The 144,179-nt window shown below is 37.8% G+C and overlaps 2 protein-coding genes across 2 annotated transcripts; both read left to right on the top strand.

Moving 5' to 3' along the window:
* Positions 1-27,828: 27,828 nt before the first annotated feature.
* ahr2 (aryl hydrocarbon receptor 2) lies at positions 27,829-89,856 on the top strand. The gene is made up of 11 exons (XM_084416852.1): positions 27,829-28,188; positions 39,311-39,498; positions 78,141-78,265; positions 80,009-80,098; positions 82,457-82,577; positions 82,811-82,950; positions 83,167-83,369; positions 83,478-83,587; positions 83,762-83,903; positions 83,986-85,708; positions 86,513-89,856. The coding sequence occupies exons 1-11, from the start codon at positions 28,130-28,132 to the stop codon at positions 86,618-86,620; spliced, it is 3,009 nt and encodes a 1,002-aa protein (XP_084272978.1). The 5' UTR covers positions 27,829-28,129; the 3' UTR covers positions 86,621-89,856.
* A 1,832-nt stretch (positions 89,857-91,688) lies between these two features.
* Positions 91,689-137,116, top strand: ahr1b (aryl hydrocarbon receptor 1b). Its single transcript, XM_084417926.1, has 11 exons — positions 91,689-93,143; positions 94,813-95,000; positions 119,157-119,272; positions 122,535-122,624; positions 124,226-124,352; positions 124,921-125,054; positions 128,779-128,981; positions 129,115-129,224; positions 129,710-129,851; positions 130,025-131,525; positions 135,026-137,116. Exons 1-11 carry the CDS (start codon positions 93,103-93,105, stop codon positions 135,185-135,187), a joined length of 2,814 nt encoding a protein of 937 aa, XP_084274052.1. The 5' UTR covers positions 91,689-93,102; the 3' UTR covers positions 135,188-137,116.
* The last annotated feature ends 7,063 nt before the right edge of the window (positions 137,117-144,179 follow it).

Below are 144,179 nucleotides of genomic sequence, written 5' to 3'. Positions count from 1 at the left end.
ACACACGCAAAAATTCTCCAAGCTTTTTATCCAAACAGCATGACGTTGAAAAATGGCTACTATGAGTCATGTTTCTGTGGTTTTACCATGTGGTGCAACCGTAGGATTTGATTTATGCTGTTATTCAGTCTGTGCACGTTCGCTGAGTTACTTGTTGTTGTTTTGTTTTTTTTACAGATATGGAAAGAAATCGGTCAAACACATGGATATTGTTCACAAAAACCTGTGTGAGAGAGAAAAAAATTAATATTTTGAAAACAAATGTAACCACTGTAATGGATTTTTGTTGTTGTTATTGGAACCTATTATGTACAGAAAATTCCAATAAGGTACTTTGAAATTGACCGAGAAAAACTGACACAGGTGAAGTGAGAACAAATGAGAGAGTATTTAAAGTGTCAGGGGCCACCAAGAGAGCAAAGACTCAATTCAATAAATGTCAACTTTAATCCATCAGATGGTGTCATGCTGGCTTAAGTCGCCCTGATACAACAACCTAAAACAACCCGATGCGTAGAGCAACAAATATGATCACATTATGGCTTTATTTCTTTTTAGCCCTGGTAAGTCTTTCCTGTCTTTTTTCTGCAGGGTGTCAATTGATAAAATAATAATCAAATTACTTGGATTTCAGTGATGCTACACAGCTGGCATGATCATTTAAAATGGAAAAGTATATTTGTGTAGCCATATGTAAACAATCCTACTGGACCTGCTCTGAGTGGGACTCGAACCGGCATCTCCAGTGTGGGATGCAGTGAGCATAGCTCTTACTGGCCTATGTCCGTTACACTCACCCCCCTAAAGCCCAATTTATACTTCTGCGTTGAACTCACGCCGTACATGTAACAACGTTTCAATTCTACACGGACCCCAAGCTCTGTGATTGGTTTGCTAGAACCCCTCCCTTGGGTTTCAATTGCACGTCAACGTGGACAGCGACGCAGAAGTATTGCTAAGCTACCATTGCTAAGCTACGTAATATGCTATCAGTTTCTGATGCAGAAAAGTTAGTTCATGCATTCATGACCTCGAGACTAGATTACTGTAATGCTTTATTAGCCGGTTGTCCTGCATCCTCAATTAACAAGCTACAGTTAGTCCAGAATGCCGCCGCTAGAGTTCTTACTAGATCAAGAAAATATGATCATATAACACCGATTTTATCATCACTGCATTGGTTACCTATAAAGTTCCGTATTAATTACAAGGTATTGCTACTTACTTATAAATCCCTAAACGGCTTAGCTCCAGTCTATTTAACGGATCTCCTATCGCCCTATAATCCATCGCGCTCTTTAAGATCACTTAATTCAAGGCTTTTGGTCATACCTAGGATATCCAGAACCACCAAAGGAGGGAGAGCATTTTCACATTTAGCTCCAAAACTCTGGAATAGTCTTCCTGATACTGTTCGTTGCTCAGACTCGCTCTCCCAGTTTAAAACTAGATTAAAGACGCATCTCTTCAGCCAGGCATTCATATAATATTTTTAATCTTACAGTTCAAATTACAATCCGGCCTCTAGTTAATAAACGCCAGAGGAGAACTGGCCCCCGACTGAGCCTGGGTTCTCCCAAGGTTTTTTTTTCTCCATTGGGTCACCTGATGGAGTTTTAGGACACCATTAGGTCACTTGATGGAGTTTTTCGGTTCCTTGCCACTGTTGCCTTTGGCTTGCTCAGTTGGGGATATTCTGGGGATATCTAATTTGATTTTATCAATAAATTCCACTAGAAACAAACCTTGTTGTATTATTTTAATTTAATACTGTGAAGCTGCTTTGATACAATCTGTATTGTGAAAAGCGCTATACAAATATACTTGACTTGACTTGACTTGACTATAAATGAAAACCGACGTGTGGTCTACAGCGTAGAGGATACGCCGTAAGTCCGACGCAGAAGTATAAATCAGCCTTAAACCTCACTCCCATCCAGGTCAACGGCACCAGATGAAACCGGTCCTACTCGACCCGCTCCGAACCTGGGTCTCCGTCGTGGGAGATGGACGTGCTAATAAAGACGCTCCTCTTGAGGCCAGGGGAGTGAGGTTACATGCACAGCTCTTACTGGCCTACGTCCTTTACACACGTTTTTGACTATCTGGTCAAATTTACAGCTTTTTGAGGCCAAGAACCGCCTACTTGTTCTCACTGCATGCAATTCCAGTTTGTTTTTCAGGTGGAATTTATTTTGATAGTCCACTTTAGACATTCTACTAGCTCTAAGTAACTTTGCAACTATATGTCAACTACCAGTCATTAGAGTGATAGTAGATTGTCTGCTTAATATCTGCTAACACTTAATAGTCACTAAGGACTACAAGTAACCCTAATAATACTTCAATGTAAGTTAGTAGACATGTTGTTGTAGTTACCTTTAGTCTATAGAATGTCTAAAGTGGACTATCGAAATAAAGTGTAACTGTTTTTTTCAAATCCAATCTTTAGGACCACTTTGAATCCAATCCAATACGGAAATCCATTTCACTGTATTCCAATTCCTATATATGAAATGCTCCCGCTTACTCCCAAAGTGGAAGGTTTTTTGCTAGAAAATGAGTAAAACAACTAGGCGATGGCCCTTCCTTGAAATGTGATGGTTGGTTAGCATTCCATATTATGATTTGACATATTATTCAACTTTTGCCCGGGCTCAAGCAGGTGTGCCGTGGAACACAGAGTGGAAACTTAGTTGAGATTTCAGAGAAAATACATCCTAAATGTCCGTTAATGACGCTCTGGAAATGCACAGAGGCAGCCAACAGTTGCTGAATGAAAAAGTGCTTCTGCCGGAAACGAAGGAGCATGAATTCAGTCACTCCTTTGCACATTCTGTCAAGTCAATTTTCGAGGCAAGAATCAAAAGCTGACCTTGGAACACGAAGCACTAGGATTTTGGACAATTTTGAGGGAAGAAATAAAGCAGATTTGGCAGGAAAAAGAGATTGACGGCTCTAATTGTGGAAAGAGAGCACCCACAGCTGAAGAGCAGTGCAGAGCGTGTGCTCGAACCCTTAAAAACAAGAAATGGTTGCATAATTGCATATAATGGTTAGCGTCTTCACTGCCACACAAAATAACACATTTTCAAGTCTTGAACCAAGATATTTGACCCTGAAATGGCCAAAACGTTTTGTTCACGAGAACTTACACACCCAATACAACTTCTCTTTAGACTCTCACAGAACTGATCTGGGTTTCTTGGGGTTCACGGAGGGCGTTCTTGAATCCAGCAGGCCTGAGAGACCTCTCTTAAGTACTCAGTTTGAATTGTGTTCCCGCAGTTAAGTATGTGATTCACAGTTGCTGGCTACAGACAGAGAGAGAGGGATTACTCACTCCTTGGGAAACAGAGGCTTGGTTTTCTGTGCTGGTTTGAAGGCTAAAAAGGGACAGAGAGAGGAGAAACAAGAGACTAAGTGAGTGCAAAAGATGGAGGAGGTGAGATGAAATGAGATGGGATGAGAGAAAAACTAAGGTGAGATTAGAGGAAACAAAATGAGGCAGGCAAGAAAAACAGACAAGATGAGACGAGAGGAGAGGGAGAAATAAAGAAACTGAGAAAGAAACAGGCAAGAAAACAACAGAGGAGATGAGACCAGATGAGAGAGAAACAGGGAAAGAGACGATTGAGATTAGACAAAATGAGACAAAAACAGAGTAGGTGAGACAAGACGAGAAAAGACAAAATATGGCAAATCCATGAATGGGAAACAATTGAGATGAAGCATAATGAAAGAAAAGCAGATGAGAGAACCTGGATACGGAATGAGGTAGAAAGTGAGGAAAAAGAAACAAGGTGAGATAAAAAGATGAGATGAGATTAGAATAGAATAACACTAAAGAGATAAATGGGAGAAACAGAGGAGATGAGAAGACCAAAAGAAAGAAAAAGACGAGAAAAATATAGGAGACAAGATGAGGTGAGACTATACAAACTAAAAAAAGAACAAGTCCAGAGAGAAATAGAGAAATTATGAGATGAGACAGAGACAGGGACAAGATGAAAAAAGACAAAACAAGCAAATGAGAGACAAATGAAACAAAATGAGAGAAAAACAGACAAGAGAAATAGGAGATGAACTAAAAGAGAAATCAACAAGAGTGAAACAGAGGCAAGATGCGAGAGAAACAGATGACTGCAAAAATAATAGAGAGATAGACAGGAAAAACAGAGATGATATGAGACTGAATGAGAAAGAACCAGACAAAAGCAAAATGATGAGATGAACTAAGACGAGAAACAGTCTATAGTGAAATAGATTAAAGACACGAGAGAGCGAAACAGAAGAGACAAGATGAGATAAAATGAGAGCGCCACATACCAAAAAAAAAAAAAAGCCAAGACAAACTGTGAGATACAAAAAACAGGACAGGAGATGAGACCAAATGAGAGCAAAACGAGTGAGGAGACTTCATCAGCTCATCGCTCATGTAAACAAGGGAGGCAGGACTGTAATCAGCACCAGATGATCGGCAGCCCAAAACGGCCAAGAGTGGACCGAAAGAGAGAGAGAAAAGAGTGAGCAAACATTATGAGAGAGAGAGAGAGGAAAGGAACCCTCCTTTCCCTTGACTAGACCTCCAAAAGGAACAGTTCCCAGGAGCCCCGTGGATGTAGACGCTCTCTCCTGAAGTCACCACCTGAGAATGTCTGAGACCACGGCCCACACGGCACCTCGCGTGCGAAGGGAGCCGTGTGAGCGTGTTTGTGTGTCTGCTTCAGACGCAAAGGCACACTGCACCTATGCCAGACAGAAAGGAACAGAGAGAGCAAGAGAATGAGCCCTTTCCAACCAAACCACAGAGCCACAGAGTCTGGCAGTGGCTCCTCGCCAACAGAATAAGGGGAAGGAGGATGAAAATAGTGTAAAACAATGGACGAAGGCATAAAAACAGACCGAGTGAGGAACGGTGCTTGGGTTTGCGTTCGGGTTTGGGTGGGTGTGTTGATGATTGTGTGCATGTGCTTGTGTTTACAAGCACCGTAAAACCTGATGTTAAGGCCAATGTTTCAATAGAAAAAAAGCTGGAAATTGCAGATTTGGGTATTCATGCAGATTACGGCCAAAAATCAAGTGACAGCTCATTATTTTAAGCTCTGTTTGCGAATGCACAGCAACCAGGCACAATGCAAACGGTTTCCAGCGACAAAGCAAAAATGTGACAATCACAGCCAATCAGAAGATCATTTATGTTTAATGTAGAGTTGTGAGAAGCAGGATTGTAAACCCCATGAGATTTCACAGTGGACAGGGCTTTCCCAGTATAAATAGAAACCTAACAATTGACCAAATTTGATGAGTTTGTCAAAACTTGTCTTTGGTGGTCAGGACAAAAACTTTTATTGCTTGTTGGGAGAAAGGGTTTAGGAGGGTTTAAAGAGGACATTTACAAAGTCTTGATTTTGTTTTTGGGGTCTACTAAAATAAGTTTTCATGCTTGAAAGTTCTAAAAACAGCTCCTCTCTTCATAGTCTGTCAGTAAAGCCTGTTTTATGCTTCTGCGTCGAATCGACGGCGTACCCCCGCAGACCCCACTGCGTAAAAAAAAAAGTAACTACGCGTCGAGGCGACACAGACCGTAAGGGCTGTGATTGGTCAGATTATACATCATTTCCGGAGTGTAGCTTTTCCGGTTTCCCCCTCCCGCTATACCGCCACTGTCTTCGTGCACTGGTCGTACAGACCACCTTCGCTGACGTCTTCTTTTTCTTCTGCTATTAAACATTTGCAATAAAATCATTTGTCGTTCAACGTCGATTAGCTCCAGCTGCAACAACACTCTCTCTCTTTCGCTCGCCATTGTCGGAAATGAAAAAGCGGAACCGGCGCACGGAACCAAAACAAACTAGCAAAGAGATTCGTGAACCACACACCCCCCTAGCGTTCTGGCGGTGAAATGCACCGCGATGCAACGCAACCCGACGCAGAACCATAAAACGGCCACGACGCCGTAGGAGTGACGGCGTAGCTACGCCGTGGAGTTGACGCAGAAGCATAATGAGGCCTTAACACTCTGTTTAGTTCCGGTCTCTATAAAGCCCCTCCTTCTGAAAACCACAATGTGCTCTGATTGGACAGCTGGACTAGTGTGTTGTGAATGGTCAACCGCTTTGAGCGTGTTTGGGGAAAAAGCCACGCCCCTTACCATAACCGCGAGTTTCAACACTCTACTAATGCAACTCAGTCCCCACCCCTTTATTTTGCTAGTTTTGCATGCAAATTTTTGCTATGTTACATTCGTACCATTATATACAGGTGGAATTAGCATTAGCATTTACTTGTGTTATGGTCAGCTTTCTCTTTCAGGTCAATTACTCTCATGGTGGAATAACAGTTTTAAGAAAACCTGTATCCGAAATCACCCCCTATACCCTTATTCACTATTCCCTGCATTACTCCATTAATATAGTCCACTGAATGGGTAAATGAAAATGCCTACACAATGCTAAAACCGTAATAACCCTACCCTACAATCTAACCTTAACCAATGAAATTGGCTGCAGGTCGGTATTTGGGAAAGAAATCACGAACAGTACATGGGTTTTTATAAGCGGCTAGCCATTGAGTGTACACTGGTTGTACATTAATTATTGAGGTGCATTTTGTGATTGAACAAGCACACTCGATAATGTCCACTATGATTTCGGACTCCACTTCAAGTGGATGTCCTATAAAATAGTGCACTACATAGGGGTATAGGAGGTGATTTCAGACACAGTCCTGGTTTAGAAGCTATACACTTGAAGGTACGACGACATGCTTCTAGTGCATTGGCCAAGCATTTGTGTCTAAATTTGCATATTTGTCTAGAGTATGTTTCTGGCCTAAGTTAATGCATCCATTATATGTGATAAGGCAAGATTTTTATCATCCTGATACAGATCTGAGCAGCGCGTCGCTACATCATTTCATGCAATTTCTTTTGAGAGCTAAACACATGTGGGAACTCAGTACAGACGCTCTGTTAAGGTTTGGCACTGTGCACAGTTGGCTCTAGGATACATTAACCGAAATGAGTTCAGCTCTAAAGACCTGAGCTAAAATAAAGAGGGGGAAAATAGCAAGTCCTGGAAACAGATGCTAAATATATAGTATCAAATCGCGGGTGGAAGAGACAGAGCGAGAACTCCTTCGCATTTATTTATATTCTGTTTGTCTTTCAGCTTATAAGATGATGACAGCCTTCAGAATATGTTAATATGAGAGAGCTTGCTAAAATGTACTAGTTTTTGGGAAGCTATGTTGAAACTGTAGCTTGCTAAACTAAAATCTACCCATAATATGAAGTAGTAGTCAAACTATGCTTTTGAAAATGCAGTTAGCTATATTACTAACAAACATTAGCTACTAACATCAAAGCTACTTAATTCCAACTAATATGATTTACATTGATTGGCATATGTATTGTGCTCAAATGTAGCACAAACTGTTTTCTTGCTTTTTTATATAATAACTATCTTTAATCTTAAAGTCTCTCCTCAGCACATTTCTCACGGGCAGTAAATCAAGTCGGGTTTTTTTTTTTTGGAACATACATTGAAGCATTGATTTAATTAGCATGTTTGGCTCTGAGATCAAACAGGTGCAAAGAACAGTACAGACTTGATGGTGTGACATGATAAGAGGAAAACAGAGGTAAGATTCTCTTTCCAGTGCATTACTATTTGAAATTGTTTTTGTCTACATTTTGTCATTTACAGCTTGTCCTTGTGCTCATTGACTTCAACTGTATGGAGCAGCCTGGATATCCTACTAAAAATCTGCTTTTGTTTTCCATGGACGAAAGAAAGTCCAAAAGGTTTGGAATGACAGAATTGAGGTTAAAACCTTCAATCCCCCCCCCCCAAAAAAAAACCACATAAAGCACATGGAAAAATAACCACCTCGCTTCTCTCTCTTTCTCATTATTGGAGTGTTTATTTTGTCATTGCACGGTTTAAGCAACTGGAAACCAATGAGATGACAGAATTATCGCTTTCAGCCACGGCGATGACCTCATGGCAGTCTCACAGCGAGTTCACGACGAAAACACCTGACAGACGCGCTCACTCCCACCTGAACGAACAATGTACTTGTCAATCCCACACCTTAAGCACACAGACACAACCACACTCAGTATTAAACACACCTGGCCAAAGCAAAAAGAGTGTTAACAATATTAAGACATTCTGAAATTCATGTTCATTTTTAAACTTTTCACTCACATTCACTGTAAAAAACGGTTGCCTTAAAATGAATAAATAATAAACTTCATGCGTAACTGAAAAAATTAAGTTATGTGAACTTGACAATTCCACGTAACTTAATTTTTTCAATTAAGCATGAAGTTTATTAAGGCTACTTAATAATTGTAAGACAATGGGTTTTCTCACTTTTTTAAGTTAAGTCAACTGATCACTTTTTATAGTTGTTATTCTTATAATCCAGCCATGCAAACCGATTGTCCTCTGTAGGGTCACAAGGATTCCATCCGAGCCAAGCCTACCCTAGCTTCCGAGATCTATTCTTATAATATAATATCATTTATAATCAAAGATGCAAAACAGAATCATCTTCATTAGTAGTCACAGACCACTTTTGTACCCCAAAACGCAGTCCACACATTGTCCAACCTCTCCCAAGACCGCATGACTCTAATGTAAATATGTGGAGGCGTCAAGATTTCAAACTATTCGAGAGGATTGACGGTGAGGAATGAACTCTGGAGGGTAGGGAAAACAAATCATTTCAGATGGGATGATTGAAATCCCAACTCTGGAAGGTCTACAAACAGAACGCAACTCTTTTGTCCACTGACAGCAGACATAACTCCTGATCGCTCCAAAACCCTGGACGATAATAATCCCTCGTTTATAAAATGAGGGAAGGAACTGGACAGATTTGTCTTTGAAAGGTTCATTTCACGCCTACGATAGTGCCAAGCAGCCAACAGCCATGTATGATTCATCCATGAGATAGAATGAGCTAGTCGTACTGTTTCTGATGAAAAGGTGAATAGAGTGCAACAGTTGAGTTCCAGAAGTGAAAACTTCATTTATTTTCTCCATAAGGAAAATATTTTTTAACGATAACTTTTAAACCTTTAAAGACAGACTTACTGTGAGCTACAAGGTTGTTAATTGATTGCATTTGCTTCTGTTGAAGCCGTCAGCACGCATTATTTCAACTTAGTTTTGAAATAATCGTGTTTAACATTTTGTGGTGAAAAACTACATTACCCTAGCCTGGCAAGCCAGACCTACATCAAGATGTTAGGTCTGGCAACTCAGCATTGGCACGGCTCAATCCGAGGGGCGGGATAAACGGTTGTTCCCTCTGCACGCAATAGGATAGCGCTACAACCAACCAGAGCGTTTTCCCACCAGCGGAGCTAGTTGATAGATTAAGCTTTTGCCATATTTGGTCGGCAAAACTACGAACACATCTTCCTTTTTTAAGAATGACTTAAGTGCCGTTCTTTGTTCTTTTCTCAAAGAACAGCTTAACTCCAAGTCCTCCAGAGTCGCGGCCAAAGCCAATTCGAAAGACCGCTGTTCGCCAGCAGCAGCAGCAGCCATTCTTTGTTTTCAAGTAGCAGGGAACCGTCGCAACTCTGTCGTCATTATGTTAAGCCCGCCCCGCCTACTCTATACACGATGTGATTGGCCTGACTGGAGTTTGGTTTTTCCAGCTCGAAAGTCAACGGAGAGTTGCTAGACTACACTGGCTGCAAAATAAATTTTGCTGCCGCTAGGGTGCGTCTAGATTTCTAGGCTAACATTACCCATGGTACTGTAGTGAAAATTCCACCAATCAGAGAGTTGATACAAGCAAAATGAGCCAAAAGATCTCTTTAGCCCCGCCCACTCCCATGAATCACTGCAAATGACTGCCTAGTCTCTCAAAAAATATATATATTTTAATATACTTTGCAATAAACTTAAAATATATTGTACATATTTATATATATTTATACATAAATATATAATCAACATTTTTAAAAGCATAGTTTTATATTTCTCCATCTTTTCTTAATTTGATAATGCCGTTCGCAATGCATCATGTGATTGTAGTTCTTTCCTTCACTAGAGCCATTTAGTACACAGTCTTGTACCTTTGTATTTTTGTCCGATTTTCAGATTTTTCTTCCAGTAAAAGTTTGTAATGTTATGATTCACCTCGTAGTTTGGTTCATGGCTTATAATGCTTTAACAAAGACTTTTTTGAAATCCCTATGGGAGAAATGAATAAAAAAAATGCTTCAGGAACCAACACCGCTGAAAAAGTGGGCCGGCTCACAGAGTTGTTTAGTTGTTTTAAGTATTTTTGAGCATGTTACTGATTTTTAGCATGTTGCTAGATGGTTGCTACTTTAAGTATTTTGACACATTGCTAAAGCATTCGTGGCGGTTGCTAGGGTGTTGCTATGCGGTTGCTAAAACATTCTTTTAGTGTTTCTAACATGTTCTGAATGAGTTAGCATCTTACAATGTGGTTGATAGGATATTATGAGTGGTTTCTGGGGTGTTACTATGAAAACTTTTTTATTCAAACAGTTTTTTAGTATCTTGCAATGCTATGCTTAGTTGCTATGGGTGTTATAAAGTATTTTTATGTATCGCATTGCTATGCAGATTCTAAGGTGTTCTGGGTGGTTGCTAGGGTGTTGCTATGCCATTTCTAAAGTGTTCTGAGTGGTTTTAGCTTGTTTCTGTGATGTTCTGGGGTATTCTGGGTAGTTTCAAGGATGTTGCTATATACAGCTTCTAAAAATTCTAAAACAACAGTGTTAAAGCAGAACTCGGCAACTCTAGCGAACTCTAGTCACTTCTTCGCTGATTTTCTCTTTTGTTGTCGCATGTTTTCCCCACGAGCTCCCCCTACAGCTGTGGGGCGTATATTTCCCAACACTGTCGTAAAAACCTCACTTGCGGCGGCCTCCTCCCCCTCTCTACCGCTGCTCATGTGCGTTTGTTATGATCGAAGCAAGCCAACTGTATCGTGTTGAGCTATGTCTACCAAGGTGGGTAATACATCATACATGCGTGTGTGTTTATGCCGAATTGCCGTAAAGCAATTCGTGTTTCGCGCTCGTTCTCGTTCTCGCTTCTCACGAGACTTCCAATTTCTATCTTGCCGGGACGGTAGTCCCCAAGTTGCAAGGTTGGTTTTCCGCCTGGGAACGCTGGGGGGAGTGGGGAAAGTCACCAATATCACCAGAACAGGTTGTTTAACCATCCAAATGATTTCTAGACAGTTTTAAGTTAAAAAAGTTACCAAGTTCTGCTTTAATAGAATCTTGCAGTTGCCAAGGTGTTCTGGGTGGTTGCTAAGGTGTTGCTATGCTGTTTAAAAAGTGTTCTGGGTGGATTAATTTGTTTCCATTATGTTGCAAATTGGTTGCTAAGGTGTTCTAAAAGGTATTAGTAGTGCAGTATTCTAAGGTAACTGAGTTGTTTGGATGGTTGTTAGGTGGTCACTAAAGTGTTATAAGTGATTTTAAGAGTATTAACATGTTGCTGTGGATTTGCTAGGATGTTCTGCATGGTTGCTACGGTTTACTGGATGTTAGTGAGTGCATTACTGTGAGCTTTTGCAGATTACATTGGACAAATTACTCACCAAAGATTAATACTTAGAGTTAGGGATTTGTTCAAATCACTAATATTAAGTATGAGCAATATTAATGAGCAGTGCTTGACTTGGCATGTCTTGGCAAACATCACTAACTGTAGATTCAAGTTTGCACATTGACCATAGTCTCAATACTTTGCATGTCCCGCTCACACAGTAAGAATGGGATACAATCTGTGAAATATTTTAACCTCAAACATCTGCTGCAAATTACAGAAATAAACTGACCAGCTTCAGAGACTTAAAACTCTAAAGACAACTGTTATGAGTCTCTGCATGTGTGTGTGGCGTTACACACCATCTTGATCATTTCAAAATGTAATATTCATCGCTATATTTCAATGATAAACTGGTCAAAAAATGCTTTTGAAACTTTTGACATCGCTACCAATCATAAATATGAGGCATGTCTATTTCGCAGCTGTGTTTTCCCAGCAGCTGAAATCCCATAAGACGCCCTACAACTCATGAGTCATGCAATACTTCACACAGACACATTAGTGCTCAAATGTCTCAAAGAGTAATTACATTTTTGTTTACACAGAATGCTACTAGTTTAGTCCGTTTTCAGTTCTGATATATTTCGAAGCTTTAATTACCATGCTAATTAGCACGTTAGCAAGCTAAAACACTCTCAGGTGGATTTTTGTTTACCTGTTGCATTGTGTCTCAAGAGTGTTTTTGTTTTACTTTTAAGACTCTGTAAAAAAAAAAAAAAGTAAAAACCTTCTCTTCCATTTTGTTGCACTCTGTCAAGTCACTTTTGATGCAAGAACGTTACTCATGAAACCCACCACAACCAGTTTTGGAAAATATCATTTTGTCTCTATGAAGAACAGCAGATTCTTCTGATGTCTGAAAGACACTTTCAGACTTAAGAAACCTTTGTAGTACCACATTTGGCCCATTTTTGGTGTTTTTCACAATTTAAAAAAACATCACTAACACTAAGACTAGCATCTGAACAAATTTGAACTCGTGTAAACAAGCCTCTTACCTTACTTTTAAGTATTATATATAGGCCTATACTTAGCATATTCCTTAGAAATTTATTTTAGGCTTAATGTTTTGTCACAGCTGTGGAAAAATAAAGTTAATTCAGTGTGAGTGCAGAGATTCTATTAAGTCTGACACGGTTTAAAAAACAAACATTGTCTGATCTAGTCAACCGTCTTTGTGTCTACAACATAGATCGAAGTACAAACTCAAACAAAACAGAAGTGAAGTGGAAGTGAAAGAGAGAGACAGGAAGACAGATAGATAAACATACTAGAGCTTCAAATGTCAAACCTAAATCAGAATTAGCTCCTTTTTAATATACCCATGTAGGTTCTATGTTTAGCTAGTAGATGGAGCATTCAATTTAATCTCTGTTTTGATACCTTATAAGGGAGCTCTGTAGTGGTCAAGGTTTAGCTAATTAGCATGGCAAGTTAGACCTTTCTGGGAAGTGCTCAAATGTTTGATTGAGGGCCTTTAAAACCATGAAATGAGCAACAAATTTTTCCTTAGATGTTAAGTTCCTTAGGCTCCAGAGATTCATAGAGATAAATAGTAATGCTAACGCTAATGGTTAGCTTTCTCCTGGTGTTATGAGGTAAACTTCCTAAATACCTAACAAATAATTAAAGCATACTTACCATGTTCTTTGTAGACTTCTTGGACTTAAAGTTGAGCATACATAATCAAACTAGCTGTTTAATGACAGTTCAGAAATTTACTGAGGTAAATTGCTAAGTGCTAGATTTATTCCCATCTCTTATTTTCTCTTACCTTTTCTTAATGTGTCGACATGTGTTTATCTAAGAGAGATTTATTGGACTGAGCAGCGATATCAAGCGTCTTGATCTGTGAAGCATGCGCTCTGTTGCGATTTCACCATAGAGTGCTTGGCATGACTCTGCACGCTCAAATGAATGTTTGTATATCCAATTAAACAAGTTTATACCTAAGATAATCCCATTAATTTGATTAAAATGGCGAGGAAAGCAATGAGATATAAAAACTATGTTGATAACCCTCAAACTACATGAAAAAAACAATGTTTTTCTTTAATTGCTAAATGCCAGTATGATTGACAGTTGCTTACAAAGTGATACTTGTTCCTGTAACGAAAATAGGCGTCAAGTTTTCTTTACGCACTTCTACAGACTGCCAAGTTTTACCTGACACAACTTTAGACCAAGACAACTCAAACAGTTGTGTAAATATTACTCAAAATCGCCCACAGGGTTTATCTTAGAGCTGGTTAAAGCCTTCATTCTCCTTCCTACAACAAAAGTGTGTTTTGTTCATGTGGCCACTTGGCATTTGAAGAAACATAAATCACAGAAATGCGCATATAAGTGATTTACGGCTTAAACTGTGATCTATAATAACACAAATGTGCACTTTACATAAAAGCCACCATATATCTACGTCACTCTAAGCACTGTTGTCTGACGTTAAACCTTTAAGTTAACTCCTAAAAGTGTTGGAAGTTCTGACTTCTGCTCTTTGTGCAAAATAAACCTGTTATTTGTTGTGAATTTCTGAATAGCATCCCAATTGTAAACATTTTACTGCGAGTAAAAATCGCCTCGGCGTGCCTTCTGCAGAATTTGGGACAATCTGGAGCTGCGGTTTGAAAGTGAAAACATGCACCACGGTTTCACACAGTGTGGTCAGATATACACACGTTCTCCTTTTTTACAGTTGTAAAGGCTGTAATTCGTAGTAGTTTTAATATGGCACATGTGGTGGGGTATAAAAGTGTGGTGCTCCTTAAAAGAAGACTGTGTTTGCATTCTTTTACATGTGCGATGAAATTTGTACAATCACACGCAATAATTAATTTTACGTAATATATATGTATATACAGTTGTCACATGTAGATGAGCGCACACACACAAATCAGAATTAATATTAAAGGTCTTTTTAATAATCCAGGAGAATATGCAGGAGAAAATCAACAGGCAACTACACAATAACATAAACGCACGATAACCGATCAAGGATTTATCCAAACAAGGAGTATAAATACCAAGCAAACATAATGACAGACAGGTGCAAATCATACGTAACCATAGGAACAAATGAAGATATAATCAGTAACATAGGAAACTGAGACTAAACAGCAGGGAAACAGGAACTAAGGGAAACAAAACAGAATATTAAAATATGAGTCCATAACCGTGACAGTAGTGTTTTGTGTAGTGCATTTGTGTTATATGCGATTCATCGATTTGATATCAGTGATAGTAGCACTGTCAAATTGATTAACCTACATAATGAGTTATGTAAATTAATTATATATTATCGATTAAACTACATAACCTTTAACTTATATAAAAGTTTGTACTGTATATTTATGTGGGTGGGTATGTATGTATGTATGTATATATATATATATATATTACACAAATCTAAACAATCCATTACAAATAAATAAATTATACTAGTAAATTGTATATAGTCATTATTATTAAAATGTATTAGAATCAAATTTCGATTTTTTAAAACATCTGTAAAATAATATAACACAAACGCAAAGCTATTTAGATTTGGAGTAACAAGTCACACAAGTTTGGAAGAACACGAGGCAAGTAAATAAATTAGCATTTTTTGGGTGAGCTTTGGAAACCGTCACACCACAACAACAAGAACCCAAAACTCATTTCGATCTTTGCAGCACATGCCAGACTTCATTGCCAGATCTGCTGGACTTAATGGCAACAGTTATTAACCGTTTTTAATGTCTTTCTTGCCCTAACAAAAAGTCATTTGAGCAGAATCAGGAGGGTGGTACATCATAAACAGCAATTTAACTGGTTGCTGGTTTTGTTTGTAATTAAACAAAACTGCCTCTATGGTAACACAAGACTACATTTCCTTTCAGAAACTGCAAATATTTTCCCCGTTCTTTCCAAATGGCCGCTCATTGGGAGCCACTGTTGTAAACGTACCTTGTTTGGCAAGCAACCGCCAGCCAAATGTTTCCTGGTAGACGAGCCTTGTGGTGTAAAAACGGCATTTTGCCAAATCAGCCAGGCAGAACGGAAAAGCCTTAAGGTTTGTTTTAGCTCTCAATTAAACAAGGTGTCCTTATTATTAGTCAGCTTTGTAAATGCATTGGGCAGCAGATCTGATTATAATTAAAAACTGCTGTAATTACAAAGAAAGTTTACATCATGCCATAAAACTGCACGGTCTACACTATTTAAAGTTTCTGTAAATGTAATAGTACCTATTACTTCAACTCTCACACTGGGGCCCCGAGGTGCACGGGTTAGTTAACGCCAAGTTTATTTCGATTTTTCCATATAGGTTTAGGATTTCAGATCAGCAAGGTTTGTATTAAATGCTAAATTAATTATATAAGGCAATGTTCAGTATGTTTTCATTTCTTTTAAAATCTTGGCATAGTTGACTGCTATAGAACCAAATGAGTTTTCCACTTTTAAGCCATCAAAACAAAAATAGCAAATTAGCTTTCTAGCCAGTGGTTCAAAACCCATATGGAAAAGGTTTGCTAAAAACTCCTGTGATTCTTATATGTTCCAACAGAATATTGTAAGGGACATATATGCTGCAAAAACCACATATATAAATTGTATAATATTAGTGTATTTTTAATCATATTATGTCATATATGTCCTACATACAACTGAAGCCATATAGATTTTCATGATGTAAAAACATAGGAAAATAATGCTAATTTAATATGAATGTTCAACATGGATGTGTATAAAACAGTGCAGTTTACCAATCAGTGTAAGGCTGTACTTCACTCATGCTTGTTCTTATCTTGTCCTAAGTCAAGCCCTATGCCTGTAGTCAATCATGGTTACTGTATATACTGTATAATCAGCCTTAGATGAAACACAACATTTAAACTACACTAACAAGCACATTTATTAGAGTGTGTTCTACAAGATACAGTTGCATATTTCACATATAAATAGTTTTCATTTTAAATCCTGCATCACCAGATTTCATTCTCATTTGTGAAAATTTCTCTAAACATTATGACAGTACTATGGTATACAACATGCAGTTCTATTCTTAACAAAAAACTTTCCTAAATGTCGAAGTGATTCTTATGGGTAAAATAAAAAATACATTCTAAAAAAAATAATTCAGTGGCTTAGTAAATATCACAGCAATAATTAACTTAAAATCTAAATAAAATCTCTGAATATCATTTACTTGATAGTTTGAGTTGAACATACCGAAATAGGCTAATTGACTAAAACTCCAACAATTAATTTTGTCTGAAATTTACAGTTATATTTAAGTTTGAAGTTTTTCACTAAAATAATTTAGTATTTGACTAACCAATTATTTATTTAAAATACACTGAGCTAATATATTTGTGAAATTTCCATCACCATATTTGAGAATGGATAATTAAAATGATCTGTTTCAAGAACCACAAATATTACTTAAAATCAATATTATTAATATTTAACACGCATAAGAAATTAAGTTTACTCAATTAAAACAATGCGCGCCCCTCCCCCCTCCACTCTGACGTGACGACAGCTCAGCGGTTGAGTGAGCGCGCGCTGTTTGAATTCTCTCCAGTCTCCAGAGCATTTCTCCTCTCCTCTTCTCTTCTCAGCGGCGCAGAATTGGTGCATTTCCTCTGTGAAATTCAGGTGTGTGCATGTTTTATTTGATCTGTATAATAATTAATGTGCTTTAAATCATTTTATTTAATGCGAAAGAACATACAGAGATGCAATGTTACTCACCGAGTGTCTGCTCGCGTCTGCCTTTTCGCATGATTGTAACGCCTTGCATAAACACACGACTATATTCCTAAAGATAATGAATATAACTAATTTGGACGATAAAATGTCCTCAGAACTGTGCACTATTTGTTTATTGGCAGGTTATAGAGTCAGTCGCGTCGCAGCATCTTTCGGCTGTGAGTGACGCAGGACGGCGGTGTAAAGTTAGAGGTTCCCCCGCAGAGGCGAGTCCATCTCCGGGATGGGAACCAGCGCTGATCCGGTGGATACTGGATAACAGACCGGTTGATTACACTTGAATTACTTGAATGTTTAGGCCTAAATGTTTAATTTTTACTTCGAAAATGTTTCTTACATGAGTTTAAATATTGTATACGTGTTAAAAAGATTATAAAATATACTGTATTGCTGTAGGCTACTCATTGACAATAAAGGCCAATGTCATGTAGTTATACCGGTGGTTGTATGGAATATTTTTTACAAAGGTTTAGAGGAAATAAAAAAGTTAATATTACTGGCATATAAACACAGTTAATATTACTCATAAATATTTGTTTTTAAATGTTCTCCCCAAATTATTTCTACTCAATTTTATTTGTTAATGTACCAAATGCAGTTACTCAGATCTATTTAATTAGTTTTACTTACATTTACTCAGTTAATACAGTGTATGTAATTTATTTCACTGCTTAAAAATCTAATCAATATTCTAAGTGTAAAAATGTTTCACCCAAAAAAATTGAGTAAATAATATATAAAGTTTTTTGAGTGAATCACCACCAGAGTTCATATACAAAAGCATATTCCAGCCAATTTTCAACATTTTAATCACTGTTCTAGAAACATATTTGACTCAACTTTGTTCATTTGCAATAATGTTATGATTTGTTCACAAACAACAGGCCCAGACAGTTCACAATTAATGTAAATACACAGTCTTACAATGTCATTGCTTTATAACTGCTCTTTCAAATCCTGTAGGAAAATTCTTCATAAAGGTCAGTGATATTCTGACAGCTAGTAATCCTCGAACCGGCTTCTGCACTGTGTACAATTTAAAGGGATACTCCACTTTAAAATGAAAATTCTGTCATATATTCACCCTCATGTTGTTTCAATCCTGTATGAATTTCTTCTGCTGAACAGAAAGGAAGATATATAGAAGAATATCAGTAACCAGACAGTTTCTGGTCTCATTGACTTCCATAGTAGGAAAAAAAGTCAATGAGACCAGAAACTGTCTGGTTACTGATATTCTTCTAAATATCTTCCTTTCTGTTCAGCAGAAGAAAGAAATTCATAAAGGATTGAAACAACATGAGGGTGAGTATATGATGACAGAATTTTCATTTTAAAGTGGAGTATCCCTTTAAAAATTTGCCAACTGCATATAAGTGAATCAGATGTTGGTCATCAACACATGAAATCTGTATGAAACACATAAACAAATGAGACAAAATGTGTATAAATTCTATATGACTTTAATTTGACTAGCATATGATTCAATATAAGAACTTTAAATGATTTATATATGAATTTTATATGAGTTTTATATATTTCTACTAATAACATACACATTTGCACACTTTTGTCATGTAAAACTCATATAAGTCTTTTAACAGTATTCATATATAATGCAAAAATCCCCTACAAGTTGTATGTGTGCTATTTAGTATGAAAGTGGCCATAATCGGTCTGATTTTGTATAGGACATATATTGGCCTTATATGAAACACAGAAGGTAATTCTGGCCGATTTAAGTAAGGAAGATATATGGTTGCTGTATATGAACCATGCAGGTTTTTTTCATATGGGAAGGTACTTTGTTGTTGTTGTTGTTTTCCGCTGAACCAGCCCTGAAATGCGAACTTCACAGATGCTACGAATCATCTAAAACATTTTGAATCTAAACACTTGAAAGTATGCTATTAAAAGTAAGCAGCTTTTAATTTGAAATACTTGTGCTTTTGAGTTCTTCTTAGATCTGTGTTTATCCAAGTTGCAGAGGGATGGTGGGCGGGCTAGTCAATTTATGCTAGATTGTTATTAGCATAATCTGAACTCTCTTTTATCAACAATAGTCATTCGCTACTTGCATTTCAGAAGATGGCAAATTGAGGCTAGTAAGGTGTAACTGTAATTTAAAATGTGATATGTACTGTACTGGACCTAAGCAACTGATTTAAGACTGAAAGGGTTGAATGTTTATATAACCATCTGATAGGAGCATTTTGCTAATGATGACTCTGTGTATATGTTCTCATGCTATCGCCGCTGTAAATAGACCATAAGTCTTTTCTCAGGGTTGGTTTCACTGGCCCGGCTTATTTAAAGGTGACTCACTGGCGTGTGACCGATGCTTTTGTGATGTTGTCCAAGGGTGTGTGTTTGTGTATTTATGTGAATGCCCATGAGTCTGTGTTTGTGTGTATATGTGTGTTTGCAGGGCAACCAAATCACAGCCTGAATGTCAATGTTAAACCTTGGGAGGAGAAACACCTTGCGAAGATGGATAAATGTTTGAGGTGAAGTTTTGCAGATGCGCGTACTGTATGAGATGTATTTTTTCTAAAAATGTAGTCTTCCTAACTGCACAAATTAAATCGTCATGTTAAATCAAGGTATGCCTAAACAATACTCTGTTTACTGTGGCTAAAGGCCAAAGTCACACCAAGGACGATATCAACGTTAAATAATCGTTCTAATTCTATGAGAATAGGTAAGTCCACACCACAACTTTAACGATAACGACAAAGAGAAACAATGTCGTTGGAATCACTTTTAGAATTTTTCCAGCTGATAATGATAAAAAACATTGACAGCCAATCAGAATCCATCCTGTTTTAAAGAGCTTAAACATTAGACATAATGTAACTACCGCATGAACTTATAATAAACAGAATCTTATTGTGCGTTGGTGTGGTTGTTATTATAGTTATCATTATAGTTCATTTTCTTGGTGTGAACAGGTCTTAACCATAGTAGCCGTAGTTAATGCGCATTTGTCAATATAAACATCTTTTTTGGTAAGATTACTAGTAATCAAACTAATAAACACTCCTCGCACACCTGGGCGACAATGGGCAGGTGCGTACAACAGTCAACGATGAAAAACTATATTTTTTATACCTTTTACGTATTCCTTTTAAATAACTGGTAGCCTACTGTACCACAATTCTTTTTTTTTTTGTTAATATTATACAAATTATTTTTATGTTTTCTTAAAGTTGCATTACAGAAAATTTTTTGGTATCCATTTTTATGCAAGAACATAAAAAATCTGTTTTTTGACAAAAATGTTCCCTCGCAATTAACTTGCAATTTTTCGTTTAAACCACAGATGTCGATAGAGAGCCCGCAATTGCATTGACTGCATCTGAAATCACATACTTCCCTACTGTATAGAGTAGACCTTATGCGCCAGAGAAACGAGGGCGCCGCCATCTTTAGAATATTGTCTTTGAACTTCCGTTTTTGCGGTCGCTCTGTATATTCCTATGGCATTGCTGTCCAGGAGTAATTAGCTTTTGAAGTGGATTTACTGGTCTATAGTAGGCACACACAAAAAACAGTATGTGACAAAAGCAGCTTATATGTCTGAATTCACAGTAGGCCTACTCATAAAAGTGTAGGCAAAAAGTCCCCGGATGATAGCCTGACGTCGTCATACTCAATTCTAGTCAGAATGTGAGTCTGATACTTTTCCATAGAGATTTGATTATGGGGCGTGTCTCAACCAAACCAGGAAAAAAAAAAACTCTGCACTCAATTGGATAGACCTACAACCAATCAGAGCAACGGAGTAAATGACGCATGTTCTTCATTCATATTTTCAACCAACAAAATGTCGCGGCTCTCTGTTCCTCTTTTAAAATGAATGCGCTGTCGATATAACAGACGCGATGGCGGAATCTACACATGATGTTTCATAAACAAAGTTCGGGAGGAGCACGTACAAATAATCAATCCAATATAAACTTGTCATCAAACAATACCATGTCTAACGTTACCCTATCTATCAGCATGAGGAAGCATATTCACTCTGTAAACTTACCTAACACTCCTTGACAGTTTTTCAGCATCCCTCCACCACCCCGAATCCTCACTCTTGTCTTGTTCTCTCACAACCAGGAATACGGGGGAGCATGGCTACCGAGCCCACAGCCCTCTCCTCGGACAGCACGTCATATACGCATTTATTCTATCGACTTATTTGTGTGAAATCTTATAAACGCATTTATTCTATCTGACTTATTTGTAAATGTGAACTCGTGAAATCTCAATTCTCCAGCAGCAGTCGTCTTTGTTGTAAACTAATTCAAATCAAGCGCTCTTTGGTGACGTGGACGATTACGTTGCATTGCTCATCTGTCCATCATCGTATAAAGCCCGCCCTGACAATTTGATTGGTCCGAACAATTTTTGTTCGGGCATAATAGCTCCTCAACGGAGCGAGTCCAGACCGAACTTCCCGACCAAAAAATATTGTGGGCGGGGTTCGGGCTGGCACCCAGGCTACCCGGATGAACTACTTCCGGTGAAATTCTGAAGTGTGCCTTCGATCCCATGAGGCCACAGGAGTGGATTTTTGAATGGTAGTGAAACGATGTAACTGACGCTGGTCACATTATAATGACAGTAGGGCTGTCACGATGTTAGATTTTTCACACCACGGTTATTGTGGCCAAAAGAATTCACGATATCGATATATCGCGATATCTATAGAATCTATGTACTCAATCTATGGCAAATTCTTGTGAAGGAAGACAAGCATGTGAAGTTTATCTGGTTTCAAACTGAAGCCAAACACTGTCTGAAGGTTTCCTGAAGAACTGAAAAGTTCTTAAACCTGTTGTTGCACTGGCGCCAATAAAGTCATGCAGATAGCAGATTTGAATAAAAAAATCAAGTGCAAATACAAATACAAAAATAAGATGAGATCATAAGATAATATCATTATGTTTAAGGACATTATGGAATTGAGATAATGTCTGTACTATGTTATGATTATACTGTACAATTAAATACAATAGTTGCTGAGTCTGTGATCTGAACACTTTTTTTCTGCGCTCTGTGTCGCGGCAGGATTTTGAACAAGGTTCTGAGCCGTTGCTGGGCGCTGCGGACAGACGCCGAATAGAACCGCGGTGTGCTTCTCGTCCGGTGTGTGTACACTCATACAGAATGTGTTCGAATTTTAAAGACGTGGCGCTGCGCTTCTCGTCCGGTGTGCGACCACCTCTAAGGTGCTGTTTTCTTTGAAGCCGAAGAACTCTGTTGTTAATACTGGCGAGCTCAGCTTACTTTTTTCGGGTGTGGACAGAGTGTTTCACTCTAGCTGCGCGGGTGCGGACGAGCGCTGCGTCTAGAAAACGCCAATATCGCCGGTATATTGTATTGCTCTAAATTAACACGATGTCGATATTTCATGCTTTGAATATCACGATTATCGTCAATACCGGTATATTGCGACACCCCTAAATGACAGCATGGCGAATGTAGTACATACGGATTATGTTCATACTACACACATTGGCTACGTTTACATGCAACCAAATAATCCGTTAGTAATCGTATTGACGGCTCAATCGGACTGAAAAGCCTTCATGTAAACACCTTAATCGATCCGATTGAGCTCAATTTGAACGAAATTTAGAGGGGGGGATGACATGCGTTGCTAGGGTGTCAAAAGAGCCCATACATGCCTAAGTTTACATTTACATTTATTCATTTAGCTGACGCTTTTATCCAAAGCGACTTACAATTGCTATATATGTCAGAGGTTGCATGCCTCTGGAGCAACTAGGGGTTAAGTGTCTTGCTCAGGGACACATTGGTGTCTCATAGTGGATTCGAACCCGGGTCTCTCACACCAAAGGCATGTGTCTTATCCAGTGTGCCACCACCACCCATATAGTTTAATACTTGGGTTTGTAGATTGTTCCAATCAATAACTCTTAGAATGGGCAGAAATTTGAATTACCATAGCAAATACTGTGATCTTTTTGACATTCTTTAAAAAAAAACCTAAGAGATTACTTTCAATGACTAAATTACTTTAATTTAAATAAATTAAATATATCATTTAATTAATTCAATGGGCTGTATTTATATGTATTTAACATTTGATCATGAAAGTCACCTTCTGAACGTTTGAATATGTCCATCATTCCTGATAATCACCCACCGTCTAAAGATTTATCCTTGGTTCATTTCAGCCACTATTTTCCCTCTCACTGCATGACTGGACTTTCAAACACCACGCTGACAAATCGCCGCAGAGTAAACTGTGTACGGAGGTCCGATACGGCTCCTTATGGAACAGAAAACAGCTTTGTCATTCAGTGCGAACATGCAGAAACCTCATGAACCTAATGAGCAACACTGCCTGGAAACCTCCCACGCGTGCTGGCAAAGAGCCGTCGTGCTGCTCCGCTGTTTTCATGAGGAAACATTGAAAAGGGGCTAAATTAATATTTACACAAAAGTGGCACATTGGGATTTAATTTCCATATTAGCTGACAAAAACACTCATGATTAATTTATACAACCAACTAGATTTTAGTAATGCTTGTCTGTGCTGAACTCGCGATCATCATGATTGCTAGGGGAATGCTAAACGTGTTCAAAGAGGTTTTAGCATGTTGCTAGGTGATTTCTATTGCTAATGTGTTGCTATGAGGTTTCTAATGTGTTCTGAGGTGTTTGTTTGTTGCTCTCGTGTTCTGGGTGGTTTAGGCAAAGATATGCAGCCTATAAGTAGGCCTAGATGCTACGTTAGACCGCTTCAGACACGGCAGCGCACCCGCCATCTTGGAACGCTCAAAGTGTTGTCACTCACAGTAAGAATAAATGTTGCCACAACATTGCAGCTTCTGATAGTGAAACCGCTGAGATTTAAATTCCCAAAGAAACGGGATAACCTTTCAAAGGTGAAAATGTGCTGGTTTGTTTTTATGTAGGCTATTAACTCAATTTACAGATTTTACTATGGTTCTTTTTAATATTTATACTTTTACTATGGTACATTTTTAATGTTGTGTTAGCTGACGACGCCTTCGTCTTGTTGTATTGTGTTAGTTTGGCAAAATCAGATATTCATACTAACTAAGATTGCAGACGCTCAGTCAACCGGCTTTGACCGTTCCAATATGGCGGACGGCTTACATATATGGTGCATTCAAGTTGAGTTGGGTGAGAAACATGGCGGAATACCACAATACTTAAAAGTGTGGAGTGCAATAAGTGAGGAGATGCGTCGAGTCAGCTTTACTCTCCACTTTAATATATATCAAAAACTGTACAGCGAGTGAGGTCAAAACAGACACACAACATTAACCCGGAAACATCTCTCCCTTAAAGGTACAGTCCCTTGGTGAATGTCTCTTTCAGTCTTACTTGTGGGTCACCACAAAAGTATATATCAGTGATATTGTCAGGCTTTTCTATTTACAGTGAAGTAAACTAATTGCCTGCACAAAATATGATAGCATTATAATATAACAATACAATATTTAACAATAAAATTAATTGAAAACATAAAAAAGCAAAACACACCTGATGCACATTCCTTGTTGTATTTTTGTATAATTAATTAAGAGAAAGTACAACACCATCTTACTCCAACGAAAGTGACTTGAAAGCACCTGCCGTCGTAAACACGACTAGGTTTAGGTGTGGAGGTTTACCAGTGTGTTACTACGAAGTTCCTAATGTGTCCAGAGAGGCTATTACCTATTAGCATGTTGCTATCTGGTTATATGGTTTTTAAAGTGTTGCTATGAGGTTGCTAAAGTGTTCTGAAAGGGGTTTTTTTTTTTCATGTTGTTAGGTGATTTGTTATATGTGAAAGTTTGCTAATGTGTTGCTGTTAAGTTTCTAATGTGTTCCGAGAGGTTTTTAATCATGTGGCTATGTGGTTGCTACTGGTGGTTTCTAGGTGGTGGATGCTTTTTTAATGTGTTGCTATAAGGTTGCTATTGTGATCTAGTAGGTTTTTGGCATGTTGCTAAGGTGTTCTGGGTGGTTACTAGGCCATTTCTTAGGGTTTCTCTGATTTCTCTGGTTCCTAGATATGGCTTGGGTCCCTCCTTCAATGCCAGGGATTTTTCACCTGTTTTATTGTTTACCAGACCAATTGATTAGTTACAGCATATTACTCTCCTTAATAATGAGCAATAAAAATAGTGTTTTTTAAATTTGGTATTTTTCCGAGAGACACATTTATGCCTTTGCTTTTACATTCTTGGTCCATGTTCAAAAAGTATCAGGCCTTGATTGCAGGGGCTTTTTTTCCGTTAAATTATTGAAAATACGGGCATTGTTTTACTTTGAAAATATGCCAAATATTCTCTCTCTCTCTCTCTCTCTGTGTGTGTTTAGATAAGTCTGTATGCATTTCCTGTTTTTTGGTTGTAAAACCTTGGGCTAAAAGACAATACCAGAGGTGAAGATATAGAAACCTGATAGAGCGTGACTGTAGACACTATTACTGACACGTCCGCAAAACACACACACACACACACACACAATGAGAGAGGTATTAGGAAAGCAAGGAAATCAAATGTGGGAAAGCAGGCCTGAGGCACATCTTATCTGCTTACCTAAACTGACAGATTATAGCTGTGTGCATTGAACTTTACAGATGAAGTTTATAAACCTGGACCCGTATGAGGTCGAGTTTAAAAATTTAAGTTCAGCCTATTTAAAGTTTTTTAGTGGTGTGAATTCAACTTTGATTCGTAGCTCATCATTTACGTTCGTGCTACAAACAGACCACTCTGTTTGTTATAGAGAGAGGTATGGTTACTTTTCTAAGTGATTAAATTACGGATTTTGTCCTAGTGGACTATAAAACAGGGTGAAAAAAAAATATCTCATAGACTTACTTTGATGAAAGGACCTGAGCCAGCTGCATAGCAACACCCTGGCAACCACCAGAACACCCTAGAATAGTTGAGGCAAGGTAAGAACCACTCACATTTTCTACAGAAAATGTTAAAATTATTATTATCATAAATAAATACATATATAAAAATATAAACAAATTAAATAGAAGTAAATAATTATATTACATATTAGAACACTGTAAAAAAGTTCTAACCTCTCCAAGTCAAAATTTTCTAGTGACTGGTCACATCTAAATTTTTTAATTGGCCCAAGTGCAATTCTTGTTGCAGTAGTCTGTTAACATTGGCTCAATGAGAAATAATACGTCAGACTAATTGAAAAATTTAGATACATTTTTGACTTGGGGAAGTAATTTTTTTTTACAGTGAAATTATTAAATATATTATTATTATATTCTGTTGAATGATTTTTTATATATTTGTATATAAGTATTTATTTGTGTGCATACCTATAATAATAATACTAATAATAATACATATTATTTATTTATTAATATATTATTTATAATGATGTAATAAATATTTATAAATTAAAAAATATATATTTATAATAATAGTAATAAGACTGAAATTAACCAGAGATGAGTTTTGTAAATAGATTTTGATTTTTGTTATAATTCTTGATTATTGTTAATATGGGCAAAATGGTGCCAAAATGTATACACAAAGCATGGTGCCAAAATGTATTTGAACACTTTAGCTGCACTTAAAATATTTGAATGTCACTGCATTAGACAACAAAATCTGCAAACAAAAAAGTTTTCCCAGAACTCTCCTTCTTTTTGTAATTGCTTGTAATCAACTGGTCCCAAGATGATTTTAGGGGATGTATGAAGTCAGTTCCCCTCAAGTTCACACGGGTGTAGTTCATCACATTAGCTGTGGACATGATCCAGACCATTTCATAACCAGACAAAAGTGTCACAATACTGTTTGTCTTCATTTTGAACAGTATATCTATAGTTTTATCATAATAAACCAACTTATTTTGTCATATAGCCTATTTTGTTTGAAAGGTGCTTGTACTACGGTTTAGGCTGTGTTATGTAATGCTATGACATTCAGACATTTTAGGTGTGGCAAAGTGTGTGAATACTTGCAGGCCAACATCAACAGTAACTACAATAACTATGGATAATAAACATTATGAAAAGCAGTAAAACACATCATAACTATTTTAGTGTTTACATTAAATTACCACTAATTAAGTTAATAGGCTAATACACCACTAATAGTTTGATTTTGTCTGGATTTTGTATTTTATAATAGGCTACACGATTTCTTTCTGAAATAAATGTATATAAAACAATAATAACAACGATGCACTAAACAAAACACTGCAACTGTACCATAGTGCAGCCGAATGAGGGTGCAATGCTCACTGCTTGTATTTCTCCGGTCTACCTTAAGAGCGGCCCCTGTGTTTACGATTTCCTGAAGACTTTTCCAACCAATCACAAAGCGTCCAGCTTACCTGCCTATCGTTCTAACGCTTCTGGTTGGTCGACGCTCAGAACTCGCAGCCAGTCAGCTGCCTACAAGGGCTGTGTGGAGCCACTAGAGAATGACAGGTCGAAAAAAACAAAAAAGGAAGAAGGAAAATTTGTTCAGCTCACGCCATTGCCATTCGCAGTAAAGGATGAAAACTTTCGGAAACTTTTCGCGTTCATTTTAACCTGCTATTGGTGTGAAGAACTGCCGCTGACAGGAATTACATCTGGACGGGAAATATTCGCCTCTTGTTTATGCTCATGAGAGAGGATTTACCTAAATAACTCACACTTTCATCGACAGTTAAAGGAAACTGAGGGGATTTTACATGCTAGTCATATATTAAACACTTCTCAGAGACACCAGACAACCATGTCGGGGGGTATTGGTATCTATGCGGCCAAGAAAAGGAAGAAGCCCGTTCAGAAAATGTAAGTCTTTGTGGGAACTCTCATGTTCAAGTTCAAAGCGCGCTCGCGTCTCGTGCATCAAGGTTATTGATACAATGTAGCAATAATTCGAGCGGCTATGTAATGTTTCACTATACCATTTTGACAGTAGAATGGAGTGTGTTATATTTAGCAAATTCTAGTTCAGTTAGTTAATCATATATGCATATTACATCTTAATTACAATTGGAATTGCTTGCGTTTCAAATAGAAAGCTATATATATATATATCCTATGTGTGTGTATAGTCTATAAAGTGCCTTTTTTCATTTCCCTGGGGTGATTTCAAACTTTTTAATGAATCTCAGTACAGTTTAATTTACTGTAAAAACAAGAAACAAACATATAACAAATACAATTGAAAACTTAAACTTAAATTTCTGCTTAGTAAAATAAGTGTAGTGTCAAAGTCACAACTAGTTTGTTTACTGGCACTTTGAAATGAATTGAAGACTTTGGAGTCATAAAATTGAGTACAAATGACAATTATTGCGTAAAGTTTTGATGGCTGTATACGAAGTTGTATAATGATGAAAACATATAGCGTCTATTGCATCGCAAACAAAAGAGTCTGAATTTGACCCAGTTCTGTATGGGTCGGGACACCTTAAGATTCGGGGTTGGTGTGTATAGTTCTGGGTCTGGCATGGAAATAGTACTCTTGTATTAATCATAATCAAGTTGAGAGTTGGCGGCGCTCTCACGCGATGCTTACACGAGGGAGGGGTGAGCCGGGGGGAGTATGTTATTGTAATCTGATATAGTCTTTTTTCACATCATGAGAACACAGATTTTTTTTTTCCTTTTTGCTTTTTCTTCGCTCGCTCCCCCTCCTCAAATTAACATATTTTTAAGTCACGCAAACTCTTACGCAACTGTGGTAGAACTGGCTGGAAATCCAAAGCACGCCTTTGAGCTGTTGAAGGAGCTTGCAGATGCTTTAATTTCATGATTTTGCAGATAGTTTGATAGGACAAAAATGGAATTGTCTTAGACAATGACTTTATGGGATCAGGAATATGCTTAATGCATCTGATTTAGTTCTGTGCATAACTTCTGTTGCAGGGTACAAGGCTATTTGTATCACTTATTGGACAGTAACTTTTCTTTATCTAGAGCTTTCTCACTTTACATTTACAGTGTTCATGTTACACATATTGCATTCAAATATAATGGATTACAATAGCAGGGTTGCTAACAAAATGTGTTTACAAGCGTATCCACAAAAGAGTTTCATATTAAGTACACTGTAAAAATGTGATCAGTTGACTTAAATGGATAGTTCACCCAAAAAATGAAAATGAGCCCATGATTTACTCACCCTTAAGTCATCCTAGGTGTATATGACATTCTTCTTTCAGATGAATACAATTGGAGGTATGTTAAAACATTTCCTGGCTCTTCCAAGCTAGATAATGTAAGTGAATGGCTTTTTGACTTTGGAAGTCCATTAAAGGTGATCTAAGTAACTTTTTTACCTTAATTGAACAGCTTCAGAGTCATTGGAATGGTTATATTACTTAGTTTGGGTTGAATGGTGGTCGTTTCGCACCCCCCTGGTGCCCGTGAGCGGAAAATCCGCACTTGCAACTTTGGGCCGGCCGGTCGCCGGCCGCCGCGTCAGGAAGTATCGCGTGATATCAGGTCTCGCGATGTAAACAATTGCTTTACGGCCAAAAGAAATCAGCTAAAATGCTGTCATTATTGCGCTCCCTCACGCTGTTCGAACCCGAATGAAGAAGACGTTTTAAAGAATGTCCCATCTCAGAGATGATCTACTAGCCTCTGGTGTCTGAGAATCGCCAACGAGTTTTTACAACAGTGTTGTCAAATATCTATTCCGAAGCTGCGGGGGGAGCTCTAGAGAGAAACCTGCGAGCAAAAAGCGAGAATACAGCGAAGAAATCCCGAAATTACTGAGCCCCGCTTTAAAGCGCATCTATTCATGATTAAAGTGCTCGACACGGCTCTGCTGGGGTTAATAAAGGTCTTCTGAAGTGAAGCGATGCGTTCGTGTAAGAAAATAAAAACCTTCTTCCTCCATCTTATTGGTGCATTACCGCCACCATCTGTTCCGGAGCTCCGGAGTATCTAATTATACAATGAGTTGGGATAGAGGGTGGGGAGAGAAAAAAAAAAAATAGTAATGGTAAAAAATTTAATTAAATAAAGACCTTAAAGGAACACTCCACCATTTTTTGAAATAGGGCTTATTCACCTTCTTTCCTACATTTAGATAGGTGGGCAAATGCATTTTTGTCTCAGTGCATGCATTGTTTTAGTTTGACAGGGTCGGCGCTAGCTTAGCTTAGCATAATGAATGGAATCCTTTGTTGCCAGCTAGCATGTCCTGAGTAAAAGTGATATAAAAAATAAAAATAAACCACCTAATTACTTCTTGTGGCCTGCGTATTCACAACGAGTATAAATAGCTATGCAGATTAACACTAGGCGATTTCCTAGGCAGATATTTACTTGGGACTATATTAGGGGGAAGGACAGGCGAAGCACTGCTACTTGGGCGCAGAGATATCACGCCCAAGTAGCAGTGCTTCGCCTGTCCTTCCCCCTAATATAGTCCTTAATATATAAGTCAATATCTGCCTAGGAAATCGCCTAGTGTTAATCTGCATCACTATTTGTACTTGTTGTGAATTCGCAGGCCACAAGAAGTAATTAGGTGGGTTTTTTTTTTTTTTATATCACTTTTACTCAGGACATGCTAGCTGGCAACAAAGGATTCCATTCATTATGCTAAGCTAAGCTAGCGCCGACCCTGTCAAACTAAAACAATGCATGCACTGAGACAAAAATGCATTTGCCCACCTATCTAAATGTAGGAAAGAAAGTGAATAAGCCCTATTTCAAAAAACGGTGGAGTGTTCCTTTAAAAGAGCAACCCTTGACCTTGACGCACAACGTAATGACGGATGCGGTTGCCCAGCCCTGTTTGTTTGAACTCCGAGAGGCGTCAATTGCCGTCATTACGTTGTGCGTCAGTCAAGTTTAAGTGTTACTCTTTTGGCGTAAATCGATGCGTACAGCCGTCTGCCGGAAGCTAGTTATTTTAGTCGATAAAGTTTTAAATATGGATATTTTTCTTACACAAACGCATCGCTTCACTTCAGAAGGCCTTTATTAACCCCCGCAGAGCCGCGTCGAGCACTTTAATCATGAATAGATGCGCTTTAATGGACTTCCAAAGACAAACAGACATTCACTCCCATTATCAAGCTTGGAAGAGCCAGGACATTTTTTAATAGGCTATAACTCCGATTGTATTCGTCTGAAAGAAGAATGTCATATACACCTAGGATTGCTTCAGGGTGAATAAATCATGGGCTAATTTTAATTTTTGGGTGAACTATCCCTTTAACTTAAAAAAGTGAGGAAACCCGTTGCCTCAAAATTAAGTAAATAAACTTCATACGTAATTGAAAAAAATTGTGGAATTATCAAGTTCACATAACTTAATTTTTTCAATGTATTATGCAGTTTATTACCAGTCTTATTACTAACAAGTCAAATCAAGCATGTTATTAAAGTCAAATCAAGCATGTTATTAAATATTGGTTGTAACCAATGTTTTTTTGTTTTTTTTAAGCTACACTGTGTAATTTTTTAAGTTGATTCTTTGCAAATAACACTTTGTTCTTTCAAAATGATATGTGCTCATTAATGTGTAATTACTTATACCAACTAATCAAGTATTCTCGTAAGCGAAGAATCTTCCATTTAGAATACATACGAGCGAGTCGCTCGAATGGCGGCAGCCATGTTGCGCCTCCATCTTGAAAGTACATTAGCCAAAGAGGGACATACCTGGAAATTCAAGCTTCGCCTTTCGCGTTTTTACACTCAGTGGCACCGTGACGAATGCGAGGGGGAGATTACTCGCGACTGCCGGCAGATTTGAAATAATACGGTCACCGTAGGAGTTAAAACGCCCTCGGAATGGGAGGGGCTAGAAAGTAATATTCAGTTGGTAGTCATAAACAATTTCACCGCTAGTTGGGAGAAAATCCTACACAGTGTAGCTTTAATGACTAATTTAGATGGAAAGGTGGCCACTGGCTGATATAATGTTAAAATGCAGTTAAAAGTAGATCGATAATTCATCAATATCAGGGTACAAATAAGAAGTTGCTGCACATTTTGTACATTTGTGTTTTCATTTATATCACAACAACTAGTAATATTTTGTCTTTTTTATTAAAATATCTATAATGTATGTTGTTTTATTATTAATAATATTCTTATTATGTCAAATTTGAACAAAATAAAACCGTTAAAAATAGTTCTGCATATCTGTTTTCGAACATGTTTAAAACATTTAAAATAATGTCACCATACATATTCAATTTATTGACCACAGAGATGTACGCAAAATAGCTTAAGTCAAAACGAACCCTTATTTTACGCAATGTTTACACAAAATTCACACAAAAAAAATGCTGTGTGTTGATCACACTAATAAAAGTAAGTGTCAGATCAGGTCAGAGAGGCACTTTAAAGTAACAACATTTTTACAGTATACTAAAGTTATTCTGTTACATAAACACTAATGTAAGGCGTGACTGTTTATTTCTCAGCTGTTTTGTTATTCGTTTAAATGTGTCTTACTGATTTATATCACTTAAGTTGATGGACAGGAGGGATTTGTCTGAGAATTTATGCTTGTTGATGTGCACCCAATGTATTTGGCCTGCAAACACATGCATTAAAAGGCATTGGCACACAGAGCCCCATACCTGTTGACAGCACCGTCAAGCCCACCCGCCGGGTTATGTGTTTATTACGACCCATCTTTGGCGCAGGGGATGGACGACCTTTGCATGGTATGTCCACGCTTCAGAATAGCTGCTTACTGGAGCCTGGAACTGCAGTGTGTGTTTTAGCGTGCTGATAGACGTTAAAACAAGCCAGTAGGGTGGCGAGGCGCTGGAGCGACCAAAGGCTGCATCTGACACAAAGAAGGTATTGAGAGGGAGTGTAACCAGACTCCTAGCTTCACACCGCCGTTGCTGGAAGTTGGAATGCTGTAGAACAGTAGAACCTCGCTCTCTCTTTCTCTCTCCCTAAAGAACCTTGTCAAGATTTTCTCACTTCTAATCTATGCGAAAACAAAAACATAGGCGCCAGTAATGAACCGGCTAACCTCACCCTTGTGCTGAAAACTTCAGCTGGAAGTTTTCAGCATCTCACGGCAGGTTGAGAAAGACATTGAAATTGTTAGGAAAATTTCCAGGCCCCAAAATCTAGTCTAAAACTGACAGTTTAATATCAAAAACTTAAGAGCAAGTAATGATAACTGGCTAACCTCACCCTAATTCTTTCAGCCTCTCGCGGCGCATTAAGAAAGTCAGCATGGCATTGAAATTGTTAGGAAAAGTAATGCAGCAAGTACCGGCATGTAACAAATTAGAAGTTCCTTCAAGTTCAAAATGCAAGGTGATTTGACCTGATTTTTGTGTTAATAAGCAGATGGACCAACCTGAATACATGCTCTTAAAAATAAAGGATCTTTATTGGCATTTGAAGAATGTTTCGCCTTTTTTTTCCACACAATGAAAGTAAATGGGGTCCAAAACAACATTACACCCCACTGACTTTTTTGTCATTTGTATGGACAAAAAAAAGTGAAACATTCTTCAAAATATCTTCTTTTTTAGTTTATGTTGCATGGAGGAAACCCTGAGATAATTTTGAAAACATCTTTTGTTCATTCGAGTAAGTAAACTGTGACAGAATGGTCATTTTTTTGTAGAATTATCCCATTTATTGTGTTTTAATTGCCCAAATATTGTAGTTGAATTTATTGGCTTGAGCACAACCCGTTTAAAAAATGGGCCTAAACTCCGCAGTCATTAGGGCCGTCAATTTGAATTGTTCACAAATTAGATCTTCATTTAAAAATAGAATTCTGTAAATGAAGATCAGCTGGTTTGTTAATTGCTCACATGATGGTCCCGCCTCCAGTCGTGATGTAAGGCAGTTTGTACCCTGACAAAGTGCCTTAGAAAAGTCATGTTTACTGTGTTGTGCACTGAGATGAGATGGGTATTTCTGGCTCAGAAGCTCTGGTACATTGATACTGAGCTTTGATGTGTACTGAAAGAAATTTGGGTCAACACCAGTGCAGAAAGTCCCTCCCTCACAGACTAGAGTTTCAGCCTGTCCGTCACTTCAAATACCCACAAGTCTTGTCTCGAGGAAGGAATGAGGAAAGCAGACACTCGATGCTGATGCATCTCCGCTTGGTCAGATAAAGTTTGTGACAGAACTTGAATTCGTAGGGCTAGATGATATAGACATGAACATTTTTTAAATCTTTTCTTAGCTGTAATTGTATAACTGCGTGTTCAAGTCCCCCTGTAGTTAATCGTTATATTCCTTAAAACCCATCTTTGATTACCAAAATGACACATTTAAAAAAAAATTGAAAATAATTTCTTCATGTCTTAAAATAGCTTGAATGTTACTTTACACCCTTGCTTCATTTAGTATACGCAGAGCCATGAATATGCAAATTAGTCCCGCCTCCACTCACTTACACCAGCTCAAAATACCTGATCCACTCGCTCAACGCTACGCGATGGCAAGGGAATATTGATTTAATTCAGTCATATATATTTGAACCAGAAACTAACTCAGAAGAATAAGTGGAAGAGTGAATTATACAGGCTCGTCTACAAGTCGATGTATCAGAATGGTAATGCGTTTTTTTTTGTATTGCTCTCAGAAACGCCCTCCACACACTAGCTTATTGGTGGAGAGGAGACAGAGTGATGAAGCCCATCAGTATATGGGGATGATTAGGAGGCCATGATGGATAGAGGCCAATGGGCAAATTTGGCCAGGATGCCAGGGTTACACCCCTACTTTTTTTCGAAGGACATCCTGGGATTTTTAATGGCCACAGACAGTCAGGACCTTGGTTTAACGTCTCATCCGAAGGATGGTGCTTTTTGACAGAATAGTGTCCCTGTCACTATACTGGGGTGTTAGGACCCACACAGGCTGGTCCAGAATGTAGCTGTCAGATTTCCACAGAAAACCAGTAAAAGGCTCTTAATCAAGTCAAGTCAAGTCACCTTTATTTATATAGCGCTTTTTACAATACAGATTGTTTTTGTTGTAAAAAAGTCATTAATTTTGTTCATTTATATAGCCTCTCTGGAGAAAACAGTGACGTCATCCGGCTCAGTTCAGTTCTCATATAATGGTGTCGATGCAGGCAGATCAAAATTAAAGTTGAATATTATTGGTATTATTCATCCATAGCTGCCTATCCACTATTTAGATAAACTGCTGCTTCCTTGTATCCCTCCTAGAGGATCGAGCGATCAGAGACTTCTTATAGTCCCTCACTCGAGACTGAAATGCAGAGGGAGTTGAGCTTTCTCTGTGGTAGTGCCGAGGTTATGGAATAACCTTTCTTTAGAGATTAGATCGGCACCTTCTCTATTTACTTTTTAAAACTTGAATTTCCTCCATTGGTTTTTAGCAGGTGTGTCATTATAGTTTATTTATTATTATTGTGGATTCCTGTTCAGTACTCTCTACTCTGTCCATTAAAGGGCTTGTTCACCCAAAAATAAAAATGATCCCCCCCCCCCCCCATATCATATAAGAAAGATATGGCTTTCTTCTTTCAGCCAAACTGGATTGGAGTTAAAAAATATCCTGACTCTTCCAAGCTTAATAATAGGAGTGAATCATTTTTTGTTTTTTGAAACCCAAAAAAGCACATCCATCCATTTACTGTGGCTTTCTGTACAGCAGTTTGGTCAGTCTTGTGGCTGATTTTAAATTTAGTGTATTAATAAATTAACTTGAACTTGATATAAATAGATATACATTTTATTATTTTTATTTAGTTCTGTTCTTTTTTTTCCGCAACTTGAGTTTTTGATCCAAACCAGATGTGGTTGAGTTCAGCTGAGGTTATCGGGTGGAAAACAACCACTGTTGGCTGAATTCGCCCTTTTCTTGCCGATCTCAAATCTGTTTTCATCCGTTAAAAACACTACCATCAAGAATTTAGACACACTTGACTGAATTTGTTTTTTATGATCCTCAAAGCATGATCTATATGTAATTTATTATTATTTATTAGTGTTTTATTCAGTTGTTTGAGATCATTTGTAAATGTTTTTGTTTTCTACATAATTCCCATGCTAAATTTGTGATATTTACTATTATTCTGATATGTGAAAAATACATTAATAGTCATGATAAAAAAAAAACTAGAAGTTGGTCCAAACTTTTGACTAGTATATCTACACACAATTGACTAGAAACAAGGATGTGGAAAAAAAGACGACCGTTCTAAAAAAAAATCTCAAGATAGATTGCCGCATGCCTTCAGATTGTTCCTTCACGGTGTCCTCAGTAAACCCTTCGAGTGAATGCATTACATGGAGACGGAAAAAAGCTGCTGTGCAACAGTGACTGCAAACTTTATGAAACTGTCTTTCCAGTGCTTGAGTTTTCAGGTCGAGCGCCAAGTTTCAGAGGAAAGAGGGAAAATAAAGAATCGGTTGTATGTATAGAGAAGCAATCGGAGAGCGAAATACACCGAGAGATGTGCATTAAAAGAAAACAAGCACAAAGAGACGAGTCTTCAGATGGCCCTCCGTGTATTGCAGGCAGCATGAGAAACTCTTTTGCATGTTAGGACCTGCTAAAAGAAAACAGTCATGATGTCATACCTCATGTGATAGGCCTGAAACACTTGTACACGAGAGGATAGAAGGAAGAATGAAAGATTTCAGATGTTCCCTCTTGAGTGATGTCTTCAATATAAAAAGAATTCCTCAGCAACCACAGTAAATGTTGGGAGGTCCAGATGATCAGAACTCCAGTCACTGGATCAGATGTAATTCATGAGGAGTGTTGAAACTCTATTTCCCGCGATAGGAGTTTCAGAACAAACAATCATGGACAATATAATACAACGTGATTGCCAGTAGGAAGTTACGGCTAGTTGGTCTGTTGGTACTGGTAGTTTAGCTATGCAAAAGAGACTTTGTTGTGAGGCCGGGCTTTAAAATATTATTTGACCATCATGATGGATCCACAAAGACTTCTATGACCTTGCTTTATTGTCACCATGTGTTTTTAATTTTGTTAAATTGTTAAAAGCAGGACTCGAATATATTTACTTGGTCTGGAGATGTTTTCACTGGCCTTATTATTAATTTTTTTTTTTTTTTTTACTTTTATATAGGCTTTTTTAAGACAAATAATTGTTATTATTTGTTTATTTATTGTCCGTTTGTCTTGTACATACATATCAATGTTTATAAAAAAGAAAAGTTTTTCTTTATTATTTAAAAAAATTAAATAGCTTTTACATGGACTTTTAATTTGTAAATTATATAGATATCATATTATGTAACTGACCGTTGACAGGCATATTGAGATTTCAATTAAATTATTCCAAATCATGTAATCATTTAATTGGAAACATTTCAATAAATAATTACATCAATAATTATATTGATGCATTTAAACACTTTGTAATGCGGCAAAGAGGTGACATAAAAGCATTTACAAGGGAATAATAATCCAGGCAAACTGAGGGTACGTTTACACGACAATGATGTACTAAAAATGGTAAAGCTTTTTCTTTGTACAGATGACAACGTTATGAAAATGATCCCCATTCACACGGATCTGTGAAAACGACTAAAACGATGTATTCTGCTGCCATGCCACTAGTTGGCGATGTCACTTTGTAAAGAAAGACTGCGCACATACGCGTATTTTACGCATATAGACAATAATGGGATCGTTTTCAAACACTTGAACTTTGAAACCCGTTTTCAAAAGTTTCATTTTTAGGCCCCCAAAATGTAGTCGTGTAAATGAACGGCCAAAACACACAAAAAGTTTTCCGTTTTTAGTTGAAAACGGTATCGTGTAAACGACCCATGAATTGACATTAGCATGAATGCTGCATGATTAGACGAGTGATGGGTTGTTCAGTTAGGGGCCAACAGGCCCTGAAAAACATCCATTTGGCGATCCAAAAATGGACAAATGGTTTTAGATAAGACTGGAGGTTGAAGTTTAATTTTGAAGACATTTGAGTACATTTTGACTGTAAACTGACGCATCTAGCTCAGAGATCACCGATAAAGACCATTCTAAAGAACAGAATCTCCTGAGAAATGAAATAGTAGGTGAATCAATGCGGCGCCAACAATGACGAGCCCTTCCATGCCATTCTAGAGAGCTGGAGCACAGGGCTGAAGGGGAAGGAAGGGGCTGAACGCGCTCTTTTGTCCCCACAGGCTCTTTTTTCGGAGGCTAGTTTTACTTTCTTTCTGGGAAAACATAATTAGGGTCCGGCTCGGATGGCTAGAGTTACCGCTCTTCGTCTTCTGGCCTGGCAGGCAATGAAAAGGCTGTATGAGTTTGAGTTACAGACATAGTTTTGATGGCCATGATTCCAGTAAGAGTCCTCAAGCTTAGATAATGGGTTTCATAATAGAGGATATACTGTTGATGTAGTACGGAATCAGTAAAACTGTTTTTTTTGACTGTTTCATTTAAAATGTTAAATCTACAAAGCCTGATGGTTACATTGTACAGCAAAAAAAAACAAAAAAAAAACTTGTTTGCTAAACATTTTGCATGTTACAAACCAGCATTCAAAAGAAGCCATTGTGACTAAGACATTGTTCAGCTACCGAAATAATGCAAAAAGACTGCTGTCTTTGTTTTAGTTTCGTATCACCTCGGTATCAAAATACTGAGGTTGAATATCTAAGAAATTTTCACTTATCACACTGTCTCAAAGCTTCTGAGACAGCCTGAACCCCTATTTATACATATATATAGGTTGCTTTGTACCAAAACATATGATAAACCAGTTGTGAATTGGTTTTATCCTTTGTGTATTATACACAGACACTCTTTCTTTGTAGGCTTTCATCTTCCTGAATTCTTCCTTTTGGACATTTTCCAAACAATAAGGTTACCTGCATTCCTTAAGATATGTAAACAACGAGATGCCACAATAATAATGGCTGTCCAAAGTAGCATCACAGTCCATAACAAGCAGTGTAACCCAAATTATTTTCTTTTCCTCCAGACCCAAACCACCACCACCCGATGGTATCAAATCCAACCCATCCAAGCGGCACAGAGACCGGCTGAATGGTGAATTGGACAAGCTGACCAACCTTCTTCCCTTCTCAGAAGACATCCGTGCACGGCTGGACAAACTGTCAGTGCTTCGACTAAGTGTCGGATACCTAAAAGTTAAGAGCTTCTTCAATGGTGAGATCACGACTTAGTCTTATTTTAGGCAGCCCTAAATCCTGAAATGCGTTTGTTAAGAACCAACTGACTTAAAGTACAGTAATGAGAAAACAGGAAATGATGTGGACAAGGGGGAAAAGGATCAGAAGATGTCACAAGCAGGACTGAAACTTGTGCAAGTATTACTGCTTAGTGAGTCATATGTGTGAGTGAATATGTGTGCTAAATGTTAAGCTTCCACTCAGATAAACGGTCACTGATTAATCATTGCTTTCCAATGAATTTTAGTTAAATTAATTCATTTTATAAGTTCGCTGTCACAATCATTGAGGTCCTTTCTACCAGGTTAAAGGCAAATGAAGCCAGAGGAAGTGGCGTTTGTTGCAATTCCACAAATCACCCTTGATTACATGATTCACGGTTTTCAGACCAAATGTGTGAAAATGCTTCTCAGAATTATTCCGTCTTAGTCTTAGTGGTATTCTACCTTTATTAATTCATGTAGCATCTTGAGTAAAATTCGAATGAATTTGTTTCCTTACACAGTTTACCAGAAGGTCCATGTCACATGGATGATGTGCTAGAAACTTGTGACTTCAGCTGACATGTTTATTATCTCTGTGAAAACTTACAAGGCAGCTGAAAGATCACATGCTAGTCTTGTTTGAGTTCCTTAACTTTCTTGACATCATAAATTAGGCCTGTTTTTTTCTTCCATTTTACTTTTTTTCTGACTTTGGAATAATATGCATAGACCTTTGTGAGTTTCTGAGGGCTTCAGATCTTCACCCAATAAATGCTTGTTTGTTTGCATGTCTTTAGAAAAGGCTCACAAAAACATCTCAGCATGACCTTGCAAGGAGTGACGTAGGATCTTCTCGTGGAATTAATCAAGTTTCTAAGAATAATATAGAGGGGAAACCTCTCAACGGAAGGATAAATCAGAAGTTCCCAGAACAAGACCATCCATAATGTCTGTCTAACAGACATTGGAGTTTATTTTCCATAGAAATTTAGTCATTAAATGATTGATTTTGAATTTTAGCCTGGGTTGTGAAGTGGTGTTGAAGGTAGACAGTGTAAAACGGCGTAATGATTTTTAATGACTTATTTTTGCTTTGTTTTGCTAGTCAAAAAATATTCTAAATATTCTTAAAACAAGATAACATTGTTTTTATCAATGATTCTCAGACATTTGAAATGAAAAATGAGACAGAAATACTAGTTGAGAATAGGATATTTTGCAGTGGACAAAGCTGTTTTGCAGATGTAATCAGTTCTGGCGAGATTGTTTTTTTTTTTTTGTAACAATTGTGGAATTTGAATTTGACTAGCTTATCCACCTGTCAAAAATAGGTATTGCATTGTCTTCGGTAAGCAGGTACACAGGAAGAAAAAAGCCCAGAGGACATGTGTTGCTGTCCTCTGCTATCATTTCTAGATGATTATAAAATGATGAGACATACCCTCATGGTTTTAACACACAATCTGGATGTAGTATTATATTTTGCTGACATAACCCCTGATGGTGGCTGTAGTTTTTTTATTTATTATTATTATTATTAATTCAGAAAACATGTACATTGTTTAAGAAGACTTGTCTCAGGTCAGAGTTCTTTATCTTAGACTCTGTTATCTTGTTTTTTGAACATGATAGTGGCAGCAAGCATGTGTCTTTTCTTGAACTCTTTGCTGAGTAAGCGTGGCAGCTATGAGGTGCATGCAGAGAATTTCATTGTGAAAAGACAAAGGGCCTTATGAGAAATATTTTGGGAGTCATCTTGACACCATCAGAGGACAAGGAAGACAAACAGGCACGGTTTGGCATTAAGAGTGCTGAATCAGACAACATGGAGTTCCTGGCAACATCCTACCTTGTTCAGGGAACTTGCCCAGTCTGCATGGGGATTTGAGAGACTCATTAATAACCCAGTTTAGAGACGGGTGTTTTTGCAGGACAGAAGGTCTAACCTAGTGTCATCTCAAAGGTCCCCGACCTGTCATAATTTCGCTGCCAGACTCGAACTTCCTTTTCCTTTGAAGAACTGGCCATGCATTGTGTGGAAATTCATCAAGTCTTTTCATCCTTCTCCACCACCGTTTTACATTTTTCATTTGAAATCGGCCCTCCAAACAAACGGACCACCAAAGGCATGACAGAGCCCCAAATGTGCCAGCCTGGTGCCCCCTGCTAAGCTTCCTTTTATTGTTCTACTAAAATAGCAGCAATTAGAAACCGGCATTTGGGGAAGAGTAGAAAAGCGAGTGAGAACGAGACAGGGCAGGAAAAGAGAGCTAAGCATGAAGCAGACGGTCCACAAGAAGAGAGGTTATTTTTGACCTGCCCACAAGATTCACAGCTGCGCAGAGCACTTGTCGCTCTTAAAAGATCAAATAAAACGTGTCTCTATGCATTTGCTTGTGTGCAATGTCCCTAGGAAACACAAGTGTGAAGCAGAGAAATGAGGGCGACATGAGGCCCTACAAGTAGACACCATGTCTGATGTTTCTGCAGTATATGCACCATAAATAAACTGTGACAGACAGGAAACACAAGGTATTGCGGTAAAACTGTGTCATTTCACAAGTTCTTTGAGAAAGCAAGCAAAATAGATAAGCGACAAATTGGGAGCATGTGGTAGACATATCCAAACAGAGGTGCTAGACAAGTGCCCTATTTCCTTCATTGCCCCCATCCTACCTGTCTTTCCTTTGCATTGCTTTGTTGTTTTTAACTTCTTATCTGCGTCGTGAGGTACAGTTTTCTCTGCCTCTCTGTCAAAAGAATTTACATTTGGGTAGGGACTGGGTCATTTACTTCACTATCCATAATTAATTACTGTAATATCAGGAAATAACGTCTTGGGAACTCTCAAGCATTTTTGTGCAGTACAGTGGAGCTTGAAGTGGCCCAGTCCAAGCTATTTTCAATCCCTCTGCAACAGTATTAATTGGATCAAGGCTACGAGTACAGTAACTCTTTTATCAGCTTGTCTATTTTCGTCACTAGCTGTGAAATGCAGAGAGGCGTGCCCAGGGCTACGGATTCCTCCTAGTCTGGCTTCTAGCAGGTCAGACACCGCCTTTGCAGAGAATGGATCCTCTGTTGACGTCCTCCCATCATCTGAAACCGTAGAGACAGAGGGAGATGGAAGGATCCAGAAGGTTGCACTGAGAAAAACCACAAGATTCGATCCCACGGTGAGATGCACAAATGGGACATTGTATGAACTGCGTTCCCAGCATGCACTGGGGCCAGGGCATCGTTGTGTATTGATGAGGGTCAGGTCTGGAGGAGTCGCTACATAGAATGGTCCTTGTCTGAAGTGTAATGTGGTGTGTCATTGGTCTAGCTAAGATTTGACCTTAGGGATGAATCAGTTGGCTTCAAAACTACTTTTGCGGCGCCCAGAGTATGACGGAAAGAGAGAGAGACAGAAAGAGTCCTGGAAATAAAGGTTCATTGTTACTCATTTCTTCATCTTTGCCCTTTCAATGTTTAAACAAGTTTTTATGCCTCTACCCTAGGGTTGTCACGGTACCAAAATTTCAGTTCGTGAAACCAATTTCAGTCCCAGAGCAAAAACTGTGGTTATCACTGTCAATCATTGCAGTTTCTGATTCAATCATGCATTTAAATGTGGTTGTCAATCCAGAAACTTTGCAGTGCACTTGGCAGCATGAAAAACTTGTATTCAGATTGTGAAAGGGTCATAAACAAAGCATTTGGTTTCAAGCATCAACGAAGAGATTTCTGCACTCTTGCGAAAACTCCCGTTATAATAAAAAAGTGGTCCTAATTATACAATGAATCTCTTATTGACATTGTGTTTACACTTTGTTGGTTATAATGAAAGGATTCGCCAGCGTACGCCGTGCGTTGGAAAGAACAAAAATGTTTACGTTTTCAGCAGTGTTCTGACTAACTTTCTAACTAGCACCACTGGTAGGCAACTCAACAGATATGATTGTTATTGGCTACTAGGGCTGGTCCGAATACCATTTTTTGAGCTGTGAAACTTCGGTAGTAATCAACACTGAATATTCGAAGCTTCGGATATTCGTGTTCTTCTCTCTAATAAGGGCAGGAATCAAAAGCATTTTGAGTATGTCGAGAACCGTTCATCCAATCGACTTCACACGTGGCGGGTGTGTTGCTGCAGTGTCGCATTTGGTGCAATATGCACAGAATAATATGGATAATATGTTCAGAATTAATAAACTTTTAATAAACTACAGAACAGCGCGAGCCGGAAGCGTCGCGCCTCATGCGGGCAGTAGGGCTGTGCCGGTAAACTTGACAACCGCATCACGGGTTTTGTATTATGTTTTGTGACCTGGTCACCCGATTATCAGCGAATTTAACAATATTCCATTGGACATGGGATATCTTGTTTCTTTTCCTAAATCTTCACTCACGTCTCGCCCTTTTTCGCAGGGGATTATAAACGTTTCTTCATTTGGTGCGCTTTTAATTTGTCCTACAGTGTTTTTTTCTACTTAACCACAGTAAAAATTTGAATATAATAGGCCTGATCATTTTTTGCTTGCACATCAAATTCTATTTAACACAGTTTGTGCTTGTTATTATGGTAAGGCGTGTCAAGTTTATTTGTATTGCGCATTTCACACACGCTTGGGATTTAAGTTTCGCTTTCTCTGGCAGCACAAAAAAACATGAAGGTATTAGAAAAGAGAATGACTGCCTCTTTCCTGCTCGTGTCCCACATCCCTCTCAAAGCACAGAACGGTAGGCTATATGACGCATCTTTGTCGGGAAATATAAAATAAAAGTTTTTAAATAATATGTGACTTTCTTATATTATTTAGGTTACCAATATTTACTGATATTTATTTCAGTGTTTTACTGGCTGTAGTGTGGTGTTTCACTGATGGAAGTGCTCAAATAAACACTCGCGTCGGTTTCAAAAATAAAATTAAATGAATTCCCTTATATAGAATAAAACAAACTGTAATAGGCTAAATGGAACAAGGTAACATTAGGGCGGCTAGCGCAATTAGCGCAGCTCATATTTCAATAAACGTGACATGAGGTCCCAGTAAAATCTCACGTTTGAGTTTTAACAAGCTCCTATATTTCGCAGTAGATTCATTTAGATTGATAATAACGGGTAAAAAGGCTAATACATTTTGTTTCTATTATTCTATTTTCCACAATGTCAAAGCAACGCAGCTTACCAAAATACTCAGGCATGCGCTTCTGTCCATATAAGCTCAAGCAGTTGTGCGCTCTAGACAGAGAATAGTACTCCAGTTGCAGGGAACATTTTAATAGGCTAAGAAGAAGCAAATATATCTACAGTATAACGAGGTTGGGTTCCTTCAACTGTCCATCCTATTAAAAACGGCTAGGCTATATAAGATAATTGTAAAAAAGAGTATTGTATTTCGCCAGATTTTATAGTGTACATTCAAGCGCAAATGAGAACCATTTCGAGGGGGGTGCCAGGTGTGCGAAAAAACAGACACACAAACAACCACACGAATATTCGAATCCCAAAATTGAAACTCGAATACCAACCCACCGAACGAATATTCGAATATTCGGGTCCAGCCCAATTGGCTACAGTGCTGAACACTTGTAAAAACACGCAAAGAGACCTTTGACGCTCAGAGAGCGCTCAAACAAACATGAGCAAGACTGTTTGAAAGCAGCGTCATTAAGCAGGCACCGAATATACCTGGTATTCTGTACTACCGGTACTGCAGAAATGCTGGTACTGTCAACTTTTTTAAGTACCAGTACGTTTGAGAACACTACTCTACCCTGTTCAAAGCATTTAGCCTCACCCTCGTTCTTGCTGCAAAGTTCGTTGCGTTCTCTCTCAGTCTGTTTTTCTGAACTGCATTTTCTGAGTCTTATCTAAGTAGAGATCGCCACGTTCCTGACGGTAAATAGATGGCAGGGTGAGGGTGGTAGGGCTGAGGGAGGGAAGGGTTAGTGCTCTGAGCCCTGAGGCATTCCGGCACGCCATGGGGGCTCTGCAGGTAGTGGAGGCCTCAGACCACTTGGGGTCTCTCTCATTAAATCTGCCTTTTAAAGAAGTGGGAACTCGTCTCTTTTTTATCTTTCCCATAACACACTCAATTGTTCTACTTGGGTGGAACCTTGATGGCTTTATCCATCAACTCTTTTTCTTCCCCTTCAGATGTCTACAGTGTTTTAGGATGTGTCCCATTTCAGAGGTGGCAAACTACACAGACGATTTTAGTATCATGAAATTTAAATGTTACTTGAGTGGGAAAATGAGTCTTCCGCAAGACCACAAGTGTTGTATTATTTTGTTCAACATGATGACAAGTCATGTTTATCATCATTCCTTCTTTCTTTTTTGTCTTAATTGGCCAATTAAGGACTTTCTGTGACACGAAGGGGCATCCTTTTGGAAATGTTTGGACAGTTTTTGGTCAATCTTGAACTTGAACACTAGTCCTTCTATTGCTCATGCTGGTTAGTCCTCGTATAAAAGGACAACTTCTCTTAAAAGAGATGCCGCTTTTATCAGATAACTTTGAGAAATGGTTCATTTTCAGTTGTAAGCTAAAGACTGAGGTCAGATTGTAATCGCAGTGAAAGTAGATTGTGTTAAGCTTTTGCTTTTTTAACCTTGAACTGCTGAGTAGGTTTCTTGAGTTTTGCTTGAGGAATGTAAGGGGTTGTAAAAACTTTGGTTTCTGTTTTCCTTCTTTCCTTGTTTATGACAGACGGAATGCCCAAGCAGCCAAGAAAATGGAACAAAAACGCTTCCGTCTTTTCTAAACCTCGGTATTCCTGAGGCCTGTCAACTCTAGTTGTACCTCCAGTGCTAACACCTGATTTAATTATTAGGATTATATTTTTTAAAGGCATGAAAGCCGCATTCGTTATTGTCCTGCTTGAGGTTTTGTTTTCCCTGCCCTTATTTGTTTTGGGTCTCCTATTGTCCTTGGTTAGAAGAGTTCGCCTGCCCTTTCTTTTGTTGATGGGAGACAAGACAGATGGACTCGGAACATCAATATTTGTGTTGGCATGAGAAAGTAGAGACTAACACCAGAGGCTTTGGAACAGAGAGAGGAAAGACGAAAGCCCCTCTCACTCCCTCACTTCAACTGCACAATTTTTTGTTCTGCCGCGTCTCTGAATGCGAGAGCGTACGTTGGTCGGTCTCTCTTTTTTTGCCCTTTGATGTGAACATTTAGTCATTAGTCTCACCGCAGAACAACAATCCCAGCAGGGGTCTTAATTCTGAGCTTGTACATGCACAGGTTTACATTACGCCCTGTTACTTTGATGTACTAATTCAAGAGACAAATGCATTTATCTTGTTTTTTCAGGACTACAGGCCTAACAATATATTCATCTTTGAAAATGTGTATATATATATATATATATATATATATATATATATATATATATATATATATATATATATATATATATATATATACATTTTATTTGTTTAAATTTTATAAATATATTATTCCTCTTTATTGATTTCTTTATGAGGTGCATATGCATTCATCAGGATTCAATAGCTACATAGGGATTCAACTTGATACCTAGGTGCCAAACTAGTGCTTATGCCAATGGATTTCTGATAGCACCACTTATGAGCAGCATTGCTAACGTACCTAGCTCAGAGCATTAAGCTTTTTTCACCCCAAGTTCTTTTCACTTGTTAAACGCTTACGGAGACACACATAGACATCTCTTTGACAAGGCTATGCTCCTGAGACACTCATCTGAAATACCATCGTAATAAGGCTCTTTGTAGCTGTGTTGCCTAAGGTAATTCTCATTCAGATGATGCTGTCTCTATTTATATCCTGGCACAGGTAACCTCTGTTACCCAGTAGCACTCCTATGCAAACCAGGTCGCCCACTAATATGAAACCAGCTTCTTCATCATTCAAATTCACAACGTTTCTCTTTTGTGACAATTGTTTAGATACACGTCTTTCTAAAGCATGACTCGCAAGCATGCCAACTAGCACAACTAGACTTGTCTTGCAAGTCACAACCACATGTGGTTGAAACACACTGTTTTTACACCCACTACAAAAAAGAGAAATAGTAAAGCTGCAGTGCTAATTCAAAGGGGCTCTCGCAGGCTCATCACACGAAAACAAGTGCTGCAGTGTTCCCCTACACTTGAGGTGGCGATAGCATCAACAAGCATACCTATCAGCAACACAAGACGGAGCTTTTAGCATCATCGCAGTCAAAACACAGAACTTGGCTACTCAAGTGGAGACAGGCCCAAGAATGATAAAGAGCCAGCATGACATCTTACTTGATGACTTACTTGACTTTTGAGAGAGAAGGTTGGAAAGAGAGGTACCATAGTAGTCACTAGAATAAATGAATTAGTCATGGGGAGAAAGCAAAAACATCTGTGATTGGGTTGTCATTATACAAAAAAAATCACTAGCAGATACCAGTACCAGTTAAATTTCTTCATTCTTGATACACGTTTATACCATAAAAGCAAATATAGTTTTTAGTTCATACTTTTAATATATATTTATTTAATAATTTTAACATTTATTTGGATTTATATACTCTTAAACACATTTGAGAATGTATTTACATTAAATAAATTAATCTTATTTAATAAATATTTTGTTTATAAATCAAAAATGATATAATATAAATTTTATATTAATTTATATTGTTAAAAAAATGTACAAATTAAATAAAAATACAAACACAATATAAAGGTTGTATTGCTATTTTTTATTTCATTATTTTGATTTCATACCAAACTACCAGCACGTCTGATATCCCTATTCCGTGACAGTGTGAAGAAGTGATTAATGTGCTAGCAATGATGAGTAATCTCATAATTCCAGGTTGTAGCGCTCTTCAAACAAAATGTATCAAGCAGACCAAGAGCAGTAATTTCACTCGTGTGGTATGTTGTGCATGGCACCAAACAGCTTGTTTTCTTCATAGTGTGCATGAGACTCAAGTATGAATCACTGGGCACAAGAGTCAGTGTAGTTCTGCCACCAGATGTTAGCGGCTAAGCTTTTTGCTGGCTTGCGGCTACTCCTTGCCTCATGCTGTGATTTTCATGGTTTTTCCCGCTAAAACACGACGCCACACAGCAGATTTGGGCTCGTTCCAGTAGATGTGAGCCAAGGTTAGTAGGGAAGTGGCTGACTTGAGGTGGGGTAGGGGAAGAAAAATCATGAGTCATCTCCGTGCTATCAGTCATTTTGCTAACTGAAATGCTAACGAATAGGAAATGGCTAAACCAAAAATTTAGGGTGGTTAACCCTTAGCCTTATGAAAGTTTACCATAGTAGCCTTGCATAATAACCACCATACTCTGGTATTTGCTGTAAGATTTGTTGTTGATATTGTTTTTGGACATGAATCATATCAAAACTAAAGTTTATTGGATTCGTTGGAATACCATAACATGGTATATGATTTTTATAGGGTACCCCATGGTACATCCAAGAACACTGCCATTGTGCATGTCTAAAATACTATGGTATTACCACAGTACTTTGGTAATACCATGGTATTTTGGAAGTACTACAGAGTACAATTTAAAAAAAAAAAACATAGTCGTGAATTCCAGTACCATGATACATACTTATTTGTGAGGGCTTTAATAGTCTATGCAGTATTCCCCTATAGCAGTATTGCTATAGTACATTTCTACAGTTAGTGTGACAGTAGTAAAACCATAAAGAATTTGCATAAGGCTGATGTAACTCAATGTCCAAACTTTGTCATTTCCTTATGTTCATGTGGTGAATCTCTTGAAAGTTGGGGGGTGATGTTCCGTGATAGCCCGAGGCAGTTAGCCTGACAACTTTTTTTATTCTTAATCCTGAACTTTGATGTGTTTACACATGTGTTGGAGCGTACACGGTTCGTTCATTTGGCATCCTAGCAGGGGAAACCTGTTAAACATGTTGCTCAATTTCCTCCGTGTACACAGGAAGTACTCTTTGTTCAGAAAGAGAAGGTGAGAGAGCAAAAGAAAGTATTTTACAACATCGAGCAATCTTCATTTGCTTAGCAAACTAGCACTAAACAGTACAGTACAGCAGGATTTTTGCAGCACTGTGGTTGGCTGGTTGGTTGACTGTCTGTTCTCTCCGTATTGCCTGAAGGGAAACGTTTGTCAGTGTTTGCGGCAGGCTGCCATACATCTGCAGTCGTCAATCCACAACTTTTCTTCCTCTTCTCACCTGCATGCTACCTTTCCACTCATCTGTCTGTGATCCCGCCATCACAACAATGTTTTCTTTTCCTTGTCTTTTTTAAAACATGCACACACAACTCATCTCTTGAAAGCCACATGGAGAAAGGGAAAGATAGAGAGACCGGGATGGGAGGTGGAAGACCGAGAGAAAGTCAGAAAGGAAGGAGAGGTCTTTTAGGGGATGTTCTGCATTATCTGGGGTTTTCGAAAAGGAAAAAGATGTTTCCTGATACTCTTCCACTTTGGCTCAGATCTGAAATATGGTCAAGACACTGTTTTTTAACCAAGTTTGCAAGATCTCTTCTATTTTCTTTAAACATAGCTGTCAAAATTAAGGATGTGATTCTCAAGTTGCAGAAACAAAACTGTTTCAAGGCAACAGAGAAACAAATATTTTCTTTGGGTCCTGCAAGAATTGCATAGTTGGTAGCTGTGTTTTGTAACATACCAATTGGTTTATAGCTTTTTCAAGATGGTCATTAGCATATGCAAGCAACCTTGGACCACCAACATATGAGTTCAGTACAGTCGAGCTGGTTTTTGGCACATGCTGGTCAAACAAGGTCATCACATTGATTTTGGACCAGCTAGCATTTTCCAAAACACAGTTTCCAGTTTAAACTAGATTTTCCAACAGGGACTGGCCAGTGAAAGTGCAGTTCTGCAATTATTAACCAACTTGTTTGATTATTGTTTGGTGTCATCAGTTGCTTTTTATCCTGAGCGACTTATGGGTTACTTATTGCAACAATGTTATCTCTAAAACACTGTTAATGGTGGTCATTGATAACTGTCATAATTCTAGTTCTTTGACACTTAACCCTTTTCTTTATATAACTGTTTATCAGGAACTGATTGTTCATTTAACAAGAGCAGAACATTACCAAGAACAACAAGGCCTACTACTGATCTGGCAACCTTTGCGTTATTGCCTCAGTTATATCCATTATCGATTTCACACACCATAAGAACGTATGTGCCAAAAGAAAATAGCAGACATTTATGGCGTCATTGAGTTTTACAACTGTAGTCGAGTTTTACAACTGTAGTCGGGTACAACAGGGCTAAAGGTGCACCGGGGTAAAAGGCGTATTTGACTTTATTCTCTAAAACCACTAGATGGCACAAACATTCAGCTCAGCACTTTTCTTATCAACCGCTTTTGATGCTGCACGTGGAAATTTGGCTGATCCTTGACACGATCGCAGACAGCAACACAAAGTTGATTCTGCGCTAATTTGGTCTTATATTTAATGTTTTTTAAAATGTTGTAGATTTATGTTGCAAATGAGAATCGATAAAATTATTGTCTATATTTTGAGACAAATGATTTTCAGTTTTGTTCAATGTAATTAAAGCAACAGTTTTTCAATAACGGAAGAATATGTAAAAGTATGGTATTTGGGGTAAAAGGCGCCCCTGCTGTTGAAGCGAGAGACACAATAATTAATATGATAATAAATAGCTACCTGACTTTTCTATTTGTTGACATGATGTTGTTTTGCCGACCGCTGCTGCCTGGTCGAGCTGGTCGAGTCGCAGCTGCACGTCGGCCACTGACTCGCTGATTAGGACGATGTCGTCTGCGAAGCGGAGATGGCTGAGCCACTGGCCGTTAACGCTGATACCCTTGTTGTCCCAGTCAAGCTGTTGAAAGACGTGCACCAGACATGCCGTGAACAGCTTGGGCGCAGCTTGACGCCTCTGGCGACGGGGATGTACAGTGGCCGGTCGAACAGGGTGGTGTTGGTGACGCATTCACTGTTCAGCTCCTGCAAAAGGGCCACGTACTGGTCGGCGACGCCCTGTTGTTGGAGGGCGAGCAGTACGGCGTTGATCTCCACGCTGTCGAAGGCCTTTTCATAGTCTACGAAGGCCAGCGCCACGAAGATATTAATCATATCACATAATAAAATAAAATATCATATTTATTTGTTACCTCTGTAAATCATTATGAAATTATTATGGGATCTCATTCAATCCTTTCAGAATCTTTTTAAAATAATTTTGTTTCTGTATTTTTAAAATGAACATTTAATGACAGTATATTTATTCAACAAAACATTTTTTATTTATCAAATCAAAATAAACCAAAAATAGTGCAAACTTTGTAAAGTAGTTGTTTTGAACAAGTATTAACTTAGAAATTATTAAAAATATATTATTTTAGCTAAAGTATTTGTATCAATACTTTGTGCCTTTCGCACCGTGTGTGTGGGGTAAAAGGTCCACCTTGCCACCTCATACATTTATACGATTTTTTTAAACAAACAAACCACTTTTATGATTAATTTTCACACAAATCTGTTGCTCCATTAATGTTAAATAAAAACGTATTTTATCCTCTATCATACACTATGGGAGTAGCGAAAAGCATTTTTCTTAGGGTGTGCCTTTAGCACCATTGTCCCCTATTTCTTTGAACCAATGAGATACGTCTGATAATGCTCATCGATTTTGCGTAAACCATCAAAACTCAATGTATGTCAAAACATAAGGGTTATTGACTCTTCTTGTAATGTACACATATATGTGTAATACACCTAGCCTATCTTTTTGTTTACAGTCTCTTGTCATTAGCTTATCAGGAAGTGATCCTTCGTATCATGGGAGTGGAAAATTACCAGACGTGTCAACGCCCCGTCCCCACAGCTCTGAATGACAGTTTACAGAAGAAGTTGACAAGGAGATTTTACTGTCTTGTTTTTTTGAGGTGACAAGCACTTTGGCATATTGTCAAGAAGGTTTTACTATTATCACATTACCGCCCCGTTCCTACCTGCTTCCTCCAACCGTACACGTAGCAGATTATCAAGACTTTAGTGTCTCGTTTCAGTTTTTAGTTTCCCATTGGTCCAAAGAGACTAAATAGTCCCTGGGAGCAAAGCAAAGTGTCGAGATAGACCGGGAAAAATGCATATGAAGATTTGGAAAGTCTTGGAAGTCTTAAAGAGCAGACTTTCAGCCAATTCTCTGGTTCTTCCTTATGCCAGGAACCATGGCCGATAGATAGTCATTCCTCTATTCCATTGGGACAAACGACACTGAAAGACAGCAGGGTTGAATCACACTAAAACCTAAACCAAAAAAGAGACACTCTGTGAGAGGGGTGTAAATGAGAAGGAAGAAAAGGGCAAAACGTGAGCGCAATATCAGTATTGTAAGTCAAGACATATAAAGAAAACCTGTGGGTAAGAGCAGTTTTTTTTTGGACCCCGACACCATTTCAATGACACCCGAGAAGTCATTGGACGCCCCAGTGCACTGTACTCTTCCTCTTGAGTTTTCTTGCCCTCCTTTCTCCCTCATTGTTTTCACCATTTTGCATTTTCACCGGTGCTGCGATGTGCGCAGGAAGAGATAGAATATATTTCCTGTTCACAGAGTTGTATTAAGGTCAACGGTCATATGTGCGCGTGTTTTCCGACCTGTACTTGAAGTTAGCGTATCGTTTAATGTTTTTGTGGTGAAATACATGTTTTCAGGTGTGCATTTATCCCTGTGTGTGCATGTCTGTGCCTGAGACTTGTGAGTTGTGTATGCGGGCAGGAAATTTTCAAGTGTATGTGTGTGTATGCAAGCACACTCAGGACGTTCGGTGTGTATGTGTGTGTTTTCTGTTGGCAGTCAAGTGTCTCAGGGGAGGCAGGGCTTGCGTGAGAGCACTGTTGCAGATCTGTCAGTAAGAGGGGGCTGCTCAAGGTCTGGCGGAGTGTGTGTGTGTGTCTGCGCCGGGCTTGGATTGTTCCCCCCATTGGGAGGGAGGGAGAGCGGGTTAAGCCAGCCCAGTCTGTCAGCATGGAGCTGCCGTTCTTATGTGTGTGTATGTGTCCTGTGTTTATGTAGGGGGCCCGTGGAAGGAACAATTGTGGACATTTTGAAAGCAAGAAGCTAGGTGAACCTTCTCATCAGAAACAAAGAGGCCGAATGGGCGGGGAAAGGTGTGTGTATGTTTGTGTACACAAGTGCTTGTATGAGCAATTGAACACAAGCAGAATGAGTGTGTGTGTGATTGTTAGGAGCATGTTTGTGTTTGTCCAGCTACAGTGTTATCTTGGCACTGTCCTTTCTGTCCTCACTTTCACAGCAGGACTGTCAAAACGTCCCTTTTCTAAGACACTACACGCTTAACTAAATGAAGAAAAAACAGAGACTTTCATTGGTTTCATATAAAAGATCATTATAAATTGAGGGTGCATAATATAGGTTATTGGCTGGTAATATTATTAATTTTAATTTCACTGTGCCCAAAATCGGTTCACAAAATACCATTTAGTGAATTTGCTTCTTTAGATTTGAGACTAAAGAGTCATGGAAAGTGTTTTGCACTGTGATTTTTCTGCCACCTCTGGCTTTTGACTCATGGGCAGACAGTGTAGTCTTTCTGAACCCTGGAGCTATGTCATTGACTCACTGACTGACTCAGAGATCCTCTGTAGGATAGATCTAGTAATCTGATCATTTCCTGCTTTTTGGTATAATGATGAATTCGAGTAGGTTGTAAATAAACAATGCAAAGGTGTGTGCACAATGTTTGCTACACAGATTACGATTTCAATAAGATGTTAAGATGTTGTAAATGATTGCCAGAGTGTTGCTCAAAAACCTCATTCCTTAAAATCCACCACGTACCAGGGTAGGACCATATCAGCAAAACATCTGACCCCAGTCCAACCCAACAGTTCATTCTTACCTATGTCAATACGTTTTTGTTATAACCTTAAAAATTCAAGCATGTTGCTTTTTTCTCATGGATTTAAGTGAGAAAACAAACTTGTTTGCAAGACCTCAAAAGGACCTGCTGTTCTGATTATGTGTTGAAGTATGTGACAACAGCTGCCACTCAAGCATTTCTCTATCGTAACCAAGTCATGGTCGTTGATAAAACACTTCCCTACCATTGTTCTTATCTAGCATTCTTGCAGCAAGTTGTCCATTTTTTACAAAGCTGTCTTAACTCAATCAACACCCTGGTCCAGTTAAAGTATGCCAGGTCAAGGACAACAGAATAAACGCCTTGTCAACTTGTACAGAATGACAGAAGAGAACAAGGAAAAAGAAACTGAGATTAACCAGCAACCCCAAACCAGAAGCCTTCTCCCAAACCTCACCTTAAAACCTCAACCCAGCTGGTTAACTTCAAACCCCAAACCAGGCATCTGCGCACATGCAGGTCCTGTGGTGCGCTTGCAAAACCGTTTGTGCTTTTTCTTTACTCCAGCCATTTGGGTCTTAAAAACTCTGCTTGACCTCATTTGACATTTAAACAGTCAAAAGTAGATTCCGTCAGTGGTGCGCTGCATTGCAGAAGACAAATACCCCAGGGTTGATAATCAAAAACTGGTTCAGAATTTGGTGATGTTATCTCAAGAGAAAAATCCAATGGATTGACAACTGACAGTTCAACTAGAATCATCAAGTAGATTCGAAGTCAGAACTGGTAAATTCCTTGCAATTTCCAGGTTCTTAGTGTTATGGCCCATACAGTATCTACATGCACACATGTACCTCAAACGCATATAGGAATTGCGTTCCCCTCCTCCCTTCCCAATGGGCAGGTGTGCCACACTAATGCAGTTTTCGTCAAGTAGAATAAGCGTTAAATTCCTTACGATTCCTGTTCCTATATGCACCTCAACCGCTTGTAGAAACGACATTCCCCTCTTCCCTTCCCAATGGCAGGTGTGCCGAACTAATGCAGTTTCCGTCAAGTAGAATAAGCGTTAAATTCCTTACGATTCCTGTTCCTATATGCACCTCAACCGCTTGTAGAAACGACATTCCCCTCTTCCCTTCCCAATGGCAGGTGTGCCGAACTAATGCAGTTTTCGTCAAGTAGAATAAGCGTTAAATTCCTTACGATTCCTGTTCCTATATGCACCTCAACCGCTTGTAGAAACGGCATTCCCCTCTTCCCTTCCCAATGGCAGGTGTGCCGAACTAATGCAGTTTTCGTCAAGTAGAATAAGCGTTAAATTCCTTACGATTCCTGTTCCTATATGCACCTCAACCGCTTGTAGAAACGACATTCCCCTCTTCCCTTCCCAATGGCAGGTGTGCCGAACTAATGCAGTTTTCGTCAAGTAGAATAAGCGTTAAATTCCTTACGATTCCTGTTCCTATATGCACCTCAACCGCTTGTAGAAACGACATTCCCCTCTTCCCTTCCCAATGGCAGGTGTGCCGAACTAATGCAGTTTTCGTCAAGTAGAATAAGCGTTAAATTCCTTACGATTCCTGTTCCTATATGCACCTCAACCGCTTGTAGAAACGACATTCCCCTCTTCCCTTCCCAATGGCAGGTGTGCCGAACTAATGCAGTTTTCGTCAAGTAGAATAAGCGTTAAATTCCTTACGATTCCTGTTCCTATATGCATCTCAACTGTTTGTATGAACAGTATTCCCTTTTTCCTTTCTTTCCTGCAACACTAATGCAATTTTGCCCTAGTTCTCCAAAGCATTTGCGTGTTCTGGGCATTCACCCTCTTCCCAACCCTTGGTGGCACCTTGGTCCAGGAATGGATGAAAAGCTCTCCCAGTGATTGTGTTGCGATTACACAACCATGCCATTGTTGTACTGCTTTTGGTCTGAGGGCATGGCAGGCTTGTGCGAGCAGTTTTCCAACATGTCTGGTCGGGGGTTGCTACAGCCGCCCGCTTTCATGTGCAGGCCTGAGGTATGTAAACAGGATACCCTGAGCCGTGCACGAAGAAAAGAAAGGCAAGGAATTATGGTGAACTTTAAAGACTTAAAGCAGGAGAGAGTTGCCTGTGGAAAGCCATAGGACTACAAATTCTTTCAGACTCTATTTTTTTTAAACAGTGATGATTCCTCTACGGTTATTCACTGCTTTTAATTATCTCTATCTTTTTCTATTTATTCACCCTCTTTGGTTCAGGCAACAGCTGAGGCAGCTTGAGAAACAATAAATGACCAGCTGTTGGACAGATATAAACAGCAGTCGAAATATATGGCCGCGCGTTTTATTTTTGGAAGCTGCAATTATTGTTGCCTAAACGAAAGCAGACAGCCACTCAGTGAAATATGTGTCACGTTCCAATGCCCAGAAATAAAGCACAGAGAGCCCTACCCTGTAGCTTAAACAGGCCTTGCGTTGTAGTTTACAGACTTTCTATTGTACGTCTACATCTCTCGATCACAGCTGAAACAACGATATATATGTATATAAGAAAGCTTTTGGTCTTTACAGACAGCAAGCTTCATGAATGCTTCTAAAGAGACCCTGTTCTTGCAGCGCCCACCTCCCTACACACAACGCAAAGGAAAACAAGTACGCCGCAGACACAATGGCGCTGCTAGATAGCGATCAGCCAGGCTAGGGCGGGTAGCAGGGTTTAGCTTGTTTCTTTAAGAGTAATGGCGAAGATCTCTCTCTCTCTCTCTTTCTTATTCTCTCATTAAGAGCTTAGGAACGGAGGGAGGGTGAAAAATATGCATACAGATACATTTATGGGAGTCCTCACAAGCCATTGGCTGGGGGAATCGGAGTGACGGTGCGTACAGGGCTTCCCAAAGCCCCTGCGTGAGAGGGGATATCTGAAGGCAACATCTACTGGAACTAAATGTTTTCAGATTAAGATAATATTCCCTCTGCATAGCTTGCGTGTTTTAATTTCTCTCGCTCTCGCTCTCTCTCTCTCTCTCTCTCTCTCTCTCTCTCTCTCTCTCTCTGTGAATGGCTATGGCCGTGTAATCTGTAGCGTCCAGATGTGTTGTTTTGTTTAACAGTATTTGAGTGTTTTCTGTTCTCAGTGTGCTATCAATCCATGAAGGTTTAAAAAGCAAGGCAATGAAAAAACACAAAACCTCTATTAAATTAAAAAGATAATTACGCGATAAATGATAATGGTGATTAACGAGGAAAAAAATAACTAAATAAAATGTTGTCTTCTGTTTCTTTTCTATGTCCTGATGTCACCTGTTGTCCATGGCTACAGGTAAGAAAACCATTTACCTCAGTGATGTCCACTAACATAATACATTAACCATGAAAAATGATTTCCTTACTACAGTATATTGTGCACTAAAACATATTTATCAATATAATGTGTAAACTGAAATTAGCCAAGTACACTGTAAAAAAGTAACCTGTTCATTGAAATGAAAAAATTTAGTTAATACAATGAAGAAGATTGGTTTAATCAACAGAAACTCAAAATAGTATGTTATCTGAACCACATCAATTATCTATGGTAATTTGACAAAAGAAAAAATGTTGTGCTAACAAATCATGGAAATAGGTTTTTAAAAGTGTAGCACATGCTAAAGCCATTTACCTGCTGTTTTTAACCAAAAGTTAGCAAAAACCATACGGTTTTCAGCTCTATATGTATGCTAACTGTTAGCATAGCCATTGCTAGCCTTATAGTGTACTATGTCCATTGCGCAGGCTTGCTCTTATTGTCCGCTGGTCACGTCCTGATAAAAGCAGTAAATTTAAATGTAGTTGCTGTATAAGCTGAATGTTTCTTACTGTTATTCTGCTAGCCATGCAAAGCCCCTTTTTTTTTTTTTTTTTTGCTTTCAACTTTATTTTTATGATGAACAGGTGCATTGTGGTACTTGTCCTGGTTCTGACTCATCATTTTACCCCTTTAAAGAACCTTTTTAAATATCCACCCAATAACTTGTAATGAAGGACAGCTGTGCAGGTTTTTTAAGCACAAGAAAGCGTAAGGGAGCATGGAATTATTTCTGTGTGTAGTACGAGTAGCGGCACTTTAAGAAAGGTTTACATACAGTATGTCTTGTTAACCTTTCTGTTTCTCCCTCACCCTCCCAGACACGCATTTACATGGCAGCGCTTATTTAAAGCAGCAAACATTTGAATGTCTGAGCAGCAGAGTGCAAAACTGCATGAAGCTTTACGAAATCCCACAGACTGAAGAGAAAAAAGTCGTAAAGGGGCAGCGTTCTGTGTCCGCAATGTAATGATATTCTGAATGGCATTCATGGCTTCCTATTGGTCTTCCCGATCATTGAATAGTTAACCGACGTGCAGTTTAGCGTTTAGATTAATTATTCAAACATGTTTCGAAGTCACCGTTCACTTTCACTAGACCTGATTGTTCCTCCTGAATCCTCTCCTTTATGTAAACATTGTTACACCCACTACATGCAGTGTTTCATAATGATTTGTGGAAGTGCACACACCTTTTCGCAGGCCAGGAATGCGGAGAGTTGAGTCGAGGGAGGGGTCGGCCTTGTTTTGACGACGTGTGAGAAGTTCACACGCCATTCCACTGTAGAATGTCATATAGCTGCATTTTACTTTCAGGCTGTAGTGCCTCTACCCTGTAATTTCAGCGTAACTCCTTGTGCCCGAGCGCGCACGTGCACCAGGCCACACGCCGTGACGAGTGTGTGAACGCCCCCGTGGCGGTTAACGCTTCCCAGACAAACAGATGCTGCTGAATCATTAGATGTGCGGCAGATGCACACTGTCGCTCTGTTTACTTCAGCTTTTGATAAAGTAAACAAAGACAAAACGGCAAAGGAAATGCAAAGCAGAACCTGCCAGAGCTGTCAAGGATGTCAGCATTATCAGTTATAGAAAAAAAAATGTATACATTGATTTGCGTTGTCTTTTTATTTATAGTGTTATTGTACTTATGAATTTTTATAGGTAGGTTTTAACTTTTACATTTTAAAAGTGTTTTACTTTTTTTAAATTTATTTTTGAGGATAGCTCAGATGTATTACATATGAGAGGATAATTTTTTTTAAATATAGTGGTGATATATTTATATCGGAGTAATGTAATTTATTTTTATGTTTTGGGTACAAATTACTACACACTGAAATGTACTTTTGTAATGTAGTTCATACGTTATTGTATATTAGAGTACACTTACAAAAAGTTTTAAATAATATTGTTTATTCTAATAATTCTAATGATAATGTTATTTCATACACAATGGTAAAAATAAGTTTATTTGGGCAGATAGACAAAGTATTGTTTAAAAAAATAATAATAATAATACTAGTGGGGCTAGTTTTTTATTATGTGTAATATATATATATACACTTATTATTGGTGTACAGTAGTGATAAGACAAATACACAGTTTGGAAAATGGATGCATGATGTGCTCACATTTCTATCACAAAACAGTTATGGACTGCAGCTTTAATATAATAGGCTATATTTAATATAATATAGCCATACACATTTTTCTGTTGTTGTTGATTAAAGAGTTAATGAGTTCAGAAACCTCTAGAGATCATGGTATAATTCATAAGATTCATTGAATAAACTGGTTTATACTAAACTCTTTTAACCTGTTATAACCTTTGTGCTACAGGATGAGTGTGTGTCTGTGTGTGTGTGTGAGTGAATGTGTGAAACTGTCTTAGTTGCCTGGAGGTTTTGTTTTAACTGGTGACTATGTCGTGTTGCCAAGGGCGGTTGCCATGGAGATCTTTCTAGCCTTAGTTGCATCACTCACGGGAGTTTGAAGCGGCGGTTGCCATGTCTCTGTTGTTAGAAGCGTGTCACTCTGTATGTGTGACCGTATTTGTTAACTCATGCATACAAATGGTGTGTGTTTGGCACACACCATCTCGACGGTTCAGTGAATGTGCCGAACCACATAAGGGGAAGCCCCCGAGTGCCTTCTGCGGTCTGGGCCTTTACTTTTAGTGCAGGGCACAATGCGGTGGTGGCTCCTGTCCCCTCTATGATGGCACTTCCACTTCTACTAAACGGCACTTCCGCTAACATTGCATGTGCACCGACATACAAAACCAGCGCCCAATTTGGTCTCATCAACAACCTCACACACGCACACATGCATTCGTGACATCTGATCGTACACACATCAAACGCGAACCTTTAACCCCAACCCACACCATGCTCTTGTTTCGAAGAATTGTCCTATTCTGTGCAGCGAAATTCTGACGTCACACCCAAGTTTCCCATCTGACACAGGAAGCGACCTGTATCAGACTGACATTTAGACACTCGTAACCTTAGCAACAAACCCTCACAGGTTACTTGGCAACCAACGCATCACAACGGGAAAATTCTAGTTAGGATGATGGAGCTGTGAGATTTTGATGACATCGATATTGGTAATTTCTTTGCTGTGTGATCGTGTAGGATGTGCAAATATTTCCTAAAGCAATAAGCCGCTCGAGGCTGTACGTTACAGTGATTTACCTACGGCCTTCTTACACTTGTAATCACTGGAAAACCACTTTAAAATTGCTTTTATAAAACGGCGCCAATAGCAGTACGATACAAAACACCATTTATTTATTTATTTATTTATTCCAATATTCAATAGTTAGCACATTTTTTCAAATTAATTATATTTATTAAATACATTTACTCAACGTTAAAAAGTTTACATTTTATTGAAAATTGGTTTTAAATAAAAATGTATAATAAAAAATGTATAAATAATACTATTTATTGAACTTAAGTAAATAATGTTCAGTATATTAAAAAACAATAATCAGTTTATTTATTTATTTATACCAGTGTTCAGAAATAGATAATGTTTGAAAATTAATACAATAATAAAATACAATAAAATAAAATAAAAACAAATGTTTTGAATATTGGTTTTACATAAATAAATACTATTAAAAAAGCAATATTTAATAAGTAATAGTTGTATTAAACCAGTGTGTATTAAATAGTTATTTTTTTATTTTTTTTATAATGTTAAAAAGTTAATACAATAAATAAAAAATAAAAAAATGAACTATTTATACAATTTTGGTTGTAAGTAAATGCTATTAAATAAATACATATTGTGGAATATTTTAATTTATTTACTTATTTATTCATTTAAATGAACAAGTATGAATAAAAACAACTATTCATGGAATGTTTTTACATAAATACAATTTATTGAAAATTGGTGTAAGTTCAGTCAATTAAAAATCAGTATAATTTTTCAGCTATTTATTGCCAATTTTTCCTTTTAAATATTTACTTTTAAATATATATTTTTAGTATTATCAGTCTGTCAGTACTGTGCATTTATTTGCATTTTACAATAGCTTTGAATGCATCTCATCCAGTCAGAATTTAGAGAAACTCTTTATTATAATAATATTTTGTTGTGTATTTCTTGACCTTACATGCCTCTTTACTGCAGATTATTATGACTTACAGCGTGTGTGAGTGAAAGTGATTCAGTCTTTGGAATATGGCAAGATCTTGTTTATTTAACGAGCGACCTGTTGTTCATCTCTTCAGTTGATCTATAATAATCCGGGACGTTTCAGTATTCGGCACGCCGCCCATGCTCTCTAGAGACTTCTGGGAAGCGTTTCCGCAGCGTTCTGCATTATTAGGAGGAACTCTGGGTGTGTGGTCAGGATCCAGACTACTTTGCAACTTTGCAGTTGGCGTACATCCTGACCATGGTAGCTTTCACTAGACTGAAGCCCACCAAACCAAACCACACCCACACACACACACATAAATACACATGTACTAAGGGCCTGGCCATGAGAAAGTCTTGTAGAAAACATCCAGGACAGTCATTTTGCGGCAATGTGCGTGTGCGTATCGTAAATAAAAAGGCCCAAGCAATAAGAGGCCGAGTGCGTATCTTTCTCTTTCTCTCTCTCTCTCTCTCTCTGTCACTTTGCTCTGATGAATGATGTGTTTGGCAGATTCTCCTGAGAAGTGGCTTTATTGCCAGTAGCATTGCGTGTTAAGAGTTTATTTAGACAGAGAGGTCGAGGGAGGAAACAACAGCAGTTGAGAGAGGGAGATTGAGAGGGGGTGTTTTCATTGGGTGAGATGGATGGATTGATTTTTAAATGCAAGTTTGTTATGAAACATAAACACTGTTTGTGCGTTTAGGAGGTTGCCAGCGACTTGATGATCTCACCCTGGCAGAGTCCTAAAACAGTTTGTACGGTAATTGTAAATTGTCACCGGAATGTTCCATCACTTCTTGGCAAACAAGCAAATTTCCTATAAAGTTTCTAAATTACTACAGGCTTTGTACATTATAATGATAGTGCAAGTACAAATTGTGTGACAGCATTTGAGCTGTTGCGTAAACTAAAAAGCACTCGTTTGAAATCGTTCTAAATAAGCCAATGGCACTTACTATGTCGAGTACAATCAAGTTTTTTCTTACTAATCTGATGTAATGTTTGTTTTAAAGATATCGTTTTGTTTTTCTTAAGAAACCCTGGGAGAATTTGACTGACCGCAGATAGCATGACCAGGAAACAGTTTGGGAAAATCACCCAGGAATGAGGAGTGGGTGTGGAGTTTATGTGAATCAGAAATTCTCTTCTCCAAAAGTGAAACTCCATGGAATTCCAGTATTTTGTATTTACATACGTCTTCCATGGTTTTCCCCTGATAATTTTTTTATTGTTGCATTTTTGCATTAGGGATGAGTCATGATCTTTATTTCTTGTATAAATATTAGGGTTAGATTTTTCAAGTAGTTGTTCATTTAAGCGATTAGTCGACTAATCGCGCGTTTATAGCATCAGTAGCTATGAGTCGCATTGGAGTGACGGCAGCTCCCCTCTTCGATTGATTGGCTAGAGGATGAGCTGTCAATCTAGAACTAGTGGACCAATGGTGACGCTTAAGCCCACCCTAATTTACATGAAACCCGAACTGCAACATTTGGAAGAGCAAGCGCAGAACATGGAAAGAAGAGCGAAGAGAAAAACAGCACAACTGTCCAAAAAAATTCAATATGAGCAGAAAATGCAAGAGAGCACAAAGTACAAAGTAATAAAACCAAGAAAAACATCATTTTAAAGAAAACATGAACATAAGTTTAAGTTTCGTGCAAAATAATTGTTAATGTGTTTAAAGTTTTTATTCATGCTTGTTATTTTTTGATTCACGCTTATTATATTTTGATCCGTGACCACGTTGTTTGCTATTCTGATCATTTTGCATTATTATATTTCAGTTGTGCAATATATTTTTACATGTGTTTTTACATTTTTGAATCACGCTTATTATTTTTTGATCCGTGGCCGCAATGCATTTGGCGGGATATTGATCCCATAGAATTGGTTTATATAAAATGAGATATTTCAAGCTTTCTGATATATTTCACATGTCTGCGAGGCTAAAATAAACTGGATAAAATAAACTGAAATATCACATGGTCCTATTCAGACCCTTTGCTCAGTATTTAGTAGAAGCACCCTTTTGATCTAATACAGCCATGAGTCTTTTTGGGAAAGATGCAACAAGTTTTTCACACCTGGATTTGGGTATCCTCTGCCATTCCTCCTTGCAGATCCTCAGGTAGGATGGTAAACGTTGGTGGACAGCCATTTTCAGGTCTCTCCAGAGATGCTCAATTGGGTTTAAGTCAGGGCTCTGGCTGGGCCATTCAAGAACAGTCAGGGAGTTGTTGTGAAGCCACACCTTCGTTATTTTAGCTGTGTGCTTAGGGTCATTGTCTTGTTGGAAGGTGAACCTTCAGCCCAGTCTGAGGTCCAGAGCACTCGGGAGAAGGTTTTCATCCAGGATATCCCTGTACTTGGCCGCATTCATCTTTCCCTCGATTGCAACCAGTCGTCCTGTCTTCTGCAGCTGAACCCCCCCCCCCCCAGACTGTATTGGACAGGTGATGAGCAGTGCCTGGTTTTCTCCACACATACCGCTTAGAATTAAGGCCAAAAAGTTCTATCTTGGTCTCATCAGACCAGAGAATCTTATTTATCACCATCTTGGAGTCCTTCAGGTGTGCTTTCATGTGTCTTGCACTGAGGAGAGGCTTCCGTCGGGCCACTCTGCCATAAAGCCCCGACTGGTGGATGGCTGCAGTGATGGTTGACTTACTACAACTTTCTCCCATCTCCCGACTGCATCTCTGGAGCTCAGCCACAGTGATTTTTGGGTTCTTCTTTACCTCTCTCTCCAAGGCTCTTCTCCCCCGATAGCTCAGTTTGGCCGGACGGCCAGCTCTAGGAAGGGTTCTGGTCGTCCCAAACGTCTTCCATTTAAGGATTATGGAGGCCACTGTGCTCTTAGGAACCTTAAGTGCAGCAGAAATTTTTTTGTAACCTTGGCCAGATCTGTGCCTTGCCACAATTCTGTCTCTGAGCTCTTCAAGGCAGTTCCTTTGACCTCATGATTCTCATTTGCTCTGACATGCACTGTGAGCTGTAAGGTCTTATATAGACAGGTGTGTGGTCCAATCAGTATAATCAAACACAGCCGGACTCAAATGAAGGTGTAGAACCATCTCAAAGATGATCAGAAGAAATGGACAGCACCTGAGTTAAATATACGAGTGTCACAGCAAAGGGTCTGAATACTTAGGACCATGTGATATTTCAGTTTTTCTTTTTTAATAAATGTGCAAAAATGTCAACAATTCTGTGTTTTTCTGTCAATATGGGGTGCTGTGTGTACAATAATGAGGGGAAAAAAAAGAACTTAAATGATTTTAGCAAATGGCTGCAATATAACAAAGAGTGAAAAACTTAAGGGGGTCTGAATACTTTCCGTACCCACTGTATATATATATACACTACATGTGTAGTTTTGCAGATCCATATTTTGTAGTATAAAATTAAGTCAACAAAAATGGAAATGACACACGATTGTTGATCAGAGGCCAAAGATGTATTTTATGAATACTTTATTTCTTTTTCTATGCTATTAAGTTAAATTGCAAAACTATTTATTGAATCTTAGTTTCTGCAATATTTATTTATTCAGCTTTGTAGCTAGCCAACAAAATATTGCAATAAATGAGACTGTTGACCAGAGGCAAAAGCAGCATTTGAACAATAGTTACTTGAGTTGACAAACATCCAGGTGAAGGAAGGAAAAGATGCTGTTTTTATCCTCCCTTCTCCTAATTTGCTCTTCTTCTTTTTTTTTTTTCCTTTTCATTTCCCGCTCTCGTTTTCTTCGCTTTGCCCTCTCTCCCTCTCCCAGCATGTCTTTATTAAACAGGTCAAGGCCAGCTCCTGCAACAATGAGCTGCTTTGTGAGTGTGTGTGTGTGTGTGTGTGTTTACCTGGCTGGCAGCTGCATGGTTGCAGCCGGGCTTAGGAAGAAGTGTGTGTGTTGGCGGTAGTGTGGAATTTACTGCGTTTTGAGAATGGAGCAGGACATTGGAGCGGGACACACTGTGTGTGTGAAAGTGCTGAGTGAGAACTAAGCAGAGCCCGAGCCTTGCGTGAGGAACGAGCGTGCGAACTTTCAACCCTGGCAACCGCTGCCGAAGTTTTTGGGACGGAGATCGGCCAGCGAGGGAGGAGAACAGATAGAGGGGGAGGGAAAGGAGGTGGCGGAGGAAAGGGGTCGGGGAGAGAAGGGTTTGGTTACACAAGGATATGGAGTTTGGTAATTAAGAGCAGCAGGGAAGCGAGCGGAGAGCGAAGCTGCCAAGAAAAAGAGAGCTCGCTTTTCAGCCGCATTTTCCATTCCGACGTGCGGTCAAGAGCGTTTTCTGGCGCTCTTTCTTTATCTCTCCCCATTTTCGTGCCACGAGGTGATTTACAGTAGAGAACGGGCCGTCCGGTTGACTCAACTCCTGCCAAAATGGCAACGTTCGCTGCAAAAAATGCGACGGCTTATCAGACGTTCCCGGAGAAATTCTGGAGAGATATTAATAACACGCAAAAAAACAAGACCTGACTCAACACCTGCGGATCGCGACTCTTTCTGTTGGGTTTCGTTGACGGGAAGCCAGGACTGATACACACTTGGCTGCGTCCCAATCCAATATCTGTCCATCTCTCGCTCTCTCTCTGAGACGCAGGCCGCTGCTTGCCCTTGTTTTGTTCTCTCGCCCGTTTGTGTTGGTTTGATGTCGGTTTTGGCTCGCAGCGTTAAGTGTAATGTTGGCCGTTTATTACGGAGTCTGACGCGCATGTAAACTTACCTCCAGCTGCTTGTGCATAAATTCATATACACACACATCCAACGTACTCTTATGCTCACGTTACACACCCATCGGGTGGAAAATGGTCTAGTGTGGATTATTGCATAAACAGATGGTTCGGTAGGCGGCGTTAATTCGGACTTCTCTTTGGACAAATAGCCACTTTTTTTCCACATACATCTCATTTTACTTTCGTGATATATATATTTTCGAATGAATTATGAAAGAAAAACAATAACTTGCAGCAATGAATCATTCACAGTGTCTCCAGGAAACGTACTGCAAATGCAATTTTAATTGATTTAGAATTTTTTACTTTACTTCACTACTACTTAAATATTTTAATTAATCGTCTTATTTTATAAGCAGTTCCTTTTTATTTGTTTGTTTGTGTATTATGTTGTATTTATTTGGTTAAAAACTATGATTTTTTTTTTTTTAGTAGCAGTTCCTTTTGTTTGTTTGTATGTTTTTATGTTGTTGTTGTTGTGTTTTTTTTAAACCTATGGTAGATCTACCGTTTTTTGAACAAGAGAAGACATGCAAACTTTTTGGAAATTTAATTTGATTTAATTTTAGTAGCATTTCCTTTTGTTTTGTTTTTGTTTTGTTTTTATATTTCATTTATTTGCTTAAAACCTATGATGGATTCTCCCTGGGTTTTTTTTTTTTTTCAGTAAGGCATGCAAGCATTATGTCGAAAGCATTCAGTAGATATTTATTTAATTTATTTTTATTATTATAATTTTTTAGCAGTGTCTTTTTTGTTTATTTATTTATTTTGTTGTATTTATTTGTTTAAAGCCTATGTAATAGTTTAATGAAACAGTCTCCAAAGACTTTTTAGCAGAACTTGTCACTTATCCATTCTTCCTTCCAAAAGTTTCGCCCATTTTTATTTTTTTTATTTTTTGTGTGTGTGTGTGTGTGTGTGTAGAACTGAAACAAAAACCCTTGTTCTCCCTCTATTTGCTGTCCCCACATCTCAACAACAGTTATTGTCCAGCTGGCAGTCTTCTTATCAATGTAATTGCTGCGAACAAATCTCAGGATGTGGTTTTCCCGCTCTGAATGTTGAGACCCTAAGATCTCTGGATGGAAGAATGTCGCCCTTTTTCATTCTTCACACACACACACAGATTTCCTCCTTGACTCTGTTTTGGCGCCCCTTAGGCCTTTCCCTCGCTCGATGCGCAACACAAACACCAACTCTGTCGACCTTCTGAACGAATCACCCGACCATATCCCACCTGACCCCAAACAAACAAAGTCTAAACCTCACTGAAACCACGTCAGTCTGCGCACATTTTGTTCTTGTGAACTTCTGCTTTTTCAGTCGTTAAAGTAAACACCCACTTTCACTTCTCCAGTGAGTTGTTGTCGACAGCACTTCAGACTTTTGTAGACAGACTTTTGACATTGTTTTGTGTTTATTGTGACGTTTAGGGACAGAAACTGTTTTAACATTCATTGAATTAATCAACATACAAGCTTGATAAATGCCTCCATAAACTTCAGGCCTCTGGTTGTTTAACCGAGGGGTCGAGAGCTTGCCCTTCATTATGGCACGGTTACAGCGATCAGAGCGAATTAAACAGACATCTCCCACGCACACAAACTCCACGGCAGAATATAAACCGTGCGACGTCTCCCGACAGCACCGCTGAACCGTGCTTCATCTCCAGAGGTCAAGGGTCAAGTCTGTTTGTGTGGGCATGAGCTGAGTTCACAGCAGATAGAGTGGGAGGGAGAGATTGAGAGCAAAACAGTTTTTGCTTTTGTGGAGATATAATATTATTTTATAATAATAATTTTTGATTTTTTTTTTTATGATTTTTAATGTTAATCAAGATTTATTCATTTAATAAATATATTTGGATTTTAATTCATTATGATTTTAATTAATATATATATATATATATATATATATATATATATAATGTATCGTATACCGTGTGTTTCCGATTACAAGAAATAATTTTAGATAATTTTTTAATTATGGTAGATATTGGTAAAATGTAAACAACGATCAGATTTTTTGCCATACTATAAAAATTAACTGTAGCCCATCTGAATTATATAATAATACATTTCAAATAAAAAATTATTATATTCGGAACAACATGGGTATATATATATATATATATATATATATATATATATATATATATATATATATATATATATATATATATATGTGTGTATGTATGTGTGTTTGTATTTTCTTGTAACACTAGTCATAGTGTTACTTTTGGCAATTAAATTACAATATTTAATATAAAATATATTATAAATAATATATATAATAATACAAATATATTATATAATATATATATATATGTATGTATTAATGTATATATAATTTATTATAATTGTTTTCAACTAAAATTTTAGTTTCACTGAGTGAATGTGTTATTTAATAAATATATTATCATTAATATATTGCTTATTATATTTTGATTTTATTATATATAATGCATACAATGAATATATTCATCTATAAATTGTTTTGCTTTTGTGGAATATACAGTATGAATGAATATGACGATGGCCTAATTTACGCTCTACATTCGACAGAAACATTCCTCACATTCAGGCCATGCTCTCTCACTGTCTCTCTGACAAAGAGGGCCAATTCAAGTTTAATGCTTTTGCCTGACAGAAAACAGGCTATGTAAACAGTGAAGCAGTTGTACAAGTGTCATGATCCCCCTCCACCCCTTCTCTTTTACACAACACTTCCTGCTCTGCTCTCACTGTCTGTTTATCCCTTCATGTGCAGAATGACAACATAGCGTACTTTTCTGAAAGCGTGTTGAAAGAACAGCGCAAGAACAATACAAATCGACAGTAAAATATTAGTGTACACTGCTATAGCATACTTACACTACTACCATTATTGCCGTTACTCCTGCTAGAGAGATTTATTGGCTAGTAAGGCATGTTTTGATAATGCTTGTCAGGCATTTGATTGGTTGAAATACCAGGTCAGTTCTCTGTCAAGATGACATCAGGGTCACACAAACATGTACACGCACAGGTTGTGACCTTTCATAATTCCTTCAGACGGAATTTATCGCATCGCTTCAGGCACAGACTTCGCCTCGCGCTGAAATAACACTGTATTTTCAATTTAATACTTACTTGATTTAAATACATTTATTTAATGTGTTCAAATTGAAATACATTCATTCTTTTTTACCAGGAACAAGCATTCTTTAAAAGTATTACTTTAATAAAGTATTGAAAAGTGTTTAATTTTAAAATATCAAATGTAAATTGATAGGGGTGTAACGATTCATCAACTACATCGATGTATCGATTTATATTCCTACGATCCAACTACATCGATCTGTGCTCGGCAAGTTGGTCTTCCGGACGACATATATCGATCTAACAGCGTTTTAAAAGGTAATGAATCGATTGTATCGATACTAGGAAATAACGCATTAGATTTAAGCACGTCAGACTTTATATGGATGTTTTTTCTTAGCACTTTTAATGCTAAAGGCGTTAAACGTTACTCGATTCAGTCTGCCTTTCTGTGACGTCGTCGCCATGCGTGACGTGCCAGCAGCAGCGCAAAGGGCTCTTAAGCCTGTTTTATACTTCTGCGTCGAACTGCCGCCGTAGCTACGTCGTAGGCTGTGTGTAGCGCGCGTACCCTGACGTGCACCTCTCCAAAAATGTAACAACGCGTCAATTCTACGCAGACTCAAGCGCTGTGATTGGTCTGCCAGAACCCCTCCCTCGGGGTTTCATGCTCCCCAGGTGCGCGTCAACGCGGACAACGACACAGAAGTATAAATTAAAACCAACACGTTGCCTACGGTGTATAGGCTCCGGCGTATGTCCGACGCAGAAGTATAATGAGGCCTTTACAGAGTCAACGCATCGATACGCATATGCGCCTGCAAGGCTACGCTTCGGCCGCCATTATGCGTCTATGCGTAGCAAAATGTGTCGTCCCAGTTTTTGATACGCGACGCACCGTTGCATGCAATACTATGCAATGTTGGTGGGGGCGATACTGCAAGTTGCTTGCGTCCGGCGTGTAGACTATGAAAGGAAGCACGTCGCTCAAGTTGCTCGCGTTGACTCTGTAAAGGCCTCATTATACTTCTGCGTCGGACCTACGCCGGAGCCCATACGGAGCCTTTCCTGTCCTCTCAGCCGCTGTACTGCAGTAGCGCGCACTCTTCAATTGCACGCGCAAATGCGGCGGAGCGCGCTGTATCACTTCACTAAAGTGCAAAAGACATACGAGAATGCAACGTCGTAAATTAGTAAGTAAAGAAATAAAAGTAAAATACCAATAAATTACGTTATTGGTACGTCATGTGTGTTGCTATTTATCAGGAGCAGTTTCCATGTTTCTTTACCGGTTCTTCTAAGTATTGTGTATCACCATGGTAGCCTAATTGTTGTTTGTTTCCATAACAAAATGCCACTTACTGGTTATTGGTATATTGTTTTTGTATGTTAAGTAAAGGGGGACAGAACTTTTTTTGTGAAATTTTTGTGTAAACAAATGTATTATAATAGGCCTAACATTGTATAATTCCAAAAAAGGTGGGTCGCTGCTTGATGACCATGGGGAAATGTGGGTCCCATGGCCAAACTATTCAAAACATCATTCAATGTTGTGATAATCGTAATTAATAATCGCAATTACAATTTCAAGGGAATAATCGACAATTATAATTTTTGTCATAATCGTTCAGTCCTACTTTATTCAAATAAAATGTGAATGCATTTGACATTAATTGTTGTTTACTTGTTTGTTTATATCCATAATTAATTGATACCTGATTCCCTTTTTGACTAAAAAGTCACTGAATCGATTTTAGGTCACTGAATCGTTTTGGATCGTATCGTTCTAAATGAACCAATATCGTCCTTGAATCGTATCGACAATCACGAATCGCGATACGAATCGAATCGTTGTTAAAACGAATCGTTACACCACTATAAATTGATTATATTTTATTTTGTAATTTTTTAGCACAAACATTCCTTCTTTCTGTGTAAATTAGGTTCATTACAGACTGCAACTTTTCACAAAACAGAGCACTGAAATAACACTGTGCTGCGTGTTTTAAAAATGTTTAAATTATTTAATTTAAAAAATGTTTTATTTAATTTATTTAATGTGTTTATTCATTTTAATTAAATAATTAGCAATTTTTCAGCACAATCATGCTGTGTAAATTAGGCGCGTTATATTCACAAAAATCTGTGCTAAAATAACACTTTGCTTTGAGTACATATAAATTACTTAAAAAAAATATTTAAAAATGTGATTTTGTTTATTCAATGTATTTAATTTATTTAAATGAATTAATTAGTCTTTTTTCAGTATACTGTAAATTAGACTCATTAGAGATTTCATCTTTTCACAAAACTCAGCAGGCAAAAAGTGCTATTTGCTTGCCGCAATTAATGTTTTGCTGTTCCCACCCACAGAAATCAGATGTTATTTTGTGTTAATATCTGCTGATAATGACATCGGTTATATATCAAATGATGGAGAAAACCATTATAACCAGGCATATATCCAGACACATTGTCTTCTGCATTGCATTGTTTGTAACCTTGCACTTTCCCTCAAGGTTAGGAATTGTACTGTGCAGCATCTGACTCTTTTTTTGTAAATTTGCATGTGTAAATAAACAGCAGCATCAGTGTCAATCCCCCATAGACTTTTAATTAGGCCCGGTTAGAAAACACGTGTTTGGAATTCTGTCAAAAGACAGAAACTGGAGAGATTGCTGATGGTGTGTGTGAGAGAGAGGTATCTTGGAAGACACAGATACCACAATCCTCATACCTTCAAGTCTAAACCTGCCTCCGACCACAGAGACAGAGAGAGAATCAAAGTCAAAGTCAGGGTTTTTCTGACAACGAAAAAAAAAAAAAACAATGGCTCAATTCAGCACTGGAGTTTCAAAGCCTTTAAAATCCCAGTGGGTGGGTGCAGTGTGTGCGTTTATGTACAGAACCTCATATTTTGCCAGAATATAGCCTAAGACTCTTTGAATGCTGCGGGCATCTATATGTTTAATAAAAATCAATCGACTGTGTTCGCTTTGCGTTCGATTGTAGCGCGTACAAACAACGCAATAAAACAACTTGGCAGCATTTCGAAAAACTTCCCCCGAAAAGCATGAAGTGTTAAAACACAGCTCGAGCAATGTTGATACCTGACAAGAGCGTGTTAACGTTAACTATGTGTTTGTACATGCAGACAAAGACTGCTTGTTCTCTGTTTATTTATTTTTAAATATGTAAAAATTACGTACTTTTCACAGCTATGAAACTTGTCTCCACAGATTTTACGTAACAGCTGTTTCGGTTTGCATATTTAGTACACTACAGTGTAGCTTTTATTTTGTTTATCAGTGTTTTTCACATCGCATACAGGTTTGCGTATTTATGAATTTCAATAAATGGGAGAAGGAAAAGAATGACAAAGAGAAGGAGAGATTATAATTTATATAGACCAACATTCGCAGTGTCAAGGGAGGTGAAGAAAAGGATTGGTAAATGTCTGGGAAGTGGTCCAGTTTGTTAGCTAATAGGGTTCAGGTGCTGTCAAGGATGCAGTCATTCTCAGCACGCGAGGTTATTAAACCACAGGCCAAACGAGAGCCCAGTGGGTTTCCCTCGCTTGCTCTCTCTCGGTCTTAATTTCTCACTCCCTTGGACCCTGAGGAACACACAGTGTGCCTCCCTTCGCGTTAGCGGCAGACACTATCCAGACACTAGCAGAATGTGTTGTGTTTTCACCATTCGCTAATGCCTTCATCTCTACGACAGCGAGTTGACACACAAACCCGCCTTGGCGAGTATTAACGTAAACACAGTCAGTTATGTTTTAAGTGAACGTAAACAGTTGGGAAAGAAAACACATATATTACAGCATAATGGATCCTTGTGTCAGGTCTTAAAGTGACAGCAGCAGCCTCAACAGCAACTGTGGCTAGTGGTTTTCCAAAGTTACTAGCGACTCAGCATTTTCACTGGCCACAATAAAACATTTTTATAAACATTGTTTTAGGTTTCTCTAGATAATACTGTAGATCAGGGTTCCTCAAATCCAGTCTTAGGGGCTGTTTACACGACACCGTTTTCAACTAAAACCGTAACACTTTTTTTGCGTTTTGGCCGTTCGTTTAAACGACAACAGCGTTTTGGGTGCCTGAAAACGCAAAGTTTTGAAAACAGGTTTCAAAGTGCAAGTTTTTGAAAACGGTCTCCGCGTAAACAACAAAAACGCAAATCTCTGAAGACGTTGACGTCATGCACATGCGTATTTCGTGTCTATAGTGTTTCGTCGCCATCTAATGGCGTGGCAGCAGCATACAGGGTTTTTATTCATTTCCGCGGATCCGTGTGAATGGGGATCGTTTTGACAATGGTGTCGTCTGTACATGGAAAACTCAATGGAAAAACGTCTCCGTTTTAAGCAATCCGTTGTTGTGTAATCGTACCCTTAGAGGACCACTGCCCTGCAGAGTTTAGTTCCAACCCCAATCACTGAACAAGCTAATCAAGGTCTTTAGAGTTACTTGAAAATTGCAGATAGGTGAGTTTGATCATGGTTTGAGCTAAACTCTGAAGGACAGTGTCCCTCCAGACCTGGATTTGAGGAACCTTGCTATAGATAATACTAAAAACTAAAAAAGCTAAAGTTTATGCAGTAGTCCAATGACAGGTAATGTTCAAGGTAGTGCTGTATAGAAAGTTTTGGCTGCTGAAACAGCAAAAAAACAACAACAAAAAACAGAATTTGACAGAAACAGAAACTGAAATCACTGATTGATACAGACACAACGAGCCATTGGGGAAGCACTTAACATTTCATGCAAGCTACAACTGGTAAATGCATGGACACACTACTCCCTGACTAAAAATGATACTAGATTAGCAGAAATATGTTACATTTCTTTGAGAGGTGGCTGAAAAACATCACTATGACTGGCTTTTCAACTGTGAACACAAAACCCTGAACAGCATACTGAGTTGTTTCCCAATTACTTAAGTTTAATTACTGAAACTTGTTTTCAGTTCTGGTTATTGGCTAAATGAAACCTTCAATTTCGGTTTATCTTTTTGTCTGGTAATTTCATGCATCACTAGTCCAGGGTTTTGGCAGTAATAGCATTCTACAACTGTTTAAAAAACACCGTCGTCAGTATAAGTCGAGATGACCTCCTGGTCAAAAAGCCTCCTTGTAACTGGGTATCATTGGTATTTCAAAGAAGGGTGTAGTCCTCAACAATCAACCGCAAGCTTGCATTCAAATCTGCTTTAATTTGAGCACAATTACTGAGAGTTTAATGTCGAAAGAAAGAATAGTACAGAAAAGATGAAAGGCAGATAAAAGATGAGCTCATCAAGTGGGAGGCACCAGGGCCTAGATCTGGCCTTTCGGTAGATTTAATGACCCATATTAGACAAGTTCATCCTGTTCCTGATCACCATACCCACTAGACCTCCCACTTTCTCCAGTTACACACGGCGAGTGGAGAACAGGTTTAGAGATTGCGGTCAAGAGATCCCCAATACGAAATTGAAGGGTATAAGGGAGACGTACAACAGAAGGATAGAGGGAACGCGAGGGAAAGAGCACGTCGTGGTTGCATTGAGGGGCCATGTGTGTTGAATTACTGTAATGGCAGATGAACAGACGGCAATAGATTGGTGGTTCAAGTTGTGTGTGTGTGTGTGTGTGTGTGTGTGTGTGTGTGTGTGTGTGTCCAGCTTATAACCACTCGGCCACCGGACTTCATCATTTTATTCGTCTCTGGAAGCAGGTCAGTGGAGGTCAGTGTGATCCATGAAGAGGTGGATCATGATTACATAGATGTTCCACAAACCTCCATTTTTAATAACAGGCCCGATATGCTTATGAAAGACTGGAGTTTTAAATACAGAGTCGGAACGGGACCACACGGCCAATACGCTGCCAATGTTTGACGGACTTGCGTGCCAGGAACGTCCAGACCGTCGGAGAGGGTTCAGCGGGGGCAAAGCCAAACGCAAACTCGTTTTGGCCGGCTCACAATTGTGTGTAGTTCTGTCAATGAGTTGTTGTGTGTCAGTAGACTCCGAGACTCCTGAGCAGCTGCCTCGGTTTGTGTATGCTTGCGCTCTTTAGCTTCAGAAGCCTAGCAAGCGCTAGGGGCCAAGTGGTCTGTTTTCCTCATCAAGAGTTTCCCCTCGCTCTCTTTGCTGTCCGTACTGTAGTTATTTCTTTGGTGTGGTGGCAGAGTTTGTATTACACCCCTATTTACTTCTTCATCAAGATCTGTGGTGAACGTCTATACAGAACGATGTTGTTGTCTCTGTCTTTCTCCTTTTTTCTCTTTTCGTTTTTTTTTTTTTTTTTTACATTCGTTTGCAATTTAAACTGCCAGACCGATCAGCAGTCCATGTTTAAAGTGGTTTGAGTTCGCCTCGGCTTTTCCCCTCGCCAAATAATCTCTCAACATCTGTGTCCTGTGGGGAGATATTTTTGGTGCTTAGCAGAAAAACGCTGTTCTTTCCCCTCCTCCACTTCTTCTTATTCGTTTTTTTTTCCCCTCCCTTCTTTTTTTTTTTCCTCCAAGGGTTACGATAGAGAGCTTTTGATAAGGTCTAGAAATAGCAAGGCATCTGCGCCGGTCAGGGAGGAAATGGCTTAGCGAGCCGCACCCACTGGCTTATGTTAGCTCAGCGTTAGCCTAGCTCTAGACATTTCCACACACAAAAAAAACTCCAAACTAAAGTCTAACTCGTACTTGACGATAAACATTAGAGATGTGATATATCAGTTAGTTTAGCATTCATTTAGCGATGTGAATTGAAAATTAATCGATAGTGAAATATAATGTATGGAAAATATGGCAAAACCACAGAAACATAATCAAGTATTTGGAACTGGAAATCATTGACTGATACTGGAAATTATGCTAAATTGTTTATCTGTGCTATTCTTAATGATGTCAGTTGAGGTTCTTTTGTACACTTTTAGAAAACTGTACTTTTTTTTTTCTCACACATAAAATTGCAGTGTGTGAAGTGTTGGTGTGTGTGTCTGTTCAGACGTCCTATAAGCTGTGAAAGTGTTGAAATCTCTCTCTCTATCTCTATCTCTCTCTCTCTCTCTCTCTCTCAGAGAGCAGGAATGAAAAAAAAGTCTCTGTCACATGTTCAGTGCGGTCATTGCTGTGCTTCGAGAAGTGTACTCAGATTTTACATCAGAGTTAACCACAACGTTTACCTCGTATTTTACCTTAAAGGTAGTGGGTTACCAAAGAGTTTACATCAGAGTTACCTTATATTTTATTTTCATTTACTTAAGAGTTTACCTCACTAAACATTTTACCTTACTTTTTAGCTTCACCACAGATTTTTACCTCATTTACCTCATATTTTACCTCAGTTCATCAAAGATTTGACCTCAGTTTATCTCAAGATTTATCTCTGATTTTGCATGTTTACTTCACTTTTTGTCTTACAGGTTTATTTTAGAGCTCACTTCACATTTTACATCAGAGTTTAACTCATTAAAGTCTCAAACTTTAATTCACATTTACCTCAGATTTTGCGTCATATTTTACCTTAGTTCACCACAGATTCTACCTCAGTTTGACTGACTTTTTTTTTTTTTTTTTAATCTCAAACTTTAGTTTACATGATTTACCTCATATTTTACCTCAATAAATTTAAAATTTCATCAATTTACTTTACACATTTTACGCATTTTGCATTTTACCTTGCAGGTTTGCGTTAGAGCTTACTTCACATTTTACCTCAGTTGACTTGAAATGTTTCCTCAGACTTCAGTTTACATCAGATTTTACCACTGGCTTTGCCTCATAGTTTACTTCATTGTTTACCTCAGCGGTTCCTTATTGATTTGTAACATGTTTGTACATTTAGTTGCCCTTGGACGTGATGTTGATGTTGTAGCTTGTGTAACCAAAATGGGCAAGACTCAAATGTTCAGCAAAAGAAGCTTTAGCTAATAAACAATTTGTTTAATTGACTAGCACCTTGTAAATTTGACTATAATGGCCTTTGTTTTCAAACACATTTTTGCTTGGTACATGTTGAGAGTGAGAAGGCAAGTAATAAAAAAACAAAAATATACAGAGTCAAGACATCTGGAGAGGAAACTGTTGATGACGTTGATTGATCATGTTAGTCCTAGTTTCTTCCTGAGTTCACAGTGGAAGGGTAGTGACGTTCTGCTTGGTCATGTGATGTTTTCATAGATTTTTCAGCAAAATGTACAACTTTAATGATGAATTGCTGGTGCCAACTTTACTTTTACATTTTTTGTAAAGTTATTTTATTTTCATGCTTTTTGGCCTGTCTCCATCCATGGACCATGGTAATGGACTATTTTGGAGTAATGGATTATTTGATATTATTTGTCTGAAAGAATGGTTTAAATCTTACAAAAAACAGTTTCTCCTTATCAAACCGGCACACAATGACATTCATGATGGTAACCTTTTAGTAACCATACTCTTTCTCTCTCTCTCTCTCTCTCTCTCTTTTGCTTTAGCCACAGTCAAAAAGACAGGAGGAAATGGATGGCTAAGTGACCGGACGGGGACATTTGGAGGAAATGGACAGACAACCACCAGTCTGGATGGAGTCAGTTTCTCAGAAGGGGACCTGTTGTTGCAGGTAAAACGCATGAAAATGCACCAATTCCTTGATCTCTTTTCTTGAGAGAATCAGGAATCTTCATAACGACCTCCAACTTGTTTACACACGCTCACACTCAACATTAACACATTTTATAAACACCTTACACCTCATTTCTCACCTAAAATGGCCCGGATCTTTTTGTGAGTTTGTGTGTGAGTGATAAGAATCATCTTCTGGGAGGTCTTCCCATCTTTCGTCGCGTCAATCTAAGGTCAGATCGATTTGCTATTCGCAGAGGTCTTAAATCTGTTTCTGCCAATTCAGGAAAAGTCGTGGCCAAGCATCTTTATGCTTTCTAAATCGTCCCTCACTTTTGTGTATTCTCATTTGCTCCCTCGTTATTTATTTATGCAAACTGCCACTCTGGGCTGCGCAAAGAAGTCGGTAATTTCCCATTATGTTTTTGTGTGTGCATAGCAGGTAAAAGTGTGATCGTTTCCTGATTCCTTGGAAGGATATTCAAATAAACAGTAGCCATAAAGTCCATCTATACCCGCTCAAATAAAACACTTAACTTAAGCTTCCTATCATAAACTCGTGAAGGAAAGTTGGGTTGACATTTTGTTTATTGTAGCTTTTGTCACACTTGGTGAAATGCAATGAAGTCTGAGCAATTGAGATTCTCCACTGTTGAGCAATGTTATGTTGCTTTCCACCTACAAATATTGTGAGTTTCTTTTTCAGCCACATCTTCGTCTCTCTCTCTCTCTCTCTCTCTCTCTCTCTTTCTCTCTCCATTGTTTGAGGGCTGTTGGTTCCTGTGCGTGACTAGCGGCGATATTCACCCCCTGTCTGTTGTCATGTTCAACACCTTAACAAAAGCCTGGATAATTACATGGGATGTTTACTTAAAAAAAAAAAAAAAAAAAAAGATGTAAAAGAAGAAAAATGGCCCCATTACCCCCACCCATCTACAGTCTTACACTCACTCACAATCCCAGACGCTGTGTGTTTCGCATTATGCCTGCTACAGACTGTGCGATTTCGGCAATCCTTGATTACAATTCACACTGTACGACATGGATCTAATAAACTTGGGTACGACATGTATGTAGACTGTGCGATGATGACGCCTACTGAATCGTAGGCTACGACGCAAGTTAGTATAGACGTCAGTATATAAAACGTCATCAGCATGCGCTAGTGGTAAACGAATAGAGCAAGATGAATTGCATTTCAGCAATCGTGTTTTTTATGTCCGAGTGAGCGAAAGAGGAGAATATGGACACTATCATGACTAGGGAAAAGAGGCCAACTTGACATGGCAATTTTGCAAATGGAGTTGAGGTAAGTCGTTTTAAGTTTTAGCGCCATGTCACGTTGATCAATACGCCATTTCATGTTGCGTTTTTATTGGCTAGTCAGTAAATGTTGGTCGTAGCAGCAAACACACCGTGAGATGATCTGATACTGATACAGTCAGAAAATTATCGCTGGCTATCTTTGGTCGCAAGACTGTGACAACAGCCGTCTTTGAACCTCTCACTGTATGACGTAGGACCACCGTTTAGGAGCCACGACTGGCACAGAAATCGCCACGATTGGTCATCTTTCGTCTGGGACAGCCCAAAATCGCACAATGTGTACCGGGAATAAACCAAACCAAAACTAACCTTTCCGTTTTTGTTTATGAAATATTTCATTCCATACAGCTTTGACTTAGCGTGCAATTTGTTGTTAACATGTTTTAACACATATTTTGTCTTATTTTGTTTTCAGGCCCTCAATGGCTTTGTTCTGGTTGTCACCGCCGAAGGTTACGTGTTTTATTCGTCTCCAACTATACAGGACTACCTGGGCTTCCATCAGGTGAGTTTTTCTCTAGGAAGTACAGCTTTTATTTAACATTAGGCATCTCGTCATACGTTGAAATGTTCGTAATCAACACAAATATTGCTGGTAAGTGGCTTAAACAAAAGCTAGGCCTCTTCCGACCTTTCCTTGTTTTGTTTTTTGTATTGTGTACCAAGAAAAATTATTATTAGTTTACTAGCCTCAAACAATCCTATTGCGTTTCGATTGATAATTGCTAAATCCAGTGTAATTGTCAAATATACGCTGGAGTTGGAAACATTTGAATCATTCTTCATTTGTTTGAGTATTTCCTCACCCTGAAGGAATCATGAATTTCTCTTATCGTCAGGATAATTCTGTGGGCCCGAATGTCGGTCACGGGTGCTTACTGTTCCATAACTGAAGCGTGAAAGTAGGTTGTGAAAAATTGCTGAGGTGTCTCTGGGTTCGATTTCTTAATCGGAATGGTTTGTTTACTGTTAAACATCTGTGGCGTCGATGAGGATTTGTTTTTTTAAATAGTGAACAAACTAGTCAATGTTGTTCAGATGTTGTTCAGGTTTTCTTCCTTGTCCTGTTTGGAAGACTTATTCAAAATGATGTAAGCTAATATTTGCAAATGCTTAGCGATAAAGTTTTCTTTCACCCTGTGATGTGCATATCGGACATAGTTTGGTTTTGTTTATAAAAGAGGAGAAGCTCAGAAAAAGAACATCAAAGAGAGTCAAATTGAATGTTTGGATACTTCATTAAAGAACTTGCTAAACCTGTTTGTCTGTGTGTGTGTGAACCGCAGCCAGTTCTGTGAAAGATCTTATGTATGTGTTCCTGTGGTGTATTGTACATATAGTTTGCATGTATGGATCATTATTAACAATAGCTTTTTTATAACTATATCCAACAATAATATAGCAAGTAGGCTATACGTTACACAATGCCTACTCAAATACACATTCTCGCTCTAGGCACACACAAATATGACCATACGTACAGTATGTGCATACCTAAAGAATGTATTTATATTATATGTATATGTATATATACACCTGTATGATTTGTGAATAAGACCTGCGGTTTCATTGTGTTTGTTGATGTGCATCTGTACATATAGTGTGTGCTTGTGCTTGCGTACCTGTTTTTCCTCACTAAATCAATTTCCCTAGAGTGTGACGTTCCCTCTCTAGCATGTAAGGCAAGTCCAGGTCGCTACGGTTACGCAGGCAGCACCACCTGCACACATGAACGCATAAATACATTACATACCCACTGCCAACACCTGTTGTGACTTAGGTCGCTTATAACTATTCACATACTTTTAATTACATTATTCTATCATGTAGGTGTCTAACATTTTTATAGTGTTAAGTGTTCTGTGCTTTTACTCCTCAAAATTCAGTTCTTATCAGGGCTGGACAACATTTTTTATATTTATGATATACTATCCTTTTGTTGGTTGCATAAAATTAAGAAACGTGTTAACTGTAGAAGTGAATATTGCAATAATTTGGTCTTTAGATGGGGAGTTTGATTCGATTATTCAAATACATTTATGATATGCATTAAAAGGCTGAAAAATATGGTTTTATAAATAATATTAGTATTTAGTTTTATTATTTTTAGATGTTATAGAATGGCTCAACATCATTATTCTACGTGCCCTGTTGAAAAACATCTGTGTATATACTTACTCTATATATGTTTAAATATATCAGCGACATGTGTACATATTTTTGAGCAATTAACATATATCTCTTCTTTCTACTCCCTATCCTGTGTGTCCTCATTAACCTTTAAATGTGTGTTTGCTGGTACTAGTTGTCATGAATGGTTTCTGGACCTTGTCTGGTTTTCATCCCCACTGTCCAGCCTGCAGCAATTAGCGTGCACACAGCACTTAGAAGAAGCTTGCCTGTTTTCACTGGTCTTCAGAGAGAGAGAGAGAGAGAGAGAGAGAGAGAGCACAGGGAGGAAAATACATAGGCCGAAAGGAAAAATGCAAGACAAGCTGCAGTTACTATGCCAAGCCTCTAGAGGGAAGCAACTACTTTTTGATATACATTAAATACAGTGCTAAAATGGACATTGAGATCTCCTTTTAAACTCTAGAGACAAATGTGAGAATGCTTTTTCATTAAATATGAGCCACCACAATAGACTATGCTTTCCATTTTTTGCATTTGATTGGCATAAACACTGCAATTACATAATGGAAAGAAAATAACTACATGAGAACTTGTTTGTGACAGTGGAAAAAACGTTACCATATTGAATGGTAATGGTAAAACACACTGGATTATTAGGAGATGCTGGGTGCATAACATGCCCTGTGATCATGTATGTTTTTATTAATGTCCTCTTTCACTGTCTTCACAGTCGGATGTGGTCCACCAGAGTGTATTTGAGCTCATCCATACAGACGATCGGGCAATGTTCCGCAGACAACTACACTTCGCTCTCAATCCCACCTCGTGCGATGGTAGCGAAGGATCCGATGGTTAGTAGCAACTCACCCTAACGTTGGTGTTCAAATAGGGTCAGTGACTTCCTGGTAAGATGTCGTCAGTATTTACTGCGGTGCCCAGCCCTGAATGTTTTGTCAATGAGCAGATTTCTGCTGTCATCATTCCTGAGTCAAGGAAGTATGTTTGTGATGAACACAGGTAGTGATTCACAGCCGATTACATCACTGTTTTCCTCTTTTGTTTGGCAAAACCAATTGGTCTTCAGCAATGCAGAGCAGCAGTGACATTACCAGAGACATGGTAAACTACAACCCTCAACACATCCCTCCAGAAAACTCATCTTTCCTGGAACGAAGCTTCTGCTGCCGATTCCGGTGCCTCCTGGACAACTCATCAGGCTTCTTGGTAAACATCCTAGATGTCTATTACACCTTTATGCCAGTCCAAACCAAAATGTATATATTTTTAGATGAACACTTTGTGCTATATTCAACCATGTTTGATTTTCTGTGTACACAACAGCAACAGCTGTGTAAATAAATCTGCTGTGGATAGTTTACTCTCAGTGTCGGACCCTCATGGGGCTAAAATTACTTTCTTGTCCTTCCCTTTGCCCCTAAGGCCCTGAACTTCCAGGGGAGGCTGAAATATCTCTATGGGCAAAACAAATTGGTGGAAGATGGGACCTTGTCCCACCCTCAGCTGGCTCTTTTTGTCATAGCCACGCCCCTCCAGCCACCCTCAATCTTGGAAATCAGAAGCAAGACTCTTCTTTTCCAAACCAAACACAAGCTGGACTTCACACCCATGGGTATTGACACAAGGTAGTTTTGAGTTTTAAGTAAAAGACAGCATCAGACTGGGCCAATACATTTTTTGGAAGTGGTATAAACAGTGTTAACATTTTTTCCTATCTATTTCTCATTTTGCAGAGGGAAGGTGGTTCTTGGCTACACTGAGATTGAGCTGTGTATGAGAGGCTCCGGTTATCAGTTCATTCACGCTGCTGACATGATGTACTGTGCAGACAACCATGTCAGAAGTGAGTTATATCAGACCTTGACCAAGTATTTACTATTAAATCAAAGCCAAGTCCATTCTTAGATGTTCACCTTGGCTTTTGTATGAGCTGAGTTTATGAACTCCATAAGACTATCCGTTTGATTTCTATAGAAGACCTTTTAAAATATATATTTTCTCTTACTTTCTCTCATAGTGATAAAGACAGGAGAAAGTGGTTTAACCGTCTTCAGACTTCTCTCGAAATGGGGTACATGGATCTGGGTGCAGTCCAATGCTAGGCTTGTTTATAAAGGAGGAAGGCCAGACTTCATAATTGTTCGACAGAGAGCACTAACGTAAGTAAAACCTGCTTTTTAGTAATGTCGTTGCTGAGCTAATCTCCTTGTTTTTCTAATAAATATAGTCTGTATTTTGTAGAAATGAGGAGGGTGAGGAGCACCTCAGTCAAAGGAAGTTGCAGCTACCCTTTAACTGCACAACTGGTGAGGGTGTCTTGTATGAGACTGGCCCCTCACTGGACATCATCACTGACATTCAAAATCAGAGCAAACCCCAGAAGATAAACAAACCTACATCTCTGGACCCAGATTCTATTCTTGGCTCCATGCTGAACCAGGATCTTTCTATCTACAACCAGAACAATGACCCCAATTCACAGTTTACGCTTGACAAGGCTTTCAGGGATAGCCACGCCCTGCTCAATGTCCCTGGGAACACCTGGCAGCCGTCAGACACAAACACTGTAGCTGAGATAAAGGAGGAAGGTGTGGTAAAGGACATGATGGAAACCTTGCAGCAGATTATCGGGGACACCACTTTTTGCGACAACCTTCAGGATTTTGATGTGGACAAATTGGAGCTGAAGGAGTGGGAGAACACTCTGCTCAGGATGAACTACAACAACGATATGGATCTTAACAAAATCATCACCAACGACATCCTCTCCTATGTCGAAGATGCACTTTTCAAGGAAAGTGCTGTTCAATTGCCTGAACAGATAAAGGACCAGGGTCTATTTGTTGAGGTGCCGGAGTTACAGAATAACTTAGCTGCTAACCAGGCATTCAACTGCCAAGCAGGGATGCTTGGTGGATCCCAAGGTCCGGGTGAGTTTATCGGAATGAACATCCAGGATGGAGTGGATGCCAGTAGCTCTGGAAGAGGGATGGCCAAGCTCACCCATATGGGGCCACAGATTTTACCTGGCGACACTTTCGTCCAATCATTTGGACTAGACCAGACAACCCAAAATATGCCCAGCAATAATAACATCATGTTTAATCCTCTTGCCATGCAGTGTAGTCAGCAGTCGAGCCAAGTCAGGCTTGGTCTGCAAGGTGCCGTGCAAGAGAACGGAATGGTGCCATGTGGCCAGAGAAACCTACAGACTGGAAACCAGCCCCATCCCAACGCAATGACTCTCCCTCTTCAAAGTCCTCTGTTGTCCACTTCCACCCTGCCGATAGGCTTCCAGAATTCACTTCCCCAACAACCGTCAATCAGTCAGAACCCTCAGTGGGTGTCCGACAGCAACAATATGGTGGATAACCTGCTGAACTCTTGCGGCCATAACGTTTCAGGTTCACAAGATGCAGGACTGCACTCTGGCCCAACTACCCACTTACAAGGACAGTTTTCTCTTCACACTCAAAATCCTGCCAATCCAGGACTGCCTGCCTGGCAGAAATCCCAGCCTACCCCTCCGCAGGTCCCTAAATCATTTTCCAGCGGGCATCAGAATTTGACGGGCTTCCAAAGAGACCTGATTGGACTGTTGTCGCACACAAACGCACAAGGATTCCTGCCCGAGACAACTGCAAATGGCGTCTATCCTCAGCAGAACCCCAACAGCTGCATGTTCACAAGCACGCCTCAACCCCCGCTGAATGGGATGCAGTATGGTTCTGCCAATCCAGTATCTTCAATGTCATCCTGCCAGAGGGCTAAAGGTCTGATTACCCAGAGTCCTACACAAGAATCCTGTTACTACCAGAGAGGTCCTAGCGAGTCAATCGTGGACACGCCGGTCATCCCACAGGAGGACACCAACATCAGCCCCATGGGCTGTCAAGTCCCACTTGGATTAACTCCAGATAACATACTTGCTCAGCAGTATCTCTCCTGCAATGGCCAGACACAGGTAAACTGTACTAATTTAATCCATTGTATAATTGTAACTTTAAACTAGCATGCTCTCTAGATCAAAGCAAACACGTGTGTGCTCACTCCCTATTTTTAGATTGAGTCTTGAAGTTTGTTGAGTATAGCGGAACTGCCCAGATTTCACCCCAGGCTTAATGTGTCATCACACATCCAGGGCTTTTTTTTTTTTTTTTTTTTTTTTTTTTTAACAGGTTGGGTTATCTCAGCTCTACCACCAGTCACAAGTCTTTGTGGGAAAGAACAGTTTTGGGATTTTACTTTTGTCACCATGTGTAAAGAAGTATTTTTGAAGAAGTCTAGAGCTTCTGAGGTGGACAGATACTCAAGATGAATCTATTCACAGTGTGCTCAGTCAATTTGTTTCAAATTGTGGGCAATACAGAGTAGTTCTGGGTGACTAAACATATTTCTTGATGTAATTCAATTCTAATATAAAAGCTCTCAATTTTGATTAATTTCAGTATATTTCAGTTATATTGTCCATTTTGCTTAGATGCTGTTAAGATTTTGTCTTGGATAAGACAAAACTATTGCCTTAGTTAAAGTTAGTTAAAGATCTTTTGAATATGAATTATGTTTTCATAAAAAGTACAAAACTCTGAATAGTAAAGGAAGCCATCAAAACAGTTTGTCAGTAACCACAGGCTGGGTGCAAAAGTTCAAAATGTAGAGAGTTCTGCTTTAAATTCTTTTCCATGCACAGCTTAATGAATATCATGACATTATTACCATGGAATGGACAAAACATTCTTTTAATGGTTTCAATTTTGTCCCTTCACAGATTCCAAACCGTCCACTTGAGGAGAAAGGAACGTACCTCTTTCCCTCACTGGCCAACGGAACCACCTACTTTTCCGAGAACAACCAAAGCAATTGCTGTGACTATTAGTGGTAGATCCCACCCAATGCAGCGGCTGACACATCAACAGCGCAGTGCCTGTTTCTAGGGGAAAAAACGCACACATAAATACAGCGACTTGTTTGTCCCTTCGAGAGAGATGCATCTGCTTCTGATGACACTCTGGGTTGAAAACATACGAGACATTACAGCTTTAAAAGCCATTTTTACCACACGTTTTTTCACACTTATCTACTTATTCACACCCTCTCTGATGAGAAATAAGCAGTAAAAGAAAGTTCATATTTTATTTTTTTTAAAGCATGTCCTTTCATCCCTGATTTGATTTCTTCTTCTTTTTCCGCCATTCTGGAGTGGGATAGAGAGTGTAATGGCAAGGAGAGGTGTGTGAGCAAGTGTGTGTTTGTGTATATGTGTGTGCGCGAGGAAGCCTAGAGTTCATTTATGAAGTATGCAGAAGGAATGGAGCAACCTTTTAATTACGGGGACAAGATTCTGAGGTAAAGAAAAAAACACCACCGAAATCAATAGTCCGAGAAAATATGTCCCCGTTTCTGCTACACAACACTTTTTCCATTCAAGGAGTAAAAATGAAACAGTACAAGATACCCTCTTTAGTACCGTCTGCTCTTGCCACCCGTTTATGCTTGCCTTAAGCATATGTTTCATGTGTATTACAACAATATCTGAATGTTATTGCTTATCATTTACCTGTTCAGTTTTTTGTTTAATAATCGTCTTTTGTACTTTTGTATGCATATAATCGAAATTATGTAAATGCCATTGAGCCATTTTTTTCCGCTTTTAATTTGCTGATTACACTCTTGCTTTCTGTTCGCTTATGTAGAAGAATAATAGTAATTCTTAAATCGTGTTGCGTGCCATGAATCACAGCAGCCAGCGTATCCTGCCTCCAGAGGAAAGGTAAGATATAGTAAGAGAAAAAGAGGGAGTTTTGAGAAGACATCACAGACTAGTCATCGAGAAGGATCCCAAACAAAAGTAAATATTAGTCGAAAAAAGATTCGATACATTTTTTTTACGGCCACAGTGAAATTTTAATGACTTCTTTACTCGTCTATAGAGTCGTTCTTGGTCAGTCAGGAAATACAGCGGCAGCCAAAAAGTTTAGAAGGACAGTGTAGAGAATGTGTTCATCGTTCGTAAAACTATTCCTGCGTGAATTGTACGCATAGAATTGAATGCAATTTAATTTGTTTCTTTAGTGTTTCGTGAATTAGGCCCAAAGTTTGTAGACCACTTTGAGCCCCTTTTTTTTCTTTTTTGAAGAATTTAAAGCCATTTGATTCAGCATTTTGAATGTGTAAATATACCAAAACATATTTGTATGAGATTTCTCGTAGCTGCGGAATTATGACTGATTGGTTTTATTGTTTTTTAAAAAAGGGTCGCTACCTACTTTTTGAATTTTCTTGTAGAAACTTGTGTTTTGGACAGCTGTTGCTTCTGAGATTTGTTCTTTCACTCTGCAGTAAGAACAGAAAGTTTGGTGTGATAATAACAGCAAATATATATACCACAAACTCGTGCACCCGAAGCCTTTTCCTTTCATCGTCTGAAATGGGAACACTGTGTGCCTTAATTTCTTTCTCCCCAAAGGATATTTCACTTATTCCCTCCCGTTTTCACTCTCTTTGGATGAAATGATCGTGGCTTGCAGAGGAGGAAAGGAATTGAAATGGCAGCTATAATTGAATCTGAGAAGCAAAGTTTTTAACAACGGGTCGTTGTTAGCATGGACAGAATCGATTATGCTAGTTTGCTGAGTGTTGTACATAGCCTTACAGTTCAAGAGTTACAGGACACGCATTCTACCCGTTTGTCGTCTTAAGTGCCTTAAAACAGCTTTCGTTTTCTGAGATTAGTGACTTTTTCTCCCTTTTGTTTCGTTTGTACCGGGCTGGCTTTGATGTAATGTTAGAGCGTTCTGTGTTTTATTGCTAGATGTCTGCTGGTTAAGAGAGGAGGTTAGTAAATCGCTAAATGGTCGTTTGATTGATGGATGATCAGTTGGCTGATTGATCCGTTTATCATTATGTAAAGTTGACAGATTACGCACAAATAAAAGCGATGGATTTGTTTTGCTCTGATTTTCGTTTTCATGCTTTAAAATATCTTTCACGCCATGTCCTTCGACGCGATAAAGCTCCGTCCACAATGATGTATGTTAAATCAGTGGTTCTCAAGTGGTTTTGCTTCAAGACAGATTTTACAGTGGCGTTTATCACACAGATGTCATTTCAATCAAATGTTGAATAGCTTTATATGGCGGAGATGCCATTTTATTCATAGCTAGTATTTAATGCATCTCAAATAGCCTACTCGCAATTGAATTTTTTCTTACTTAAATGCGCCTAATGGTGTTTTATAATAACGTTAATTTGATATTAAATTCAAAACAATATCAATTCCTGCAGTCGTTCACCGTTTAAAACGCATTGTGGTGTTTGGGTCATATTTTCCCAATCAAAACAGACCTGCGACCCAATTTTTTGGGTTGCGACCCACCAGTTGAGAACCACTGTATTTGAGATTAGATCTTTTTTAAACTGCAATTTGGCTTTTTAGTGACGACATACAGATTACTTGTCGCTTTAATCCTGTCCATCTGCTTAGGAAACTATTAGACCCTTAGTATCATGTTTATGACTTAAGTAAGATGCCTAAATATTAGTAATTTGTGACTAGACAAGGTTTAGTGGGTTCATTTGCTGTTCCTGCAAAATTCCATTAATTAAAATTGGTTCACAGTGGACAAAACACCAATAATCGACCTCTGCATTGAACTCCCCCATTGAAAAAAAAAAAAAAAAAAAAATTCATACTTATTAGGACATCCTCCCCATTCACTACTAAACTTCAAATCCTTTAGGAAGAAATAATACTTGGCACTTCAGATGCCCGTGTCTTGCGTAACAACATGTTTGTGAGGCCTCTCTTTAAATGCAGTATCTTTGTTTGTTTGTTGTATCATTGTATGTTTGTTTCTTTGCTTGTGCACCCAGCATTGTAAATGCTTTTATGTGTAGGCTACTATATATCTTTTTTTTTGTACATTGTTCTGCACAACTGTAAAATTTATACGCAAATGGATGTCCCACAAATAAAAGTTATACACACACTTCTATATTATATATATAAAATATAGCTTTTGTTTGTTCTGTATTTGTATTATCAATTGATTTTTGTTTTGTGCCTCTCATTATTGATATGTTTATAATATTAAACGGGGGTCAATGACTCAATGGCTTTAGCTGGTCATTTTATTGGACATCTGTTTAAATGGACAAAAAGACAGATAGATAGATAGATAGATAGATAGATAGATAGATAGATTTCATATCATATGACGCTATGCCAGCTTCAGAAGTCATCATAGATCCAGTCAAATATGTATTTTAAGCCCTTTTTACACCTGGTATTAAGATGCGTATTGGTCGATCGGATCACATGTGGGCGACGCTAAATACAGGTGATCTAAAAACGCTTTGAGCTTGTCCACTTTCGACCACTTCAGAGGTAGTCGAAAACTCATTAGGCCAAATGAACAAAATTAGATCGACCCAGAAAAGGTTTGCACACGGCACACGCAAGTTGAAAGGATAGTAAAACACACCTGCAACATTTATCAAGTTCGTGGATATTTATGCATTTGTTAATCATTATGAGTCTAATTTCATCCCATAATAGGCCTGTGTGTCTCAGTCCCTCGTCTACTTGTGATCCGATCGACCAAAACGCCTCGTAGTCATTTCTGGTTTAAGTTGAGATCCCTCCTCTCACTTGTCCTTCGCCATTCCTAATGGTCGTACACTGACCCAGTAGCGTATCTAAAAAAACTACAACCAATCAACAATTTTAACCATTGACTACATTTGGTTGTAGACCAGTGAAGACAAGACATATGGATTTAGTTTACGTGTGTTTACCACACGGGGGCGCTAATGTATATATTTTGAATGTGTGCCAGTAGGCCTACAATTTCATGATGTATATACTGTACAACTAGTGTAAAATGAAACTTTTAAGAAGGCGAGTTGAAATGAGTCGTTCTGCCGTGTTCAATTGCTTTAATTGACGAAACAACAAAGAAATAATATGGGTTTTCTTGTAACTACTTGGTGTGGTTGGCCACAGTTTTATTGGGTGCCCTAACTAAAACAAAATTGGGGAGATTCAGCCTACAATCACTTTTGAATCATCTTTTATTCATTACTGCCCTTTAAATGCATGCGTATAATTAAAGAGTCATTAGCTTGCATGCACTTGAAGGGATTTTGCTGTGGTCCATAAACGAGTATTATATAATACCGTCATTATAGTCAATAAATGCCGAACAGCAATAAACGCTTCTGAAAGCGCAGGAAATGATACGTCATAACATAAGTTTGCAAAAGGGAATTGACTCTGCAACGAGCCTCTTTGCAAGGATATGAGGCATATAATATGGCAATAACGGTAAATAGGGAATGAATGACTAAACTAATAAACAAAAAGTTCTCACGAATTATTATCACCCCATTAAAATATTACAGGAATTTCTTAGGGAGTAAACTCGATCATTTAAATTATTTATATTTTATTAATAATTGCGTACATTTGTTTCACAGAAACAACATGCTGATTATTACTGTTATTATTATTATTATTATTATTATTATAGCCTATCAATCTTTTTAGTAGCCTAACATTAAAAAAAAATCATAGACATTTATTTGATTTAAAAATATTTATTTAGGCCTAAATGTTTATTGTATTTAATTTCAGGGATTTTCAAAAGAAACCTATACAGATGATGCGATTTTTGTAACAAATCCTGCGAGGTGCTCCGTCCGCTGATTGGCCAGAAGTGTCCAGGATTCTAATGAATATTAAACAGCCTCGCGAGCGATTCTTGCCCTGCCTCTCAATGTTCTATCCATCCTAAGCAGTATGTGAGATTAAAATAAGTGTGTCCCAAAGCATAGTAATAGTATGTTGAAAAGAGTATGCCAGAAGTCCCCGGATGACTATTTCCGAAGGATTTTTGAAGTGTGGGTCCGTGCACACTCCCCACAACCCACTGCGCTTTGGAGATGGAACTACAAACACGAGTAAAAAGTGTCTAAAAACTACAAAACATGGCGGATATGCGCGACCGACGGTGAGAGGTTTAGATACAGGTTTGAGTGACTAATCAAAGTTTAACCTGATAGAAAATATTTATTTATTGTTATCCGTGTTATATTTCATCTGAAATATCAATGTGGACTTTTATAAAGATCCGTTTGGCCATTAACTTTTAAATGCATCATTATGCATAAATATGAGGAGAGTTCTTTGCATGATAGACCCGCGACTGCAGATCAACGTGCTTCTGCATTTCTCTCCGATACAGTAGGAAATTAAATGTGGAGGATTTTAACTTTGACAAGATGACTGACAGGTCAGTTTGCGACAGGATGCGTGTAACTAAGCGACAGAGCAACCGTTAAAGACGCAACTGTATGATGTGATAGTATGTCCCAAAGCTTATCTACTCTTCCGCTACACACTCAAAAGTATGCACTTTTTCTTCACAAAAATAGTACATACTTTTAGGGCGTAGGCCTAGTATAGGCGAATTGAGACGCAGCATTAGTAACCTTGCAATCTCATTAATATTCATAAACAAATTCTTCCCCATTCGTTGCGCCTAATTACAAACGTCTGCCTTTCAGCAAATCCATCAGGCTTATGACCACGCGTCACGTTTCTTTATTAATATTCACAAGCGAGAAATCGTAATTTTGAACTCCGTTGACCAATCACGGGAGACGTAAAGTCTGACGTCCTGTATCCTAGGAGATTTTTCCCCTTTGCCTTTAATGCCGTGGCCTCTGATGCTCTGCGCGCGCTCCTGCGCAAATCTGTGCCGGTTGCCTGGTCAACCAAATGCGCGTGCCCCTGCAAGCTGATGTCGGGGGCGCGCAGTTGGAGGACTTAGTGGAGCAGCTCGGCCAAAAAAAAAAAAAAAAAAATGAATTAGACACGAAGCTATGATTCTGGGTTTGGTTTTATTTTGCCCGTTCTGTGTAAATATAGATTATAATGTATTATTTTAACCAAGCAAATGACTTTGGAGAGCTGTTTACACAAACTCAGCCGCACTGAGGATGAAGAATATGATAACGAGGACCTGCTGTCACTTCTCTTATGAACGCTGAAATATATTTGAAGAGGAATTACACTTTTTGCATCTCTTTTGGCGTTTTAAGTTTATAGTTTATGACTGATATTAATTGCAGTTTGATCATGTTGTAGCAGTAGCTTTGGGTGCCTTTTTGCACAATTGATCAAATATTATATTTATTTTTGAATTTTAACACTCATTGCCTGTACATGAAATCAGTTTTTTCTTACAGTTTTTTGTTTAAGTAGAAAGAGTGGGTCTTCGGGATTTTACTATCTGTTAGAAATCGTGGGTTGAATTTATTGGACCCGAAGAGTTGGATTATACTGACGCCTTAAACATGTATGCAGGACGAAAAAGAAGAAAACCAGTGCAAAGAGCGTAAGTGATACAAATAAATGTGTGTGTGGGTGTGTGGGTGCAGTGAACACTGTGGTCCATAATTAGATCATACAAACAAATAATTAGTGTCATACAATTTTCATTGATAATTGATGTTGTTGAAGTTTTTGTTGGTCTTTCTGACTCAAGAAAACTAGACAGTATAGTAAAATACGTCTGACCCACATCGCATGTGTAATCTTCTTTCTGGGCCCATCTGTCGGAAGTAAATATTTATATTTACAGTTATTATTCTATTTAAGGTCATCAAAGCTTCACTGGTATGAGTTTTACAACCCAGTGCTGCGATATTTGTTTTAATGTACAGTATGTGCGTAATGATATTATAGTTTTCATGCACTTTTGCTCATTTAGTCAACTTATATAAGGTGTTTTGTCCTTTTCGTTTTCCATTTTTGATAAAAAATACATACAAAATATATTATTTGATAAAAAATCAGGTTAAAACCCCCAAATTCTGAACATGAGCACTGCATGCAATATTTTATTTTATATAATGTACTGTATATGTTATATATAGCATTATATTGTATGTATTATTTTATCTTGCATAATATTTTATTTAAAATATTATTGTTTATTTTATTGTGGATTGATATTTTGCGTATTATAGGCCTTAGTCACATTTTTATTAGAATATGATTTTTTTTTTTGAAAAATACATGTTTACTAGATTTAGCCTAGAATGTATATTGCTAACAGTTATATGTACTGGTAAATATTTAATAATAATCGAAATAAAACACCTTAATAAGCCTATATATAATTCTGCCACCTTTTATTGAGTTTAAAATCACTTCATTGCTAAGGGGTAAACCAAATATGTATCATAATCTTATATTATGTGTTGCATAAACCATTCAGAGCTTATTTTATACTCTTAAATAATAGATTTACAAATTATATTGGTTTAATATTTGTAAAAAATATTTTTCATTATATTTTGTTTATTATTAAGATTTCAATTAGCCAATCACTGTAGTTTCTGCATTGATTGTTTCCTTACAATTTTCCCTTTTTGAACCTATTGACGTCTTTTGTATAAAATTATTATTTTTTATTATAATGAAATCTATAATGTAAATCATATTTACAGTAACAGACAAAATTATGTTTTATAACAGCCCGTTGTGTGTGGTTCAGGTAAACCGTATGAAGATGCCAAAATCCGAAATATTTGTCCTTGTGGGGACATTTTTGTTTTGGGTTACAGGATAGAATATACAGTTTGTACAGTATAAAAATCATTATGTCTATGTAAATTCCCCATAAAACATAGAAAACCAACGTGTGTGTGTGTGTGTGTCTTTTACATTGGGGTGGTGACCCAAATGTGATTATTCGTACAAACTAAGGTACACACAAATTTTCTTAAAATCAAACACTGAAATGTATTAGTATTACTGAGAACAGCACAGGCCCAACAATATGCAAAATTATTAAACGTGACAGGTAGAGTAGGAAAGTTGACAATTGAGTAAATTTAGTAAAAACAGCTTGTGCAAATCCGTGGGACTCTCTGAATGTGGCTTCAGTATTTTCATGTTGTCTGTGATTCTGTCCAAACAGACCTGCAACCCTTTTTGGGGTCATGAAAAACGCTGTTGAATGTGATTTTAAGAGTTGGTTCTTGTGCTCTCGTACTCAGGGTGAAGCAGCCCCCAACTGAAGGGGGGAAGTCTAACCCGTCCAAACGCCATCGAGACCGGCTAAACTCCGAGTTGGACCGGCTGGCCAGTCTCCTTCCGTTTCCCGAGGAGGTCACGAGCAGCCTGGACAAACTCTCCATCCTGCGTCTGAGTGTCAGTTACCTGCGCGCTAAGAACTTCTTCTCTGGTGAGTTCACGTGGAGCTTGATGTCTTTGTGTGTTTAATTGACGAGATGTGGGTGGATGTGTGTAGCTGAGACTGACAGGATTGTTGTAGAACTATTGTCTCAATGCGGGGTCAGGGATAACAGTCTGCTGTTTACACTTACTGAATACCTAAACAACTAAAATAGATAGACTGATAGACAGACAGGTGGAGAGAAAGATAAACAAACAGATAGATAGATAAACAGACAGACAGACAGAATGGTATAGATAGATAGACAGACAGACAGACAGACAGACAGACAGACAGATAGATAGATAGATAGATAGATAGATAGATAGATAGATAGATAGATAGATAGATAGATAGATAGACATACAGTTAGATAGATAGATAGACAGTTAGATAGATAGACAGACAGAATGGTATAGATAGATAGATAGACAGACAGACAGACATAGACATAAGATAGATAGATAGATAGATAGATAGATAGATAGATAGATAGATAGATAGATAGACAGACATACAGACAGATAGACAGACAGACAGACAGACAGACAGACATAGACATAAGATAGATAGATAGATAGATAGATAGATAGATAGATAGATAGATAGACAGACAGACATACAGACAGATAGACAGACAGATAGATAGATAGACATACATACAGTTAGCTAGATAGATAGATAGATAGATAGATAGATAGATAGATAGATAGATAGATAGATAGATAGATAGATAGATAGATAGATAGATAGATAGATAGATAGATAGATAGACAGACAGACAGAGAGATAGATAGATAGATAGATAGACAGACAGACAGTTAGCTAGATAGATAGATAGATAGATAGACATACATACAGTTAGCTAGATAGATAGATAGATAGACAGACAGACAGACAGACAGACAGACAGACAGACAGACAGACAGATAGATAGATAGATAGATAGATAGATAGACAGACATACAGACAGATAGATAGACAGACAGACAGACAGACAGACATAGACATAAGATAGATAGATAGATAGACAGACAGACAGACATACAGACAGATAGATAGACAGACAGATAGATAGATAGACATACATACAGTTAGCTAGATAGATAGATAGATAGATAGATAGATAGACAGACAGACAGAGAGATAGATAGATAGATAGATAGACAGACAGACAGTTAGCTAGATAGATAGATAGATAGATAGACATACATACAGTTAGCTAGATAGATAGATAGATAGACAGACAGACAGACAGACAGACAGACAGACAGACAGACAGACAGACAGACAGACAGACAGATAGATAGATAGATAGATAGATAGATAGATAGATAGATAGATAGATAGATAGATAGATAGATAGATAGATAGATAGACAGACAGACAGACAGACAGACAGACAGACAATTAAATAGACAGAATGGTATAGATAGATAGATAGATAGATAGATAGATAGATAGATAGATAGATAGATAGATAGATAGATAGATAGATAGATAGATAGATAGATAGATGATCAAATAGATAAAGACATTGATTTAAAGATAAATGAACATAGAAAATCAAACAGGTATACAGAAAGATAAACAACAAATATGTAAATTAATAAATGAACAGATATATAGACAGACAGGTGGGCAGACAGATAAACAAAGAGATAAACAAACAAATATTAATATACTGTATAGATTTATGAAAAGATAGACACAGATAGACAGACGAATCAACAAACAAGCAGATATTTAGGTAGATAGATAAACAGATAAACATTGTTTTTTGTGTCTTTTTTTTCCCCCTAAATATGTATTTCTGGTCCCATATTTACATTCCTAAGCTGATTGGATTTGTTTTGTTATATTTCTTGTTAGTGTCACGTTTGTGAAGCTCCGTCTCCCTCAGCACAGCAGTATAATTTGTTTGGTTTTGGGGTTTGAGCGTAGAAAAGCGCCAGCATCAGCACTTCAACCTTCGTTTTCTGTATTCACACACAAAGCTTTTGGCCGAAGCCGTTGTTGCCCGGTTTGTCCATTCGTCCTTCCCTTCCATCTTATGAGGGGAACATCGTAACAATACGTCAACACGCTTACGGCGGTGGATCGTGTGAGTTCTGCAGCTCAAGGAGAACTCTTTCTTTCCACTCAGACAACAAATGACAAACTCGGAGCAAATTTGCGTCTGTAATCGCAGTGTTATTGGGAAAATATGTCATTGTCTCTGTGACTCTGGAATGGAGCGTGGACGTGCTGCGCTGCACTGCGGGAACGGGCCTCCTCTGAGGCATGAATAATTAAACATAACGAGCTTAAAGAATTTATAAAATGGAGGGGTGTGTTTATTTAAGGAAGTGGGGTTTAAAATGGCCGTTCAGGTGAACGCGAACGAACGGATGATTGAGGGATCTAGCATGTAGCTGCGCTTATGAATCATCTTGTGTTGTTGCTTTATAACAATGGCTGATTGTTCAATGATGTCACTGACAATTACAGTCGTTGCGACATCAATGACTATGTTGTTGATGTTATTGCAAGGATAATTATTATGAATTGTCATTCAATTTACTTTCAAGCATTATTATTGCTATCCAACAGGAGTTTGATGTCTCGAAATAAACAGGCACTATGTTATTTAATAAACATTACTGAAAACTGCTTCAGAGCTTTTTTATGTTCAAATATTTTCATACAAAAAAACATTCGTGGGTTGATTTCCAAGTGAAACAAATATAAGACTTGATTTTATTCATCAGAACTGATTGGACTGTGAAATAAGGTCTGACAGGAAGTTGGAAGGGAGGACTTGGTGATGTCACCAGAATAAGGAAAGTTGTTTTAGAAGCGGAGAAATTTACATTTCAATGAAAAATTACAAAGAGAAAATACTTTATTTTATTTTAGGATGTTGAGTTCTGTCATAAAAATCTTCCCGCCATTTTGAATTTTTCGAACTCGTCCTAGTCTGGCCCTAATTTAACGATCTAAGAGTGTGGTCTAAAGCGCATGGCGCAAGTGCACTTAGGGCGAGTACAAATCCACTTTTGCTAGTTTAACGACGGGGAAAATGGTCGGTGCTCCCGGCGCATGGTCTAAAAGGGTTGTCCCTATTCTCTTGATGAGTAATGGGTGTGTTTTTAGGCATAACGTGCAATAAATCAATCAGAGTCTCTTCTCCCATTCCCTTTAAAAGCCAGTTGCGCTCGCGCCATGGCGGATTCGCTATTTACATGACGGAATTTGCAGAGAGGAAACGGATCTGCTCGTGCGCGCAGGTTAAAGCGAGCAAGCAGACCATCTACGGGACAAAGTGTCTGCACGTTGTGGACCCGCCTATAGGCGCTCATTACTAACGCGTTCTTTAAATAACAAATTTTTTTTTAGTTTTTAGTGAATAGTGAAATTTTTCGCAGTCTATTTTAGTTGCCTCAAAATAGCAACGTGCCAACAATGTGGCAGAACACACCTCGTTTTCAGACCAGCACGCCCATGGTCGCACAAATGGGCGCAAATGCATTTGCTATTTAAAAAGCGCGGCGCAGGACGTGAAAATGATGACTGGGTCAGGCTAGCAAAAAACACTTGCGGCGCCAGTGTATGATAGGGCCTTTCGTCTGATTTTCACCTCAGATTGCCTCAGATCATCATCAGACCCCTCTAGCAAAAAGTTATTAAATGCTTTTTGATAGACTAAACCATTCTTGTAGCTCTTCAATGAATTTGACGAAGAACACGGAAATGTTCACGGAAACATGACGCTGTATCTCCACAATGCTTTGGCTTATTTTAACAATACTTGTTGTTAACAGTACAGTTGTGTTTTGGTATCCGTCATTACAATCATGTACAAAATCACTGAGAAATTAAACCTTTTTGTGAAATGGTCGGATAAATATGCTTAGCGACTGACTCTGGATCAGCGTAAACGCTTTCTGAAGGCCTCATCTGGGAGGGAGGGACTTTTGTATGACTGAATGTAGGTCAGTGTTTGCAGCACTTATAATGCCTCAGGAAGCTTTCTGTGTTATCAGAGAGACGGCGACTAAAACAAGACCCCAATTAGACTCGCTCATCTTCTTAGTGCACTTCTTAGAATTGTTTTTTCTCTCTCTTTCTGTCTCTATTTATAGTCTTCAACTCGGGGTCATGGAACCAGCGGTAACACTCCCTCTTCTATCCTTCAGAGAAACATAACATAATTTGTTATGCGTAAATAAAACATTATTTGTTATGAGTAAACAGAGCAAATGCATCTGACGTGTGAATATTACATTCAAGCTTTCAGTAAAATGCCTGTAAGAATTGGGAAATTGAGCTAAATTCTGGAGTCTACTATATATATCTTTAATTCTGTTTTTCTGTCTTCACGTGCACTCAATTGGTCTCATGTATTAGGAATAGTAGCCTACTACTTAGGACAAATTTGCTTTGATTTTTTGTTATGTTGGCGAGTTTTCTTTTTTTTTTTGGTTTGGTTTCCCACTAATGGATTTGAAATGTATTAAAAAAAATAAAATAATAATAATAATAATAATATTATATATATATATATATATATATATATATATATATATATATATATATATATATATATATAATTATTTTTTTATTTTTTATTTTTTTTCAACATTTGTCATTCTGGCAATAAATATATATTAAACAAATAAATAATAAATTAATAATACTCCTGCGGCCAACAATCATCATTCTGGGAATGAATTAATGAATTCATTAATTCATACATACATACTTTTGTGGCCAACATTTATCATTCTGGCAAAAAATGAATGAATGAATGAATAAATAAAACAATCAATCATTCTTGGAATAAATAAATAAATCAATCATTCTGGCGATTTCAAAAATGAGTAAACATTTTTTTTTTTTAAGACTAGACTTAGAATTAAGCTTAATTCTAATGCCACATTGGGATTCCGATTTCCGCCTAGAAGATATTTCCCCCATTTTTTGTGATTATTTGTATAGCCAGGTCAATCCTTAATCTTTGTATGCATGCCAGATACCTAAGAATTAGGATTGAGAACCAGATGGCATCAGAGGAGCTCTTCATTTTGATCAACTTTAGCCACTGAAAAGTGCTTTTTTTTACCCAATCTCTCTCTGTTTATTTCTTTATCTCTCCTCGTCCAAGGTTCTCAGCATTTTTGCCTGTTTTTTAATCATCTTATTTTTAATTCCAGAAAGATATCTTGGAAAAGAAATGTGACATACAACGGAAGGGTGTGATTTGATGTTATATCTCCAGTTTTGGTTCATTTGTGAATTAATTTAGCATGCATGGCTAGCGTACTGCAAAATATGCACATGAATCAAATGGGTTCACTCAGTTTGCATACTGTACAACAGCAAAACTGGGTATGATTTTGGTCATTTTGAAGAGCATAAAAAGACCTCCCAAAAAGTGCCTCTCCCTGGTCCGTCTCAGAAGGGCTGCATCATGGGAAGTCTGACTCATATGAAAGCAAAGGGGATGAGTGAGCGAGACATTAATTACGCCATGATGGATAGTGGATTGGGAACTCCATCTTGGCAGGTCTCTACTGATTTATGGAAAGCTTATGGTTATGACATTTATTAAACACGCAAAATAAAAACACGTAAATTTATTCCCTCGTTTTATTGCCTCGTCGATGTCTTGCCAGCATTCATTAGTCGAGCAACGATTATAATGATTCATTGTGTCATTAGACATTCCCAGAGAATCAGATGCCTGCAGTTTGTTTAGTTCAATGCCGCAACAACAGTGTTGTGTTGTTTTAATCTTTGGCTTAAAATAAACTTAGATGTAAACAACGCTGTGATTGTAAGCGTATTAAAGGGATTATCACATTTATGTGTATGGTTTCGATTGCGGGCATAGTTTTTCAGAGTTACTTATTTTTTGTTTAGATAATTCTCGTCATCCGAGATCAAGATATTGTAGTCCTAAACTCTTATGCCCTATGTCAAGGGAAAACGTATGACAATATATGTGTTTTATTGATTTTGTGGCATTTTTGTTTACACAGTAGCTCGTTGTTGGGGTTACATTGGCAGGCATTTCTTTTGTTTTACGTTTTGTTTTTTGTTTTGTTTTGTTTGAACACTGGCAGGCATTTGTTTTTTGTTTTGTTTGAACACTGGCAGGCATTTCTTTGTTTTGTTGTTTTGTTTGAACACTGGCAGGCATTTGTTTTTTGTTTTGTTTGAACGCTGGCTGGCATTTCTTTTGTTTTGTGTTTTGTTTTGTTTGAACACTGGCAGGCATTTGTTTTTTGTTTTGTTTTGTTTGAACACTGGCAGGCATTTGTTTTTTGTTTTGTTTTGTTTGAACACTGGCAGGCATTTGTTTTTTGTTTTGTTTTGTTTGAACACTGGCAGGCATTTCTTTGTTTTGTTTTGTTTTGTTTTGTTTTGTTTTGTTTTGTTTTGTTTGAACACTGGCAGGCATTTGTTTTTTGTTTTGTGTTTTGTTCTTTATTTTATTTAGCTTGAACACTAGCAGCAGTCAGTTGTGTTTTGTTTTGTTTTGTTTGAAGACTGACAGGCGTTTCTGTGATTTCTTTTTTATATGCCAAATTCACTAATTCATATTCTCTTATTAGGCACAGCAATATTAAATATAATAATAATTATTATTATTTTATATCATTGAAGTGTATTGTATAGAGTTGTTTTATGAGTTTAGAAAGTAAATAGTTAATATGAAATATTGTGAATAGACTCACTGACTGACTAACGCTTCGCCCACTCTTTCTTAGTAAAGTAATCATCCGGAGTGAAAAGGGATGTTTTGGAGTAAGACAGAAATCCCTGCTAAGCATAAACATTAGTCCAGTCTGTCCAGTGTATTAGCACAATTAGTAGCTTTACAAGATCCCTCCTCTAATCATCAGCCTCCTTGCCAAAACCGACCTCTGATCGCATTTTCCACAAAACGTCTTCTGCAAAGATCTCTTCTTGACTAGTTGTCACTGCTTTCACAGCAGATTATGTCACACTTTACGCAGCTTCTGAAGTTGAGGTAAATACTGTTTCGCTAAATTGAATGCACAAGAAAATCCATAATATTATATAATCGTAACATCCGAACATCACTTGCAGCGACATTTTGTTTAACAAAGATTGGCCATGTCATGACAACCTGATTTTCAAAAAAGGAAAATCAGATGTTCCTAATTCATTTTTGTTTGGAACTGTGGGACAAATAAAACCAAATTAAATAAGGCTGTCAATTAATGGAAAAAAAACACATGTATATACAGTGCTATGCATAAGTTTAGACACCCATACTAAAGTTGACTAAAAAGAGGAATAAAAAATCATCTTTTGGAAATTGAACTTAATGCCTTAATTTAAAAAATGAGGAAAAATCCAACCTTTAAGGACACCAATTTTCTTTGTGAATGAATAATGTATCGTAAATAAATAAATGTTCTTCCTTAAAATACAGGGTGCATAAGTTTGGACACCCCTATGTTAAATTCCCATAGAGGCAGGCAGATTTTTATTTTTAAGTATTTTTTTTTTTTTTTAAATTTAGGATACTATGCATCCTGTTAAAGTTCCCTTGGCCTTTTGAATTAAAATAGCCCCACATCATCACATAGCCTTCACCATACCTAGAGATTGGCATGGTTTTATTTCAGTTAGCCTAATAGCTAGTTTGATTTGCATTGAGAGATGATCTTATGGAAAGTACCCCATGCCAATCTCTAGGTATGGTGAAGGCTATGTGATGATGTGGGGCTATTTTATTTTTAATTCTTTTTAGTCAACTTTAGCATGGGTGTCTAAACTTATGCATAGCACTGTATGTTTAATCGTATATTTAATATATATATATATATAATTAAAATTCATAATACCAATAAAACCATACAAATAATATAATAATTAACGTAATAATGTTATTATTGTTGATTATTTTTTATGATTTTTAAATTATATATATATATATATATATATATATATATATATATATATATATATATATATATATATATAATTGAAATTAATAACTTATAATAACTTCATTTAAATCTGATATATACACATTACATAAACATTTTTTTCTTTTTTTTTTTTTTGATGCAGTGTTTATAAGATCTCGTGCCATCATACCCAAAGCTTTCTTTCTTTTTCTCTCATGAATTGACTGAATTGGCACACTTTTTCTTCTTTGTCCTTTTGTATTTCCCCCGTCGCCGGTTGCTGGGCGCCTCATTCATACAATAGCAAGAATTTTCTCCGCAGTGAGAGACAAATTAGACATTCTCTTCAGTTCAAGAAAGTGTGTCTGTTTCCTTTCACCGTGGTGGTCCGATCCAATGCCTTTTAGGAGGGTCTTTATCTTGGATTAGTGTTTGTGTATCAGGAAACGCTCTACTGTTCACCAAAACACACTTGCATTGACTCATTGGGGCCCTTAAGCTACTAAAAGGGTGAACTGCACAAAGAACAGCAAACAAAGCTGGCTTTTGTTCAGAGATGGTGGAGTTTAACCTCTCTTAGGACTCAGAATAGCCTAACTGACATCCTGGAGTTAAAGATGAGAAGATGAGAAGCTCCTTTGCCTTTTAAATTGGATTTGATAGACTTTGCTGAACTCAGTGACCAGAGTTCAGGGTGAGCGCATGATCTGTGCGGAAAAAAGATGGGGTCAAGATCATGATCTTCCCAAGATATTTTGTATTTTAATTATATTAAATGTTTTGTCTATCGTCTATTTGTCTGTCTATTTGTCTGTCTATCTATCATCTGCCTATCTATCTGTCTCTGTATGTCTGTCTATCTGTCTATTTATCGTCTGTCGATCGATCGTTCGTCTGTCTATAGCTATCTATCTATCTATCGTCTGTCTATCTATCGTCTGTCTATCTATCGTCTATCTATCTCTCTCTTTCTGTCTGTCTATCTATCATCTGCCTATCTATCTGTCTCTGTATGTCTGTCTGTCTATTTATCGTCTGTCGATCGATCGTTCGTCTGTCTATAGCTATCTATCTATCTATCGTCTGTCTATCTATCGTCTATATATATCTCTCTTTCTGTCTGTCTATCTATCTGTCTTTTGTCTATCTATCTCTCTATCGTCTGTTTGTCTGTCTATCATCTGTCTGTCGTTCTATCTGTCTGCCTATCAATCTATCTATTTGTCTATGTATGTCACTGTTCTTTTTGTTTCTTCCTGATAATCTATCTTATCCATCCATCCATACCTGTTTGACTTTCTTTCTCTCCATATCTACAATCTCTAATAGCAGTCATGACACCTCGTCTCTCTCTCTCCCGCCTTCCTCGTCTCGATGAGTCGTGAACGAGCCAGAGCTAATCCACTTACATTCATGCCGAGATCCCTTTGAAAAAGCGAGAAAACAGGGGAGGGCAAGACAGAAATGAAAGAGGGCCTGCAAAAACAGTCTGGCAGCCCTGAACTTTTGAACCCCTGGCCAAACGAGGTGAGGTTGCTTCACGTCAGGAAAAAAGAGAACTGATGGAGTTTGGCTGAGAAAATGTGGGCGGGGCTCTGTGAGCTGCTTAGAGGAAAAATAATGTTTTTGTTTCCAATCAGCACGTCTGCAGTTGAACGAGTATGAGGACATTTCCACCACTAGTAAAGAAACTACTTCACGTTAGAGCCAGAGGAGCTGTGTTTGTCTGATATGTCAAAATCATTTCCAAACTGGATTTCGTCCATTGTGTTGTGTGTCACACGTATTTGTACCTTCAAGTAGTTGATCCTCCACCTCTACTTTTTCCTTGTCGCTTTATTTTCATCAGACATTTTCTGTTTCTCCTGGGTAAAACTCTTTGGCCACTTTTCCACTGTCGAGCCAAAACGTTCTCGTTGCTTATCCGTGCCGATCCGGCCCAGCTGGTTTCATTTTCCACTGTGGGTCTGATAACGGCCACTCTTTGGGATGTAATACAAATGCATCAGTCATTGCCTTGGTAAAGCAAGAGTTGATGAGACCGCGTTAGAGCTCGTTCACACAGAAGGAAAAAGGCGCGGGCAGTGGAATGGGAAAAAAACGCAAGGTCTCGAGACGCGTTTTTTAAAAGTTGAACTGATTTTAAAGGGACATTGTGTAGGAATTTCTCCCATCTAGTGGTGAAATTGTATTTTGCATTCAAACGAATAGTGCTCTCCAGCGCCTCGCTGGTAGCCGTTAGGTACCAAAAATCTATGACAGGATGTCTTCTAATAGCACTTCGAGTTTTCTTTGAAGTGAACAGGTTTGTTATTTCAAGACCGTAACATTGACTTACCTGTCGAGAAGAAAGTAGGCAACTTCAGTGTCTCTTTTGAAAGCTTTCTGCTGCATTAGCTCTTTCCACCTGGAAAAAGCTATCCCGACATTAACCCTTGTTTTTTGTAATCTCCGGTCACGTTTCGTTTTACGGTCTATTTTGGACTTTTTCAACGACGAGGACTCCTTATCCTGTGACTCAGCATATGTATGGTCCTCCATTATAAATAACTGTGCAGTGCAGCCTTTTAAACTTGCCGGGGCAGTGAAGCGCCTCTCACTGCTCTGCTCTTCGGTTTCAGTCACGTGACGCTAGCTCTGAACGAAAACGCGTTGTGGAAACATGTTGGCCTAGTACTTTTTGTCCCTCTCTGCTATTATAGTTTTTCAAGATGGCGGAACTACATGGAAGCCTCCGTGGACCTACCCGTCCCATGTATATAAAGATAATAAATTCTTCGTTTACGAGGATAAGTCATATCATTGGCAGAGGTATTTGTACCCCATTGAGGACATATTTATAAATAAAAATATTGATTTTAGATAATAAAATACCTAAAAAACTACACACTGTCCCTTTAACTTGAGCACCGTGTTTTAGAACGCTGTGTTACGCGCACGACGCTGCAAAAGACACGAGTGCCGCGGTTATACACGTTCGTTTAGCGCACGTTTACATAGAAAAACAATAGAAGAACAATGGAAAAGTAGCGCATTGGAATGAAAAAAAAACTAATTTTGTATTTCTCGCAAATGCGTTCCCCTCATAATTGGACTTTGTAACTCGCAATTGCTACTTTATACTTTAAATTGCGAAAAAATCTGAATTTATATCACGCAATTCTGACTTTATAACTCGCAATTCTGACTTTTTTTCTCACAATTCTGGCTATATATCTCATAATACTGACTTTTCTCACAATTCTGACTTCATAACTTGAAAATGTGAGTTTATATCAGGCAATTTTGAGAGAAAAAAGAATAGCAAGATGTAAACTCGCAATTGTGAGAAAAAAGTCGCAATTATCTTTTAACGTGTTTTATTCCAAAGCGGAAACAAGCTTCCATTGTAATGGTTCGGCTCAAGTGGAAATATAACTGAAACCATTCCTTAGCATTCTTAGAACCTTTTGGCCCGATGGTGGAAAAGGGCTGTTGTGCTGATTGAGAATCAAAAAGATACATTTACTTAACTGTGGAATGAGAAGCACTATATATTTTATATATCATATTTTTATGTAAACACTGTACCATCATGTGGACTATTGTGTTTCTGTTTGGGGGAAAATGATTAATAAGTAATAGTATCATACTCTTTTTATTTAAGATTTCATAAAAATGTATTTCAACAAAAATACTAAGAATTTGAACAAAATATTTCAACTGATAGCTATTGAAGTATCTTTTTTAACCTATTTATTTCTTTATTTCAAGAAATGTATTAAGAATTTACAAAAATGAAATGAGATGTCAAATTATCTATTTAAATATTATTTGTCTATTAGTTTCTGTTTTATTGAATCTATTGTATTTCCATGTTGCAGGAATTTTTTTATTTTTTATAATACATTTTATTTTCTCCATCTGTGTCTTTAATGTGGAATATTATCCATTCTCTAATCCGTGGTTTCCCAGCAAATAAAGAAGCCCTTTAGGTCAGATAGTTCCTTAAATTTGTTCCACATGTTCATACTTAAAAACAGCGGGGAAAACATAACTCTACTCTTTTTTCACATTAATGTCATTTTATGAGGTACTTTAGTGTTATGATCATAATGTGAGCTCATGCGCTGGTCATTTTAGCTGGTTTGGCACAACTAAAGACAGCTAAAGCTAAGCTAAGTCCTATAAATTTCAGTGTAGACATTGATGGATCCAAGCGTTAGGCTGTACTTTGTGTCTTTTGGCTTTGGTTTTAATGATGTTCTTTTGAAATATATTGTGTACAGCGTATAGTTTTGTTCTCTTTGTCTTTTGTACTAAATGGCTAAAACATTTTAAAGAGAATTATGTGTTATGCTAATGGTAAACTACATGCTAGGTGGGTTTGCTTTAATGATCATGGCAGCCATCTTCTCATAAATAACCACTGGAATGGCACAACTTAAGTGTTAAACGTCTTGGTTAGGTGGCAGTCTGGTTAATTCACTTGGAGGAAATATAACATGCATGGTATTTAAGGGTTTTTAAAGGTAACTGCTGCCCTTAATGCCTCACTAATTCAAAGATCTCCTCTTGTGAATATTTGTGTGTGGTTTTGTTTGTTCATCTGCTTTTCCAGGAATGGTGTGAGCTCTGATGTAATCAAATTCGCTGGATCAGATACACTGAATAGCCGCATAACAGAAATCCCGTTTGGAACGATTCACATCTGAGCTTAATTGTCCATTTATTTGGACTGACAGATTAAGTATATTTGTATTTGAAGAGCTAGATGGTTCCCAGTCAAGGCCAATGTAGACATTTCAAGTTTGATCAGTTTATAGATCAGATACCATGGTGATGTCAACAAATATGAATTTATGACTCCAGTAGTTTGATCTATTGGAATGAAAAACATTCTGTTACTTAAGTACTTGAACATCTGTGATGTATTAATTGAAGCTAAAGGTTCACATCTTTACTGCTCGTTTTTAATGGGAACCGACATCTTTTGGACCGGTTTTATTCTATGACCCTGCCAAACTATTTCTTGACTACGCGAGCGGTAGTTGATTAAGCTGAATAAATTGCACAACGCTCAACATTTCATGGTTTTAACAAACCTCTAAACCTCTTTTATTAAACTTTGGTAATAGATGTACACTGTAAAAAAAAAAAGTTGAGAAAACTTAAAAGTTTAAGGCAACTGGCCAGCTGCAGGACATTTTTGAGTTTTCTCAACTTACGTGTTTGAGTTATCTCAACTTTTCTCAACTTTTTTCATGTTAAATAGTTGAATAAACTTTAAAAACTGAATTTGTCATACAAAACGTAAGTTGGATTTTTTACAGTGTAACAGATCATTTATTAATTTATTATACCCCTATGTTAATTCCTTATTTCATTAGTATTATTGTTAAGGCTGTCAAAAAATTGTGAATGCATGTCAATTTAATTAAACAAAACTCTAGTTATGCTAATTTATTCGAATTGATATTTTATTAATTTATTTAATTTATTGTTATTATTATTGTTTTATGTATTTATTATTAAATTATTATTTATTTTATTATTAATTTAATTTATTATGTATTATTTTTAGGGCTGTTAACTGATTCATATATTTCATTTGCATTAAATATTTGATATGCATACTGATTTTTAATCTTTATTAATTTTTAGGGCTATCAATCAATTTAAAATGCTTTTATAAAAATGTTAAAAATGTAAAAAAAAATATTATTGAGTTTTATTATTTTTTATTTTTTGGGCTGTCATTTTATTAATATATTTATTTGGCATTATATATTTAATATGCACACTTATTTAGTTTTTTTTTTTTATCATAATTTTTAAGGCTTTCAATCGATTAAAATATTTAAAAAATTGTGATTATATAGATGATATATGCAAATCTGTGTTTTAAATTATATTTTAATGTATTATTGATTTTTTTTTATTTTTATGATTGTCAGTTTATTCATATATTTAATTGCCATTGTAAATTTGATATACGCACATCCGTCAATGCACATCAATTGAATTTCAGAGTAATCTAGTAAGCCTAATTTATTCTATTTTATAAATGTATATTTATTTTGGATATTTTAAGCTGTTGTGATTAATTATATAATTTTGTCGGTTCCCCCCCAAAAAACCTCCCTAAAACCCATTAAATGAATTTCCTTATTGCATCCTAGTAAGCTTTAGTGCAGCCAACAAACAGTTTAATTATAATCAGGAGTGTTACTGTTTTTCTAGGTAATTACAGCAATAAAACTGCAGTAGAGAAGGCGTTTCCACACATCGCCGCCCCGCTGTCACACTACAATAGATCGGAATGTGGATGAGATTTCTGCTTTGGGAGACACACACACACACACACACACACACACACACACACACACACACACACACACACAGTTAGGAGCATATCCAGTGGATGGACACGCTGTGTACATGTACACACTATATTTCTAACTGTGTGTGTGTGTGTGTGTGTGTGTGTGTGTGTTGTGACTACAGCTGGCTTTCTGCAGTGTTTTTGTAAAGGAGACAGATGTTGTTCGCTGGTATCCAGCTGTTAGACAGAAACATGCACACTAATGATTCTGCTCTATATATCGCTAGCTGAGGACCCCTCACCTGTAGAGGGGATGGTGGGACGAATTTATCAGTTTTATTTTATGCGCAATTCTTAGTTGGGCAAATGTCTTTTATTTTATTTTATTTTTTATTGTTTTTTATGGCTGACAACCGATTAAAATATTAAATTTTTCATTTATTTTTATTTTATGCACAATTATTATTATTTTTTATTATTTTTTATGCATAATTATTCTTTTTTTTTTTTTTTTTTTTTTTAACTGACTGAGTAAAATATTTAATGAATCCTTCATGTATTTTTATTTTATACATAATTCTTATAGTTAGGCAAAAAAATATTATTATTTTATTATTGTTTTTACGGCTGTCAACCACTTAAATATATATTTAATATATATTTAATTAATATTATTTTCCTACTGTCAATTGATTAAAATATTGTATTTTTCATTTATTTTTATTTTATGCATAATTCTTGTATTTTTTTATTTTATTTTATTATGTTTGACTGAAACATATACTGATTATAATATAGAATGAATTTTTGCATGCTTTTTTTTTATGCATAATTCTTCTAAATGTATTTTTGTTTTTAAGGCTATCAACCGACTAAAATATTTATTTGCAATTATATAGTCAATAAACACACATCTGTGAACGTATATCAGTTGAATTCCATATTATAACTTACAATTAGGGTAACATATTATTTTGTTATAATTATTTATTTTATTTGATTATTTTTATTATTGACATGCTATTTTTAGGGCTGTCAATCAATTAAATATTTAATCATGATTTATCATGTAATCTTGTCACAGTTAGCGTGTTCATTCAGACTGAATTAAAAAAAAAGTGTTATACCAGGACTTCTAAAAATGCTCATATGTGCAGCTTTAAACTATAACTACTGATCAGAGTTCATCAAACTCCATCTTAAATGATTCAGCAGCCTTTACATCCTGTTCTTACACTTGCTACCTGTCATTGACACAATCCCACCCCTTCATGTATAAATCATTAATTATGCAAGATTAATGTTAACATATTTGATGGTTTGGCATTAATTCTGTATCTGGGTTTCTTTTTAGGCCTGAGTGTTAATGTGACTAGCATGCTAACTGTGTTGGACAACAGAAACCTCATCCTAAAACAGTTACAATTTTTGGTTAATACTTTTAGCGTCTACAAATTGTAATCTTGTACGAAAATATGAAAGAGCGAGCAGTAGCAATGTTTTTAGTGTCAAGTTTACATTGCTTGTTTGTTTTGTTTAGGCGTTTGTATGAGTGAGTTTAGCTACGCTAGCGTATACTGTAGCAGTAAGACTACTTGCTTAGCTGAGATGACTGAGATGTTGCCCAGAGAAGAGGGATAGATGGGGAGGGAGTGAAATATAGAGCGAGTGTTTTGAGTCTTTTCCTTGCGAGTCGTTCATCTGTGTGCGCAAACAGACGTGTCTGTTGTGATGTTTTTATCGTTTGCTGGCTGTCGCTCTGTATCTAGAGCGCTCACTTCAGCAGGCCCCGGCAGAATCTCAATCCCTCGAGCCACTCGCAGACGTCCACATCTGCTGCCGTGATGTCATCAACACGTGACACGCCGCTCAGAGGCTCGTGTGTTAATATTTGATACCCTCTTTCTCTCTATGCCTTTCTCGTTCGCTGGTTTTATCTTCCTCACGAAACAAAAGCTCTCCTTCCTCTTACAAGCTTTCAGCTGTAACAAGCAGTAGAAAGAATGACAGATAGGAATTGTATTGAAATCTCAGCTATTTCCCTCAGCTGTTTTGACCCTGTAAGTATATAATAGTTCATATAAAATATGTTAATTATTTTAACTCTTTATTTTTTATAAAAATATTCATATTTATAAACTATATATATATACTGTCAGTGGTATAATAACAAATTGGAAGCAATTGGGAACAACAGCAACTCAGCCACGAAGTGGTAGGCCACGTAAAATCACAGACTGGGGTCAGCGCGTGCTGAGGCGCACAGTGCGCAGAACTCGCCAGCTTTCTGCAGAGTCAATAGCTACAGATCTCCAAACTTCACGTGGCCTTCAGATTAGCTGAAGAACCGTGCGTAGAGCTTCATGGAATGGGTTTGCATTGGCCGAGCATCCAAGCCTTATATTATCAAGTGCAATGCAAAGTGTGGGATGGAGTGATGTAAAGCCGGCCGCCACTGGACTCTAGATCAGTGGAGACGTGTTCTCTGGAGTGACGAATCACGCTTCTCTGTCTGGAAATCCGATGGACGAGTCTGGGTTTGGCGGTGGCCAGGAGAACGGGACTTGCCTGACTGCATTGTGCCAAGTGTAAAGTTTGGTGGAGGGGGGATTATGGTGTGAGGTTGTTTATCAGGGGTTGGGCTCGACCCCTTAGTTCCAGTGAAGGGAACTCTTAATGCTTCAGCACACCAAGACATTTTGGACAATTTCATGCTCCCAAATTTGTGGGAACAGTTTGGGGATGTTCCTGTTCCAACATGAGTGCGCACCAGTGCACAAAGCAAGGTCCATAAAGACATGGATGAGCGAGTTTGGTGTGGAGGAGCTTGACTGTCCTGCACAGAGTCCTGACCTCGACCCGATTGAACACCTTTGGGATGAATTAGAGCGGAGACTGCGAGCCAGGCCTTCTCGCCCAACATCAGAGCCTGACCTCACAAATGCTTTCAGAAGAATGGTCAAAAAGTCCCATAAACACACTCCTAAACCTTGTGGAAAGCCTTCCCAGAAGAGCTGAAGCTGTTACAGCTACAAAGGATGGGCAAACTCCATATAAAACCCTACGGATTAGGAATGGGATGTCATTAAAGTTCATGTGCATGTAAAGGCAGACGTCCCAAAACTTTTGGCAATATATACTGTATGTGTGTGTGTGTACAGTACGTGTGTGTGTGTGTATACTTAAGAATGAAATAAAAAAATTACAAAATAATTAAAATAATAAACAACTGTGTGTGTGTGTGTGTGTGTGTGTGTGTTGTTGTTTATTATTTTAATTATTTTGTAATGTTTTTTTATTTTATTCTTAAGTATAAAATGTATTCTTAGTTCTTTTATTTTTGTTTAATACATTTGTTTATTTTAATTATTTGTAATTATGATATGCATTTGTATATAAATATTTTTGTTAATAGTACTTAATTAATCATTAAAAAAAAAAAATCTAAGTTGTTTCTAAATATAAAATCAATATATTCTCAACCAACATTTTTTTGTCACTCCTGTTTAATTATATTATTATTTATAATTTTTTCTTTTTTTTCTCTCAGCTTTTGTGACCGTCAGTAAAACAATATATGGTACTTTTTTTTTTTTTTTTTTAATTTTGTGTGTATATATATATATATATATATATATATATATAATAAAAAATAAAAAAACATTATAATTAATCATTTTGTAATAATTAATCATCATTTACTGTTGATAATAAAATTAAAATAACATTATGCTGACTTTTGTCTTATACTTGTATAAATGGGTAATTATTTTAACTTGTTTTCTTATTTTCAATTTTAAAATGTATATATATATATATATATATATTCTAACTTTTTATTTACCCTCTTTATCATGCTGACATTTTGTTAAAAATAAGTATTGTAACTCTTTATTTTTCCTAAAAACCTGACATTTAACCTACTACTTCATTCATATTTCCCCTCGGCTGTTTGGACTCCGTCAGTAAAACCACAAGAAACCAAGCCAAAGCATTTAGTGCAGGTTTTCCCGAGTCTCTGTCCCCAAGGAGACTCAATGTGCAGTGACCCACAATGGGCCCGCTACATAAACACAGTTAAACCCCCATAGCACAAGCATGCGAAACAGCCCGGAAACCCTCTGAATCCCCTCCGAAGGGAATCGCTAACTCATCTATCACCTAATGTACGACGACATTATGTTAATTTCAAGTGCTTATAGCGAACTTTAAGAAAATAAAGCCTGTTTTTAAGGCCATCAAGATTATTTTGCAATGCAAAAAATGTAATGGTCTTATAAATAGGCATTATATATATAGACGTTTTACATGTGTTGATTTGTTGGTCCTTTGCTTGTGTAAATGGTGCAGTGTCATTGGCATACATACATGGTGTGGTTGCGTGCAGAGTTGGGTCTCTGTTTGGCTGTGGCCCTTCACCCTTTGTCTCCAGCTCTATGAGACAGGAGCTAAAGATCATGGGAAAAGGGCCTTAAACATCCCGTCGGTCTTTGAAGCATATAAGAAGGATTGTCAGGGTCACCGAAACACTCTTAGCCTCCTGTTTTCACTGCCACTAACTGCTGCTATGCTTGTTACGGTCATAACAAAGCCTAATCTTCTGAAATATGTTATACTTAAAACATTTGTGTGATTGACAGGCTGATACCTTACAATACTAGCATAGCTAAGTGCGCACATGCTCTGTGAAGGTTGTTTGCGAACATTCAAATGCACTACATCAAAATGGCTGCCTTGGCAAGATAATAAGGAAAGTGATTGTAAACAACCGACAAAAAAACGAAACAATTTATGTGTGTATTGTGTTTGAAACGGGTTTCAAAGTGCAAGTTTTTGAAAACTATACTGTTATCGTCTCTGTGTATACTACAAAAAATGTGAATTTGTGAAAACGGTTGATGTTATACATATTACGTGTTCAATCTATAGTGTTTCTTTACAAAGTGATATCGCCAACTACTGGCCTGGCCGCAAAATGCAGCGTTTTTAGCCGTTTTCGCGGATCCGTGTGAACGGGGATGGATTGTTTTGACAATGTTGTCTGTACATGAAAAAAGCAAAGGAAAGGTTTTAGTGCATCGTTGTTGTGTTGAGATGTTAAAAGTACATGCTAATACTTAATAGTTATATTATATAATAATATATTATATATAATAATATCTAAATAATGTTTTAATTCATATTATTATGTATCAAAATGTTTATTTTAATTTGTAAACAATATGTAAATAATAATATTTAAATATTAACATTAATAATTATGTGTTCAAAATAATAATGACATTTAATGTGGTATTGAAATTAATATTAAAGGGATACTCCACTTTTTTCGGAAATATGCTCATTTTACATCTCCCCCAGAGTTAAACAGTTGAGTTTTACCGTTTTAGAATCCATTCAGCCGAACTCCGGGTCTGACGGTACCACTTTTAGCATAGCTTAGCACAGATCATTGATTCTGATGAGTCCAGTAGCATTTCTTTCAAAATGACCAAAGAGTTTCAATATTTTTCCTATTTAAAACTTGACTCTTCTGTAGTTAAACCGTGTACTAAGATCGACGGAAAATGAAAAGTTGCGATTTTCTAAGCCTATATGGCTAGGAACTACTCTCATTCCGGCGTAATAATCAAGGAACTGTGCGGCTGTACCATGAGTGCAGCAGGCGTAATGATATGACGCAGCGCCTGAAAATAGGTCTAATAGGTTAGACAAACTTAGTCCCGGTCACGTTGGAAGAAGTTACCGAGCTGGGGACTATTTTCAGGCGCTGCGTCATATCATTACGCCTGCTGCACCCATGGTACAGCCGCACAGTTCCTTGATTATTACGCTGGAATGAGTATAGTTCCTAGCCATATAGGCTTAGAAAATCGCAACTTTTCATTTTCCGTCGATCTTAGTACACGGTTTAACTACAGAAGAGTCAAGTTTTAAATAGGAAAAATATTGAAACTCTTTGGTCATTTTGAAAGAAATGCTACTGGACTCATCAGAATCAATGATCTGTGCTAAGCTATGCTAAAAGTGGTACCGTCAGACCCGGAGTTCGGCTGAATGGATTCTAAAACGGTAAAACTCAACTGTTTAACTCTGGGGGAGATGTAAAATGAGCTTATTTCCGAAAAAAGTGGAGTATCCCTTTAAGAATGGTAAAATTTCACTTGTATTGTCTACAGACATCAGTTTTCTTTTTATTGCCAATATTGTTGCTTTATTAATATTAATTGATTAATATATCTCGCCAATAAAATTAGTAAATTAAATGTTTCCCCTTTTGTTTTACCCAAATATTGCAGCATTAAATCCAGTGTTGTTAGTTAACTAAAACTAAAACTTTTAAAAAATGAATTTTGATAATTGAAATGAAGCTGAAATAAAAGAAAATATAAAGAAAAAGAAAATATAAAAGTAAATACTATCAAAGGGGTCATATAATGCCATTTTTGTACAAGCTAATATGATTCTTTAGGGTCTAAATTCAAAGTTTGTAATATACTTTAATTAAAAATTCTCATTAGTATTGTAAGAAAACACTCATTTAACCTGGTCAAAAACAGCTCTGTTTTCAGCACGCCGTTTAAGTGCATGTGTCTTTAAATGATAATGAGCTTTGCTCACCCCGCCCCTCTGTTCTGTGGGCGTTTTGCCACAACAACACACGTGGAGTGTTGCCTTGACAACAGTTGAGGGTATATTTTGAAGAATGCCAGCGGGAGTCTCTGAGGACACTGTGCAACCGTATCAATTCGAACCGGAGTCGGACCTGGAACAAGATGACGGCCCAGAAGAAGTTCGACAATTAAGGCTCGAACAGGACGTTTCTGAATGGTTGGTTAACATAATGCCACTTTGATCTATCTTTGTATGTACTGGCAGGGTAGAGTAGTGAGATACGAACGCTATGTGTTTACTGATGTATACGTTAGTTCATTGACAGATTGATGTTACAGCTAATGGGCATGAAAAACTTTTTTTTCTGTAAATGTAGGCTTGTCCGTGATGCGTAACGTTATCTATGCAGTGATAGGTACAACTGTAAGGGCTGAAGCACTAAAATTTTACTGATCTGTTTAAAAAATAACCAGTCTGTGAGACTATGACAGTTATTAGGCACATAAACAACACATACTCAGACAGGAGCTAATACCTTTTTCAATGTTCTCGTTTATAAAGCAGTCTGGTAAGAAATGATTCGCGCAAACATGAAAGCATTGACGCTGATCGTGGGGAATATTCCCTTCGAAAACAAAACTCAGCCACTGCGTCTTCAGCGGTTCGGATTTAGGAACATCAAAATGACTGCTGTGTTCGTTATTACACCCAAGAACAGAACACCACAATCGCTTAGACGCCAATCTGCTCCAGCGTATCAACAACGGCGGACTATGATGACAGTTTGCTCACGAGCGAGGGCGGGTCTGTGTTGAAACGCTGCTGTCAATCAACAATCGTGGGAGGGGCGTCCGACCGTGTGACGTCACAAGGTCGAACGGCTTGATTTGAGACGGGGAAACATATAAGAAGATTTAAAAAAAAAACACTGGATGGATTTTTATCATTTTATGATGGTTGTGTACAGGCACTGCCAACACACATTTCAGTACAACCAACTTGTAAAAGTGCATGTACCATTATATGATCCCTTTAATAAATACTATAGTAATATATAAATAATACTAAAATAACATCAGCATTAAAGCTGATTCTGGACTTTATTAGCTCCAGAAGAGCATCAGTTCTCCATGGGGAGACCAAGATTTAACAAAAACATAAATAAAAAAATATATATATTGTTTTGGCCCCCCCTAACGTGATGTTTTGTTCAACGTTGTTTAGCCTTCGGCCTACAACGAGTTAGTGTTAAACCGCTTTATTAAAAAGTGGTTAATTGGGTCCGGGCAAAATATGTGAAGACGTTTTGTGTTGGAATGGATTTAAACAGGTTGATGAATTAAGTTTTTTTTTTTTTTTTTTTACTTTACCGAATTGTTTATTCATGTTTTATTCATGTTTGTGCTTAAAACAATTTAAAAAAATAATAATTAAAAATAAAACAACAAAATAGAGGTTAAAAACTCAATCCTAGATCTATTCTGTGAAATAAAATAAAAAGTCTTAACATCAAAGTCTGTAATATCAGAATTTTCTTCTTGACTGGATCCTAATGTTAAGTGAATAACGTCAACCTCATTTTCACTCATTGCATCATGGCTTGGCAGGGGTCAGGGGTCACGATAGGTTGCGCGTCAGGACTATTAAAAAGGGTCAGAGGTTGGCAAAGGAGAATAAAAAGGAGCCACATGTAATTGTCAAATGAACTTAAATTCTAAGTTTGCATGACATCAAGAGGCATTTGCTTGAACGGGATTTCGGTTATGGAAATAATTGGCGCTAGTAGTAGTTCAGCTATTGTGGACGTTTTTGGACGATATCAATAAACAAATGTTCGAAACTGTTCTGAGTACTTCACAGGTTTAATATAAGCCACAAGATGCTAATAAAATATGACACATTTGCTTATGTTGTTGCCAGGCGGTTATGAGCGAGAGCTAGGTGACCTTTCTCTCACCGTGCCCAAATGCGTTTTTCACGTATGTTCGCACAAGTGAGAAGTGCTTCCTCTTCCCTTTTCTGTCTCTCTCTCTCTCTGTCTCTCTCTCTCTCAGTAAAAAAAGCTTTTCGTGTCCCTGTTCTCCTGGCCTGTCTCTCTCCATTTCCCCTGTCGTTTGTAGGTCAGTTCCTCCTTTAATGCTCAAAAGAGTTTGTCTTGTCCTGAAAGAGGGACACATAGACCAAATCCATTACTGGCCGAGATAAAAACAGCACAGAGTCATTTTTAGAGCGCACCGTATTAAATACTAAATACCTTGAAAAGAAAGTAAGATGAATCTTAAAAAAACAATTAAAATGATTTTTGGATGTTAAAATACTTTGTCAGTTTAATAATACATTACCTATTTGTAGGTTGTGACCCTTGAAAAGTTAAAACATGGCGTTTCTGTGGCTAGCAAAACATTGCTCTGTTTGTTTAAGAATTCCGACCAGCCTGGCACGGCAACAGTGACTCAACCAATGGCGTGAGTCAGGGTGGGGCTTTCTGTCTGCCTGACCAATGGCAGAGTGTGTGGGAAACCTGTTTGAAAACAAACTGTTATTTTTGAGTCATCTTGAATATCTTGAAGTGAATATAATATAATTGAACTAAACTGAACCTCAAATGAGTTCTCTTTGATATCTGAATGGTTTCTCCTTTACTGTGAGATCAAATTGATATCAAATAAAGACATCTGTGTAAGATCCCCTGCTTGTAACATTATGCTTTGATTCTTGTGTCACCTTTAAGAAGTCTCAACAAGATCTCAAACTCTGCTCAGATTTGGTCAAATCTGTAATAAAGTCAGAGATCTCAATTTGAAAACAAATATTTCTCATCAAAGACAATGTGAGCCAAGCTAACCATGTTAATTTTATATCTCTGTATACTCTTATTGTATGTCAAAAAAATTCTCCATTAAGTCTCATGAGTTATAAAAGAGCAACATTTGAGCCTTTTTTTCTTCTGAAAAGTAAATACGTGAGAATTGTGTTATTTCCATAACCTCATGAGTTTGAGAAAGGGTTACGCCTACTTAGAGGGTTAATTCACCCTGAAATGAAAATGAAGTCATCATTTACTCACCCTGGTGTTGTTCTAATGCCATATGCTGGAATAGACAGTGCAAGTCTTTTTAAAAAGCTTGATGCCAAGAAGGGTATACGGCATTACAACAACATCAGGGTGAGTAAATTGTGACTTAATTTTCATTTCAGGGGGAACTATCCCTTTATGGTTAGAGGTTTGTTCAAAAAGTAATAGTGATGCTTAACTTAGCAAACACTACTAAATTTAGTTGTACTTAACTTTCCCTTTCTTTCTCTTTCTGTCAACAGTCGCACTGAAAAACCACAACTGCAATGGTTTGTCGGCGAACAACAGTAACCGTGACAACAGTAAAGCAACTGGATTGGTTGACGGCTGGCTGCATGAGGGAGAGCTCCTACTACAGGTCAGGAGTAAAAACACACGTGTGTGTACATGTTTATGACGTCCCTGTGCTTTCATAGCATGTTATAAAGAGTAATTTAAAGCTATGCCCTTAAGGAAGGAGAAAAGGAAGGAGAGGCTATTTCTGCCCAGCCTTGTTCTCGTTTCAGACACTTAGGCATGAATAATGCACAGACAGAGCTCTCATGTATTATAAAGGAAGGATAAAATAAGAGGTAAAAGTATTCTCTCATTTTTTTTTACCATGAAAGTTTCGCTCTGTCCATCCTGTCACAGCAGTTCTGAGAAGTTTTAACCACCTGTCCACTCACGTCTACACATTTCATTCTCTCTGCCTCTATTATCTTTTATTTTTTATTTTTTTATTTTCTGCTGATTCTTCCTTCAATCCTTCCTTGTCTACACTTTTTTAATTTTCTCACTCATGTTTTTACATTATCTCTGCTTCTATTCATTCTCTATCTTTTCTTCCTTTATATTTCCTTCCTTCCTTTACTCATTTTCCTTCTTTCCTTTCTTCCTGTCTGTTTTTCCTTACATTTCCTTTATCAAACCATCTCTTTCTTCCTTTCTTCCCTCCTTCCTTCCTGTCTATTTCTTCCTGCCTTTACTCTTGTCTTCCTTCCTTCCTTCATTGATATTCCTTCCTTCCTGACACGTTACTGCCTTCCTTTCTGTCATGCTCTATTCTTCATCTTTTTCTGTCATCTTCTTTCTCTTATTTCCTTCCTTCCTTAATGTCCCTTCATTATTTTACTCCTTTTCCTTCTTTCTTTTCTTCCTATGTTTTTCCTTACATTTCTTCTATTGATCAATCCCTTCCTTCCTTCCTTCCTTCCTTCCTTCCTTCCTTCCTTCCTTCCTTCCTTCCTTCCTTCCTTCCTTCCTTCCTTCCTTCCTTCCTTCCTTCCTTCCTTCCTTCCTTCCTTCCTTCCTTCCTTCCTTCCTCAATTCTATCTATCTATCTATCTATCTATCTATCTATCTATTTATCTATCTCTCTGTCTTATCTTTTACCACTATTGTTTCTCTGCTTCACACTCTCTCTCTCTCTCTCTCTCTCTCTCTCTCTCTCTCTCTCTCTCTCTCTCTCTCTCTCTCTCTCTCTCTCTCTCCCTGTGTTGTGTATAGTTGTGTGTGTTGGACTGTGAATGATGCAGTGGTACATATTTGATAGTAATGCTTCCTGACTGCTGCCCCCCTCCCCCTCCTGCCCCACGAGAGCCCAGTGTGGGCTGTTCTGCCGACCAACAAGCCGAAATATTTATACTGAGTGCTGCTACTTGGCCGTGTTTTCTGAGTGTGTTTGGACCAGGTGTGCATGTATGAATGAGCATATGTGTGTGTGTTGGCATACAATGCGGATGTTCAAGCAAATGAGAGGGGCGCTGGAAGATATAACCCCTAAAACTGCTGTTCGACTTATGATGGGGTTACGCACTCTGAATCTTGTGGCTTATTGCTTTATGTTAATACACCGCAGCACATTTCTGTGTGCATATAATCTGGCAAAGACAATCGTAGATTAACGTGGAAGAGATTATTTTTTGTGATGTATTGCTTTTTGCCTCATCATATTATAGTTTGTTAGTTTATACCTTAGTTTATAGGATTCAGTTTGCATTTAGAAAGAGTGGTTCTAGATCAGTATGTTTGCAAAACAAACATAAGCACAACCTACATAAAACATTGATAGGATTTCAAGAGAGCCCTTATTTACGCTCAGACGGAAGTCCCAGAGGATGCACAGTGTTTGTCATCTTATTATGACCGTTATAAAAGAAACCATTTTAAACAATATTATAGTATTTTAGTAGTATACATTTCTTCCCTGATGTCAACTTATAATGTTAGCCAGGCTTTTAAAATTTAGTACTAATCTAGTTTTATTTTACATTTAAGAGCCTTCTTGAAAAATGTGGGTACTTGTATTCAAATAAATGCACCATATGTATGAATGTATTGTGTATTTGTTAATTCATTTATTCTGACTTACTTATTTGAGTGTCAGACATTAGACTGTCCACACTTGGTCTAACCTTCACAGCCAGGGCTCTTGGCTTTTATCGACAGTGGATTTTTTGTTACAGTGACTTTTACAGTCAGTGTTTGTTTTTGTAGTGTCTGTGCTGTCGATGCATCAGATTACAATAATCACACAGATCCACACTCAGAGCCCAACAGATGGTGATGAGCTGTAAAATCCCCTCCACAAAAATACACACAGCACAAGAGCACATGCTCACACAAAGTATTTAAGACAGCATGAAATGGACAATATTTACTTTCTCAATAACTGTCTGTGTTTCTTATAGCCTTTTTTTTTTTTTTTTTTTTTTATCAAAATCTACAGTAATACCGGTTTTAATTTTTTTTTTTTATGTAGTCAATATTTGGCTGGTTTTGCAAGATCCATTTGTTTTTCTCTGCACACAACACACATATACTGTAGCTAATATTTCTAAATAGATCTCAATTCATGTTGTTTTATATTGGAGTGAACTTTTAAAATGGGGCTTTTATTTTGAAATTGTTCTTTCTTCATGTCATTGTTCACTGATTCCAGGTATGTTTAATCATTAGTTTCTGTGTATTAATAGTCCTCATATTTTTGTTTTTGTCTAGCATTGGTCATTTGTAACCAAAATTCTTGCTATTCTTGGCTAGGTTTTTTTTTTTTTTTTTTTTGTATGTGAATAAAATCATTTAAATGAACAATTGAGTGTTTGCATCCTCCAAAGGTTTTCTAATTGCAAAACCCCTTCCTGTGAAAGAGAAATCAGTGTATATTTATACGGCTAAAGTTCACTTGAAACCAAGATTGAAGCTTTTAATGCACATCTGTTAGCCGTTAGCCATCATATCCAGATAACTTGACTTGTAGCGCATATAAGCAATTAAAATGTACAATATTTTTCTTCCGGGAAAATGTTGCTTTTCCTGGTTAAATTGTACCTGAGCAACACCTAGGTAAATATAACGGATGTAACGTAAACAAATACCCATTGAACATTTCTCAAAAAATTGTCGTTTGATATGCCCCGCTACAACTTCCTGTTTTACCAGGAAATACATCAACACAGGAAGGAAAACTATACTTGCCAATCCATTTAAGGGCTCTTTAAGCACACAAACAAATAAGAAACGCACAGAGAATCAAACTAGTCCTTCATTAAAAGCAGGTTGTCTATCTGACCCATAATGACCAGTAAACTAATAGTTTTATTTTCTGTGTTTCTTTGTTCGTTCATGTGTGGTCACAGGCGCTCAATGGCTTTGTGTTGGTGGTCACTGCTGAGGGGATTGTTTTCTACTGTTCTCACACCATCCAGGATTATTTAGGATTCCACCAGGTAATTATCCTTCTCAACAGTCTCTTACATAAACACATTCGCTGCGTCCAAAATCCCGTACTGTCTGAGTAGGTATGTACTACATTTGAATTAGAATTTACTTTATAAGTCTGCTCTATATAGTATGAATAGGAGTATGAATGAAATTCGGACATACTACATCCGTCATGTTGTTAGTGTCACGTGACCTTCCAGCGTCAGTTGCGTTGCTTCATTGCCATTCATAAATCCTCACCCGTGGCCTCATGGGCATTGAATGCACACTTCAGAACCTCGCCGGAAGTCGCCTACTGTTTTACGAATACTACTCTTTTTGGCGTACACTGTTTTTTGCATAATGTATAGAAGGGAAGTATTTGATTTAGGACACAGTGATACTGTAGGCTATTTATCATACAGTCACTGTTATAATACTAATCCAATACACAGCTGAAGTAATATCACTGGAACCTGAATTTTGGGATTGGATAATGCTGTTTATATCTTCATGAAATACTAACTAAACATATTTAAATGAAAAATGTTTCTCCACATTATGTTCCGAACTGTAATTCTTTTAATGTGAATTGGCCTTTATTTTGAAGTAGGCTGCTTATGCAGCTGAATTATTTCCAAATCAGGCGTGATGTAACAAGTTTTGCATGGCATGTAGTTTGTCTGTTCACATTTTAACTGAGGTCAGGACACAGTTTTAATCTGATTGATAAGTATCCCCTGTACGTACATATTCCCAGAATCAAAATGACGTCAGGCTCAGCTGTTGGATAATCATTCCATACTTCTCATCTCTATTCTTAGCACACACACACATATATATACTCATCAGATCTGCCTAATACTGAATAATACTGCGATGTCTCTCGAGGAGCAGCTTGAATGCAGTAGAAATTGAATGAGCTTAATCAAATAGGCTTTACTCTGAGATTCAGTCTGGCACGGTCTAATCCAATTCATCATAATTTACTTATGAATTATCCAACTGTGGCATCACTATACTTATTTATTTGATGTGCTTACAGTGTCCTCCTTTTGTTCTTACATATATATATATATATATATATATATATATATATATATATATATATATATAGTGCTGTCAAATCATTTAATCGCGATTAACATAAAGGTTTGTAAATATATAATGATATAAATATATAAAATATATAAAAAATATATGTGTGTGTATAAATACATAAATACTGTATATATACATATACACTCATATATATATACATACAGTATATCCAAATATATTTCTGAAGGATCATGTGACACTGAAGACTGGTGTAATGATGTAATGAGTAGCCTAATTAAAGCTCTGCATCACATGAATAAATTACATTTTAAAATATATTCTAATAGAAAACAGTTATTTTATATTGTAATAATATTTCATAATAGTTTTACTGTATTTTTGATCAAAAGCATAAGATACTTCTTTCAAAAACATAAAAAAATCTTATCAATCTCAAATTTTGAATAGTAGTTGATACATTTGTAATTGGCCCTAAAAATTTTAAAACCCATAAAATAATGTTGCATCCTTTTTTAACATTATTTCTCTCATACTGTCCCTCTTCATCTGTCTCTCGATCACCCAGACGGATGTGATGCATCAAAATGTGTTTGATCTCATTCATACTGAAGACCAGCAGGCCTTCAGACACAACTTGCACTGGGCTCTGAACCCGCCTCCAACCAGCAAACAGACAGAAGAATCCTCACAAGGTCTGGAAATATATCATTTTATATCATGGTAGCACTATCTATTGGTTTTTATATAGTTAATTTTGCTCGAAATTCTGCAAAAATGTACTTATGTATCAAATAACCATGTGGCAGTGCCTATGTTTTGATGAACCAGTGAATTCATGTTTTATATATAAAAGGGGTTTCATTTCATTCCTTTTTTTATTTGGAACTTGATGGACGCAAACCAAAAAGTACAAATTATTGATAAAAGACTCAAATAATTTAAACATATATTCAAATGAATAAGTTTAGAGCAGCTGAGTTAGAAGAGAGTAACTGAATATGAAAGAGAGGGTTTTTTGTTGTTTTTTTGTTTAAAAAAAAATGAGAGACGAGGGTGGTTTGACCTTTAGTGGAAGCTCCTGGAGTTGCCAAATAAATGTTATGGTCACTAAAACGTCCATTTTAATTAAGGATAACAGCAAACAGAAAGGATAAAAACAGAAATGGTGGTCATTGGATAATCCAATGATGACCCCTTATTGAAAAAATCTAGACACGCCACCAAGTCTGAAAGCGTGTCTTTCTTCTTTGTTTCTCTTAGATGGAGATCCTGCCCCAAGTATGTCTCTGGTGATGTGCAACCCTGACCAGCTGCCTCCAGAAAACTCCTCTTTCCTGGAGAGAAATTTTGTCTGTCGTTTCCGATGCCTCCTAGACAATTCCTCTGGATTCCTGGTCAGTGTCAACCAGCTAAGCTGGGCTAAAGCTTTCCTTTTGCTCTAAAAACCTAGTGAGTTGTCTACATAGGAACTGCTAATGTAATATTAGGAAATGCTTGTATGTTGGAATATACCTTGCTATTCAGAGTCTCTAAGCCCTGATGTTCCAGATTACAGAGCGAGTTAGCATCTAGGTTAGCACGGATTGCAGCCAGAGATCAGAATTGTTGGAACACCTCTGTAATCCCTCTTAAAGGAGCAATAGGGTCATGAGGAAAAGGTTTTAATTTGTGCTAGAAAAAATTTGCAAAACAACAAGAAGTACAAGAACCTGTTCAAGTTAGCCTAAATTGAAGCTAATTTGAGGAAAATCTGACTTTAGCTATAGAGTGCAAGAGTGACCACTGACTCTTTCAGCAGTCTTTATTCCGAAAATATTTTTCCCATTCATTTTCTCCAGCCAGACAGCTGTCTCTTTCTTTGCTAATCTTGGCAATGCGGTAGTAAAGATATCTGTATGCGTGCAAAACTCAGTACTGCAGGATTCTCTGGATTCTCTTGGCCTTTATTTTTCTCAGTCTCTCTCTTTTACTTTCTTTCCTCTCCACTCCATCTTAACCGAATCAATCTCCCTCAAGAATAGCATGACTACACAGTGGAAAGCTAACAGGGGTCTCCCTGTGTGCTTAGAGAAATTCATTAGCATGAGCTATAAATACAAGCAACCTCAAGCTCTTTTCCATTACGTTTCTTTATTTTTTGGTCCGCTTGGTATTTTAGAATGCAACCGTTAAGTTCTCTTGGGAGGTTCACAATGAAAATGCAATTATGGCCAATTAGCTTCCACCGTCAGTATTTAGTTGGCACACCCCTAAATCGGAAACTCGCGCTGAAAGCCTTGTTTTTGTTTGCGTCAAATTAAATATAGACGTCACTAATGTGACTAATGCGTGTCTCTGTATGAATACTTCATGAAGTCATTGCCAAGGGGATGTTTACACGACACCGTTTGCAACTTTTTATGCGTTTTGGCCATTCATTTACACAACAACCATATGTTGGGGGCCTGAAAAAAGCTAACTTTTGAAAACGGGTTTCAAAGTACAAGTTTTTGAAAAAGATACCGTTATCGCCCATGTGTAAACTACAAAAGTGTGAATTTGTAAAAATGGTAACGTCATGCACATGCGTATTTTACGTGTTCAGTCTATATGCGCGTAGTGTTTCTTTACAAAGTGACATTGCCAACTACTGGCCTGGCAGCAGAAACAGCATTTTTAGTCATTTTTCGCAAATCCGCAGATTTCGCAGATGTCATCGTTTTGACAATGGTGTCGTCTGTATGCGAAAAATGCAAAAGAAAAACGTTGCCGTTTTTAGTACATCGTTGTCGTGTAAACGTACCATGAGGCATTTGTTGCAGGACTAATTTAAATCAGGTATTGCACAAGCCGCCACAAAAAAATTTCACTTTAAAATGAAAATTAGCCCATGATTTACACACCCTCAAGCCATCCTAGGTGTATATGACTTTCTTCTCTCAGATGAATACAATCATAGTTATATAAAAAAAATCCTGGCTCTTCCAAGCTTTATAATGGCAGTGGATTGCAACCAACAGATTGAAGCTTAAAAACGTGCATCCATCCATCGTAAATGAACTCCAAACGGCTCCTGTTGGTTAATAAAGGCCTTCTGGAGCAAAACGATGAGTTTGTGTATGAAAATTATTCATATATAACACGTTACAAAGTAAAATTCTAGCTTCTGACCAAACGACCATACACAGTCTACTTGCCCCTAATTCGCAACTTAGCGTAGTGCGTCATGGCCTAGCGTAAATATCAGCAGTACATCGCATTACTCGCACAAGTTGCTTTTTACACTTAAGTGGAATCCGTATGTTTGTTTGGCCGGAAGCTAGTTATTTTACTTTATAAAGTTTTAAATATAAAAGCAACACTATGTAGCTTTTCAACCTTCATAATATATTTCCAAGACCCTTGTGATGGTACATCGACTTACAATAGGTTGAATGACAGGTCTGCCATAGCCTGACGGGGTCTGTATCGCTTTTACTGGCACTACGTAACTTTGGGGTTCGGGTAGTAACCCGAGCACAAAAAGAACTACAAAATTCGACTGCTTTACGGCATACGTCACTTCCCCCACCACTTCCTCAAATTTGGACGTGAGAGGCCAACCAGCGTTTGTTTTCCAGCTTTCGTGCGTATGTTTTTGTCATGGCCAAAGCAGCAACGGACAAAAAAAAAAATGTCAGAAGTAAGCCTATGTCTAAACGGCGTGTACAAGTTTGGTAGGAGCTACATTCTTGCAAGTAAATAATACATGATTAGACGGACAAAATTATCTTTTAGGCTAAGTAGCCTAATGACTGCAGGCTGATAGTCATGTTTGTTTTGTTTTTTTTCTGGTGAAAGTGTCTTGCCTCAGGCTATAATGCAAATCGATTTTTCAACTTTGCAACTTTCATCTATGGTAGCCTGATAATATTGACGATATATGGTTATTACCTACCACACAAACATTGAATTGAATTAGCATTCTGTAAAACAGTAGCCAATAGGCTACTATAATGACGCTGGCTTGTAAACGTGAGCTATGCGATCTTTTGGCGTTTGTAAAAAATAAAACCCATGAAATTATATTCATATGACATTCTGAAATATATGCCACTGTACCCGGGATGAAGACATTTCAAGCGCAGTCTGAACAAGACGTGAGATTTTACGACCGCAGTAGAAGACAATACTGTTTCCCAACTGTAGGGGGACCCCGAGAGCAAAAGCTACTTGGTGTTGCTTTAATATTTTTCTTACACAAACTCATCGTTTTGCTTCAGAAGGCCTTTATTAACCCCCTGGAGCCGTTTGGAGTTCGTTTATGACGGATGGATGCACGTTTTTGAGCTTCAATCTGTTGGTTGCAATCCACTGCCATTATAAAACTTGGAAGAGCCAGGATATTTGTTAATATAACTCAGATTGTATTCGTCTGAAAGAAAAAAGTAATATACACCTAGGATGGCTTGAGGGTGAGTAAACCATGAGCTAATTTTCATTTGAAAGTGAACTACTCCTTTAAAGGAATAGCTCACCCAGAATTGGAATGACATGAAAAATAGGTTGTCGAGAGTGCCTTCCAGCCATGAAATGTGTAGTGTTTTTTTTTTTTGTGTGTGTGTGCATATTTATAGGTGACACTAAATAAATCACAGATGACATACATAAAATACTCACTCGTGGATGTCATAATCTCCGCCAATCAGAACAAAAGCTGTAAGGTTTAGTAACCAGTCACAAAAAATGAAAACATTCAGATATGACACATTCTAGACAGGTTGTACAGCCTTTATTGATAGATGACCTAGCTTGAACTCTATTGCCACATTGAGTCAGAGACAAATTGTGTGGTTCACCAAGGGCATGCCAACAAAATCATTAACTCCAGCTGTGTATGTACATATGCATTACATGTGCATTCATGCAAATGCAATACGACATGATTTTTTTGTTTGTTCTGCATGGCATATTGTTGTTATTCTTTTTATTGTACTTGCCATGTATTTTAAATATTTTGAATTAGATTTTGTGAAGTTTACATTTTAGAAGTTTAAATACATCCTCTTTGAATATCAAATTCCACTTTGATATTTTCCACGTTATGCCGTTTTGTATAAAAGGTATTTCAAGGTTTGTTTTTATTTATGCCCCTTTAAGGCCCTGAATCTTCTAGGGCGTCTGAAATTCCTGCATGGACAGAACAGACAATTGGATGACGGAGGCCAAATGCCACCCCAGCTCGCCCTGTTTGCCATAGCAACGCCCCTACAGCCTCCTTCCATAATGGAGATCCGAACCAAGAACATGATTTTTAGAACCAAACACAAGTTGGACTTCACACCAATGGCCTGTGATGCTAAGTAATGCTGAACAATTCTTTAAATGTATACATATATATAAAACAACATGCACTGTGTAAAAGTGTTTTTATCCTAGTTATATGGTATCTTCGTAATACAAGAAATCACTGATTTTGGTTTGTCTGTGTTTTAGGGGTAAAATCGTTCTTGGCTACACAGAGGCAGAGCTGCGAGTTCGAGGTTCAGGGTATCAGTTCATCCATGCAGCCGATATGCTCTACTGCGCCGAGAACCACGTCAGGAGTAAGATATTCCGATTTCTTCAGATTTGTCATCTTGGGGTTTTATTGTTCAATTCAGAAAGAAAGTTCAATTTAACCACCAATAATGTGATTGAATGAATACCATTAAGATTCAGAAACAGCTATGTTGAACTGTCTTTCTGCTGATGCATGCTGATATTGTTGCCAAAGGCTTGGTGTCTAAAATAAACTATAGTGACACTAAAATACATTAACCCTGTTTGCTTAGACAAATACCTGAACAAGTGACAGTACCCTTATTCAGTGTGGTTCACAGGAAGCGATTGATAATGTCAAGTTTTATGGGCAAGATGTGTGTGGATTTGGTGAATCCTGATTTTTCTGTGCTGGTTTACCGCAAGAGTGGAGGAAAAAAGAGAGAGCCCTAAATCCAGTATTGAATATGGAACCAACAGTCTATATCAGAAAAAGATCTGGTCTATACATTTCAACTGGGTTTACAAACTGTTGCATTGTCCTTTGCAGTGATCAAGACTGGAGAAAGTGGCCTGACTGTGTTTAGACTGCTTACAAAGGACAACCGTTGGAAATGGGTACAAGCTAACGCTAGACTTGTCTACAAAAATGGCAAGCCTGACTACATCATTGCCACCCAGAGGCCGCTTGTGTAAGTAAAAGGCTAATATCCATTTATACTTCTATGTTAACAGTATACAAAATAGTTCATTAGCATGCTAGTGTTCACCTTTGATCTGTTAAATAGCATGGCAAATTAGCAAGAGATTGATGAAAGTACTTTTTACATGTCCACTGACAAAGTTCTTTTATTCATTTATTCAGAGAAGAAGAGGGCGGAGAGCATTTGAGGAAGCGATCTATGCATCCTTTCACCTTTGCTACTGGAGAAGCTATGCTGTACCAAATCAGCTACCCAATGCCAGGCTTCCCCGACACCCTTCAGGGCAAAGGCAAGAACAACAAAACCAAAAAGACCAAGGTGGACAAAAGCTCAAAGGATGACGTGGACCCAAGTTCTCTGCTGGGAGCCATGATGAGACAGGACGAGTCTGTTTATGTTTGCCAGCCTGCTATGGAGCCTAGAATGTCATTCCACAGTAGCCTCTTCAATGAGCGAGGAGAGACTAGCACTTTCTCTTCTTCTGAGAATGAAATTTGGAGTCCAGTGCAGAATGGTGTAACTGCAGTCTCCAAACAGGAGCCATCAAGTTTTGACCCACTACTGGCAACATTAGATTCCCTGTCCCTGGAAACTGAGGAGAGCTGCTCTAACAGTGAGCTATTCAGTGCCCTGGAAAATCTTGGACTCAACGCAGAGGACCTGGAGTTGCTGCTTCTGGATGAGAGGATGATCCAAGTAGAAATGGAACCGGATTACATACCATCTCTGAATGATCTTCTCACCAACAATGAAATCCTCTCCTACATCCACGACTCACTGGAGAACCGGATAGAGGACTCGACAGATGCTCAAAACCCTGCCACAGCATTAGATTCTGTTGAACCCCCTAAGCCACGTTCTGCTTCCGAGTCAGCTCCTCAAGTTACTTCCTCACTACCTGCTCCTCAAGTCCCTTTCTGGCCTCAAAAACAGATAGCACCCATAATTCATCTCTCACAGCGTATGCAGCAACATCTCAATGGCCAGTCGGTTTGCGACAAAACCGAGAGTTGGATCCAGGCGGCAATTCCTCAGGTGTCTACAACAGACTCAGAGACTACTACTTTTAACCAGCATGATACATTGTTGGTGAACTCGGTACCAGTTGAACACAATGGTCACTGGGCCTCTGAACACACACAAGCCAACTTGAACTCTCAACTTGGTGACAAGATAACTAGCAAAGCACAGCCACAGCAATGGCAGCACAGCCAGTTGCTTGTCCCATTCCAGTATAAACAGAAAACAGTTGAAGATAGTGACACCCCTCCGAATGGGGTCTACAATGATCCCCAGTGGCATGGATACAACTTCACAGACCAATTGGTCACAAATGGACCTTGTTTTCCCAATGGCCAAAAGGCACACACACAGACATTGGGTACCCATGTTGACTGCAATATGACTGACAATTCAGGGGTGGATTTTACAATGAACAGCAGTTCAGCTGTGGATGCAGGGCAGTTTCAGGCAGCCATGGCCTGGTCTTCGTCCTATCAACAGGGTTATCAGAAACAGCAGCAACAGCCAAAGTTCGCACCCAATTATTACGCCTCCTATACCAAACAGAACTCCTCTCTGGAGCATATACTGGGATTAGCCACACCTTCAAACCTTCCCTCATTGACAGATTATGGCTCTGAACTGACCCATGACAGTAAGGTAAGATTTAAAGAAGGATATAGTTGCACAGTGCGATTTAACCAAGACGGACAAGCGGATCAGCATCGTTATTAAACTTTAACAGGTCAAACCTTATCCTTAACTACAAACCTAAGTACACCCTTAATTCCTGATTTCAGATGGTTAATTAATGGTTGATACAAATTTTGTTCCAAGACCAAGATAAGGTATTGCAGTAGCTCTAACCCTAATTAAACACACTTAACCAGCTAATCAAGGTCTTCCGGGTCACTAGAAACTTCCATCCAGGTGTGTTGAAGCTGAGCACTGCAGGGAGGATGCCCTCCAAGTAGGAGGATTGGACACCCCTGTTCAACCCTGCTTGGTATTAACATTGTCAAATTTGGTATAGATGGATAACACACTAGAAATTGTGTAATTTGTCTTTAACATTTCATATAATGGTAAGGTTCCTTCTGACCACCCTTTACAATATTCCATTTTACATTGTATGTGATGTTGAGACAACTTGGATTGTCTAGGATAGTAGTTTAAAGATATTCTGGGGTCTAAACCCTGACATGGCCCATTCCACCCCCTCCATGTTTCTATCTCTTTATTTCCATTGGCCTAAATGCTCACTCTGACCTAATTGTGCTCTGTATAAGAGACCAAGATCTGATGGGTCAAAGCTAATGTGCTGAGATTGCATAATGCACAGTGACAGACCTACAAAGTCTTGTCAGTCTCTGGAGAGTCGCTGTGGGGCCCCACACAGGTGGATGTTTGCTTTGCCTGCTGTGTTGCTTTATCATGGTGACTGTGGTTAAGATTGTAATCTTCAGCTTAAGAGTGTAAGCTTCCAGGTCAACCCACCAGCATTTTCCGCTGTACTGATGGCAGCCAACTGTAGCATCTAGTCTATTGTAAATGGGGAGCCCAAGGCCATAAAGGAGAGATAGAGGAAGAGAAGCCTCCACAAAAGGACCGCTCATGCAGCAGGCAATATTCTGAGACCATGGGCCCCTGTCTGCACTCATTTATCCAGACAGTCTTGCCTTTCCACATGTAGGGCACCATGCTGTTGTTCCACATATAGGGATTGTTTTTTCTGTAGATTTTAAGCAGTGCTTGCTAAGGAGACTTTGGTGCATAACACGTCTGTTGTTGTTTGTGCTACAGACATAAATTATATCTAAAATCATGTGGCTTATTGAGGAAGAGGGGTGCTATTACTTTTATAAGCATTTAGACTTGCACTTCACCCAGCTGATAACCAAAACATATGAAAAAAATCAAATAGACTGAGGGAGGAACCAGAGTCATATCTAGACCTCAAAGACTCATATAGAGACTTGGGGTGGGCTGTTTTGACTTGGGCCTGTGAGTAACAAACTAGCAACATGCTCATGCAGAACCCCTTATCAGTTGCACTGCAACACCCTGACATTGTGGTGGTGACTTTTGCACTGTTTATTGGCTAGTTTTTAAAGATGCATGTTATGATATAAGAAAAGAAAATGTAAGCAACTTTTGCAGACAAAAAAGAGGGATATGGATAGAACTAATATGGAAATGAGGATGTTAAACAGAGAAGTGAATCATCAATGAAAGGGCAAGGCAAGACAGAAAGGGAGACAAATCAGTCTATGTCCAGCACTAAATTCTGGGCTTTGGGTATGTGTCTGTATTCAGGGTCATTGCTCTCAGCTGAAAGGATAATAGAGCTTAAATGCCCAGTCAGGCATGAGCAGCTATGACCTACAATCCGGCATCAACATTACCTCATGCATACTAACACTGCACTTTCAAATACTAGCTATTGGAGCTTTGTGGTTTTGCCAGAGATTTACTTATCATCTGCACACCATTCCTTCATCATCCCAAAAATGAATGAATGAATGAATGAATGATGAGTTGTTAAATTTCTTTTCTATTATTCTTGTAATTTCTTGTAGTCAGTATCCAGTCTTGTCTGTTCGGTGTTAATCCATGTTAAAACTCTGTGCAGAATTATTAGTGGGGGTTAGAATTATTGCTGTTATAAAGCTAAACCAAGTTTATGAATGCATTTCAAAGTCTATCTTTAAGATACGCTTTGGTTTGCATGTTGAATGTAGTTATTTTTGATGAGTTAGCTTCTAAAAACAGCAATTAGTTTGTGTTTCTGTTTATTTAGGTCAAAAGTAGGGAAGTCACTAATGAGTAATGCTAATTTGTTGTCGCGGTTGCTTGCTGTGGATTTTTTGTTCTGTATTAACACTATAGGCCCTATCTTGCACCCAGCGCAATTGACTTTGTACACCGACGCATGTATCATTCCTATTTTGCACCTGACGCACAGCGGACTTTTCCCTCGACAGACGCACGTTGGTAAATTAGGGAATGAACGTTGGAAAATGAAGGTTCAGCGAAAAGAGGAGGCGTGTTCCGGCGCAAACGTTCCCTGGTGCTATTTTGCGGTTTCAGAAAACGATTCAGCCACAGACCAGGAAAAACCTAGTGGCGCGTTATTCAGATGCTATTTTAAGGGCGCATGCTTGGCCATAATGTAGCGTGTGCACAACGCGCATACACTTTGCTTCTCTCATCTACACAGACGCAGCAGTTGCCATTTTTGCAAACCATACATAATTACAAGGAAAAATATTCCACACGAGGGAAATCATTGTGGTGTCCATGAAGATGTGAAAAAATAGGCATAAATCTAGCTTACACATTTACCCAAATTATTATACACCTGTTTAACCGAAGCTAATTTGGGTGGGTTTCTACCATCCCCATACAATGTCACTTTTCTATCTTTTACGGCCGTGACAAGAACGTCAGTCTCCTCGGCTGTGAACCACTACTGGCGTGCGCCTGGAAAATCCGCCGTTATAATAGTAATCCGCCATGGAACAAGTGCGTCTGCTTTTAAAGGGAATGATGTGAGATGATGCTCTGATTGGTTTATTTCATGTTACGCTCAAACCACACCTATGAGTAATGTAGCTACTTCAGACCAACCCATTTTAGATTTGCGCCAGGCGTAAGAGTCATTTATCCCGCTGGTATAATAGCAATAGCGCCCGAGATCCGCCCACAAAGTTACTTGCGTTTCACGTTTGATACTTGCGTTTCAGATCATTAAAATAGGGCCCTATATGACTCTTAAAAGCTATGTTTAGCTAACCTAACAGAAGCCATGTGGTGCATTTTAGATTCGGATATTGGACATTTTGAAGGACAATATCCATTTCTGAGATTCACTCAAACCTTTTTAGCTAGATACATGTCGTAAATACGAGATGACAATACGTGATCTTCTGGCAAATCAATGGCAAAATAAATCTTCAGCAGTCAGGTGGTACAGCGGTCATGTGGTACAAATCGGAGCTCTCAGAAAATTCTGAGTTTACTAGTTGTAATTACGTGTTCCTCACGAAAGTAAATGCATTTTACAAGTCGGAATCTCGTAATTATGACACCTTTTCACTTTTAGCTAGCTTTTTAGCGAAATACTTCTAACATTTGTGTTTTTGTTTGTTTGTTTTCAGATGGAGACAGGCTTTATACTCAACTCCACTAGTGTGGCCTACTCAGGAAGTTGTTTGGTTCCCAACGGCAATGCAGTGGCCACACCCGGCAACAGTCCCCACCCCCTTCCTGAGCCCCTCCTACCTCCCCCAGACCCTCAGACCACTGGTGTATACCTCTGAACACACTTAATAAAGATCTGTCCGTAGAGATGCCATCAATCACGGGAAGACTGTCAAACAAAACATTTTAAAAAAGACTTGATTTGCTTACCAACTTGAATTACATTAATTTAAATTCAAATGAGCCAGATTGACCTCTGGAATATCGAATACTCCACCTAACATATTGTGATAGTATTCTCATTGATATTATGTCAAAAAAATTTGGGGGGAGGGGGGTTATTTCTCTAAGTGTCATTATTTACTGCTGCTTTGAGATGTAGGGAAATTTTCCAGTTGACAATGCAGTTGATCACAATTTCAGATAATCCGTCTGTAACAGGTGCGTGTTTGAACATATGTACGTGTGAGTGTGTTGACGCCAATCGCCAATCATTGGGCTTCATTCAATGAACACGAGCTGCACAAATTTGCGCAAGTTGTTCGCAAAATCATGCTTGCCTGACTGTAAATCACGTCGAGAGTATATGCAACGTATAGCTCTTGCAAAACTGATTGTCCTGAATCGCAGTAAATGACTTTGATGTTTATATGAACAGAAGATTGGGATGCATATTATTTATGGGAAAAAGCAAGGGTGTAACCGATTGTTTAACGGGAAAAAAAATATGTGAGATGTCAATAATAAAGCAGTTAGCAGTACGAAAAAGAGAGACTCCTCTGTAGATGTCACATGTAGATCTGAACCCTTCTCACTGTTACATTTTGTGAGATTAGATTATGGAAAGATGATTCTAGATCAACTTTACAAATCAACTTACCTTTTAGATTCAGGTGTTCATGTGTATAGTGATTCCAGAACCAACCCAGTCTTGCGACAAAGGCGTAATAATTTGAATTAGAATCAGGCAAAGTCATACAATTTTAACATACAGTTGACTTGTACATGTTCTATTGACTTTAAATTGTTTTAATTGGTTGATTTGTCTCAATTGGAATTTTGTACAAGCCAACTTGTAATATATTACAAACTTGTTTTGATTTGTCTCAATTGTAGAGAAAATCGTACATCACTTTCTATTTTTTAACATGGTTTACTAATACAAATTATTATGCTTTTGTCATTAGACTATGTTGTTCGTAACTTATCAATAATGCATTTTAAAAACCAGTTCAAGAGCAGGGTATTTGTCTATGAAAAGAGATTCTGGAAGCTTACATTGTTGAATGTGTTGAGTACAGTATATTGTAAAGCAGTTAAAAAAAGAAAAAGAATATGGTGCTGCAAGGTGTTTAATGAATACAATTGTTAATTGTTATAGTATTATGAAGTCACTGAGAAAATGAACCTCCAGGCCAGCCTCTTTGTTTTTACGTTTCTTTTTAAAATACATATATATGCTGTATTTACAGACATTTCTTATAAGAGTTACCACTGGCTCATCTATGGATTCAAATTTCTTTAACACGTATATGAGAAAACAATATGACAATCATTTACAAAAATGTTTAAAGAGTACAAGTTTGTAAATAGTCAAAAAACGTATTTCATATTGTTGTAAGCACTATTTTAAAGAGCACTGCAACCTAACCAGGTTTTACTTTTTCTCCGGCACAAGATGTAGGCTTCTAGAGAGATGTTTTTTGGAGTAAATATTGTATACTTTTTTCAGGTAATGTGTTCTGTTTGTATATTTTAAGGAGAAGTTTTACACTTTAAATAAAAAGAACGTGGTGCCATACTGGTAAATTTTACTTTCCAGAATTTAAATGTTTTAATATTTGTTTAGAAATTATGTCATCCATGTCAATGATTTGCCATGTTTTTTTTTCCATGTTTGATTTTTTTTTAAATCACGTTTGGATTTATTTTAATATTCTAACACACTGAAAGTAGGTGAGACGATAGGTACAAATGCAGTTGTCTATTTGTCATTTGACTGCTTGTTGAAATGTACAATTTGGTCCTTTAATTAAAGAATTTGTGCAATCACAACAGGTCTCATGATAATTTCTTCTGAATCTTGTCATTTGAAAAATGTTCTTGGTTTCAAATTTTGCATATATTACGTATTTAACAAATGTTCTCTTCCTATGATCCCAATTTGTATTTATTTTTCTACTGAAACAGAGTTATACCTAGATGAAGTTACAGCATCTACCAGCACAAGCTAACGTTTCCTGTTGCAACAGGAAGTTGGGGCGGGACATATTGATGGGTGTGTCCTACACACGAACACAGTGTCGACCACGAGTCACCGTGAAATCAGAATCAACAATTCTTATTGTTTATGGAATATTGCAGCATTTATTATAAATAATTTATCTGCACACATCATAATATTTGTTAAATTCATGAACTTCTAACTTACTAATCAAATTACTTTCAACTCTCGTGCAGCAACATCTCTGATGAAGTGTTTATTGGTGGGAGAGCAACCTGTCAATCACATGAGATCGACCAATAGCAAACCACAATGATCCAATGAATTCCCATTGGACAAAATCAAGTCCCACCCTACATTTTTTCTTGTTTGAGAAGCATCAGAGCCCGTCTACGGAGAGCCTTGGCACTCCCTATTCAGCCCCATTGTATTGATTTTGGTTGCAGTTCCATTAGAATTCCACTGGGGGTGATCGCGAGCGAGTGCAGACTGAATGGGAGTCAATGGGGCTATATGGCTAAATGTGTCTCTTTCACCCGATTGCCGTTGAGAAATCTCAGATTTTATTGTAGGCTTTGCAAGTTCAACATGGGTTATAGGTCGAAAGTTGAATGAACGAGTACTTATTTCTTTTCGATTTCTTACAGGTTGAGTTGTTGTTGCCCATAACACGCTAGCATTCTGCTAATGACGTCAGCATTCTGACGTCATTGACATTTTAAAAGACTTTTTAAACCAAATAAGTGGCTCTAAAAAATCTAACACCCAGCAATGTGTAATTTCTTTGCATCTCCTTTCGAATACAACATTCAAATTACTAGACAAAAAATTATATCCTGAGAAAAGTGGATTTTGAGGGTTTTTCGCCATAGACCTCCATTCATTCTGCACTCGCTCGCGAGCGCCCCCGCATGGACAGAGACGTGTTACTGCAACCAATCCAGAACCCGGAAGTAAGCAGAGAGTGCCAATTCTCTTCCTATTAGACATTCTCTGGAAGCATTTCACTCGTATATTCGTCACAATAGGTAAGAAAAGACTATCGCAACTTCCGTTTCATGACGACTTTAAAGTATTGGAGTGTTAGCTTAGCAACATGAGCGACGACAGTGAAGATCGAGAGAGGAACAGGCCTGGTCTTATGTTGTGTTTTGTTTTATATGTGACAGCAGTCGTCCGTGAGGGGCTGCTGTCTTTACTTTCGTTTTGTTGTTTAAAGTCTTTGAATGTTCGCCAGTTCTCGCCTCCTTCTTCCCACAACGTCTAACTTTGCTACACTCGGCTTGGTGTAAATGCGGCCGTCTCACAAGAATGTGCCTCACCGGTTTTCAAACATTCCCTCTCAGCGCTTTTATCCTCAAGTCTGTATTGACCGTGCCACGGACAGAATGAAATGGCTCCTTTTCACACCTAGCATGGTGTGAAGAACGAGGTTGGCTGAAAGCAAACAAACATGTAGGGGTGGGCCAGATCGCCACAGGAGACTAAACAAACTTCCACCTGAAGAAGTCAGCAAGTGCCACAGGAAGCGGTTGGGAGTCGAGCTAAAACAGATTATTCACCAAGAAAACACAATTTCAGTCAGTTCCTCGCACTATCCAATGCTAAAATCTACCTAGAAAACTGTAGCAAGCGCAGCGAAAATATTGGCCTAGTTTATATTTTTGTTGTCATGTGGAGTGCAGCTTCTAAATGATACAAATCTCTCTCTCTGTATCGGTGTGATTTATGCACACTTGTGACATGATCAGTCGCTCGAGAGGAATGCTAACACTCCTCCGTCTCTCTTTAGCCTTAGCAACAGAAGCACAGACAAAACAGAGATGTAGAGAGAGGGGAACAGAGATCCCTGGAGATGGAGCCAGACAGGGAAAGAAAGACCGGAATGGGAAGAGGAAGTGGCCCGGGGCTAGAGAGGAAGGGAATCAAGAGTTGGAAACGTGTAAAGAGAAGGAATGGAAGTGTTTAGAATTACGATAATACATTGAAATAATATGGTAACCTATTATTTACAGTTTGCTATGTCAAGTAGCAATGACAGAGGAAGCCTCGCACATTCATGGCCTCGCCCGTTTTTACATTAAAATTAAGGTGGATAGGCCTAGTCAGGGTATGTGTTATTAATTTAATAGAATTAAAAGAACAATTCTTCAACATAAATATAAAACTTATTTCAAGTCAATGAATAAAAAAGTGTGGTCAGTTAAACTGTAGGCTACAATCGGAGATTAGGCCTGATTGAAATGTGTGGGTGGCTAACTAGCTAGCTAGCTTCCTTCTAAGGCAGCAGTAAGTGGAGGTGAACCTTATCTGACTGATTTGGAACTCCCTAAACAGGAAGCGCACTGCAGACTTGACTCACAATTGATCCTGTAGAGTTTGGTGTTAGCATGCGGCTAAGCTAACAACACAGAAACTCTCGGTTTCACAGACAGTGCTTAAAGTCTAGTAACTAAAATGACTAAATGCAGACTAAAATGCATGTTTGAGCTGTTTTAACTGAAAGCAACTTGCACTGACAAATGTCACTGCCATTATTTTGTTGATGCACACCAGTAATGTTTTTTTCTTTCTAAGGCACGTTTATAAGAGCTACTAAAATGTCCTAATTTAAATAAGGCTTAATCTAACCAAACCAGCCTCAAAGTTTAGCATACATACGTATTGGGTAGTTAATTTTAATTTGAGTGATCTCTTTTTTCTGTCTATGTGGTTGAAAGCACATGAGTGTCATCTCAAAATGCACCAGGATCACTTTTAATATTCCGAAAGACTAGCACTCCGACCATTTAGCGTTTATTAGTAATGTGCTCACTGCTCTTAAAGGAAAGGTTTACCTAAAAAAAAAAAAAATTTAAATTTACTCACCCTTACGTTTTTTAAACCCTAGCTAATCAGCCTTCTAGATCAGCTAATGGCCATAAATGGCAATAGCTTGTAGCCATTTTAAACCAGCTACCACCTAGTCCCGCTGGATTTCAGCAGGGTTGAGGAGTTTTTAATCATTTCAAGACAAATTACATTCAGACATTTTCCAGAAATCATTTTTTTTCCCTAATAAATGTCAGACAAAAATGCCAATGTCATAAAACATTCAACTATTGTCAGATGCTACAAATAGTTTTCAGATGCACACAGTTATGTTATTGTAAACAATGTTTGTTTTTATTGAAATGTTTTCTACTCTTAGAATTTTTGACAGAAAAGTACCATGATATCCATGGTTTTTGGATATGGTACCATGATTATACCCTTGATTTTTGGACATTATATTCATACCCAGGGTTATGTTATACTGGCAGCTAGCAGCTAGTAAAAAGTAGTTAGCTACCAAGCTAGCTAACGCCTGCTGATGTGTAAATGAGCAGTTTCAAATCCTATTTAGTGGATTTTATTCCTGAATATTCAGTTGTGTTGTCCTTGGATTTGATTTGATACGTTTTTTTTTATTATGTGAATGTGATATTAGCTGTAGTAATATACACAAGCAGCAACACAGACTAAATGTGATGTCTGTTTTGAAGTTTAGGAAGCTAAAGGTTGCTAAACATTCAGTGAGGTGAATATTAGCTTGTACATTTTTTTTTTACTGTGGTAATACCATGGTATTCTTTGAAGTACCTAACCATGTAAAAACATTGTTTATGAATATGGCAATCATTCAATATTCTGGCATTTTTCAAACTACCATATTGCTATCTGATTCACTGATACCATGGTATCACCACAGTATTCTTTTGTAAAGGATGTTGTCTTTCTCTCTCGCCGTCTGGCTCTGGCCCCAGACTGAGGTGTCTGCTCATGTTTGGAAGTGCGGATGAGTCGAGTCATCTCCTCTCCGGGAACCCGCGGGCTCCTGTTCACTGTCTGCTTGACTCTCACGCAAGGCTGTCTGTCACGTCCCTGCGCTACACACCCCAAAAAACAGAGAGAGAACAAAAGATTTCATTTATTGTCACCCAGCGGTTCATTTACAGCGAATGAAAGTGATGTTTCTATCAAGCCTTCGCTTTCCGAAGCCTGGCATCTCTTCACGACGTGTTAACAATGTTGCACGTCTATATAAAGTTTTGTTAGCCAATAAATGTGCACACCGCAAAGCCAGTTTCCCAGACACCGATTAAGTGTAGTTCTGGACTAAATTGTGCTATCAACAGGGATTTTTCTTTAAAAGTAAAGAACTTGGGTCATTTTCATAGATAATTGAACTTCTTATTCTGAACCTAAAGTCCTCAATGGTCTCTTTTCCTCGATACATTTGCGTCAACAACACTAGCACTGTGCTAGCATTAACCATTTACAGTGCCTCGGTAACAACTCAGCACTCAGTAAAACTCATTTGAAAATGGTAGCAGTTGTTCACTTCGACTATTCAATGAGTTGCGTCTGGGTCAGCTAGTTAGAGATTGGCCTTTCCCTCAGATATTAAACCGTTTTGTTGCATTGTCCTTGGTATTTTCAATGTTTTCATGGCCATTTCACTCCTAATCCCCAAGAAAGACTGTTACTACACAAGATACTTTTTCATCCTCTCTCTTTTTCTCAACTGCATTTAGTCTGTCAATAGTTATTAGTTCAACTACATCTCTCCGGCCTCTCTTTTCTTTCCAGCTCAATTGATTTTCAGTTTGCTGATGAAAAGGCCGGCCCGCGCTATCATAATTCAACACAGGCCTCCGAAAGTAGGTGACTGAGCACCATTGTGTTCAATGCTTGATTCTGGCCTACCATCTTATGCACCCTTCAAATCAAGTTATTATATTTCCAGTGTCATAGAAACAAAATTGCACCATGACGTTATTATGGCAACAGGGAGTAAGTATTAGAGGCACATTCGCAATTTTTTTAAGAATTATTAGATATTTTATTTTATCTAACACAAAATTAGCTAAGCTAGTTTTGGCTGGATGTAACGAAAACTTGTAATGCCATAATTCAATCTACTAAATTGATACCTCCCTTCTTCCTTCAAAAGCGCTTTTAAACTCATTCATTCTCTGTATATTCTTAAGCTCTTGGTCTGTGATCTTTTTTTTTTTATCTAACTGTGTAAAGCGATCTTGAGCTTTGGAAAGGCACTATAAAATTATTTGTAGTATTAATTGAAATTTTGTGATTTTATTTTCCCCCCAAATTTTCTTGCATTACAAAAAATTACAACACAAGATAAAATGCAGGAATTAAATTGTGCAAGCATGTCTCAAATTTTAGTTAAAAAAAGAGCATTTAAGGCAAACCTCAAATAAAATTAATAGCAAATAAAACAGCTCATATCATATTTGTTTATATAATATTTCATATAATTCTCTGAATGTTAAGCACCTTTTTATTTAAAATGTATATTCACTGGTCAGTCATACAGTGTTTTTATTATTAGTATTATTATTATAGTATTATAATGTGTATTAATATTTATAATGAACTTTTATTTTTATATTTTCAGTTTTCATTTTAAATGTATATTGTTATGTGTCTTCTTCGTTATTTGTAATTAGCTTTATTTTTTTATTTTAGTATTTATTTTTTTATTTTAGTAATTCTTCAATTTATTTTATTTCAGTTATTAATAATTTTCATCTTATATGTATTTAATTTATTTGATTGTTTTTCAGCTTTATTTCAACCAAAAACATTTTTAATTTTAACGTTTAGTAACCATCGCAACACTAGGAAGGATTTATACTAACAGAATGTTACTGAGCCTGACACACACACACACACACATGGATTTGAGAGCATATTCGCCTGTTGCATATCAGTGGGAGTAAACCATGTTGCGCTCCACGAGTCCGACTCTGTCATCCGAGACACGGAGAGAGGGAGAGATTGGATGGGGTGTTTGTGGACGAAGGAAGGTAAAAGATCAATACTGGAATCAAAGGTGTGTGAAGAGCAGAAATAGAGCGTGTGTGTATGTCTCTCACACCTCCGCTAGTCCTGTTCCCATCTCGGTCTCGTTGATGGCTTGTCCAGTATCGTCCATTATGGCTTCACTCTCTCAGCAGGGGTCACAGCAGCAAGGGTTTATGTGTGTGTGTGTGTGTGTGTGTGTGTGCGTGTGGAAGCAGGGCACAGACTCAAGGGCGAGTAAGGACATTCTGCCCGCGAGTTACCCCTTCTTTCAGACCATACTTTTAGCAACGAATTTATGTCTACAAGAGACATATGTGACAAATCTGTATTCTATTAAAATAAATATAAAAATACAAAAGATGTCCAGTGTTCCACCACCACGTAAAAAAATAAAAGGTAATTTCGACTTTTTATAGCCTATCATTATTCTGACTTTTTTTTTTTTTGAACTGCAAGTTCATATCTCGCAATTTGGACTGTATAACTAGCCTATATATCACAATTCTGAGAAAAAGTCAGAACTGTGAGATATAAACTTGCAATTGAGAGGAAAGAAATCAGATTTGTAAGATATAAAATTACAGTTGCAAAAAAAAAAAAAAAAAAAAAAGGTAAAAATAGTGATATAAAAGGTCGCAATTAGGGCTGTCAAGATTCCTTCATTATGAATTCTCGATTGCAATTTACGTATGTCAGTTTACTGGCAAAATACCTGAAGTGGCGCAATATTACACCATTTTCTAAGGCTTTATGATATATTATAACCATTTAAAAATCATAATATAGCATGGTGCTATTGTGAAATCCCAAAGTCTGCGATTCAATTAAATAAATAAATGCGCTCTGTGTTTCAGAGTAAACCGCGGCGCTTTATCTATTTACATGCGTGCAGGTTATGCGTTTCTTCCAGCGTCTCAGAGCGGCTCCGTAAACGCTGTGCTGTTTGTTTGGGTTTCAGATAACGTGCATTTAGGAACACATAAAGTCTGACGTGCTTTCGTGTTTCATAGCGAATTGTTGCACTGTGATCATGT

This window comes from Rutilus rutilus, assembly GCF_951802725.1.
Source record: "Rutilus rutilus genome assembly, chromosome: 8".
NCBI classification, from domain to species: Eukaryota; Metazoa; Chordata; class Actinopteri; order Cypriniformes; family Leuciscidae; genus Rutilus; species Rutilus rutilus.
Note: the sequence above shows the minus strand (reverse complement) of the source record. Positions and strands in the feature narration are given on the sequence as shown.

Coding starts and splice junctions, on each gene's coding strand:
- ahr2 (XM_084416852.1), top strand. CDS start 28,130: ATGTCGGGGGGTATTGGTATCTATGCGGCCAAGAAAAGGAAGAAGCCC. Junction 83,588..83,761: donor TGCAGACAACCATGTCAGAA/GTGAGTTATATC, acceptor TTTCTCTCATAG/TGATAAAGACAGGAGAAAGT. Junction 85,709..86,512: donor CCTGCAATGGCCAGACACAG/GTAAACTGTACT, acceptor GTCCCTTCACAG/ATTCCAAACCGTCCACTTGA.
- ahr1b (XM_084417926.1), top strand. CDS start 93,103: ATGTATGCAGGACGAAAAAGAAGAAAACCAGTGCAAAGAGC. Junction 93,144..94,812: donor AGAAAACCAGTGCAAAGAGC/GTAAGTGATACA, acceptor TCTCGTACTCAG/GGTGAAGCAGCCCCCAACTG. Junction 125,055..128,778: donor ACAATTCCTCTGGATTCCTG/GTCAGTGTCAAC, acceptor TGCCCCTTTAAG/GCCCTGAATCTTCTAGGGCG.